At 39.9% G+C, this 131567-nt stretch overlaps 2 protein-coding genes and 1 pseudogene across 2 annotated transcripts; 1 reads left to right on the plus strand and 2 right to left on the minus strand.

The window, feature by feature from the left end:
• Positions 1-269: 269 nt before the first annotated feature.
• LOC123578632 (zinc finger protein 420-like) lies at positions 270-101427 on the minus strand. The gene is given in 6 exon segments (XM_045441629.1): positions 270-1746; positions 1748-4053; positions 22624-22716; positions 23224-23350; positions 26102-26255; positions 101341-101427. Coding segments are annotated over 5 exon segments (2727 nt in total). The 5' UTR covers positions 26117-26255; positions 101341-101427; the 3' UTR covers positions 270-1560.
• On the minus strand, positions 85182-105585 carry LOC123578635 (zinc finger protein 260-like). The gene is made up of 4 exons (XM_045441637.1): positions 105473-105585; positions 101930-102056; positions 101347-101433; positions 85182-88762 (listed from the first exon to the last, which is right to left on the minus strand). Exons 1-4 carry the CDS (start codon positions 105485-105487, stop codon positions 87024-87026), a joined length of 1968 nt encoding a protein of 655 aa, XP_045297593.1. The 5' UTR covers positions 105488-105585; the 3' UTR covers positions 85182-87023.
• Positions 105586-110727: 5142 nt separating this feature from the next.
• Positions 110728-111122, plus strand: LOC123578643 (annotated as a pseudogene).
• Positions 111123-131567: the final 20445 nt, after the last annotated feature.

Consider the following 131567-nt stretch of genomic DNA (forward strand, 5'->3'; position numbering starts at 1 on the left):
TCAGCAGTACCCCTCTAGACTCCATAATATATCCATAATAATATCACAGTATTCACAAAGAGGAGAAAATGGTATAATGGATAAACGAGAGGAAAAATAATGGCACATTATGTAAATCCTAAGGCCGCAGAGAAAACGGATTACTGGGTATGTTATGCCTTTGTGTTAGGAAATGAGTTATAGATTCCATCAGTTACCTACAACCTTAAATACAAGATGATGGGCTAACATTGCTGGGGGGATCACAGTTCATTCACTACACATCCATGTTAACACATTAAAAACAATTATGTTTTATTAATTAAAATATATTAAGTTCACACAGAACAATTTATGCATTTCAAATCCACTCGACTCAACAAATCGTTCAAAATATAGAATACAAGTGGTAAAAAAGCATTCGTGTGTTGATGTAATGACAGGGGAGTAGTGATTTCCATAACTATCGGGCTGGAGGTAATTGTTGAGAGATGTGGATGTACAATTTATGCCATTTGGGGGAAGAGTTAGCTAGGCTCTGGCTGCCATCTGTGAAGATGTCTTCATTGCAGCCACATCAACTCATGCTCTCTGACTATTGCTGTTATAAAGATCTATCAGTTCACTGGACTGCCACCTCTTTTGCCTTTAAGACCTTATCGTAAAACATTTTCTTTCTAATATTCAGGAAGTTTTTAGAGTTAATAAATGGACAATGGTGTTATCAACACCTGTCTCATGACAACTTACATCAGTGGTATAACCACAAACAGCATCTCCATTTAGATTTGCTTCAGATGTTGTGCATCAAACTATCCTTTATCTTCCGTGGAAAATTAGACATGCCTGGGTCCCATCTAATAAAGAAGGGCATCTCATACTTTTGATTCAACAAGTCATCCACATGGTTTCACACATCCACCAGGAATAAATGAATATTCCGAAGGGATTTGAGAGTAGGAATACATTAATATTTGCTAGTCACAAATCCCAAAGAGGGTCAATGTAAGCAAAAAAAACCCAAAAAACAAAAAACAAAACAAAGCACATTTTGAAATTAATTATACCTATTCAAAAACCGATCCACTAGATCTTTAGGACCAGAATAGCATATATGTTTTCTAAGTGTCTAACTCTGTGTTATTCCTTATAAGTATTTTGAAGCAATGTCTGAATGAAATGACTGATATGCTCCTTTCTACTTGATTTCTGTAACATGATTCACATTTGATGTTCAATGAAATACTTTTGTAAATCTATCTTTCCAGTTACTTTCTTATATGCATCTCTTGTGTTTCCTAAAGTGTATATTTAAAATGAGGGTCTTCATCCATTACATTTCTAGGGTTTGCATCTAGGGTGCATTTTGTGATATCGAGCAAAGATTGAATTCCAGGTAAAGGCATGGCCACTTTCCATTTCACACTTTGGCTCCTATGTGATAACTAGAATGTGGAGTAAGTTGTGACTTGCAGGGAGAGCTTGCACATTCTTTACATTTGTACGGTTACTCTCTAATAGGAATTTTCTGATGTCCCTTAAGGGCTGGGCACCACTTACAGGCACTGACTTACATTCTTTTTACATTATCAGGTTTCTCTCCAGTGTGAATTCTGTGATGTCGAGTAAGGATTGAGGACCAGGTAAAGGCCTTGCCACATTCTTTACATTGGTAAAGTTTCTCTCCAGCATGAATTCTGAGATGTTGAATAAGGCATGAATGCAAGCTAAAGGCCTTGCCACATTCTTTACACTGGTGAGGTTTCTCTCCAGTGTGAATTCTGAGATGTTGAATAAGGTGCGAGTGCCTGGTAAAGGCCTTGCCACATTCCTTACATTGATGAGGTTTCTCTCCAGTATGAATTCTGAGATGTCGAATAAGATTTGAGTACCTGGTAAAGGTCTTGCCACATTCCTTGCATTTGTAAGGTTTCTCTCCAGTATGGATTCTGAGATGGCGAGTAAGGTTTGAGTGCTCGGTAAAGGTCTTGCCACATTCTTTACATTGGTGAGGTTTCTCTCCAGTATGAATTCTGAGATGGCGAATAAGGTTTGAGTGCTCAGTAAAGGTCTTGCCACATTCTTTACATTGGTGAGGTTTCTCTCCAGTGTGAATTCTGTGATGGTGAATAAGGACTGAGTGGTAGCTAAAGGCCTTGCCGCATTCTTTACACTGGTGAGGTTTCTCTCCAGTGTGAATTCTGAGATGTTGAATAAGGTGTGAGTGCCTAGTAAAGGCCTTGCCACATTCCTTACATTGGTGAGGTTTCTCTCCACTATGAATTCTGTAATGTCGAGTGAGGTCTGAGGGTCCTTTAAAGGCCTTGCCACATTCCTTACATTTGTAAGGTTTCTCTCCATTATGAATTCTGAGATGTCGAATAAGATTTGAGTACCTGGTAAAGGCCTTGCCACATTCCTTACATTTGTAAGGTTTCTCTCCAGTATGAATTCTGAGATGTCGAGTAAGGATTGAGTGCTGGGTAAAGGCCTTGCCACATTCCTTACATTTGTAAGGTTTCTCTCCAGTATGAATTCTGAGATGGCGAGTAAGGTTTGAGTGCTCGGTAAAGGTCTTGCCACATTCTTTACATTGGTGAGGTTTCTCTCCAGTGTGAATTCTGTGATGGTGAATAAGGACTGAGTGGTAGCTAAAGGCCTTGCCACATTCTTTACATTGGTAAGGTTTCTCTCCACTATGAATTCTGTGGTGTTGAGTAAGGTGTGAGTGCTGGCCAAAGACCTTGCCACATTCTCTACATTGGTAAGGTTTCTCTCCAGTATGAACTCTATGATGTCGAATAAGGTTTGAGTGCTGGCTAAAGGCCTTATCACAATATTTACATTGGTAAGGTTTCTCCCCAGTGTGAATTCTGAGATGTTGAGTAAGGGCTGAGCGCTGGCTAAAGGCCTTGCCACATTCTTTACATTGGTAAGGGGTCTCTCCAGTATGGATGCTCTGATGTCTAGGAAGGTAGGAGTGCCTCCTAAAAGCTTTGCCACATTGTTGACATTTGTGATGTCCCACTCTGATACGGATTTGCCTGTGTTTATTTAGTGATGAGTAGTCCTTAAAGGTTTTACCACATTCTTCACATTTGTACAATTTCGTTCCAGCATGCATTCGCTGATGCTGAGATAGTGCCGAGTGCCAATGAAAGACTATGCCACATTCCCTACAAGTGTACCTTTTCTCTCCAGGACGAATTGTCCTATGTGCATTTAGTCTTCGTGACTGACTCCACACACTTCCAGATTCATTACACATGTATGTGTTTTTTCCCACACAAATTGTCTGATGATCACCAACACTGGAGGACTCCTTCAGATCTTTCCCACATGCATTATATTTATAAAGATTTTCTTTTATATGCATACTCGTCTGTATAATATGTTTAGATCTTTGAGACAAAACTTCCTTACCTTTATTACATTCAAAATGGTTATCTGGCAAATGAGTACATAGACATTTGTTAACAATTGAGCCCTGGTTAAATGTTTTCTCAGATGCAGTGCAAGGAACAATTCTATGTCCATTGAAAATACTCTTGTAGGTTTGTAGGGTTGACTTCTTTGTGACGTGCCCCTCAAATTGACACCCCTTAACAATTTCTTCTTCATTTTTAAATTTATGATTTTCAGAAACAGTTGTCTGAAAGGTCAATCCGATCCTATTTTCAAATTGGTTCAAATGCTTATTTTCCACCTGAATGAGGTAACTTTCCAGATTTTCCAAATTTTCTTTTGACAAATATTTATGTTTGAATCTTTGACTTGAGTTTTTGGTGACGGAAACACACTGCTTTGTAGAAGTAGCTAACTTAAAAGGGGAGGGTTTGCAAAATACTTTATATCCTTCAGCATATGGGTCAGTGAGATTCTTCCTATGGGCAGATGTCTCCGTTTGGAAATGTCCGTCATATGTTTGATGTCCTTCACTCTCCCCATCGTTGTCACAATCTATCATTAAGTGTAAATTCTCAAGGGTACTATGTTCACCCATTGAAACTTTTTGGAGAGAAGGTTCTAAGCACGGCTTTGGCAGGAAATTCTGGGTGCATTGTGAAGATACAGCTGAAAGATATCAAATAACAGAAAAGTAAAATCATCCCACTTACTACTCTCAGATGAATATACTGAAGACTTCTATTATGCAACCTTAGAATCAATCAGAAAACATCAACTAAATGTTTGAGAAGGAATCATCGGGACTTCATTCCTTCATGGACACATAAAGTTGCATGCAACATACTGAGCATATGTCCTAATAGATAATTCTGTGTCATGCTATCGTAGAAATCATTTTCTTATACCTTGAATGATCAGGAAAAGTACCACATGAGCCCAAAATCACCACAGAAGGAAACTTAAACATAAAACTGAAATCAACAAAATAGCATACAGTAAAACTAAGACCATAGCAACCAAAGGAAGCATTGGCTTTGAGAAAAAATAAACAAAATTGATAGACCTTTCAATCAAGTCAGAATGAAAGAGAAACGACCAACTAAAGCAGCAGTGAAGTGAAAGCAGGCATGTTATCACTGATACTGTTGAAATAAAATGAATAAAAGAGGCAACAATGGATAATTATATGCCCACAAATTGATACCAACAGAGGATAATGAATTCAAATAAGGTATAACCACCTGTACTCCATCATGAAAACAACAACAACAAAAAAATGACTACTGCTGAGTAGTAAGTAGATTCAAAGAGTAATTTAAACAAATACAAACAAAAAAACAAACTAACTCTAAACAAGGAAAGCTGCTATGTCCAATAAATTCAGTGGATCATTCAAACAAGCATTTCATGAGAAAGTACTTAAAATCTCCTTGAGTATTTCCAAGGAGTGAAGATAAGGGAAACTATGAAAATACTCTCTGTGGTACCAGCATTACCAGGTTACCAAATGAAAGGAATAACTACTGTAAAGAAGGCTACAAACTCCTAAAAAAAGTTATCTCTGTTCACAGATGACACGATCTATAGAAAACCCTAAAGGATCCTTATTTTTATTTTGTATTATTTTGGTCATCGCTTGAGTTATTTCTGCTAGGTTTTCTACTGCTTTCGAGTTTTCTATTTTTTAATGCCATAAATGCTTCAGTTAAGGAAAACATTGAAATTAACAACATTACACCAGAAGGAACTAGAAAAGGAAGTCTGTTAGCTGAAATTTAGTAGAGGAAGAAATTACAAAGCAAAATCTGAAAATATTTTATTTAGAAAGAAAAATCAGAGATAAATGAAATAGAGACCAGAATAAAAAATATCATAACACTGAAAGTAATGCCCAGTCTAACAAGAAAAATAACAAAATTGGTAATGCTTCAACTACATATACAATGATATCCTAACAAATCAAATAACTTAGAAAAGAAATCCACTGGGGAGCAGTGGAAAACAACCTGTTTCTTTTCTAAGAAAACAACCTGCAGGTGTCTCTATGTCTAAATGAATCCTTAGAGGCAGCATATAGTTTTTTATTTTTTTGTTTTTATCTATTCCTGGATCTGGAGGTCTATTTTCTTCCAGGATTATGGAAGATTTCTGCTAATATTTCTTAAAATAAAGTACTCCCCCCCCCCTTTTCTCTCCTTTTTGCTTCTGAGACTCCTATCATGCAAATATTATTACATTTGATGGAGTCTCTGAGTTCCCCGAGTCAATACTGTTGCATGATTCTTCTCCTGTCTTTTGCTTAGAGTCATTATTTTTCTTCATTTTTTTCTTCTTCTAGGTGACAAAGTCATTCCTCTGGTACTTCCAGCCTGCTGTTCACTGCTAAGCCTGTTTCCAATCTTTTCCTTTTCTTTACTTAAAAAAAAAAAAAAAACTGTTTATTTTTTCAGAGAGATACAGAGAGTGAAAGCACAAGAGAGGCAGAGCAAGAGGGAGAGAAAATCCCTATCAGACTCCAGAGGCAGTCACTGCAGAGAACAAGTTGGGGTTCTGTCTCCCAAACTGTGACATCATGACCTAAGCCAAAATCAAGAGTTGGATGCTTAATTCAAGGACCCACCCAAGTGTCCCTCAATCTCATTCATTGCACTGTTCTTCTCTGTTTGATTCTTTTTTAGCTGTTTTATCTCCCTGGTAAGGTTCTCACTATTCTTTTTTCAACCCAGAGAGTATCCTTATGAATATTGCCTTCAATTCTCCATCAAGCATGTTACTTACAACCATTTCACTTAAATCTCTCTTCATAGCCATATCTTCTTCTTTGACTTTGGATAAATTCTTCCACCTTGGCATTTTGTCTAAGGCCCTGCCTTCCTCTGTATGTTAGAAAACACAGTTATGTCTCCCATAGACCATTTAGACAGCGGCCTGTAGATGCTCTCCTTGATTGCTATGGACAGTGTAGGGTCCCTGGCCTGAACATGGTAAGTCATAGCTAGATGCACTGCAGTCTGCTTGTGAATTGAGACCTGACATCAACTCCACCAGAACTGAGGCCCTCCAGAACTGTTTGGTCAGGAAATGAGGTGTGGGCAGCAACTTGTGCAGGTCTCTTGGAGCAGGGACCGACCTTGCTGAGAATGAGGCAGGCTTGAGAGAGAAGGGCAGGCCCACCAGAGCATAGGGAGGTGGGAGCTTGGAGTAAGGTAGGCAGACATCCAGGGTCTCTACTGAGCTACTTCCCTCGGGTGGCTCTGTGTTTATGCTGAGGGGCAGGGAAGAGAAGGGGCTCCAGATAGAACGTTTTTGACCTCAAAACTGACATTGAGGGTGTAGTCTTGTGAGATTTCTCAACATCACTAGAGGCAGAAAAAGAGAACTGACAGAAGTCTGTTCCAAGATAACAATGAGGTTAGTCCATGTGAAGAAATGATTTGTTCAAGCCAATGAAAAGAAAGCGTGCTTAAACATTTTCAGAATACATTGAAATTTGTAGCCATGTTGGGGAAAGACAAAGAATAGAAATGTACGTCTGTACGCAAACCACACAACACAGGTATTTTTAATACATTTGTGATTGGACTCGTAAAGATAATGATATGTTTGGAAAAAGAAAAAGATTTGTGCCTGTGGTTTCAATATTAGAGAAGATTTCTAAAACATATTTAAAAACCCACTAGCCATGAAAAAGAATTATAGAGGACCAAAATTTATGTTTCTTGTTCTCAGTGGATCATAGAAAGGTGATCAGTTTGTGCAATTCTACTGAAGTGTTCCCTTATGATCTGTACATGTGACTTCACTTAAAAAGAAAAAACTCATCAAAAAACTGTAGTCAATAGATAAGTATCAGTGTACATATAGTAACAAATTGAAATTAAATGTAGAAAGTAATGTCACACAGTGACTAGATTTTAAAAGCATGCTTCAAAAAAAAAAAGTATGTTTTAATTTCTACCTAAAGTAATATGTTACTGAGTATACAATGTCCAGAGAAATAGAATGAAATTTAGAACTATTTTCTGAATATGAATATAGGGAAACACAGGAAACAAATAAAAAATAGGTAAGGTGTCTGGAAAAAACAAACGTGGTAAATCCAAACCACAATATCTTCGTTAGAATTGTAAACGTAAGTAAACAATATGTTCTTGGCAACTAAAATTTGCTTGAAGATAGTCCATTGAAATTTTCCTATAACTATACTTACAAGAAGACGATAAAAATAGGAAAAGAAGCAAAAGACAACAACCATGCAGTCATAACCAATCAAACAAGCAACAAAGCAATATATCATATAGAATAATCTTTAAAAGGAAGGGCTTTGGTGGCTCCTGGGTGGCTCAGTCGGTTGAGCGTCCGAATTCAGCTCAGGTCATAACCTCGTGGTTTGTGGGTTCGAGCCCCGCGTTGGGCTCTGTGCTGACAGCTTGGAGCCTTGAGCCTGCTTCGGATTCTGTGTCTCCTTCTCTCTCTGCCCCTCCTCCACTTATGCTCTCTCACTGTCTCTCAGAAATAAATAAATGTAAAAAAAATTTTTTAATGAAAAAAAGGAAGGACTTTGTCACTGTATTAATAGTGTTATTTTTCAATATCAAGTTACACTATTTTAATATTCTACTCCATGGATAAACAATCTTAGTGTGTGTGTGTGCATATTTATACACACATGTACACTTGTATTAAGCATACAAATATAAATACATGTATATAGGGAAACCTTTCTTAGCTCATGAGACATTAAAACATTCATCATAAAGGAGTGACATCACAAAAATAGTGACAGAGGTAATTCCCACTCAGTACTTCTCAGAGTAAGCTCACCTGGCAACTATTCACATGAGACATCACTGGGGAAATCTCAATACCCCAAAATAACAGGTATTGAAAAGGAATTCTTGTCCTTCTGTTGAGCCAATGTGAAATGTGGGTAGAACATGCTACCCTACTTTATCTTATTGGTTTCTACAACTGATAGATATCCTCTTCCCACTCAGGTCCGAATGGGTGTAAGGACAGCTCAGGCTGTGAAACATCATAGCGTCATCTAGCCTAAAAACTGGGTAGGCTGTTTAGAGTAGAAATATGCTCAGTGCCGGTGACTGGTGACCAGCTTCCCAAGCAATCAGTGCTCTGCACACAGTTCGGAGCACAGACTTGACTCAACACAGGGCTGAGTGGATGTGAGGAAGGTCTCTGCCAGCTGTGGGTCAGGATCCTTGGAAGAACACCCATCAACACTGGATCAGACCTATGTTGGGCTTATATTCCTGCGATGCCAGTGCTTTGAGGAACTACCCACATGCCTTGCTGGTTCTAACTTTTAGTGTCCAGCAGCCTTCTTCAACTTCAACACCGTCTCTGGCATGTGACATCTTCAAGCTATGCCCACAACGTTCTCCTCTCCATCAACCTCCACAAAACTGGGCCTGGGAAAGGACAGACACCTATGGCATCCAACATCATCTTGTCCACAGTACCACTAGAGAATTTAATCAATCATGAGAAAAGGATCTGACTCAATCCCAGAAAACCACCACGTTGATTCACAAGTCCCCATCTCTGTCACATTTGTTCATCACAAGAAGTTTTCAAAGACCTTGCAGTGACCAAAGGGAGCTTCTTGTCAGAGCTTTCATCACATTTCAGGAGTTTCTCATATTTGCTTTTAGTAGGAACTATCTTCCTCTCAAAGTATATTATCCTCATGTTTTATCTGTCCTCATAATTCTCTCCATACCAAGTGCCTGAAGGAATCCTGTGTACAATTCATGTTTTTTTTTCCTGTTCCTTCCATTGAAGTGGTGTCAACAATGTATTGCGATATTAGAAATGGCTCAGTTGATTCAACTACCAACCATTTCTTTTATATTAAAAAATTCTAGGAACGCCTGGATGGCACAGTCAGTTTAGCATCTGACTTCAGCTCAGGTCATGATCTCACGGTTTATGAGCTTGAGCCCTGTGCATCAGGCTCTGTGCTGACAGTGAAGATCCTGCTTGGGGTTCTCTCACTTTCCCTCTCTGTCCCTTCACCATTCTCTCTCTCTCTCTCTCTCTCTCTCTCTCTCTCTCTCTGATAATTAAGCATACTTTTAAAAATTTAAAAATTCTAAGCTACTAAAAACCAAGAAGAGCCAGCATGGCTTTTGTGGGAGGGGGCAGTCTCCCTGACTGAGGAAAGAACAATCGTGATGGCTACATAACTGGAATGGAGATGAGGAGACAGAAGAACTGGAGAGGATTTGGAAAGAAAACGAGTAAAATTTACCCTTCTATAATTCAGAGTCACTCGTGCAACCTAGAACAGATGTCCTTCCCCACATGAAGAATTCATGTCAATGCTTCAGCCTGGATGTTTTTTATCTCTTATCTTGAGCTGCATCATCACTCTTAATAGAATACTGTTTTCTTCCTACAGTTAGAACATCTACTAAACTCTCAGCACTGTCCATGTTCCTTTCAAATAAATGTGAAAACGACCCATGACTCACGGTTCTCCAAGTTTTCACCTCAGCAAATTCTTCCACTAAAGGGAGTAACTTGGATGAGGTCACTCTTGAGAAGGGAAAATAATAGTATCTAAAGAAGTTTTACTCAGTGTTCTTCTCCAATTGAGAAGGAAGGAAATGTATCAAATAAACTACATGGAATTTAATATACTCCCTGTAGAATTACTGCCATATTCAAATAACATTTGAACACCATGTCATTTCATGCAAACTAATCTTAAAATCACTGCACAAGTCATAGAAGCAACAGTTTATAAACTTTGGAACATGGAAACAGAGTACATCCTACATGAGTAATAGCCAGGCAGGCACGACAGGATTTGCATGGGGAGATTCTCACACCAAGATGCACAGAGATATAGGACACATACAGTCAATACAAACAATGTAGAGAAGTATTCCCTTTTTTAAAAATATTTGTAACATTTTTGGTTGTAAGGAAATCATCAATTTTGAGATTTGGAATATCCTCATTTGAACAAATATTCCCATTCCTTCTTAAGATCTAGGTTTGGGTACACACATATGCACACGTCTACTTCTTCCTAATTAGTACTGTTATTCCAAAATCATTCTTTAACTTAATATAACATATTGCATTCTGTGCCTATCAAAACCATAAAAATCTGTGTTCCACATGGTCACAGAAACCGCAGAAGGAAAAAAAAACTAACCTAAACACATAGGTTAAGACTTTAAATAGTGATTGAGTTTGGTAGAGAGGTCTTATATTTGTAGTAACTTTGTTCAGTTAGTAGGTGTTAGGTAGAACCACTGTGCATCATTCCGTGGGCCAAGGATCAATAAAGAGAAATAAATGACTACTCATAGGCCATGGAGTATGCATATAATATGTCATGCGGGGCAAGATGTAGAGGTCAAGGATGAGCACAGGGAGAGGGAATGGCAGGAATTGGGACATGTGTCTTTTTTGGAGTGCATGGTTGGACAGCTGTGGAGCTCCTGGGCTAAGTCTAGAATGCACAATTCACATCAAAATGAGTGGAGAATGGCAGATGCTCTCTGCAGGGGCCTTCTCTAAAGGATGTGACAGGCAAATATACTGAGAGTGGGCACTCTTACACAAATGATGATTGGGGAACTCCTATCAGGAATCTCTGTTTGCTTGTGACTGTGGGGCTATTATTTAGTGAGTTTGCTATTGGGTGAAGCTAGAGTCAGTTGAAACCCCTGTAGTCAGCCTGTTTATACAAAATGGACTGCAAGGCAGCAGTATCAGGAAATTGTTCAGCTACATTCTCAATAATACTCCTATAGCATCCTTATTAAAAGCACCTAATGCCCCAGCACTTAAAAAAGGAAGAAAAGATATAATATGCAAACTTTGGGAAAATTAAGTTCAAAGAATTTGAGGTTTAAGGCCACTGGGAAAAAAAATTATTAGTGATAGCACCGCACTGCGTTAAACAAGTACAAGTGACCCATGAATAAGGCAGGGGTTTGGGGTACCCACCACCCATGCAGTTGAAAATCTGTGTACAAGTTTGACTCCCCAACACATCATTTTAATAGCCTACTACTAACAAGAAAAGCAGTCAATTAAAATATACTTTGTATGTTGTAGGTGTTTATTATGGTATTCTTACCACCAAGGAAGCCCAAGAAAATATTAAGACAATTCAAAGGAAGAGAAGTTATATTTACAGTACTTTACTGTAAATAAATCTGCCTATAAGTTGGATCCACACAGCTCAAACTCATCTTGTACAAGAGTCAAGCGTACTTTGTGTTCCTGTTTACCTGCAACCTTGATGAAGATGGGGCAGGCTAAGGTTGCATTAGGATACCACTTCTTTCAGTATAAATCCTTGTTAACATATTCAAATCCATTCAGAATGATTAATGAATATATATTAATTTCAAATAGACTCTTAACAAACCACTACAAAATCACTGTGTGATCCTTGGTCAAAATACACATTAAAATCTTTCAAGAACCACTCTTTTTCCTCTAATGTATTGATTTGTGGGTTGTACTTTCCATGTTGTTCAAACTAAGGCTAATTATTGAGTAAAAGTAGATCGACAATCATCTTTCACCCCTTTAGAGAAGAGTTAGCTATACTTTCCTCAGATATCCGTGAAAATCTCTTGATTTCAGATACATAACTAATATTCTTGACTTGTAACAATTGCTATTATGACGATATACTCAGGTGTTTATGAGCTACCGTCGTATTTTTTCTACACACGAATTGGCAAAATATTTAAATTCAGAACGTTTCTCTGTCAAGCATTTTTTTTGCAAAACATGATGCCTTGAACACTTCTTGGTGGCTGATGTCACTCTTATATATCCATCACAAACAGCAACCGCATGTAAGATTCCTTCCTATGTAGGACATACCAGAGTCCTTAATCTTCCCAGGAAAAAATAGGTAAACATGAATTTCCTATCATAAAAGAGTCCCTCATGTCTGTGAGACAACAAAAATCAAATCATTTTCCATGCAAAGAAGCACTAAAGCCATAGCATGAGATGATTTATGGGTAAAATTAGTAATATATGCCATGTTAAATAAACCCTCAAATATGGACAATAGAAAAAAGGAGACAGACTGAGAATAATTGTCCTTCTCCAGACATCCATTCTGCCTTGATCCTTTCAGACATCTTAAAACTACACCTGACCATTCAATAGCATGCATCTAAACTGTGTGTGTCCATTTACACACAGGTTTTCAAAAAATATAAACCCATTCACTACTGTAAATGTGTTTTCATTATAGTTTTCTTAATCTTTTGTTTTCTCAAGCTTCCTTAATTCTAACAATACCATTTATACCACAGACAACTAAGAATGGGATGATTGACTGGTAATGTTGTAGGTAAGCCTTGGGGTCAACAATAGGCTATTTCCATGGAATAGTAGGTATGGTTTTAAGTTCCGAGGACTCAAGAGATACTCAGATTTTCCACGATGGAGGGGTTAGTGCCCCTTATGCCTACACTGATGAAAGTGATATCCAGGTTTTAACTTTGGATTTTCCTCTCCATAAACACTCTGATTTAGAATCATGTCTGAGAAGTGGTATTGACTTACTGCTTCCTGGGGTGAACTCTCTCATTTTATTTAGATTTGCCTGTTCATTCCATACTTTGCCCAATGTCTACATCTTAGTAAAGTTTTTATCCTTTATAAAGGCTTTGGTTTTTCCTGAAGTGTATATTAAAACCCAAAATACTTCCTCGTTCATTACATTTCTAAGGTTTCTATCCAGTATGTTTTCTCTGATGCTGAGGAAGGGTTCAGTTCCAGGGAAAGAGGTTGCCAATATTCTTGACATTTGTAAGTTACCTCCCCAGGATGTATTATCTCATGTTGAATAGTTTTTTTTACAAACTAAATGCTTCACCACATTCAGTGGGTTTCATTCAGTGTACTCTCGCTGATGTTCAGAAAGTTTGTAGGTTGGCTTAACAACTTTGCCAGGCGTGTGTGTGTGTATTTATATATATTTAAATACATTTATTTAGCCTTCTCCCCAGTATGTATCTCCTTAGGTAGATGCGTATTGAGTGGTAAAGACTTTGCCTCATTGTATAAATTTGTTAGATTTCTTCCCATTATGAAATACATCTCTGCTGTTGAGTGAGTTTCGAAGACTAGTTAAAAGCTGTCCAGAGTGATTATATTTGTAAGTCTTCTCTCCAGTGTGGATACAATCATGTACAATCAGATTTGAGCTTACATAGAAGAGTTTTCCACATTTCTTAATCTTATACTGGTTTTCTGGAGATGGAGTTCTCTCCTGTGTATTAACATTTCACCCTGGATTCATGTTTCTCCCACACTCAGTGCCTTGGTACCTTCTATCTCCACTATAAACACACAGTAATTACAGAAGCTAGAGGGCTCAACTCAAGGCCTTCCTAAGATCACAGCACATAAATACTTGCTCCAAATTAAGTCTTATAGTGTAACTAATGAACAGTGATGTATGGATTAAACCCACCTGTGTTTATCAAAATCAGAGCCTTGGGAACAGAGGGATTACGTGTTGGTGGAAGTATAATAAACCCTCCAAACAGGGCTTCTCAAATCAATCACATTTAGAATTTTTATCTTCCTTTTCAAATGCCTAACTCTCAGAATATTTCAGGGAATGGCTAATCCAACTTTATATTTGAAATACTTCCAGTGACTATTTTCAGTATGGACAAGATGAATTTTCAGCATTTTGAAACGTCCTTCCAGAGAATATGTTTGTTTAAAAATGGATTTTTGACTACTGCTTCAAAGACACTGTTCTGCAAATAACTGACTTAAGGTGGGGTTTTCCCCAGAAGGTTTTCTATCCTTGATCTCTTCCAGCAGTAGCATTTCATTACAGATAATTGTTCCTGTTTGGTTATACCCATCATAGTAAACATTCTGCATTTCACTGCACCCCATCACCTTGCCCATCATCCCTTAAGTATAAATAGTCACGACCACAGTGTCCACTTCTTCCCATATCACTGTACCAAAGGACTCTTGTTGGTTTGTCTACCAACAAGCCTAGGGTGTTACGGAAAGATACAACTAACAGATACAAAAGCAGTCATCACACTTACTACACTGACATGCATATATGTAAGTACGCTAATGTGCAAAATACCCATGATAGGATACGACCAGCATGGAGAAATAGGAAGCACCAGGACTTTGCTCCTCCACGGAGACAAAAATAGACCAAAGGACCTTTTTGAGGGCTCCAGAAGCCCATTAGGAGAATATAGCACACACAGTCAAGTACAAATGAAGAAGAGTCACATGGACACTTGCCTACAACAGCTGCTCACCCTCCCTGACACTCCATGGCAACACAGTGAGAAAAGTGTTCCCTCTGTTGAGGACAGAAACAAATGTATGTTCGACGATCTGGTTTCTTCGCTGTTCTGAGGGGTTCCCTTCTGTCATTCATAACATGGAAATCAGAAGGAATGAGAGCTTCCTCTGGATACTCTGTGTTGGCTGCTCAGACAGAAGGTGAGCATTTGTTCAAACACGGGAGAGACTACAGAGCTGAAGACAAACCGAGACAGGAAGGTATCACGGGCTCTAAAAAGTAACCGCATTTCTAAACTTGGCAGTTACAGAAATTCAGGCATGACAAATGCCCAGAACGTGTGTCACTGCCCCAAGAATTACTATATTTTGTGTTCCTCTTTACAAATCAAGTCCATCATCCAGGGCCCAGAGGCTTTTTGTTTTGTTTTGTTTTATGTTTTTATGGTTTGTTTGGGTTGTTTTTGTTTGTTTGTTAATTACCAAATGTCACCCAAAGATATCAAGGGATGCAAAGAAAGAGGAAATCACGTTCCAATTACAGGAACAAAATATATCTCCAAAACTGGTCCTAAATTAATAAAATAGTATTAATTGCCTGACAAGGAATTCAAAATAACCACCATAAAGATGTTCATGGAGGAAGAAGAAAAATAGATAGGTAGCTAAATGATAGCACGAAAACTATTCATGACCAAAATGTAAAGCCAAGGAAACAGAACATATCACCAACAATGAACAAGAAATTGGGAGATGAAGAGTACAATTGCTGAATTTAAAAATACACTAAGGGGCCAACAACAGACTTGATCAAGTAGAATAAAGAATCAGACAACCTAAAGTACTCTTGTGTTCAATACCTGCTAAGAATCAAAGAACAGGGTCTATGGACTCATGGAACACCAACAAGTGATCCAATATGTACATTATGGGAACCCCTGAGGAGAGGGGAGGGAAAGGGGGCAGAGCATTGATATGAAGAGCTCAAGTCTTGTATGTGGAAAGAGGAGACAATTGCAACAAGCTCAGCCAATTCACAGTAGGATAAATATCAAGACGTGAACACAGTGACACCTTATAATTAACCTATCAAAACTCACAGGCAACAAGAGAAATTTGACCCAGTATGGCAAAAGCAACTCGTCTCGTCCAAGAGAGCTCCTATACGATTAGTAGTGGGATGATTAGATCTTATAGGAAGAAATGCCAGTGTATTTAAGTATTGAAAGTTCAAAACATGTCCACTAAGAATACCCTACCTGGCCAAACTGTTTTCCATGAAGGTAGAAATGGAGACTTTCCCAAGTAAAAACCAGTCTAAGTTTCCAAGTAGAACTGTCCTACAGGAAATATTAAGCAAATCCTTCTGGTTGAAATAAGAGGATTGTAACCAGTAACTAAAACCACATGAGAACATAAAGCTCTCTGCTAAATACAAAAAATACACAATTGGGGCGCCTGGGTGACTCAGCTGACTAAGTGACTGACTTCTGCTCAGGTCATGATCTCGAGGTCCATGAGTTCTACCCCCATGTCGGGCTCTGTGCTGCAGTCAGAACCTGGAGTCTTCTTCAGATTCTGTGTGTCTGTCTCTCTCTACCTTTCCCCCATTTGCACTCTCTGTCTCTCTCTCTCTCTCAAAAATAAAAACACATTACGAAATCTAAAAAAACTACACAATTATAGAAACCTGTCGCATTGTAATGAGGTAGAACAAGTCATTTTAATTTCTGCTACAATACTTTTTTTCAGTAAGAGTATAAAAAAATCAGGGGTGCCCGGGTGGCTCAGTCAGTTAAGCATCAAACTGCAGGTCAGATCATGATCTCGCCGCTCATGAGTTTGAGCCCCATATCGGGCTCTGTGCTATCAGAGCCTTCGTTCAATCCTCTGTCCCACTCTCTCTCTGACCCTTCCCTGATCCTTTGCTCTAAATAAATAAAAAAAGAAACAAACTTAAAAAAAAGAGTATAAAAATCATAACTGTAGGTAATAAAGTACTTATGAAAAGATAGAATTTGTGGCATCAGTAAGTTAAGGTGGGCACAGGGGTGGAGATGAAAAGTAGAATGATTGTGTATGCAACTTAGAGTATCAGTTCAAAATAAGTTTTCATACCTTGAAGTTGCTTTAAGTAATCTTTATTAAGCCACAAATACTACAGAGGACACACAAGTTAATGAGAATGGTACCAAATCATGTCATGGGAATAGCACCACAATTAAGGATAAAAATTCTAAATTTGATCCAAATCAACCACAAGAAAACATTTGGAAAGGTAACAAATATTTGGAGACTGAAGAACATCCTACTAAAGAATGAATGGGCTAACCAAGAAGTTAAGGAGGAAATTAAAAAGTATATGGAAGCCAATGAAAATGACAACACCACAACCCAAACCTCTGGCACACAGCAAAGGTGGTCATAAGAGGAAAGTTTATAGCAATCCAGGCCTTCCTAAAGAAGGAAGAAAGATCTCAGATACACAACGTAGCCTTATGCCTTAAGGAGCTGGAAAAAGAACAGCAAATAAAACCCAAACCAGCAGAAGACAGGAAATAATAAAGATTAGAGCAGATATTAATGCTACCAGAACCAAAAATCAAGTAGAACAGATCAATGAAACCAGAAGCTGGTTCTTGGAAAGAATTAACAAAATTGATAAATTAGCCAGTTTGATCAAAAAGAAAAAGGAAGGGACCCCAATAAATAAAATCAAGAATGAAAGAGGAGAGATCTCAACACAGCAGAAATAGAAACAATCATAAGAGAATATTATGAGCAATTATATGCCAATAAAATGGGCAATGTGGAAGAAATGGACAAATTCCTAGAAACATATACGCTACTAAAACTGAAATACGAAGAAACAGAAAATTTGAACCATACACATAACTACTAAGGGAATCAAACTAGTAATCAAAAATCTTCCCAAAACCAACATTCCAGGGCTAGATGGCTTTCCAGGGGAATTCTACCAAACATTTAAGCAAGAGTTAACACCTATTCTCTTGAAGCTGTTCCAAAAGATAGATATGTAAGGAAAACTTCCAAACTCATTCTATGAAGCCAGCATTACCTTGATTCCAAAATCAGAGAGAGACCCTACTAAAAAGAACTATAGACCAATTTCCGTGATGAACATGGATGCAAAAATCCTCAAGAAGTTATTAGCCATCCAGCTCCAACAATACATTAGAAAAATTATTCACCACAACCAAGTGAGATTTACACCTGGGATGCAGGGCTGGTTCAATATCTGCAAAACAATTAGCGTGATTCATCACATCAATAAAAGAAAGGACAAGAATCATACGATCCTTTCAATAGATGCAGAGAAAGCATTTGACAAAATACAGCATCCTTTCTTGATAAAAAGTCCTCAGGAAAGTAGGGATAGAAGGATCACACCTCGAGATCATAAAAGCCATATATGAATGACCCAATGCTAATATTATCCTCAATGGGGAAAAACTGAGAGCTTTCCCCCAAAGGTCAGGAATGAGACAGGGATGTCCACTCTCAGCACTGTTATTCAACATAGTATTGGAAGACTTAGCCTCTGCAATCAGACAACAGAAAGAAATAAAAGGCATCCAAATCGACCAGGAGGAGGTCAAACTTTCACTCTTTGCATATGACATGACACTCTATATGGAAAACCCTTAAGATTCCACCAAAAATTGCTAGTACTGGTTCATGAATTCAGCAAAGTTTCAGGATATAAAATCAATGCACAGAAATCGGTTGCATTCTTATACATCAACAATGAAGCAACAGGAAGAGTAATCAAGGAATTGATCTCATTTACATTTGCACCAAAAATCATAAAATACCTAGGAATAAATCTAACCAAAGAGGTGAAAAAGCTATACACTGAAAATCACTATAGAAAGCTTATGAAAAAAATTGAAGACGACACAAAAAAATGGAAAAAGATTTATGCTCCTGGATGGAAGAACAAATATTGTTAAAATATCAGTAGTACCCAAAGCAACCTACATATTCAATGCAATCTGTATCAAAATAACACCAGCATTCTTCACAGAGCTAGAACAAACAACCCTAAAATTTGTATGGAACCAGAAAAGACCCCAAAGAGCTAAAGCAATCTTGAAAAGTAAACCAAAGCAGGAGGTATCAGAATCCCAGAGCTTCAAGCTATACTACAAAGCTGTAATCCTGAAGACAGTTTGGTACTGGCACAAGAACAGACACGCAGGTCAGTGGAACAGAATAGAGAACCCAGAAATGGACCCAGAAATATGTGGCCAACTAATCTTTGACAAAGCAGGAAAGAACATGCAATGGAATAAAGACTTTCTCTTCAGCAAGTGGTGCTGGGAAAACTGGACAGCGACATGCAGAAGAATGAACCTGGACCATTTTCTTACACCATACACAAAAATAAACTCAAACGGATGAAAGGCCTCAATGTAAGACAGGAAGCCATCAAAATCCTCGAGAAGAAAGCAGGCAAAAACCTCTTTGATCTTGGCCGCTGTAACTTCTTACTCAACAAGTCTCCGGAGGCAAGGGAAACAAAAGCAAAAATGAACTACTGGGACCCCGTGAAAATAAAAACCTTCTGCACAGCGAAAGAAACAATCAGCAAAACTAAAAGGCAACCGACAGAATGGGAGACGATATTTGCAAACGACATATCAGATAAAGGGTTAGTATCCAAAATCTACAAAGAACTTACCAACTCAACACCAAAAAAACAAATAATCCAGTGAAGAAATGGGCAAAAGACATGAATAGACACTTCTCCAAAGAAGACATCCAGATGGCCAACGGACACATGAAAAAATGCTCAACATCACTCATCATCAGGGAAATATGAATGAAAACCACCATGAGATACCACCTTACACTGGTCAGAATGGCTAATATTAACAACTCAGGCAACATCAGATGTTGGCAAGGATGCAGAGAAAGAGGATCTCTTTTGCATTGTTGGTGGGAATGCAAGCTGGTGCAGCCACTCTGGAAAACAGCATGGAGGTTCCTCAAAAAACTAAAAATAGAACTACCCTATGACCCACCAATTGCACTACTAGGTATTTATCCAAGGGATACAGGTGTGCTGTTTGAAGGGACACATGCACCCCAATGTTTACAGCAGCACTATCAACAATAGCCAAAGTATGGAAAGAGCCCAATGTCCACTGATGAATGAATGGATAAAGAAGAAGTGGTATATCTATACAATGGAGTATTATATTACTCTGCAATCAAAAAGAATGAAATCTTGCCATTTGCAACTATGTGGATAAAACTGGATGGTATTACACTAAGCGAAATTAGTCAGAGAAAGACAAATATCAAACGACATCACTCATATGAGAACTTCAATAGACAAAACAGATGAACATAAAGGAAGGGAAACAAAAATAATATAAAAACAGAGAGGGGGACAAAGCATAAGAGACTCATAAATATGGAGAACAGACAGAGGGTTACTGGAGGGAGTGTTGAGGGGGGTGGGCTAAATGGGTAAGGGGCATTAAGGAATCTACTCGTGAAATCATTGTTGCAATATATGCTAACTAATTTGGATGTAAGTAAAAAAAAATAAAATTCAAATAAACTCTAAGAAAAAATCCTCATAATAAAAGTTATGGAAAAGAGTATAATAAAAAAAATCTAAACTTGATACAGTGGTAGAGAATCACTATTATTATTATTACTTGTTAATTAATTAATTAATTTTTTTTGAGAGAGAGACCAGGGGAAGGGCAGGAGGAGAGGGAGAGAGAATCCCAAGCAGGTTCCATTCTCAGCTCATAGCCTGACATGGGACTCAATCTCATGACCCTGAGTGCAAGACCTGAACCCAGTTCAAGACTCAGACGTTTAACAGACTGAGTCACCCAGGTACTCTGGAGATACAGAATGTTGGACAATTACTTTCAATTCATAAAAGAGATTCTCTCACGCAAGGAGAATATAAAGTCACCAATAAATATAAGATGAAATTAATGATCTATTATGACAACTGACCAAGACATTAGTTGTCTATTATTATGATAATTCACCGAGACATGATAAAACATTCACTGACCACTAACCAAGGAAAGAGAGAAATATGATGAGTCCCAAATTATGTATGGGTCATATTTATACAAAGAAGTACATACATAATTTTACTGGTAAAAGGCATGGCTGATTCATACTTGACTTCAACTCACATCGTCTTAAAGTGTACTCGATGAACACTGACATCCTGTAACAAGATATACAAGTAAATGAAACTACAACGAACTCATGTGTGGAGTGTTGCATACAAATGAAAGCACATTATTATAGAATGCAAAGCCAGAATCAGACAAAATTTAACTCCAACCAGTCTACATAAAAGAAATAGATTAATCCTTTTAAAGGAAATGTACTATGTAACTATAATTTTAAACTGCAACTACGGACCCATGAAAAAGAAGCTTTTGAATTGTCATGTCTTCATTGGCAGTTCACAGGAAAGATATCCATTAAAATCAACTACTGAAAAATTTTACAAATAAGCACGTAAAAGACATTAAAAAGGAATTATTTTCTTAAGATATTCCTCTTCTTACACAGAGTGTAGGGTATAATCCATTCTTTAGAACCAAGCTAACTAAAAAAAACCTTTCTAAATCAACAAACACTGCCAAAGTTGGAATATATAGTGACAATCACTTCATAATCAAAAATATTTGGGATGAACTTCAGATACATGCTGAGGAAAGTGGGAGAATAATCTCATGATTAATTTTTCCTGAGGTAAGATTACATTTATGAACAATCCTTTTTTATTTCTTTAATATGGACTTAAGTATTTATTTACATCAATTTTGTTTTTAAAGTTTATTTATTACTGAGAGAGATCACACAAACAGTGGAGGGGCAAAGGGAGAGGGGACAGATGATCTAGAGCAGGCTCCACATGGACGGCAGACAGCCCCATGCTAGGTTCCAATTCCCCAACTGTGAGATCATGAACTGAGCCCAAGTCCAATGTTCAATAGACTGAGCCACTCAAGCACCCTCTACCTCATTTCCTATAAGGCACATACCCAGGTCATAGAGAACTTTTGATTTAAAAAATCAGAGATGCGTCTCATATACAAGTTTTTAGAAAGTGAAGACACATATGAAAAAGTCACAGGAACTTCCAACTATACAAAATTATAAAATAATGCAATTACTAGGAAATAAAGGTAATGATGGAAACTTTATTATAGGCTGTGGGTTCTAACTTGTAAATGTTCTAGCTTCCTTATGGCATTAATATATAGGTAATTATGAAACACATAGATACATTAAATTATTTCACCATTGAGCAGTGGAACACAGAGTGGATTTTTCAAATTTTAATTACTACGAGGACACATAAACTTTTGATGTGAAATAAAGGATTAGATTTTCTCATTTGAGGGACGTGTTCTGTGATCTTATGAAATTACTGAGCCTCAATTTTGTACACTTAAGATTAAATCCTCTGTAACTTTGGAAATCCTAAACCAGAAAACATGAGATCTCTGTCTCCAGTGTTCTCAAGACTTCTGCCTCAAACCCCAATGGGCCCACCACTACCCTCACACACTTATCACAAGCAGCAAAACAGAATTTAGAAATGACTTAGCATAGAGTTCCTCAGAAATACAGAGAGATCTTCTAGGGCTCTCACAGCAATGGAGAAGCTCTCAGATTATGGAGGTCCTCACCATGGATATGATGGACCTTCCCTGGAGCTGAAGGAGACTCTTCGGAGAATCAAAGACATGATGTGTCAGAGAGCAGATGTCCCTCTGTGAGAGGGAAAGACATAAAACTTGGCTTTGCAAATGAATTTCCATTCAAGGAGAGCTACCTGAACAACATTGTAAGATCCATCTTCCTCCTTCACATTTGGACCTCACCTGTGTCGTGTGCTTCATTCCCACCTACCTGGGTGTGAGGCTACTGTCTCTTTTCTCTTCACACCCCACAGCTCCTTCTTTTGCTCCAAAACGATGACCAGGTCTGGTTTTGACACAAGACCTGTTTATCAGAACGAAGGAATATAATTATTGCTGGAGTTTCTACCTTTCGACCCGGTAATGTACTCAGCAGACAACAAGGGACATGGGAGAATTCTAAAAAATGATTTCCCAAACACTGTTGCACAAGAAAAAGTCCCTTTACAACATGCAGGAGGACTTTCAAACATTCACATCATGACCTGTCTTCCAAGTGCTACCAATACAATAAGGAGTAAAAGTTGGAGTTTAAGATGTGGGCCATACCGTCTTATGCCACTCAATGTTTAGGATTGCCATTTATCTACAAAAATGATGGTGGTACCTTTAAAAGACAGGAGGCTAAAGCTGAAAGGGAAATATCATGAAGATATTTCTCTATGTCTACAAATCCCCATTTCTATCCCTTGCTGCAGGGATCTGAATCCCAGTCATATAAAGGGGGGGGGGGGGCTTCCAAGAGAGACTCTTCAAGGGAAGGAACAAAACCCGAGAGGGGTTTGGGAAATCTAGAAGGAGATATCCTCACCCAAGAAGAGGAGGTGTCCATAGGTCTCTAACATCACATCTCTGTACAGTTCCCTCTGACTCTGATTCAGGCATCCCCACTCCTCCTGAGAGAATTCTATGGCCACATCCCTGAAGGTCAGCAGTGTCTGCAATAAAAACCACAGTTATGAAGTGGCCATTGGCAGAGTTCATAATGGTACCTAAGATGCAAGAGGGAGTTAATGTCACCAGCTAGACTCCAAGAGTTGTTCTTCACCGCTTACATACTTGTACCCACGGACCATACTCCATCATTTTACTTCACCCCTTTTTTCTACCTTATCTTTTACTTCTGGCAAAACACCCTATGGGCACAGTCTCCTGTCATGGACACAGAAAACATACAGCAAAATGTAACAACCGCCCTAAGGAAGAGCTTGGGCATGGCAACTTTGCGCTTAACCCCTGACTCATACCTATGCAGATGGACGACTGGGTTAACTCATGGAGTGAGGACAGTTACCTTGACCCCGGTGTAATACCAAAATCTCCATCCAAGGGGGAGCACAAACCTCATTTACATAACACATAGCGTATGTATGGAAGTGTTTTCCTAAGGCATGTGTGCCACCTTATGCCCAGTTCAGAGAAAATGACATGGCTCCACTTCCTAATTGTCCACCCAAATCTTAAATAAAAGGAAATAATCACGCCCCTCCCTCTTGCTCTGTGCAACTCTCCTTTGGAAGTTATTCCCTCTGATCTGCTTATTGGCTGCAAATCAAGGTTCCTGTGTGTGACGACCTAACGTGCTGCACTTTCTATCTACGACTCTATTATATTTGAGGATTTTAACACACAAACATGTCAAATATGTGAATCTTGTTTTCATTTTCTGAAAATATAAAGCATCATCACCTGGTGATGAGACCCTTTTGGTGGCAGAACATCAAGGGGACAGATGACTCTTTCTACTCATAGAAACTCCCACATGTTATCAACTCTAAAGACAGCTGCCTTGCCTTTCCAACTCCTACTAAATTCTCAACTGGCCAACCTCCACTCATCAGTAGGAACTGATTCAGCAGGAAGAAGCTACTGAAGAGGAGACCTTCCATCTTTAACAACCTTAAAGATGTAAGGGTGTAATTCGTTCATGTGGGGAAATGTAGCTTCAATTAAATTTCCTTACACCCTGGAGCCAATGATAGGCACCTGAGACATGCAGGATATGCCCTTCCTCAAGGAATCATAGCTGCTTTCATGCCTCAATGTTTAATTTTTATTAAATACGTGAAACAGGCAGAGTATGACTTTCCTTTATCAATGGGCTTCAAGGTAAGTGTAAGGAAATTTAATGGAAGCTACATTTGTTTTGGCTTGGTTCTCCTCACCAGAAACTACAAGCAAAGAGAAACCCAGAAGAAAGAAGTTTCTAGCTGAAATGTGATGCTTCTGCACATCACTCAGTAAATCTAAGATCCTTAGCAAAGATGGGGGGGGGGGGAAAGATCAACGTTATAGGGGAGAAATCTGGCAGAGTGAACCAGGCCAGTTAAAGAAGTGAACATGAAGTGTAAGGAAACAAATTGGTATCCGTGCCTAAGACATACCAAAGGACACATGATCCCTGGTGGGTTCTGTTGGCCCCCAAACAGTAAATCTGATTGTCAGTCTAATTATGAGAGAATACAGTCTATTTATACAAACTTCAATCACATATACTTTCAGCAGAGGCTGCTTTGAGGCAAACAGGCTTGAGCACCAGATTGTAGAGGAGTCCACAGGGCCCACCTGGCTGAAGAGAGGCAGGCCCAACAGGTGACCTGCCTTAAAATATCTATAGGCCCTAACGAACTAACAAATGGGTACTTACAACCCATTTGTAACCCATTACAACCCAGGCAGAATTACCACATGAGGGAAAATTCCATAAGTTACCATACATACGCATCTTTCCCCTGCAAAATTAGCCCCAAGTCACTGCCTCAAGGCAGGAGCCTCTCCTCTGCTGTCCTGCCCACCACTCCCTTGAGGTGTGTTCATAAATCTAATGTCTTATTCTGCCACACGTGAATTATTTTCACCACTCATGCCCTCGGCTTCCACAGGATCATCGACCCGTATTTGGGAGCTCTATTTGAATGGGAGAAACACCACTTTTAGATGGCTGTTTCTCTGTCCTGTAATGTGTAGTATATTTTAAACAGAGTATCTTTTCCACATTTTACACCAAGACTGCTCCCCCCCCCCCCCGATTTTTTAGCTTTCGAGTTATTCAGGCCTCATATCCATCCTGTGTTTTTTTGCATTTATTATTTGGTCCAAAAAGGTCATTTTATTATAACACAAAGAGAGGACCTGTGGGCACCAAGATCCACAGTGGGGTTGTGAAGAGTGATTATGCAGCCGGGAGAGGGAAAGGCAAAAGGGAGGTCTCCAGAAGGATTCCCATATGCTTAAGAGGACTCCTAAGATACCGGGGGCCTTGTATTTTTCATTTTCTTCATCCTGCTCTACAGACAGGTACTAAATGGGGAACTAAAGGGGAACAGTTCTCCTCGACTGAAATCCCACCACCAGACCCCATCAGCAACAGGAATCTTGGACTTAACACCTTCCCCTTTGGGTCTGTCCTAAAGGGATTATTTGCAATAGTTGCAGGACTTTACCTCAAAGTGACAAGTGTTGACATCCTAGTGAAAGCCTTGTTTGAGAATACAAAGATTCCTGCTTATAGGGGGGAAGAGTTCTAAAGACCTAACCTTGAGTATCATTCCTGAGAAGGTTGTAAAGCTTTGGTGAAAACATAAGGCAGAAACACCAAACACAGAGAAACCAACATATGCGATTTCTAAATGCATGGAATTTTAGGGGGAAAAGATGACATGGCCTCCGACCTGGAACACCAGGCTTACCTGAGAGCTGGCCATTTCTTCTTCTTTCCCCTGGTCCTCTAGATTTCTTTCTCAGAAGGTATTGGTGGAGAAATCACACATGCATCAGGAGAAAATGCCCTTAAAGGCACCAACAGAACGTCTTCAAAAGAAAAGTGCTCACTGGCAGGTGGGACTTTGAAATGCAGAAGGACAAAACTTCCTAGTTTTTTGTGTCAGGAACTTTTCAGAAACGGAGACTACATATTTGGTGCCCAATCTCTGAGTTTTCCTTCTATAGTTCCAGTGGCTTCCAGTCCCTCAGACACCCACAAATTCTGCTACAGCATAGGAAGAGTGTGCTGCGCAGACCTAATCCTCTGACACTCAAGTAGACGAGACCCCATTACCTCTCCTTGAGCAAAAGCCTGCACTCAAATCTCATAAATTAATGGGAAGCCTTGCCAACTGACTCTGATCTCAGGGAGAATCACCTGGAGCACTTAATTAAGTCAACACTGATGTTTCCAACCACAACAATTGACAGAATCTGAGGAGGGGGGCAACAGCAAGGGTCGGTTTGAATATCCACACAGGATCCCTTTGGGAACCATTTTAGGAAGTAAGGAAGGCTATGGTTATTATTCAGATTTAAACCCATTTCTTCTTCTCTGATCAGAGTTTCTGGATATTGGAAGAAAGAGAGTGACAAATTTAAGAGCCAAACACACCTTGAGCTCTTTAGCCAACCTTTTCCATGTCATCCTAATTCCCAATGACAGGGCTCCAAAAACCACAGGCATCTTCCTAGTCCTCCCTGTCAATTGACTTGGAAAAACTACTCTGTTCCCTGGGAATAAACTTGTCTCTGTCCTTATTGACATCTGAGCTACACTTTTAGTATTCCAACCCAATGCTACCAGCAGCCCCTGCCTCAGAGAACTAAAACAATTCAAAGAATATAGGTCTTCAATACATAGCAATGGGTCCCTGTCTATGAACTTTTTCCCTTGTGTCTAGGCCTTTTGAACATTACACACCCATTTCTCCTTAGTTTATCTGCCCCAATTCATTCACTGGACTGAGATTTCTTTGAGAAATGTCATGCCAGAATTTCTTTTTCCCAAAAAGGGGGAAGGAAAATCTAGAATTTGACAGTAGTAACCACATTTGGAAACAAGAGGAGATAAATGATATTTCAACGTGTTTCTATGCTCTGTCTGTGATGGCACTTCAGGTGAGGTTAGTGGAACTGATCATTTAGTCCTATTGGATGACCTACCAACCATCTTGTGATGAAAATGTTGAAGTGATATTGGCACGATCCACAGTGCATCATGCATCAGGTTTCACATAGATCCCTCAAAGTCTTTGTCTAGAATTAATCATCACCCTATAAGTAAAGAAACCCGACCGGGCATCAAACACATAATAGTGGATTACAAAACTCAGGCCCTAGATCAATGGTCATGCTCGAGATATATTTGGCCAATGCTGCAATGAAGGCCAGGACCTGGTACCATGGTAGACTGGGTTTTGGGGGCAGAGTGCAGGGGGTGGAGGAGCTCCTTTGGGGAGGAGGAGGGGTCCTAGGGGGGAAGGGGATTCCTGGGAAGGAGAGTCCTGGTAAGGGAAGGTTATATTAAGAGGGGAGTAGTTCCAGTCCCTGTATCACCCCTATTGTACCTGTGAGAAAACCCGAAGGCTGAGGATGGAAGTTTGATTAGGACCCTTGAGCAATAAATAACGTTATCTGTCTGTATCCTGTTGTTCCCAACATTCATGCACTAGTGACATCGATTCCTACTGAAGACCAATTTTTCCCTGAAACTGGCCCATGTAGTCCTTTTAAAAAGAGTCCACTTGATAGGGATAGCCAGTATTTTTTCCTTTACATGGGAGGAAAGGCAATATACCTGGGCAGTAATGCCTCAGGGTTCCACAGAGGGTCCATCATATAGGTGACAATCCTAAGGCTATATTGGATGATAGTAAGTTTTCTGCAGGCTCTCCTCTGTTATAATATGCATATAATTTTGTTCTCTGCTCCCCTTCTCAAGATTCTTTGCATGACACCAGCATACACCTGTGAAAACTTGTGGTTTTTAAAGAGACATCAAGTGCCCAAAGAAAAATTGCAGTTTGTTCAAAACCAGCATGGATATTTAAGGCACTTGCTGTCAGAACAAGGACTAGGTTTCAACGCATCCCGAAAATCAAAATCTACAACTAAGTACCAATTCTGAGGCTTTCTGTGACTGTTTGGTTTTTGCTGAAATTCAATTCCAAAATTCTCTCTTATAGCTCAAAGTGTATGTGCTTTACCAAAAAAGGACAAACAACCCTATCATTTGGAAAGATGGGGATGACATAGTAATTGAGACTTGAATTAAAAGTCTAAATCTATAAAAAAAACCTCTCAAAGTCAACACCCAAAAAAACAAGCAACCCAGTTAAGAAATGGTCAAAAGACATGAATAGACACTTTTTCAAACAAGATATCCAGAAGACTAAAGGACACATGAAAAGATGCTCAACATCACTCATCATCAGGGAAACACAAATCAAAACACTGATGTCACTTTCCACCTGTCAGAATGGGTAAAATTAAGAACACAAGAAACCACAGGTATTGGCAAGGATGAAGAGAAGGGGAACCCTGTTGTTTGTAGGTGGGAATGCAAAATGGTGCAGCTGCCATTCAGGAGAACAGTAGATGAGGTTTTAAAATTACTAAAAATGGAATTGGAGGTGCTTGGGTGCTTCAGTTGTGGAGTTTCTAACTTGATTTTGCTCAGGTCTTGATCTCATGGGCATGTGTCAAGCTCCACATGGGGCTCCACAGTGAGTATGGAGCCTCTCTCCCCCCTCCACCACTCACACTTGTTCACTCTCTGTCGCTCAAATAAATACACATTAAAAGCAAAGAATAACTTATTTTCTGTCCATGGTGGCCAAAATAAGATACTTGTATGATTTTACTCTTCCTAAATTTCCTAAGACTTCTTTTGCAGACTCGCACATCCTCTAGACAGGATGATGATCCTCACACCTCAGATATTTTGTGTTTAGGACTCACTTATGGTTTTCCTGCTATACACGTGCAAGCTGAAGGGCCAGCCTATTGTAGGAGTAGTACCACAAGTAGATCGTCTCCTGAAATAACAGCTACCCCAAGCATCCTTGTCCTAGGGAGCATCTTTGTAACCTTTATACCCAAACTCCCCCATCTCATGAGAAAAATGTAGTCTGTTGTTCTTCCTGTCAGTCATTTATATATTCATGTCTCCAAGAGTGTTATGTTCAATTACATGTCAGTGACGTTGTAAGTAAAATCGTGAATAAAGTAATGTATTCTAGGGATGCCTGTGTGGCCCAAGGCGGTTAAGCCTCTGAGTCTTGATCTTGGCTAAGGTGATTTCATGGTTTGAGGTTCAGCCCCAATCAGGCTGTGCACTGATGACGTGGTGCCTGCTTGGGATTCTGTCTTCCCTTTCCTGTCCCCTCCCCTTCTTGTGCTGGAAGTCTCTCTCCCTCTCAAGATAAATTAATTAAAATAAACTAAGAAAAAATGTAATCTATCTAGCAAAAAATAATAAATTACAGGCATAAAATAAAACCTTTCATAAGTATCATATAAGCAGCTCTACAAATATTTTGTTAATGGTTCTGGCAAAAAGGCCAGAGTCTTAGCAGTAATATAGGTTTTTCCTGTAATAATGAAGAAACACTAGAAATTATCTTTGAATGTGTATCTTTCAATATGATACATTATAGTTTTCCAATTTATCTGCATGTGGAGTTTGAAAACTGTTGCACAAAGACAGTTTAAAGGTTAGAAGGTCCTTCAAGAAACAGGGCTAAGGGAAATTTTTTTCTGAATTGTAATGCAGCTGACCACAGGTGAAGCTATAGGGAAAGCTAGGTTTTAGGGAATGCAGACATTGCAGATCAAGTGGTAAACACTTGTGCCTTGTGTCCTAGGAGAAATGTTGACGTCTTGATAGATGAAATGCTCAAGGAAATCCATTAGCATTTTTAAGTGTTTTCAGTCATAAGTGTAATAGTGAACTGCCTGGGAAAGAAGAAAATGCAGGCGGATGTGTCAGCTGATACATATAAAAAGAAAGCTGGTGGTAGTCAATAATGAATAGACATTTCCGGGCTGAGGAACTGAAATGGATAGATGTGCTGAAGTTCACTTGGTCTATATTGAGCTTTGATGTCAATTGATTCTTTTGAAAAGAAACAGGTTACAAGGATAGTCTTTGCCAGTCTCAATTTTCTTAAAAATGTTAGTTTATTGATTTTGAGAGAGAGAGAATGGGAGACAGAGAGAGAGAGAGAGAGCGAGAACCAGGGAGGGGCAGAGAGAGAGGGACAAAGAGAATCCCAAACAGGCTCTGCGCTGTCAGAGCAGAGCTTGATGTGCGGCTTGATCTCACAATCCCTGATCTCACAAACAAAACCAAGAGATGCTCAACCAACTGAGCCACCCAGTCTCATGTCAATTTCTTAGTTCAGCCTGAACACTGGAAAGGGACAGGAATTCTGACACCCCCAAAAGGGGATAGGACATTCTTGCTCCATGGGAGTTTCAGGAGCCAACTCATTCATCACCCTGTTTTCTATTTCTGAACATCTAGAGGTCAGTCAAGTGTTAAAAAGTAAACATACATAGACTTTGTGAAATGGAAAGAGGACCCAGCAATGCCTTCAACTGTCTCTCTTTTGACCTTCGTCTGTACTTTCTAGCTGATTCCATTCTTCTTTCCAGGTCAACATTTAGCTCAGGAAGAAGCCCCAGCAGGCAAAGCATCCCAGGATGGGAAAGGAAACTACCCCCTCCAGCAACAGGCACTGCCCTGAGCCAGCAAGACCCCACATGACTGACAGCAATGCAGTGATTGGCCTGACCTTCACCACTTGCATGTACATCACCCTTCGTCCTACATTTTCTTTATATAAACCTGGAAGGATTTTCAGCAGGTTGGGGACAGTGTTTGAGATGTTGGTCACCTCTCTTCTCAGTGTTGGCCTCCGTGAAGAAAATCTCCTTCTTGTTCTATCACCATTCATCTACCCGGTGTTCTTGCCAACTCCGGGGGTCCCACACAGACCGGGTTTGGCCACTTACCACTGACAACATCCAAAGGCAGAGAGATGAGAGGTGGCGAAACATGCGAGGAAGTTATTTCAGGGAGGCTGACACTGCAAAGATGGCTGAATAACGTCTCAAGGACTGTCTCCAAAGTGCTGGATACACTTCCAGGTGTATGGAAGGGAAAAGGGGAGAGGTGGGTGGAGGGGCAAAAGGAGTCAGGACCTGCAGGTAGACAGTGAAGTCTGTCATTGTCTAGGAGTCAGTCTAGGGTGGGGTCTTTCTGGCTCAGGGCAGTCTTTGAGGCGTGAAGGGTAGTTCCAGTTCCCCTGAGGGATACTTTGTCCTCGGGGTCTTCCTCCTGGGCCAGGAGACAAGCTGGAAGGAACCCAGTGAGGAAGTTTGAGGTCAAAATTGAGGCAGCAAAAGTCCTCTGTCTTGCCCTTGGATTTGGTCAGCCATGAGTGGCAGAACTGGGTCTGTCTGGGGCCACTGGAACCAGGTGCTCCTGTACCCTTGGGTCCTGCTTACAAAGTCATTACCACAATCTATCCAATAAACATGTCCCTCATCTCCCATTGTTAATATGTGTGTGTGTACGCCTGTGTCTTGAGAACACTTCCGATAGCCTCTCTTAGCAAATTTCAAGGGTACAATACACTAGTATTAAGCACACTCACCGAGGTGTAAACATTCACTCCACACATCCTGCATTAGTAGTGCTTTTTGCCGTTTGACCAACATCTAAACATTTCCCCCATCCTCAGCCCCTGGCAACAAACATGCTAATCTTTAATAATTTCGCCATTTTTAAGATTTGTGTGTATGTGATTTCATACAGTATATATTTTTCTGTATGTGGTTTATTTAACTTAACAAAATATCCTCTAGCAACCTCTAAGTTGCTGGCAATGGAAAAATGTCCTTCTTTCCTGAGGCTGATACATATGCCAAAACTAAATTAGGTGAAGGACATCTACTAGGAAGGAGTTAATAGCAGAGATGAACATTTAATTTTTATTTATTGTAAAGTTTATTGATTTATTTTGAGAGAGAGAGACAGAGAACGAGCAGGGTTGGAGCAGATAGGGAGACAGGGGATCTGAAGTGGGCCCTGTGCTGACAGCAGAGAGCCCGATGTGGAGCTCAAACTAACCAGCTGCTACTTCATGACCTAAGCCAAGGAGGGACACTTAACTGACTGAGCCATTCAGGTGCCCCCAGCGATGAACCATTTATAAAGAGTTATCTGCCTGGCAGTGCAAACATGTTTGATAAACATTTGCTCTTTCCTTTTTCATTGAATGTAGATGTAGTTCCTCCTTCTTGAGATGTAAAGCCCTACCCCCTTCTCCTTCATTCCAAATGGCATATAAGCATCGATTGCCTGTCTTTGAGCCTCATGTCTTTAAAGTTCCCATAATTAAGAAATTATTTTTTTTTCCTCTTTTGAACCTGCCTGATGTCAGTATAATTGTTAGACTGGCCAAAGAATAGAGAACAGATGAAGGAAAATGTTTTCTTCTCATACACATTCATTCTGTTGTTGAAAACTGACCTCTGTTCTTCAGAGCTAAAATATAATGTGAAGACAGAGTTTGGGAAAAAGATGTGAGTCAGGAGTTGAGCTCAAGCTGGATGTGTATAAGCTCTTTCTCTGAAAAGACATTACTTTTGTATAGTTTCTGTTTTCATCACAGGAGGCTGTTCCCATAGGGTTTTTTGCCCGAAGTAAAAGATAAGGTGGAATGAAGAGATTATATGTGGGACTATGGTCAGTGGGTACAAGCAGGCAAACAGTGAAGGTCAGGTCTTGGTGTCTAGCTGGTGACATTAACTCCCTTTTTCATCTTGGGTACCATTATGAATGCAGCCTATGGCCACTTGGTAACTGTCATTTTTATTGCAGGGACTGCTGACCTTCAGGAATGTGGCCATAGAATTCTCTCAGGAGGAATGGGGATGCCTGAACCAGAGTCAGCGAGAACTGTACAGGGATGTGATGTTAGAGACCTGTGGACACCTCCTCTTCTTGGGTGAGGATAACTCCTTCCAGACTTCCCAAACCACACTCAGGGTTTTGTTCCTTCCTTTGAAGACTGTCTCTTGGAAGCTTCCTCTTTGCATGACTGAGATTCAGATCCCTGCAGTAAGGGAAAGTAGGGGTTTGTAGATGTAGAGAAAAATCTTCACGATGTTTCCTTTTCAGCTGTAGATTCCCCTTCTTTAATGCAAGATCATAATTTCTGTAGTTTACTGGTAATTGTAAACATTGACTGGCATAAAATGGTATTGCCCACTTAATCTCCATTTGCTACTCATTACTGTAGTTGTAGTACTTGGAAGTGGAGGTCAAGATCTGAACACTGAAAATCCCTCCTGCATGTTATAAAGGGGTTGTTGGGCAACAGCTTTTGGGAAATCATTTTCTAGAATTCTACAATGTCCTCTCTTCTCTACTGAGTTCAATACTGGGTTGAAAGGTAGAATTTTCAGCAATACTTAGATTCTTTTTTTCTGATAATCAGGTCTATTGTTTCAAAAACAGACCTGGTCATTTTTTTTTTGGAACGACAGAGGGAGCTCTGGGATGTGAAGAGAAAGGAGACAGTAGCCTCACACCCAGGTAGGTGGGAATGAATGAAGCAAATGACAGAGGTGAGGTCCAAATAGGAAGTAGGAAGATAGACTTTAAAATGTGGTTCAGGTAGGATCCTTGAATGGAAATTAGTTTGAGAAGCCTAGTTTTATGTCTCTCCCTCTCACAGTGGGACATCTGTTTTCTAACAAATCATGCTCTTACACTCTCTAAGGATTCTTCTTCAGCCCACTGGTGGTCCATCACATCCACAGTGAGGGCCACAATACCCTGAAAACTTCTCCATTGCTTTGAGGGCCCTGGGGAATTTTCTGTACTTCTGAAGAACTCTATGCTAAGATATTTCCAATTTCTCTGCCTCCTGTGAGAAGTGTCTCAGGGTAGTAGTGGGCATACTGCGGGGGGCGGGGGTTGGGGTCCAAATCCCAGGAACACTGGAGACAAGTATCACATGATTTCTGTTTTATGCTTTCCAATGTTACTGAGGCTTTAATCTCAATTGTACCAAATTGAGATTTAGCAATTTCTTTTTTTTTTTTTTAATTTTTTTTTTCAACGTTTATTTATTTTTGGGACAGAGAGAGACACAGCATGAACGGGGGAGGGGCAGAGAGAGAGGGAGACACAGAATCGGAAACAGGCTCCAGGCTCTGAGCCATCAGCCCCGAGCCTGATGCGGGGCTCGAACTCACGGACCGCGAGATCGTGACCTGGCTGAAGTCGGACGCTTAACCGACTGCGCCACCCAGGCGCCCCTAGATTTAGTAATTTCATCAGATAACAAAGCACCTTCCTAAAATGAGAAAATCTTATCCTTTATTTCACATCAGAAGTTCATTTTTCTTTGTATGAACTAAAATAAGAAATTTCCAATCTGTGTGTCCCATTTCTCAATGGTGAAATAATTTGTTTATCCTAACATTCATAACTAAATTAATGCCATTGGTAAACTAGAATATTTAGAACTTAGAACTTGCAGCCTATTATTAAGTCTCAATGGTTACCTTCTTTCTTAATAATTTCATCATTTTCATATTTTGTGTTATATGAAGTTCCTGTAACTTTGTTATAAATGTTTTCACTTTCTGAGTACTTATATAAGAGATTCATTTCTGATTTATTAGATCAAAGTTGTAACTTGGGCATGTGCTTTATGAGCTATGAGGTAGATAATTAGTAAAATTTTTACATTTAGAAAAAAATCTTAATCATAAATGTAATTTTACTTCACAATAAATTAGTAACTACTTTTTTTTCTATTTTCCTCAGAATGTATCTGGATTTAAGCATAAATATTTTTTTGTAAAGTGACTGTTAGCCTAGTTTTCAACTTTGATGGTGTTTATTTAGAAATGAAAGGGTTCTGGGGCGTCTGGTTGGCTCAGTCTGTTGAGCATCTGACTTCGGCTCAGGTCATGATCTCATAGTTTGTGGGTTCAAGCCCCACATCAGGCTCTGAGCTGACTGCTTGGTCAGAGCCCGGAGCCTGCTTCAGATTCTGTGTCTCCTTCTCTCTCTACCCCTCCCCTGCTCATGCTTTGTCTCACTCTCTTTCTCAAAAATAAATAAATGTAAAAAAAAAAAAAAAAAAAAAAAAAGAAATGAAAGGGTTTTGCTTGGGGCACTTGGGTGGCTCAGTTGGTTAAGCCTCCCACTCTTGATTTCATCTCACATCATGATCTCAGTGTTCCTGAGGTTGAACCCCTGTCAGGCTCTGTACTGAAAGCATGGAGCCTGATTAGGATTTTCTCTCCCTCTCTCTGCCACTCCCCTGCCCTCATGTGTGTGCCACTCCCCTGCCCTCATGTGTGTGCCCTCATGTGTGTGCCACTCCCCTGCCCTCATGTTTATTTAAAAAATAAACATTTTTTAAAAATTAAAAAGGCTTTTGTTTGCTTGATTCTACAGAATGGATTTTACCCTTGGTAAAATGCACTTTTGATTCAGTTTCCTTGTTTTTTTTTAAAGTTTATTTATTTTGAGAGACAGAGACAGAGACAGAGAATGAGAGGGGGAGGGGTAGAGAGAGGAAGACAGAGAATCCTATGCACGCTCTGTGGTTTGCAATGAGTTGAGCACAAGGCTCAATCTCACGACCCTGAGATCATGACCTTAGCTGAAGTCAAGAGTCGGACGCTTAACCAACTGAGCCACCCAGGCGCCCCACTTTGCTGTGTTTTATCGTGGACTTTGCATGAGTACTCCCCACAGGTAGTTGTTTGTAGTCTTCTATATTTGTAGCATTTTCCTTTGCCTTTCATAACCTGTAAATGCTGGTATGACAGAGTCTTTTCATAATCTTCCTTTTCACTCCCTGGAAATGCTTGAGGAGATTTCAAGTACTTTGTCATTAAATGTTTCTATGAATTATCTAGTGAAGTCATTGGCACAGGACTTTTCCTTTTTGGGAGTTTGTTTATTACATTTTTAATGTACTTGGTAGTTGTAAATCAGTTGAACTTTTCTTGAGTGAGAGAGCAAGTGAGTCGGGGAGAAAGGCAGAGGGAGAGAGAGAGAGAATCTTAATCAGGCTTCATGCTCAGAACAGAGCCCTGCATGGCACTCCATCACATGTCTCTAAGATCATGACTTGAGCCAAAATTGAGAGTTGGACCCTTAACTGACTAAGCCACCTGGGCTCCTCTGACATTTTTTTCCCTCCATGATGGAGTTACATAGGTTATACCTTTATTTGAAATAGATACTTTTTTTTTTGATACCTATTTGTTGGCATATAATTATCCTTTGTCTCTCTTATAATTATTTTTATTTCTATGCTATCACTTGTACTGTATCTTGTTTTACTTCTTCCCTTCTGATTTTAAGTGATCTTCACTTTTTCATTCTTACTTGAGTTATATGTCTACAAGTTTTGTTGCTTATTTCTCTTTTTAAAAAATTTTTTAACGTTTATTCATTTTTGAAAGACAGAGTGCAAACAGGGGAGGGGCAGAGAGAGAGAGAGGGAGACACAGAATCTGAAGATCTGAAGCAGGCTCCAGGCTCTGAGCTGTCAGCACAGCTCATAAAACCATGAGCAGTGAAATCATGACCTGAGCCAAAGTCAGATGCTTAACCCACTGAGCCACCCAAGGTGCCCCTGTTGATTATTTCTGAATGTCAACTCCTCCTATTGTTTTTTCCTATTTTTGCTATATCTTATTGTCTTAATTTCTGTTTTCTGTTTAAATTTCCTTCCTTCTACTAAATTTGGGCTCATATGGTACTTTTCCTGATTATTTGAGGTGTAGGAAAGTGATTTGAGCTAAACCATGAAATACTACAGAATGATCTATTAGGCTATGTCTTCAGCACATTGTGTGTGAGTTTCTGTGTCACAGAAGAATGAAGTCCTGAAGATTCCTTCTCAACCATCTTTCTGACATTCTCTGACTTATTTTAAGGTTGTATATTAGAGGTTCTCAGTACATTCATCTGAGAGTAGTAAAAGTGGAATAATTTTACTTTTCTGATATTTCATATCTTTTAGCTGTATCTTCACATGGCACCTCGAGCTTCCTGACCAAGCGATGCATAGAAGCTCCTTTAGAAAAAGTGTCACTGGGTACATATAAACATTGTACCCTTGAGAATTTACACTTAATGTTAAACTGGGACAGCGATGGAAAGAGTGAAGTGCATCAAAGATATAAGGAAGGACACAGCCAAATCGAGTCGACTGCCCAGAATAAGAACTTCACTGCTGAAACTGGCGAAGGATATAAAACATTTTGGAAAACCTCCCCTTTTATGTCCTCTACTTGTGCAAAGCAGTGTGTATCTGTAAGCACAATCTCAAATCAAATATTCAAATATACATATTTGGGCAAAGAAACTTTGGAGCATTTGGAGAATTAACTCATCCATTCTAAAAATAATTACTTGAACCAACTTGAAAATAGAATTGTATTGACCTTTCAGTCAAGTGTTTCTAAAAATCAGAGATTTAAAAATGAAGAAAAAAGGTCTAAGTGGTATCAATTTGGGAGGTGCTTCACTGAGGAGGTGGCCCTACAAAATAACCCTAGCATTTTCAATGGGGATAGAATTGCTCAATGCAGTGAATCTGAGAAAAAAGTTTAACCAGGGCTCACATGTTAAGAAACGTCTGAGAACCCATTTGCAGGACAACCATTTTGAATGTAATAAAGGTCAGGAAGACTTTTATCAAAGATCCAAACTTATTATACATAAGAGTATGCATATTGGAGAAAAGCCTCATAAATATAAGGAATGTGGGAAAGCTCTGAAGCAGTCCTCCAATACTGCTGATCATCAGAGGACTGGTGTGGGAAAAAACACATACAGATGTAATAAATCTGGAAACACGTTTTTGTCAAACATCAAGACTAAATACATGTAAGACAATTGGTACAGGTGATAAAGGGTACATTTGTAAGGAATTTGGCAAAACCTTTGACAGGCACTCAACACTATCTCAACACTGCAAATGGATACTACAGAGAAAATTTACAAATGTGAAGAATGTGGTAAAACCTTTAAGGATGGGTCATCACTCAGTGGACATAGGTGAATCCATACCAAGGAGAGACATTACAAATATCAAGAATGTGGCAAATCCTTTAGCAGGTACTTAGGCCTTAATGAACAACACAGCATCCATACTAGAAAGGAACCTTATAAATGTAATGCATGTGGCAAGGCCTTTAGCCAGCACTCACACCTTATTCAACATTACAGAATTTGCACTGAGAGAAATATTACAAATGTCGAGAATGTGGAAAAGCCTTTAGCCAGCACTCAGACCTTACTCGACATCACAGAATTCAAACAGGAGAGAAACCTTACCAATGCAAGGAATGTGGGAAGGCCTTTAACCGATGATCATACATTACTACACATCAGAGAATCCATACTGACAGAAACATTTTAGAGAATGTGGCAAGGCCTTTAGCCAGCACTCATGCCTTACTGAACATCACAGAATTCATAATGGAGAGAAACCTTATCAATGTAAAGAATGTGGCAAAGCCTTTAGGTAGAACTCAAGCCTTACTGAACATCACAGGATCCATACTGGAGAGAGACATTACCAATGTAAGGAAAGTGGCAAGGCCTTTAACCAGCACTCACACCTTATTCAACATCATATAATTCATACTTGAGAGAACCTTATCAATGTAATGAGTGTGGGAAAGGCTTTAATCACTGTTCATCCTTTATTTAATATCACAGAATTCATACTGGAGTATATGTGAGAGAACTTTTAAGGACTGCTCAACCCTACTCCACATCACAGAATCCATACTGAAGAGTAATGATACACGTGTAAAGAATGTGGCTAGACCTTAAGCAATGCTAATCCCTGATTTCTTGTCAGAGAATGTTTACTGGAGATGATTTTATAAACATAAAGAATTTGGCAAGCCCTGTAATCAGTATTCAAGGCTCATTCACCATCAAATTTATACTTAAGAGAAACCTTATAAGTGCAAAGAATGTGGTAAAACTTTTCAGAAGGCACAATCCTTACTCAGCATCTCATTGTTCACACTTAGGAGAAACATTACAAATGTAATGAATATGGCAAAACTTTAGCTGGAACTCATAACTTATTCAACATCATAGTTCTCATAAAGGAGGAAAACTCTAAAATGTAAAAAGAATGAACAACCTTTAAACTGGAATTTAATCCTTATTCAATACCCAAAAATGCATGAATCAAACAAACCTAATGAATGAGTAAAGACCTTCTTTATCAATACACACTTTGAAAACGTCATAGAGTACAGAATGGAAAATAACTTGAAAGAAGCATTTAGAAATATATTTAATTGAACATGAAATGTCAATAAACATCACAGAATTCACAGCAGAAAGTAGTACATCAGCCTATTCAGACATTACATTACATCAAAATACTTATTATAAGGAATAATATGAAGTTAAACATTTAGATAATGTATATACTATTATGCTTCAAAAGATAGAAGGGCTGGGTTTTTGCATAGGTATAATCAATTTCCATATGTGTTTTTGTTTTACATTAAACCTATTTAAGATTGTGACTAGCAAATATTAATGCATTTGTACTCTCAAATCACTTCAGAATGTTTTTATTCCCAGTGGGTGTGTGAAAGCATGTGGCCGATTGTTGCTGCATCAAAGATATAAGTGCCATTCTTCCTTAGGTGGGACTCATGCATATCTAGTTTTCCATGGAAGATCAAAGACAATATGTGAAGAAAATCTAAATGGAGATGCTTTTTGTGCTTCTAACCCTGATGTAAATGACCATGAAATAGGTGTTCAAAACATCATTCTTCTCCATTTATTAAAACTAAAAACATTTGTGAATATTACAAATAAAATATTTTACTGGCTGGTCTTTAAGGGAAAGAGGTGTCAATCCACACAAAAAAGTGATGCATCTTCATCCTAGCAATAGTTACAAGTAGTCAATATCAATCGAAGTGGTTGAAAGGAAGAAATCTTCACAGACATCAGAAAGAGAATAGCTAAATCTTCCTAAAATGACATAGGATTTTTGAAGAATTACTTCAGGTCTGAAAGAGTTTTAGTAGGCAAAATTAAGATATTCATAACTTAAAATAGACTGTCATGTCTTCCTGAATCCTCATGGTACCCAGAAAATGAAAACTCGTAATAGATATACAAAAGATAAAGAGAAAAGAATCAAAGTTTACCATTCTAGAAAATCATCAAACCACAAAGATTAAGAGCAAACAGAAAAGAACGAGTAAATCTAAAAAGCTGGAAAACAATGTAGAGAATGACAACAGTTATACCATACTTGTATCAATACTTACTTTAAATGTAAAGGGACTAAATTCCCCAAATCAAATGATATAGATAGGCTGAATGGAAAGAAATATAAGATCCAATTATATGCTGACATCAAGAGACTCACTTTCACTTTCAGAACACACTCAGCCTGAAAGTGCAGGTCTGGAAAATGATATTCCATGCAAACAGAAACCAAAAGAAAGTGGGGTAGCTATGCTTACTTCAGACAAAATAGACTTGAAGCCAAGGACTGTAATAAGGCACAGTGAAGATCAATATAAAATAAAGGGGTCAGTTTGTGCAGTTTTCAGTTAATGTGGTTGGCAGAATAGCAAGAAAGTTTCCCCTCATTTTGATTTTGAAGAACAGGAATGGTGTGGTTCTATAACTCATGTAGTACTTACCACATGGAAAACAAACACCTTTTTCCATAAATGTTGGTGGTATTTGTCCAGGTAACTGAATTGTAGCTTGTGTAATGTTTCTGAACATCTGTGTCTAATGACTCCTCTAAATTGTTATTTGATATTCAAAAACGTATTTCTATATTTATAGGGTTGGGGAAAAAAAAGAACACTAAATGACAACTTGAGGAGGTCCTATTGCTTCCAGATTTTGAAGTGTGTGGGAAAATACAGTTTCAAAGAAAATCTTGGGTGATTTACTGGAAAAGCAGCCAATAATTTATCAAAACCAACTTGTAGAGGCTAATGTTTTCCACAGTATTCAGTTTTCTAACATCTTGCTATTATACACATCATATTTTTTCACAACATGTTACTTACTTTATATTTTTATCTGATCTTTTAAGCCCTCAATAAGTTATTTGTCCTTTCAGGCAAGTTACAATAATATCTCTCAGTAATATTTCTGATATTTCTGTGTAGTTTTTCTTTGTATATAACTACAAATGATAGGGTTTTTATGGGTCACCTTTGCAATACTTGTGATAGTGGGTTTGTTGCAAGTTGAGTTCTTTCTCAAATTTGCATCTTCCCATAAGATAACCTTATATTCTACTTGGTTCACACTTTTTAGACTACATTACATGTGACTAAAGGTTTTGTACATTATATGTGTACTTACTACATAGAAAACATTCACTCCTTTAATGTTGGAGTAAGGTAGCTATTACGTGTATGTAAGATTTGTTTGTGTTCCACTAAAGCTGTGTTGTATATCTGTGTTGTATTTGTATTGATAAGACATTTAGTTCTGCTTATTGCTTTTTCCTTTTGTTATACAATCTTATTGTGCATTGGTTTTATCAACATTTGGATGCATGTGCATCAGTTACCTAAAAAAAAAAAAAATTCTTTGATAGATATGTAGTAATCTTTTATCGATTTTGAAATAAATATAACCTGCTTTTACTAAAAAAAGAAAAGAAAAAGAAAAAGAAAGGAGTCAATTCAACCTAAGGATATAACTTGTATAATTATGCACCCCACAGCACCTAAATATATATAGGAAATATTAAGAGACAAGAACAGAAAAAGAAAGAGCAATACAATAGCTAGGGAATTCAATACCACATCTTCAATAATGGATACATTATCCAGACAGAATATCAATAAGGAAACATCAGACTTCAATTCCATTAGGCAGACAGACTTACAACATTGCATCCAACAGCAAAAAACACATTCTTCTCATGTGCATGTGGAACATTCTGCAGTATAGATTATATGTTGGTCCACAAATAAATCTTAATAAGTTTAAGATTGAAATACTATCAAAGCATCTTTTCCAACTGCCATGGCAGGAAACTAGAAGTCAGTTATAAGTACAAAACTAGAAAACTAAGCAACATGCCACATTATTCATAATAATCAAGACATGGAAATAACTTGTATCCGTTGTCAGAGAAGATTATATGGTGCATATATACAGTATATGGTGGCTAAAATGAACAATATTGTTTTGCCTATTTGAAAGAATCTAAACAGAGTAGCTCTTCAAAATTCTTATCACACAAAAACTTGATAAATGTGAGGTGGTGGATGTTAAGTAAACTTACTGTGGTAAATGTTTTTGCAATGTATACATTTCTCAAATCATTAAGATGTACACCTTAAGCTACGATAATGTTGTATGACAAGAATATTTCAATAAAACTGGAAAAACCTTAAAGAAGCAGATTGGTGGTTGCTTAGGCATGAGGGTAAAGGATGAAGGTGGGGATAGCTAAAGAGTATTAAGGTTTCTTCTCCAGGTGATGAAATGTTCTAAAATTGACAATGGTTTGCTTGTATGTAAATCTGAATTGGTTAAAAATCTATCAATTGTATAAAGTAATTGGATGAATTATGCAGCTTGTAAATCATATCCAGATAAGGCTGTTTAAAAAGAACGCCTGGGTGGCTCAGTTGGTTAAGCATCTGACTTCGATCTGATCTCATGGTTTGTGAGTTCAAGCCCCATGTCTGGCTCTGTGCTGACAGCTCAAAAATAAATAAACACACACACACACACACAAACAAACAAACATACAAACAAATAAACAAATATTTTTGAAATTTTAAAAGAATACCTAGTATTTAGGACAAATGTCAAAGACTGTATAAATTCAAGTATTAATCAAACACACACATATACACACACATGTAAGATTCCAAATTGATACTAGGATTTAACTTTCTGTTTTGCTTTGTGTGATAATATAAAAAACAACTTTGAAAAGAAACACATGGTAAGGAAGTTCTGTCAAATTAGACATAATACGTATAATTATTAGCGTGAAGCAAGTTCAACATTTTCATGTTGGATAAAGAACATGATAGGGGGGCGCCTGGGTAGCTCAGTCAGTTGATAGACCGACTTCAGGTCAGGTCATGATCTCACGGTTTGTGAGTTCGAGCCCCGCGTTGGGCTCTGTGCTGACAGCCCAGAGCCTGGAGCCTGCTTCTGATTCTGTGTCTCCCTCTCTCTCTGCCCCTCCCCCACTCATGCTCTGTCTCTCTCTGTCTCAGAAATAAATAAACATAAAAAAAAAAAAGGACATGATAGGTACTGAGGCACCTGGAGGCTCATCTGATGAGTGATGGACTCAATTTTGACTTATGTCATGATCTCATGGTATATGAGATTGAGCCCCATGCCAGGCTCTGTACTGACAGTGTGGAGCCTGCTTGGGGTTCTTTCTGTCCCTCCCTGCCCCTCTCTCACCTCTCTCAAAATAAATAAATATATTTTTAAAAGGGGGGGTGTGCCTGGGTGGCTCTGCTGGTGGAGAATCTGACTTTGGCCCCGGGTCATGATCTCACAGCTTGTGAGTTCAAGCCCTACGCCCAGCTCTGTGCTGACAGCTCAGCCTGGACCCTGCTTTGGATTCTGTGTCTCCCTCTCTCTCTGCCCCTCTCCCACTCATGCTCAGTCTCTCAAAAATAAAACATCAAAAAAATTTTTTTAAAACAAAAACAAAAACGGGGCTCCTGGGTGGCTCAGTCAGTTAAGGGACACTTATTTTGACTTCAGGTTATGATCTCATGGTTCATGAGGTGGGGCTCTGCATTGATAGTACAGAGGCTGTTTGGAATTCTCCCTCTCCCTGCCTCTCTCCCTCCCTCCCTCCCTCCCTCTCTCTCCCCCTGTCTCTCTCTCTCTCTCTCTCTCTCTCTCTCTGTTTCTCCCCTGGGGGTAGAGAGAATGAGGTCAAAATGTGAGGCAGACAAGAGAGGTGGTGCTGGAGGTAATGAAAATTTTCAGGGGTCCATTTGTAGGTCACAAATCATTCTACACACTAATTCTCTGATTTGCATTTGCTTCACAATTGTCAACAGTTTCTAATTTCAGCCCATGAGGCAATAACCTTACTTGTATAAGACACCCAGTAATCCTTTAAATTGAATAGACAGTAAAGGATCACAGGTAAAATTTTGAGTAAACAGTGAGTCTCAACATTTTTTCTCTTCTTCAGAGATACCCCTCACAAGGTGTGACCATGGAGGAGATCATATGGAAACCATAAGAAGAAAATGGATTCTGCTAACAACCTGAATGGTCCTGGAAGTGACTGCTTTTGTAGAGGTTCCCAAGAAGATCCAATGCCTCATGAAACCTTAATTTTAACATAGTACCCTCAACAGAAAGCCCAGCCAAGTTCATTAAAATTCAGACTTATTAACAACAGAATTATGTTTTTATCATTTCTAAATACATGCAATTGGTTATGGTAGTGATAGAAAACAACTACACATAGGCATATAATTCATTGTAAAATGAAAATGTAAAAAATATTTAAATCAAGTAAAAATCTCCATTAGTTACCCACAATCAATAATAGATCAATCTTCAAACATAACAGTTTGTCAGGTTGAGATGGATCCTCCCTATTACGCAATTTCACAATATATGTAAAATTGCATTTGCAATTGTATAACACAGAGAATTTGGTTCAATATTTACATAAATATTGTCACATCAAACTTAGTCAAATATCTTTCCTTAACCATGCTACATGAAGGTGATATGAGGTGTTTTTGTGTTGCAGTAGATCTGTTTCACACAGGTAGAAACAGATCTACTGCAACACAAAAACACCTCATATCCCACAGTAATTAAGAAAACCTCCTTGTAGAAACACTCTGTTGTTTATATAATTACATAGTTGAATGTATCTGTCTTCTGTTATCACACACATCATGGAATGTGGATCTTTGATTTCTACACACATGACTTAACAGGGTGGTTCTGGGGCATGAGATTGTTGTATCATAATGATCATTAAAAATTTTTTTTTAAATGTTTATTTACTTTTGAAAGAGTGAGAGAGACAGAATCTGAAGCAAGCTTCAGGATCTGAGCTGTCAGCACAGAGCACGATTCAGGGCTTGAACTCACAAACGGTGAGATCATGACCTTAGTCAAAGTCAGACTCTCAACCAACTGAACCACCCCGGTGCCCCCATAATGACCATTGCTAAATTACACAGGCAAATCGAATTTAAAAATAAATAAATAAAACAAAATACAGGGTGTCTATGTGGTTCAGTCTGTTGAGCAACCAAATCTTGATTTCAGCTCAGTTTGTGATTGTAAGGTTGTGGGATTCAGCCTCAGGTTGGGCTCCACACTGAGCATGGAGTCTGCTTAAGATTCTCTCTCTGTCTCTCTGCCTCTCTCCCCCTGTTTGCACTCTCTCCCTCTCTCTCAATCAAAACAAAACAAAACAAAACAAAACAAAAAACAACAAAAAAAACAAAACAAAAAACAACAACAACGACGACACATAAATCAGGTAGTATCCAACTAAATATGTTTCTACTGTTAAATAAATTAAACAGGAAAACCACAGCCTAAGGAGGCTCTAATATCTTGATAGCCTTGTAAGGAAACCACAACTTAATCACAGTCATTGCACTTGAATGGAAAAAAATGAACTTATGAACATAGTCAACTAGGCCTTCCAAAAATAAGGCAAACACTTAAGGTATATCTACTCAAACAAGGTCCTTGCTTTGTTTCCAAATCCTCTCTAGAAAAACCTTACCAGAATTTCTTACATGTGGAACATGCTTAACTATTTGAATAGATAAAATAGATGGTCAAATTAAGTCTTGAAAATTTGAATGTAACCCAGTTAATCGTTTAACACCACACAGTACCACCTTTCATTTTGACCACTTTTCTCACATGGCTTGAACACCTTGCCCATTTGCAACATAATTGGGCAGAAGACTCAGTATGTCACCGTTGCCAGCCTCCCTCTGCCCACTTTGCACATGTGCATAAGACACCAATGGCGACTCTGCCCTCCCTTGCCCAGACTTCACTCTTGGTAATGGATTCCCAGGGCACCTGCTTAGATAAAGTTTCCCCACCAAGTGCTGCACATGTGCACAGAGGGTGCGTGGAACCGATAGCTCCTCCAGGACCAAAATCTGCAGTCATGTGCTTCTCCCTTCACTAGTCCAGGTCTCCAGAGCACTAGCCTTGAATCCCATCTCAACCAAGCCCACACACCAGAGTTCACAGTTTAGGTAAGCTGGGGTCAGAGTCTATGGCTAGACCAGTCCTCCCTCTGAACAATGTTGTTATAACACAGAGTTTTTGATGCTCTCTCCCATTCCTGTCTTTCCTCTTGCCAAAACTTCTCACATGTGTGCAAAGAGAATACAGATGAATCCCTCAAGGACTTGGATCTGGTACTTCCCACAATGCACAGGACCACAGAGCAGATGGGGAGCAAAGACTGGTTACCCAGGATCACCTTGTGTAATAGAAACACATAAGGGACCCATCAGTCCCATCTCTGTAGTGGAATTTCTCACACACCCAGTCGCCGGTTTCATACATTGGGCCTAATATTGTGAGTACACAACTCAGCTGCCCCAGAATTTGCATCAGGAATAGTCTCTCTGCCTACAGGGGCTTGAAGAGCCTAACAGAGAATTGTCCTTCAGATTCTGTCAAAAATGATCTTTTACACCACAAAATTGCCCTCCACAGCTCCACTGCCAGTCCCTGACCCTCCCTTCTTGGAACAGCTCAGAAACACAGTTGCTGACTTCTTTATCTCCTGGGTGGCTCAAGCTGACATTCATACTTTCCTGACACTCAGACTTAGATAAAGGAGAGCAAAGGACTTACAATTTGGGGAGTCAGTTTCATCTTTCTGATTCAAACTGTGCTTCCAAGGGAATACATACGCTCCCATCTTCCAGTTCTGGGATATCCATTGGTAGTTCACACATTAAAATTGACCAAATACATAAATGCAAATAATTGACCCATCAGGTTTCCCTCAGAGCTTTTATTCCATGCTTGTTTTGTGTCTCCTACTCTGCTCTCTGTACTTGTGCCCTCATATCCAATACTATTTTTTTTAAGATTACTTATAATGCAAAAGAAGAGAAATGATCTCTATTCCCAGGAAGGTTCATTGAGCAACCAAATCCTCCTGGAAAAATGAACATACAATACCCAGTTCATATGACTTTAGAAAAATTAACTTGCATAATGTAAGGTTCCCAGCCCAGTGTAAAAAAATTACCTTCAATTCGAAAAAAGCTGTTTGCTTCACAAAGAGAATATAAATTCATCCACAAATAGATGATGACATGAATACTATATGACAACTTACCCAGGATAAAAAGTCAGGGCAAAACAACCATTGACAACTAACCAAGGGAAGAAGAAAAAAGAAAGTCATGTACCAACAATGTATGGGTAATATTTACACACCAAAGACACATAAAATTTTATTGGCAATTGACATATGGCTGATTCCTATTTGAGTTAAAACCTACACAGTCATTGGGGTGCCTGTGTGGCTTAGTTGGTTAAGTGTCTGATATTGGCTCAGGTTATGATGTCACAGTTTGTGAGTTTGAGCCCTGCATCTTAATCTATGCTGATAGCTCAGAGCCCGGATCCTGCTTTCAGATTCTGTGTTTCCCTCTCTCTGTCCCACCCCCCCCGCTTGTGTGCTCTCTCTCTCTCTCTCTCTCTCTCTCTCATAAATAAATAAATAAATAAATAAATAAATAAATAAACAGATAGATAGATAATTTTTAAAAACTCCTACACTGTCTTCAAATGTACTCAGTTGAAAATTGTTATCCAAAAATATAAAATATAGATGAAGAAACACAATTAGTAATTAACGTTGTGGTTACTATCATTAAAAAGGAAGGATTGTAGGAAGGATAAGAACCATATGATCCTCTCAACAGATGCAGAAAAAGCATTTCACAAAATACAGCATCTTGATAAAAATCTTCAAGATAGTAGGGATAAAAGGAACATACTTCAACATCATAGAGGCCATATATGAAAGACCCACAGCTAATATCATCAAAGGGGAAAATCTGACAGCTTTCCCCTGAAAGTCAGGGAACACAACGGGGATGTCCACTCTCACCACTGTTGTTCAAAATAGTACTGGAAGTCCTAGTCTCAGCAATAGGACAACAAAAATAAATAAAAGGCATACAAATTGGCAAGGAAGAAGTGCAACTTTCACTCTTTCTACATGATACTCTATGTAGAAAACCTAAAAGACTCCACCAAAAAATTGCTGGAACACATACATGAATTCAGCAAAATTGCGAGATATAAAATCAAAACACAGAAATTGTTTGCATTGCTATACACCAATAATGAAGTAGCAGAAAGAGAAATCAAGGAATCGATTCCATTTACAATTGCACCAAAAACCATAAGATACCTAGGAATAAACTTACCTGAAGAGGGAAAAGAATGGTACTCTGAAAAATAGAGAACACTTATGAAAGAAACTGAAGAGAACACAAAGAAATGGAAAAACATTTCATGCTCATGGATTGGAAGAACAAATATTGTTCAAATGTGTTCAAATATTATGCAAAGCAATCTACACATTCAAAGCAATTCCTATCAAAATAACACCAAAATTTTTCTCAGAGCTAGAAAAAACATTCTAAATTTGTATGGAACCAGAAAAAAAAAAATCCAAATAGCCAAATACTGTAGAAACAGAAAAGCAAAGTTCAAGCTGTGTTACCAAGCTGTAATCAACAAGACAGTACGGTGCTGGCACAAAAACAGACAAGTAGATTAATGGAACAGAATAAAAAACTCAGAAATGGATCCACAACTACATGGTCAAGAAATCTTTGACAAAGCAGGAAAGACTATTCAATGGAAAAAAGACAGTCTCTTCAACCAATGGTACTGGGAAAACTGGACAGTGACATGCACAGAAATAAAACTGGACCACCTTGGGGTGCCTGGGTGGCTCAGTCAGTTGGGTATATGACTCTGGATATCAGCTCAGATCATGATCTCATGGTTTGTGGCTTGTAGCCTGTGGGGGATAAGCTTAGGAATCCTCCAGGCTGACACCAATGGGTTAACAAGGCATAAAGAAATCCAAAGCCATAAAATGCTCTCACCCGAGTTTGGGTAAATCAGATTGGCACCCCAAGAATAGGGGGTGCAAAGACACCCCGAGAATAGGGAGGTGCAAAGGTGCCAGGATTAGGGAGGTGCAAAGGTGCCAGGATTAGGGAGGTGCAAAGGTACCCCAAAATAGGGGGTGCAGAGCCCCCCAAATAGAGAGGGAGACGAAAAGGCCTAAAATAGAAATGGTGCAAATGTGCTCAATACATAGGTATATGAAATAAACAAGATTAGATGTTCAGGGTGGACACACCCCCAATTTAGCCATATAGCAGAAAAGCTATCTTCACAGGAGAATAGGACCAGGTTAGGTAAATTGGTGAATTAGGCTATGGACTGCTGCACTACAGGCAAAGTAGCCCAGAGTAGAGATGGTTAATAAAAGAAAAGGTGCCCTATTAACCCTGAGGTTATTCCCATCTGCCTTATCCCCCAGGTTAGCTGAGATAAACAGGCACGGCTGCCATTAACAACCATCTGCCCATCTGCCCGGCACCAGGATTTTGTGTTATATTGACCCAAACCCCAAACACCATATATCTTCAACCCCCCCGCCCCTTCTCTCATGTCCCTAAGTTCATGTTTACAGTTTCTTTGTCTCTTTGTACACACCCATCACATTTGTAAGCCTTCTGATCTGAATAAATATGGGGCAAGGACCCTTATTTGGGGCTCTTGTCTTTTCCCGGACATTAGCCATCTCTCGCTTTAATCCTGTGTCCTCTCTTTTGCTGGCCAAAAGAGAACTTAGACTTAGAGTCTATGACACTAGCCCTGTGTCAGGCTCTGTGTTGATGGTATGGATCCCATTTGAGATTGTCTCTTAGAGTCGAAGTCCTAACCTGTACATCATTTGGTATTAAAAATGGATTCAAGAGAATTTACTAAGAACTGCTGACATACTATATATACACAGTGTTCTTTTAATATATCCCATTATATAGAGAACCAGAGGTAATGCATTTATAAAGCAAGGAGTTTTTTTTTTACATTTGTTCTGATATAGACACATCACAAATGTCACATACCCAAGACTTTATGCATTTGTTCTTCACCTAAAAATATATACATAAGGAAAAATTCATGTCAAAACAATTGTTCCATATTAAAGGCACAGAGTAAAATTTAGAAATTTGCTCTCATGAACACACACACACACACATTTAGTTTACTTTTATAATTTAAGGTTTATTTATGTATTTTGAGAGAGACAGAGACAGTGCAAGTTGGGGAGGGGTTGAAAGGGAGAGAGAGAATCCCAAGCAGGCTCTGTGCTGCCAGTGCAGAGACCAATTAGGGCTCAAATGCTCAATACTGTGAGATCATGACCTGAGCTGAAACCAAGACTCAGACTCTTAACTGACTGAGCCACCCAGGAGCCACACAAAAGGTTTAAAAAGATTGAGCATATCAAAAAGTTAGCTTTAAAAACTATGATGGAAAATGTGAAATGTCTCTTGACAATGGTGCTTTCATTTTGCAGCGAGAGAAATACAGCATCTAGCTGGGAAGGACTCTTTTGGTAAATAACTTAGCATGCGATGACACCAGAGATATTTCTTAATTACTTGATTAGTGTTTCATCATAAATTCATTTTCCTGAAGACCAGTCCTCTTCTGTTTATAACCGTTTTCAGAATCTGAGAGGCTTTCTTCTGTGCTTATATTGTTTAAATTGTTTCTTGGTTAGCAATGGGGAACTGTTTCTGATCTAACTCCCCACATGTGAGGCTGCATGTCACACAACAGGCTAGTGTTCAGTAAGGACTGTAATAAAGGATGATCATTTTCCTTTGTAATACTGCATGGCCACAATACACTTTACAGTCAGGAAAAACACAGATTGCAGGTTTGTGGCAGAGATGTCTCTTCCTCTTAGAAATTCAAAATTCTTCACAGTGTTGCCAATGTAAATGCTTGATGTATTCTGTAGATGAGATTCTGAATGAATCCAAAGACAAAGGACATTAGCTCTCCTCATTAGACAATGGGAGAGTCAACACCACCCAGGAGCCATCCTAGAGGGAATACCATTCACCACACAAATAATGTAGTTGCTCTCTCAGGGGAATCATAGAAGAATCAGCCACTTAACCTTCAGAGCACTTTGGCAGGCTAAGTCTGGAGAAAACCAAGATACAAAATACAATCAACCATCTTCAGGGCGACACGTGCAGGAGGAAGATCACTCTAAGTATCACATTCATTCACAGCTCAAATCCATCAGGTAGTGCTGAGCATTAAAACCCACTAGGAGGGGCGCCTGGGTGGCGCAGTCGGTTAAGCGTCCGACTTCAGCCAGGTCACGATCTCGCGGTCCGTGAGTTCGAGCCCCGCGTCAGGCTCTGGGCTGATGGCTCAGAGCCTGGAGCCTGTTTCCGATTCTGTGTCTCCCTCTCTCTCTGCCCCTCCCCCGTTCATGCTCTGTCTCTCTCTGTCCCAAAAATAAATAAACATTGAAAAAAAAATATGTTTAAAACCCACTAGGAATAAAACAAACAAGCAAACAAACAAATAAAAACATTATAACAGGAAAAACGATGGAGAACCACCTTCCAACAATGTGGTGGGAATCATGTTTAACATACACGGAGGATATATTTGCAAGTATCTAAATAAATTCAAAACTGTACTAAGGATGATTTCAATGCTCAAGTGGCCTAAATGAGGACCCTTGAAATACTTAATCTGTGTACTTATGTACCACCTCCTTAGAGCCATCTAATCAGTTAGACAAATCTAGTGGGATACATATTTTGATTGCTACTTAGAAGATTAAAAAAAAAATTTTTTTTTCAACGTTTATTTCTTTTTGGGACAGAGAGAGACAGAGCATGAACGGGGGAGGGGCAGAGAGAGAGGGAGACACAGAATCGGAAACAGGCTCCAGGCTCTGAGCCATCAGCCCAGAGCCTGACGCGGGGCTCGAACTCACGGACCGCGAGATCGTGACCTGGCTGAAGTCGGACGCCCAACCGACTGCGCCACCCAGGCGCCCCAACATTTATTTATTTTTGAGACAGAGAGAGACAGAGCGTGAACGGGGGAGGGTCAGAGAGAGAGGGAGACACAGAATTGGAAACAGGCTCCAGGCTCTGAGCGGTCAGCACAGAGCCCGATGCGGGGCTCGAACTCACGGACTATGAGATCATGACCTGAGCCGAAGTCGGATGCTTAACTGACTGAGCCACCCAGGCGCCCCAAAAAATTCTTATTTATTTATTTTGAGAGAGAGAGAGAGTGAGCGTGGGACGGGCAGAGAGAGAGGAAGAGAGAGCATCCCAAGCAGGCTCCTTGCTGTTAGCACACAGCCTGATGTGGGGCTCGAACTCATGAAAACCATAAGACCATGACCTGGGCTGAAACCGAGAGTCGGATGCTTATCCGACCGAACCAACCGGGCGCCCCTAGATTTTTTTTTTTTAATTTTTAATGTTTATTTATTTTTGAGAGACAGAGACACAGAGCATGAGTAGGGGAGGGGCAGAGAGAGAGGGAGACACAGAATCGGAAGCAGGCTCCAGGCTCTGAGCCATCAGCCCAGAGCCCGACGCGGGGCTCGAACTCACGGACCGCGAGATCGTGACCTGGCTGAAGTCGGACGCTTAACCGACTGCGCCACCCAGGCGCCCCTACTTAGAAGATTTTAAAGAAAACACGGACAAGATGGTATCTACACAGGTAATGAATAAGGAACCTCCTGAAATAGTGACAGAAACTGAACTCAAAAATAACAACTCCTCTAGAAGGACTTCGTACTGCTCCAGCATCTTTTTATTCTTGAAATGGGATGCCAGGAAATCAGGTATTAAAGTCAAATTCTCTGTCAGAGAACAAGAATTCTTGTTGCCTTAAAAGTCCTTGTAGCTGGACTAGGAATCAAATTGACATAAGACAGATTGACAGGAGAAAATACAATTTAGTAGGTGTATGTACAAGAAATCCACACAAACATGGAAATTCCAAAGACTGTCTAGCAAGATAACGTCCAAATATCATGGTGAACTAAGGAAAAAGGGGTGGGGCCTGGGGCTTCAGAAGAAAGCAATGCACTTCACAGGGCAATAAGAAGAGCACATACTTGGTAATTAGATGTTTGTTCTACCTTATAGGTGAGTCAGTAGATAACTTTGGCTCTGTTAATAACTCTTTTTCTGGGAAGACTCTCCACCCCCAATTTAGACTCTTCTGTGTGGTGAAGGAAGGGGGGAAACATGCTATTGAACCTGCAGGTTCTCAAATACCTTCATCTCAAATTATGTATAGGACAAAGTGGCCCTTCTGGGTGTGAGGGAGCTGGAAATGTTGTCCTTAACCCCTTCCTTTCCACCATATGAGACTTCCTTGGGAGCTTCACATATTAAATGTTGACCTGATAGACTTTTTCATGTCATTGACCCAGCATTTTAGTACTGATGATAGATCAGTTTAGTCAAACTCGTTTTAGGAGGCCATGATGCAGGTATATTTTCAAAGTTAGCCCTGTGGTTCAAGTAATATTATTAAACGAGGCCTTTGTATGAAAACAAAAGAAGACAACTATGCTTAATGATTAAATCAACTGTTAAGCCAGTTTCTGACTTCTTAGGGCAGCCAGTGGCACAGACGTCTAGATGTCAGACCTGAATCATCTTTAGATGCAGTGAGGGCAGGTAGGGGCAACCTGACAGACCTTCCTGGCTTATACTTCAAATGCCTCTGGTAATGTTTTTAGTGGCCTATACAGGCACAGCATTAAGATTGTCTATACATGAGCTATTATGATGATTTCTTTACATCAAATCACTTACATTAAGTTTTTAGAGCTTCAGGGGGAAAAAAAGGCAGTTTTAGTTCTTACATGACACCAAATCAGAAAGGTAGGAGAAAAGTCAGATTGTTACTTTGGGGGCAGGGGCGCATGGGTGACAGTCCGTTAAGTGTGGGACTCTTGGTTTTGGCTTAGGTCATCGTCCCACAGTTCTTAGGATTGAGCCCAGCTTTGGGCTTTCCCCTAACAGTGAGGATCTTGCTTGGGATTCTCCCTTGCCCTCTGTTTCTCCCCCTCCCTCACTTGTGCTCTCTCTCTCTCTAAAAATCAATGAACATTTAATAAAAATGTTACCCTCCGGAGTTCTAGCCAGGTATTAGAGAAACCAGGATCTGGTCCAGTTTATGATGATTAGTATTAAAATCCAGTATCTACAAATCTGTTATTGAAACATTTTTCTCTATAAACACTCACATTTTTACCAAGCAGAGCCAAATTAACACTAATTTAATTGCAAAGTGTGTTTTGAGAAAAAAAAAAACAACAACCTGACCTGCTTATTTTCATGAGTGCAACAAGAATACAGTTTTGATCAATAGACTCTTTAAAACCAAAAATTCCAGGGGCGCCTGGGTGGCTTGGTCAGTTAAGCGTCCGACTTCGGCTCAGGTCATGATCTCACGGACCGTGAGTTTGAGCCCCGCGTCGGGCTCTGGGCTGATGGCTCAGAGCCTGGAGCCTGTTTCCGATTCTGTGTCTCCCTCTCTCTCTGCCCCTCCCCTGTTCATGCTCTGTCTCTCCCTGTCTCAAAAATAAATAAACGTTAAAAAAAATTTTTTTAAACCAAAAATTCCAGCTTTCCTGGAATTTTTCATAAGGAATCACTAGATTGAACTTTTAATAACCTCTCAAGGGCAGAAGCCAAGCCAAATGCTTGCCACAAGACTTTGTCTGCAATACCTATAGATTTGGGTGAATTCCTCTATTCTTGAGGTCCCCAAAATGTCTCAGGGTTATTGCAGCTAGTGTGAAATGAAATTCTTGATTCACCTGGTAAGGCTTCTGGGAACTCTGTGAGCAAAGTATCATGGTCATACTTTCAAGGGGGCTTTATTGGCTCCATAACATCCATCTCAGATTCTTATAGCTGTCTCCTCATATCTGAGTCTATTCAGGTCTTTCTCAGCTGTGACATTCTAGCCAAAGCCTTGGTTATAGAACAGTGTTCCCAATTGTGTCTTGTCATAACAAGAACAGATTCTTATTGAAATTATGTAGATGCATATATTGGCATGTTTGAATACCCATTGGCTTTACATCTCTCTCATCTCAACTAAGCAGCTAGTGAGGACACTCTCATCACAACACAGGCTCAGAAGAATTTTTGTGATGCTTATGTAGCTGGAAAAAAAAATGAAGAAAAATAGAACTGGAGATACGGAGATAACTAGGAAATAAAACAAGTAGAAGTTATTTTTCCTTATTATTTTTTTAATGTTTATTTATTTTTGAGAGAGACAGAGAGTGAGTGGGGGTGGGACAGAGAAACAGAGGGGGACACAGAATCTGAAGCAGGTTCCAGGCTCTGAGCCGTCAGCACAGAGCCTGATGTGGGACTTAAATCCACAAACTGTGAAATCATGACCCGAGCTGAAGTCGGATGCTTAACCGACTGAGCCACTCAGGCACCCCAGAAGTTATTTTTTTATATACATTCTCAGTTGTGCAACCTGAGACAGGTGTCTTCCTCCACATGTAGAATTAATTATGCTAATTCTTTACCTTGCATATTTTCTATGTCTTACCTGGGGCTACAATATCACTCTTACTGGAATTTGTTTCTCCTACTTATGAGGTATCTATTACACACCCAGCACTAGAATATGTGCATGTTCACTTCATACAAACATCAAATGAAGCCTCCCCCTTATGACTGGGGGCACATAACCTGTATTAGCTGCCATGGTGGAGTGCTTTAGGGTCCCTGGCTAAGTCCAGATTGGGCATTTCAAACTAAACCAGGTTTAGGTAAGCTCTGTGCCTTCTTTAAGGGACACACGGGAGAAAGCCTTTGGAGAAAGGAGACCTTGTTGCTCACAAGAGAGGATTGAAGATGTCTTTTCAGAAGTTACATTATCTTGTGATTCTGCAGGGGGTTGTCTAGGGAATACAGTAGTGGGAGGGGTTGGTGTCATTCAAGGTTCTGCAAAACTCCTGGCTAGGTGCACCTGGGTGGCTCAGTAGGTTAAGCATCTGACTCTTGATCTCATAGTTCATGGGTTCGAGCTCTGTGTTGGGCTGTATGCTGATAGCAGAACCTGCTTAGGATTCTCTCCCACCTATTTCACCCCTCCCTCACTTGTGCTCTCTCTCTCTCTCTCTCTCTCAAAATAAATTAATAAACTTAAAAAAAGAGAAAAACTACTGGTTATGCAAAACGAATGCCAAATGGCAGTATCACTGAATACTTTAGCTAAAAGTTCAACAGTACCCCTATAAGAATCTGTAATGTATCCACAATAATATCACAGTATTCACAAAGAGGAGAAAATGGTACAATGGATAAGCAAAGGGAAAAATAATGACACATTATGTAAATCCTAAGGCCACCGAGAAAATGGATTACTAGGCATGTGCTAGCATTGCATTACCAAGTAAGTGATAGATTCCATCAGTTACCTACAACCTTAGAGAAAAGCAGATAGGTTAACATTGCTGGTGGGATAACACTTCATTCATTACACATCCATGTTAACACATTAAAAATCATTATGTTGTATTACTTAAAATGTATTAACACATAAATGAATTATCCAGTCTACTCAACAAGTCCTTGTTCACAATACAGAATATAAGTGTTAAAAAAAAAAAGCATTCTTGTGTTGACTTAATGATGTGGGAGTAGTGATTTCCATAAATTTCAGGCCTGAGGTAATTCGTGAGAGATGTGGATGTATAATTGTATGCCATTTGGGGGAAGAGTTAGCTAGGCTCTGGCTGCCATCTGTGAAGATTCCTTCATTGCAGACACATCAACTCACGTGCTCTATTGCTGTTATAAAGATCTATCAGTTCACTGGACTGCCACCTCTGTTGCCTTTAAGACCATTGAGTAAAACATTTTCTTTCTAATATTCAGGCAGTTATTTAGTATTAATAAATGGAGAAGAATGGTGTTCTGAACACCTATTTCATGATAACTTATATCAATGTTAAAACCACAAGGGCATCTCCATTTAGATTTTCTTCATAGATTGTATATCATATTGTCCTTTATCTTCTGTGGAAAATTAGACATGCCTGAGTCCTGCCTAATGAAGAAGGGCATCTCATATTTTGTTTACAGCGACAATCAGCCACACGGTTTCACACACCCACCGGGAATAAATGAATATTCTGAAGTGATCTGAGAGTAGAAATACATTAATATTTGTTAGTCACAAATCCCAAATAGGGTCAATGTAAAAAAAAACAAAACACATATTGAAATTAAATATACCTACGCAAAAATCCATCCACTAAATCTTTTGAAACATAATAGCATATCTGTTTTCTAAATGTTTAACTTTGTATTATTCCTTATAAGTATTTTGATAAAATGTCTGAAAAGAGTGACCGGTGTACTGCTTTCTACCTGATTTCTGTAACATTTTTGGACATTTGGTGTTCAATTAAATACTTCTATAAGTACGTCTTTCCAGTTTGTTTCTTTTATGCACTGTCTGGTGTTTGCTAAATTGTATATTTAAAATTAAATTAAGGTTTTTCCTCATTCATTATGTTTCTAGGGTTTGCATCTAGTGTGTATTTTGCTAAATTGAGCAACAACTAAACTCCAGGTAAAGGCGTGGCCACTTTACATTTCACACTTTGGCTCCTGTGTGATAATTAGAATGTTGAGTAAGTTTGTGACTTGCAGGAAGGACTTGCACATTCTTTACATTTGTGTGGTTACTGTCCAATAGGAATTTTCTGACTTGGAGTAAGGGTTGTTCAGTCCCTAAACATTTTCCCACATTCTTTAAAGTGGTAAGGTTTGCTCCAGCATGAATTCTGTGATAATGAGTACAGGTTGAACCGTGATTAAAGGCCTGGTCACATTCCTTGCATTTGTAAGGTTTCTTATCACTGTGCATTCTGTGATGGTGAGTAAGTGTTGAGAGGTGGCTAAAGGCCTTACCACATTCCTTACATTGGTAAGGTTTTTCTCCAGTATGGATGCTGTGATGTCTAGGAAGGTAAGAGTGCCTGCTAAAGGCCTTGCCACATTGTTGACATTTGTCAAGTCTCTCTCTAATATGGATTTGGCCATGTCTATTTAGTGATAAGCAGTCCTTAAAGCTTTTACCACATTCTTCACATTTGTATGATTTCTCTCCAGCATGCATTTGCTGATGTTGAGATAGTGCCAAGTGCCAATGAAAGACTATGCCACATTCCTTATAAGTGTACCTTTTCTCTCCAGTACCAATTGTCTCATGGGTATTTAGTCTTGGTGACTGACTGAACACGCTTCCAGATTTATAACATGTGTATGGGTTTTTCCCCCTCACAAATCGTCTGATGATCACCAACACTGGAGGACTCCTTCAGATCTTTCCCACATGCATTATATTTATAAGGATTCTCTCCCATATTTGTACTCTTTAGTATAACAAGTTTTGAGCTTTGATAGAAGATTTCCCTACATTCATTACATTCATAATGTTTCTCTGGAAAATGTGTTCATACATTTGTTAACATTTGAGCCCTGGTTAAATTTTATCTCAGGGGCGCCTGGGTGGCGCAGTCGGTTAAGCGTCCGACTTCAGCCAGGTCACGATCTCGCGGTCCGTGAGTTCGAGCCCCGCGTCGGGCTCTGGGCTGACGGCTCAGAGCCTGGAGCCTGTTTCCGATTCTGTGTCTCCCTCTCTCTCTGCCCCTCCCCCGTTCATGCTCTGTCTCTCTCTGTCCCAAAAATAAATAAACGTTGAAAAAAAAATTAAATTTTATCTCAGATTCACTGCAATGAGCAATTCTATTTCCATTAAACATACTCTCGTAATTTTGTTGGGTCAACTTCTTTGTGATGTATTCCTCAAACTGATACCCCTTTGGGTCAACTTCTTTGAGATGTATTCTTCAAACTGATACCACTTAACACTTTCTTCTTCATTTCTAAATCTCTGATTTTTCAGAAATATTTGACTGAAAGGTCAATGCAATCCTATTTTCAAATTGGTTCAAATGCTTATTTTCAACAGGGATGAGTAACATTCCAGGTTTTCCAAATTTTCTTTAGACAAATATTTATGTTTGAATATTTGATTTGAGTTTTTGTTACTGAAACACACTGCTTTACAGAAGTAGCTGACTTAAAAGGGGAGGATTTGCAAAAACCTTTATATCCTTTACCATTTTGGGCAGTGAGACTCTTCTTATGGACAGTTGTCTCTGTTTGGATAGGTTCATCAGGATATGTTTGATGCCCTTCACTCTCCCCAATATTGGCCCAGTCTATCATTAAGTGCAAATTCTCAAGGGTACTATATGTATATGTATCCACTGACACGTATTAGATAAAAGGTTCTAAGCAAGGTTTTACAGGAAGCTCTGGGTGCCATGTGAAGATACAGCTGAAAGATATCAAATAACAGGAAAGTAAAATCATTCCGCTTACTACTCTCAGATGAATATAATGACAACTTCTATTATACAACCTTAAAATCAATCAGAAAATGTCAGCAAGGAGGCACCTCGGTTACTCAGTCGGTTAAGCGTCTGACTTCGGCTCAGATCATAATCTCAGGGTTTGTGAGTTCGAGCCTCACATCTGGCTCTGTGCTGACAGCTCAGAGCCTGGAGCTTGCTTCAGATTCTGTGTCTCCCTCTCCTCCATGGACACATAAACTTGCAAGTAATGAACTGACCATATACCCTAACAGATAATTCTGTAGTATTGCCATCCTAAAGCACAAATCATTTTCCTCTACCTCGAATAATCAGGAAAAGTACCATACGAGCCCAAAATTAACACAGAAGGAAACTTAAAGCCAAAATCAACAAAATAGGATACAGTAAAAATAAGACCATAACAACCATCAGAAGATTTGGCTTTCAAAAAATTTTTTTTTCAACGTTTATTTATTTTTGGGACAGAGAGAGACAGAGCATGAACGGGGGAGGGGCAGAGAGAGAGGGAGACACAGAATCGGAAACAGGCTCCAGGCTCCAAGCCATCAGCCCAGAGCCTGACACGGGGCTCGAACTCACAGACCGCGAGATCGTGACCTGGCTGAAGTCGGACGCTTAACCGACTGCGCCACCCAGGCGCCCCAGAAGATTTGGCTTTCAAAAAAGATCAACAAAATTGATAGACCTTTAATCATATCAGAATGAAAGAAAAAAGAGCAACTAAAATCCCAAGTGAAGTGGAAGTAAACACAGTATAACTGATACCACTGAAATAAAAATAATTATAAGAAGTGACAATGGAGAATTATATGCCCACAAATTGATACCAATAGATAAGTATAAATTCCAAAGAAAGGTATAACCTACCTGAACTATATCACGAAGAAATTTTTTAAAAAATCACTACTGCTGAATACTGTGTAAATTGAAAGAATAATAAAAGAAAACTGAACAAGGAAAAGTCCTAAGTCTGATGAATTCACTGGATGATTCGAACAAACATTTCATGAGAAAGTACTTCAAAAGTCCTCAAGCATTTCCAAGGAATGATGATAAAGGAAAATATCAAAACAGTCTCTGTGGTATCAGCATTACCAGGTTACCAAAGCCAAAGGAATACACTACAAATAATGAAGGCTACAAACTACTAAAAAAATTATCTTTGTTCACAGATGACATGATATATAGAAAACCCTAAAGAATCCTTATTTTTCTTTTTTCTTTTATTATTTTTGTCATCACTTGTATTGTTTATTTCTGCTAAGTTGACTACTAGACTTTTGATTTTCAAATTTTCTTATACTATAAATGTTTCATTTAAGAAAAACTTTGAAATAAACAACATTATACCACAAGGAACTAGAAAAGGAAGACATTTAGCTGAAATTTAGTAGAGGAAGGAAATACCAAACAATATCTGAAATTATTTTGCTTAGAAAGAAAAATCAGAAGTAAATTAAATAAAGACCAAACTAAAAAATATCATAACATTGAAAGTAATGCCCAGTTTAACTAGAAAAATAACAAAATTGGCAATGCTTTAACTACATATACAATTATATATTTACAAATCAAATAACTTAGAAAAGAAATCCAGTTAATTCCCAAAAATGCACAAGTTACTGAGATTGAATTATGAACCTTAAACCCAAGAATTAAGAAATCTTTTTACACCCATAAGAAGAATGAAAGTTGAACTAAAAAAAAAAAAAAAATCTCTCAGCACAGAAAAGCCCAAGATCACATGCCTTCGTTGGTGAATTCTGACTGACATTTAATAAAAATAATTAAAGACAATCTTTCTCAAAATCCTCCAAATAACAGAATAGAGGGAATACATTCAAAAATATTCTATGAGGCCAGCATCACCCTGACACCAAAGCAGGATAAACACAATACAAGAACAAAAAAGTCTGGTTTGTCTGATGTAAGTATTGCTACTCTGGCTTTGTTTTGACATCCAGTTGCATGAAAATGTTCCTCCATCACTGTCAATCTGTAGATGATTGTATTGTCTAAACTGAGTCTCTTGTAGTCGCATATAGATTTTTTTTTCAAACCCATTCTGATACTCCTGGATCTGGATGTCTGTTTCCTTCCAGGATTACAGAAGATTTTTACTATTATATCTTGAAATAAATACTCTGTCCCCTTTTCTCTCTCTTCTTCTTCTGGGACTTCTATGATATGAATATTATTACATTTGATAGAGTCTTTGAGTTCCCAAAGTCAATTATTTTGCATAATTCTTCTGTCTTTTGCTTAGATTCATTATTTTTCTTTAGTTTTTCTTTTAGCTTATAAAGTCATTCCTGTTTCTTACAACCTGCTGTTCACTGCATCAAGCCGATTTCCAATCTTTTTTTTTTCTTTACTTAAAAAACATAGTTTTTATTTTGAGAGACAGAGAGAGGGAGAAAATCCTCATCAGTCTCCATGAAGTCACTACAAAGCCCAAGTCAGTGCTCTGTCACACAAACTGTGACATCATGACCTGAGCCAAAATCAAAAGTTGGGTGCTTGGGAATGCAAGCTGGTGCAGCCACTCTGGAGAACAGTATGGAGGTTCCTCAAAAAATAAAAATAGAACTACCCTGGACCCAGAAATTGCACTACTAGGCATTTATCCACAGGATACAGGTGTGCTGTTTTGAAGGGACACACGCACCCCCATGTTTATAGCAGGACTATCAGCAATAGCCAAAGTATGGAAAGAGCCCAAATGTCTCTCGATGGATGAATGGATAAAGAAGATGTGGTATATATATACAATGGAATATTACTTGGCAGTCAAAAAAGATGAAATCTTTCCATTTGCAACTACGTGGATGGAACTGGAGGGTATTATGCTAAGTGAAATTAGTCAGAGAAAGAAAAATCATATGACTTCACTCATATGAGGACTTTAAGAGACAAAACAGATGAACGTAAGGGAAGAGAAACAAAAATAATATAAAAACAGTGAGGGGGACAAAACAGAAGAGACTCATAAATATGGAGAAAAAACTGAGGGTCACTGGAGGGATTGTGGGAGGGGGGATGGGCTAAATGGGTAAGGGGCACTAAGGAATCTACTCCCAAAATCATTGTTGCACTATATGTTAATTCTGATGTAAATTTAAAATAATAAAAATAAAATTTAAAAATTAAAAATAAATTAAAAAATGAGAAAATCTTCAATAAACTATCACTTTGGAGAGAAAAAAAAAAAGTTGGGTGCTTGACTGAGTGACCCAGCCAGGTGTCTGTCCCTCAACTTTCTTCATTGCACTATTCATCTTTGTTGGATTTTTTTTTTTTTTAACTGTGTCAGCTCTCTGGTAAGGTTCTCACTATTCTTTTCTCAACCCAGTGACTATCCTTATGAATATTGCCTTAAGTTCTCCATCAAGCATGTTTCTCATAACTGTTTCCCGTATTTCTCTGGCCATGGCCATATCTTGTTCTTTTATTTTGGATAAATTCTTCCATCTTGGCATTTTGTCTAAGGCTCTACCCTCCTCTGTATATTAGAAAAGACAGTTATGTCTCCTGCTCTGTCTTTTAGGACAGTGGCCTGCAGATGCTCTCCTTGACTGGTACAGACAGTATAGGATCCCTGGCCTGAACATGGTAAGTCATAGCTGGGTGATCTGTTGTCTGCTTGTGAATATAGACCTGACATAAACTCCAACAAAATTGAGGCACAACAGAACTGTGTGGTCAGATGTAGTATAGGCAGCAGCTTGTGTAGGTCTCCTGGGACAGGGGCAGACCTTGTTGGGACTGAGGCAAGCTTGACAGAAAAGGGCAGTCCCACCAGAGCATTGAGGGGTATGGCTTGGTGTAAGCAAGGCAGACATCCAAAGTCCCTACTGAGCTACTTCCCTCAGGTGTCTCTGTGTTTATGCTGAGGGGCAGGGGAAAGAAGAAGTTCCAGCTAGGTCTTTAGTTCCAAAATATGCATCTCAATGAATGGTGCCTGTCAGTGAAGTGTCCCTACAGGAGTAAATAATTTCCCACCTTATGTTCCCCAGGCATTCTTCAGATGGCTTTGTCCATGTTGATTGCCCCCAGGTGGTTTGTCTGCCTTCTTTCCAGAAGCAGCACAGTGCCCTTTTGGCTGTATCCCAGCCAAGTCTGCTGATCTTTAAAAGTCCAGACTTTAAGATAGGCTAGCTTCAAGAGCTCACAAAATTCGGTCCTTCTCATTTTCCAAGTCAATGGTTTTGGGGAAATGTTCTCCTTACACATTCCTGTGTGTGCTTCTGTCTCACGTGACCTTCACCTTGACCCAGGCTCCCTGCCCTCTGCAGCGCTGCAATCCTTTTCTCCTTAAATCAGGTCTCTGAACTTTCTACTATCTTCAATGTGGCCTTTTCTCTCCCTTAAGTTGGGGAGTTTGTTCTGTCAGTCTTAGGCCCATTTCTGAGTATTTAGAATGATTTGTCAGTTATCAAGTCATGTTTGTCAGCTGCAAGGAGTCTAGGGTCCTCCTGCACTACCATTTTTCTCTCTTCTTTTTTTTTTTTTTTTAATTTTTTTTTCAACGTTTATTTATTTTTGGGACAGAGAGAGACAGAGCATGAACGGGGGAGGGGCAGAGAGAGAGGGAGACACAGAATCGGAAACAGGCTCCAGGCTCTGAGCCATCAGCCCAGAGCCCGATGTGGGGCTCGAACTCACGGACCGTGAGATCGTGACCTGGCTGAAGTCGGACGCTTAACCGACTGCACCACCCAGGCGCCCCCATTTTTCTCCCTTCTGAAGAATACCTATACATAAACTTATTAAAACTCACACAAATTTTACATAGTTGGAGAATACAAACCCAACACATAAAAATTAGTTGTGTTTCTACACAACAAAGAACAATTCCCAAAATAAAGATGTAATACATTTACAGTAGCACGTCCAAATATAAAATGCTTACAATTTAACATATAGAGGTCAAACCTGGTTTGATTAACACTATAAAATATTGTGCAGGAATGGAAAGAAGAAACAAATGAAAGCACACCCATATTATTGGATTCGAATACTTAATATTATTGAGCTGTCAGTAGTACTCAAAGGGCTTACTGATGTAATGCAATCTCTATCAAAATCCCAATGCTATTTTTGGCAGAAATATCAAAATCCATCCATACTTTCACACAGCTGTCACAAGGTAACATATATCCAGAATAATCCTGAAAATGAAGGACACCTTGGTGGCAATGCACTTCCTAATTTAAAGTATACTACAAAGCCATAGTTATAACATCCTACAGACATAAAGACAGGCATAGAATAATGGACAAGTGATGATGAGCTAGACATATACTTCACCAATGTTAATGCATATGACAAAGAACTGAAGATTATGTTAAATTCATATTCTGACTTGGATTTCAGGTTGGGGTCTGAGTTTCCACATTTCTCACAAGCTTGCATGTGATGCTAACATACTCAACAGATACACTTAAATTCCAAGAAAGAAGAAGAGGAAGAGGAAGAATTAGGAGAAGGAGAAGAAGAAGAAACAATAATAATCATGGATGACTTTGAACTTAAAGATAATTGTAGAAATTATAAGAACAGAAACAATTGTTCTTGAACATTTACTACACACTACTTAAAATTCTAACACAAATTCACCCATGATCCACAGTAATCGATGAGAACATTAGAATTGTTTTTAATCTTTTAAAAGAATGTCCTGGCAAAACTTCACTAATAGAAGAGTCCTAGTTTTAGCCCAGATTGTCGGACTTTGACTTTGTCTAAGAGGAACACACAGACCACTATACAGAGGAAATGCTAAAAGAAGATTCAGCAGGTTTCAAAATAACAATGATAATGCAAGGATGATTAAACCACAGAAATGATCAACCAAAAGAGGGGAGTAAGGATACAACACAAAATGTAAAAAGTACAAAATGAATAAAAATAATAAATGTGATAGAATGAAAATGTTTTGGTCATTAAAACTAAGAAAAGTTTTCAGGGGCTTAAAACGTATAAATCTATTTGTGATGGAAGGTTTTTGTGTCCTGCAAACACACCACAGAGAAAAAAGACTCACATTGATATAACCAATGTAGCTATTGTTTGTGAATCCCCTAGGACATTGAAAGTTTTTTGGCTCATTTATCTTTTCAGCTGAGTTATATTTTACCATTTTAAGACAGTTGAGTATATATGAGGCATGTTTATGTCTACTAGAACAACAGAGAAGTGATAAGGAACAGTATATCTGTGACATGAGTATAGAATCAAGTAGAAACTTTCAGAAGCAAGGTCTGATTTGCAATTTCCTCTTCAAATACTAGTATCTCCAGCAAACGTAGGAGACAGTGGGCATGTTCTAAAGGAGACTAAAAACAACGTGAAACAAAGAAGTGAATTTCCAGATTAAATGAGGTGAGTTAGGCACATCGTTCAGGAAATCCTCCCAAAGTATTTTGATATATGCGGAAAATATTAACCTTAATGTGGAGGGATACTACACAGAGTACAGAGAAGATAAAGCACACGGACCTGTAATGTTTCTCAGCGGTGTCAGGTGCCTAACATTCTTGAGAGGACACGTAATAACTGCTGTGAAATAAATGTCCAGAGCAGTAGGTAAGTACATTGCAATCTAAAAGTAAACATGAAAACATCTGTTTTATTCAAATATCAAGCCAAATAAAGTGCCCATACTCTAACATGTGTAATAGTGCATTTCAGCTTTGTCTTTCATGTGTGATCAGAGGCTTCACAGGCGCATCTTTGTGTTCTCATGAGCTCAATCACAAAGTCTTGGTCCAGAGGCTCTGACATGGGACGTTAACTAATGCAGAGGACTTGTGGAACTCCAGTCTCCCGTATGTGCCCTTCCCTCACTTAATACTGTCCTCCTCGGGGTGCCTGGGTGGCGCAGTCGGTTAAGCGTCCGACTTCAGCCAGGTCACGATCTCGCGGTCCGTGAGTTCGAGCCCCGCGTCGGGCTCTGGGCTGATGGCTCAGAGCCTGGAGCCTGTTTCCGATTCTGTGTCTCCCTCTCTCTCTGCCCCTCCCCCATTCATGCTCTGTCTCTCTCTGTCCAAATAAATAAATAAATAAATAAACGTTGAAAAAAAAAAAAATAATGTCCTCCGGGGTTCCTGAAACTCTGTGGGATTTCTCCAGTGCAACACAGATGGACTGGGACTATTAACAGAAGCACTAGTGCTCATGCTAACTAAGGTTCCTGTCCAATTTTTTCTGTCTCCAGGATAATGTTCTTCTTTTATGACTGAGAGTGCCCGGAGCAAGGTATCTCTCCATGCAAACATTATGTATCCAGTAAGGTAGAAGAGGAACAGGCAGAATTCACTTAATGCCAGGGCTGAACCTATGGCTCCCTTACCTCATTTATCTCTCAGGTTTAATCAAAGAATGATAAAAATTGATTCCTTACTAGGTGGTAGAAAAATAGAAGGAAGAGGCAGGCACACCTTGAATGGGAACCAAGAGATTGAATCGAGTCTGCATGGAATCCAGCTTGAGTTCAGTCTAAGGCACTAACTGTATTTAAAACATGAAACTAGGAAGACCTGGGAAGATGACTGCGTAGGAGGACACTGGGCTTACCTCATCCTGCTGATGGCTTAGATTCCACCCACATCTGCCTAAATAACTCAGAAAACCACCAGAAGACTAGCAGAACAGGCTCTCCAGAGACAACCATAGACAAGAGGCCCACAGAAGAAGGGAGGAAGGGCAGATAGGTGGTGTGTATACAGAGACTGGCAGGAGGGAGCCGGGGCGGTGGAGGGACAGCCTGCTGGGCAGGGCAGAGGCCCCAAAGTCTGGCTTGCAAAAGCAGAACTCTGTGAGTTCTGACAGCCAGCGGGACTTAACATCTGGAATGTTAAAAGTCAACAGCTCTACTCTTGGAGAGCAGGGAGGATGAGAGGACACCGGGAGGGAGAGCTGTTCGGCCCTGGAAGATAGACCTCAGCTCAGCGGGGGAACAAAGGCGTTAGCAAGCACCATTTCCCTCTCCCATCCCTGAGCCAAAATTCCAAAGGGAACCAGTTCCCATCACCGAACTTCCTTGCACTGCGCAAACACCCAACGCTGTGCTTGTGTGGATCCATCCATCCTAGGGGCCTGCCTCCCTCCCGGTGCTGCGGGGCCCCTCTCGCAGGGGGCCACCCAAGGCAAAGCAAGCTAAGCCTACCTCTCCCACCCCTGTGAACTTTGTAGATCTACCCCAGTTAATATGCCCTTACCCAGATCCCATTGAAGCAGCACCATAAGCCTGGCAGGGTGCAAGTAGCCCAGACAGGGGCCACACCACTCCACAGTGAACCCTGCCCCTAGGAGAGGGGAAGACAAGGTACACACCAGTCTGACTGTGGCCCCAGTGACGGGGTGGTAGCAGACCTTGGGTCTGACTGTGGCCCCGCCCACCAACACAAATTACCGGGGACAGCACAGGGGAAGTGCCCTGCAGTTTGGAGCTACCACAGGGACTACCCAAAATGATGAAACGGAAGAATTCTCTTCAAAACAAACTCCAGGAAGTAGCAACAGCTAATGAATTGATCAAAACCAATTTAAGCAATATAACAGAAGAAGAATTTAGAATAGTAGTCATAAAATTAATCACTGGGCTTGAAAAAAGCATAGAGGACAGCAGAGAATCTATTGCTACAGAGATCAAGAGACTAAGAAATAGTCATGAGGAATTTAAAAATGCTATAAATGTAGTGCAAAATACATGGAGGTGGCCATAGCACAGATTGAAGAAGCAGAGGAGAGAATAGGTGAATTAGAAGATAAAATTATGGAAAAAGAGGAAGCTGAGAAAAAGAGAGAGAAAAAAATCCGGGAGTATGAGGGGAGAATTAGAGAACTAAGTGATGCAATCAAAGGGAACAATATCTGCATCATAGGAATTCCAGAATTAGAAGAGAGAGAAAGGGGCTGAAGGTGTACTTGAACAAATCATAGCTGAGAACTTCCCTGATCTGGGGAAGGAAAAAGGCATTGAAATCCAAGAGGTACAGAGAACTCCCTTCAGACGTAACTTGAATCAATCTTTTGCATGACATAGCATAGTGAAACTGGCTAAATACAAGGATAAAGAGAAAATTCTGAAAGCAGCTAGAGATAAACATGCTCTAACTTATAAAGGGAGACCCATAAGACTAGTGGCAGACCTATCTACTGAAACTTGGCAGGTCAGAAAGGAATGGCAGGAAATCTTTAAAGTGATGAACAGGAAAAATTTGCGGCCTAGAATCCTTTACCCAGCAAGTCTGTCATTCAGAATAGAAGGAAAAATAAAGGTTTTCCCAAACAAAAGCTGAAGGAATTCATCACCACTAAACCAGCCCTACAAGAGATCCTAAGGGGGACTCTGTGAGTGAAATATTGCAAGGACCACAAAGGACCAGACGTATCACTACAAGCATGAAACCTACAGACATCACAGTGACTCTAACCCATATCTTTCAATAATAACACTGAATGGTAAATGGACTAAATGCTCCAACCAAAAGACATAGGGTATCAAATGGATAAAAAACCCAAGACCTATCTAATTGCTGTTTACAAGAGACTCATTTTAGACCTGAAGACACCTTCAGATTGAAAGTGAGGGGATGGAGAACTATCTATCATGCTACTGGAAGTCAAAAGAATGCCGGAGTACCCATACTTATATCAGACAAACTAGACTTTAAATGAAATGCTGTAACAAGAGATGAAGAAGGGCATTATATAATAATTACAGGGTCTATCCATCAGGAAGAGCTAACAATTATAAATGTCTATGAGCTGAATACAGGAGCCCCCAAATATATAAAACAAGTAATCACAAACATAAGCAACCTTATTGATAAGAATGTGGTAATTGCAGGGGACTTTAGTACTCCACTTACAACAATGGATAGATCATCTAGACACAGGATCAATAAAGAAACAAGGGCTCTGAATGATATATTGGATCAGATGGACTTTACAGATATATTTAGAACTCTGCATCCCAAAGCAACAGAATATACTTTCTTCTTGAGTGTGCATGAAACATTCTGCAAGATAGATCACATAGTGGGTCACAAAACAGTCCTTCATAAGTATAAAAGAGTTGAGATCATACCATGCACACTTTCAGACCACAATGCTATGAAGCTTGAAATCAACCACAGGAAAAAGTCTGGAAAACCTCCAAAAGCATGGAGGTTAAAAAACACCCTACTCGAGAATCAATGGGTCAACCAGGCAATTAGAGAAGAAATTAAAAAATATATGGAAACAAATGAAAATGAAAATACAACAATCCAAATGCTTTGGGATGCAGCGAAGGGATTCCTGAGAAGAAAATACATGGCAATCCAGCCCTATCTCAAGAAACAAGAAAAATCCCAAATATAAAATCTAACAGCACACCTAAAGGAACTAGAAGCAGGGCAGCAAAGACACCCCAAACCCAGCAGAAGAAGACAAATAATAAAGATCAGAGCAGAAATAAACAATATAGAATCCAAAAAAATAGTAGAACACATCAATGAAACCAAGAGGGTTTTTTTTTTTTTTTTTTAAATAGACAAAATTGATAAACCTCTAGCCAGGCGTCTCAAAAAGAAAAGGGAGATGACCCAAATAGATAAAATCATGAATGAAAATGGTTATTACAACCAATCCCTCAGAAATACAAGCAATTATCAGGGAATACTATGAAAAATTATATGCCAACAAACTGGACAACCTGGAAGAAATGGACAAATTCCTAAGCACCCACACACTTCCAAAACTCAAACAGGAAGAAATAGAAAGTCTGAACAGACCTATAACCAGCGAAGAAATTGAATCAGTTATCAAAAATCTCCCAACAAATATGAGTCCAGGACTAGATGGCTCCTCTGGGGAACTCAACCAGACATTTAAAACAGAGATAATACCTATCCTTCTCAAGCTGTTCCAAAAAATATAAAGGGAAAGAAAACTTCCATACTTATTCTATGAAGCCAGCATTACTTTGATTTGTAAACCAGACAGAGACCTAGCAAAAAAAGAGAACTCCAGGCCAATATCCCTGATGAATATGGATGCAAAAATTCTCAATAAGATACTAGCAAATCGAAATCAACAGCATATAAAAAGAATTATTCACCATGATCAAGTGGGATTCATTCCTGGGCAACAGGCCTGGTTCAACATTTGCAAATCAATCAATGTGATACATCACATTAATAAAAGAAAAGAACCATATGATCCTGTCAATCGATGCAGAAAAAGCATTTGACAAAATTCAGCATCCTTTTTTAAATAAAAGCCCTCAAAAAAGTTGGGATAGAAGGAACATACTTAAACATCATAAAAGCCATTTATGAAAAGCCCACAGCTAACATCATCCTCAATGGGGAAAAACTGAGAGCTTTTTCCCTGAGATCAGGAACACGACAGGTCACCGCTGTTGTTTAACATAGTGTTGGAAGTGCTAACAACAGCAGACAACAAAAGGAAATCAAAAGCATCAAAATTGGCAAAGATGAAGTCAAGCTTTCACTTTTTTCAAATAATATGATATTATACATGGAAAACCCGACAGACTCCACCAAAAGTCTGCTAGAACTGATACATGAATTCAGCAAAGTCGCAGTATACAAAATTAATGTATAGAAATCAGTTGCGTTCTTTTACACTAACAATGAAGCAAAAGAAAGACAAATAAAGAAACTGATCCCACTCAAAATTGCACCAAGAATCATAAAATGCCTAGGAATAAACCTAACCAAAGATGTAAAAGACCTGTATGCTGAAAACTATAGCACTTATATTTGCTTGTGACTGTAGGGGCTGTTATCTAGTGTGTTTGCTATTGGGTGGAGCTAGAGTCATTTCAGAACCCCGCAGCCAGCCTGGTTATACAAAATGGATTCCAAGTCAGCAGTATCAAGAAATTATTCATCTACACTCTCAATAATCCTTCTTTGTCATCTTTCTTAATAACACCATAATGTCCCAGCAGTTACAAAAAGGAAGAAAAGGTGTAATATATAAACTTTGGGAAAATTAAACTCAAATAATTTGTAGCTTAAGGCCACTGGGAAAAGAGATTATTAGTGATATCATCCCTTTGTTTTAACAAGTACAAGTGATCGTTGAATATTCTAAGAGTTCAGTGTATGCACCACTCATGCAGTTGAAAATCTGTACAAATTTGACTCCTCAATACTTCATTTTAATAGTCTACTGTTGACAAGAAAACTTATCAAAAGTAGTCAATTAATATATATTTGATATATATAGGTGTTCGATACGTATTCTTACCAGAAAGGGCACTCAAGAATAGAAACTATTAAGAAAATCAAAAGGAAGAGAAAATACATTTACAGTACTGTACTAAAAATAAATCTGACTAGAAGTTGGACCTACACCACCGTTCAAACCCATGTTATACAAGGGTCAAGTGTACTTTGGGTTACTGTCTGTTTACCTGCAACCTTGATGAAGATGGAACAGGCTAAGGTTGGTGTAGGATAACACTTCTTTCATTAAAAGTCAGTGTTAAGACATTAAAATCCATTCAGGGTTATTAATGAAAATATATGAATTTAAAATACACACTAAACAAACCACTGCAAAATCACTGTATGATCTTTGATCAAAATACCCATCACAATCTTTCAAGAACCATTCTTGTTCCTCTGATATAAGGATCTGTGAGCTATGCTTTCCGTGCTACTCAAACTGAGACTAATTATTGAGTAAAAGTAGATTTCTAAATTTTTACATACTTTTACAGAACAGTTATCTATACTTTCTGCAAATGTCTTTGAAAATATCTTTATTTCAACAGTATAACTAATATTCTTGACTCGTAACAATTACTATTATGAAGATATACTCAGATTTTTATGAACTGCCACCATATTCTTTCTATAGAGCAACTGCCAAAACTATTTAAATTCAGAATGTTTCTCTCTCTTACTTTAATGGAAAGAATAGTGGCCTAAACACTTACTTCCTGGTGACTGATATCACTCTCATATGTCAATTACAAATAACATCTCCATGTAGACTTTCTTCATACATTATACATGGCAGTGTCCTTAATCTTCCATGGAAAAGTAGGGAAGCATGAATTCCCCATCATCTAATAGCCCCTTATGTCTGTGAAACAGCAACAATCAAATCATTCTGCATGCACAGAAGCTATAAAACCATAGCATGAGCTAATTTAAGAGTAAAATGAGTAATATATGTCATGCAAAAATAAAAAAAAAAACTTGAATGTGGTCAAAAGAAAAAGAGACACACTGAGAATAATTATACCTCTCTAGACATCCATTCCCCCCTTGATCTTTTCAGACATATTAAAAAAAACAGTTGACCATTTAATAACATGTGTCTAAACAGTACTGGTCACTTTATACACATTTTTTTATGAATATGATGTACTACTGGAAATGTGTTTTCATCATAGTTTAGTTAATGTTTTCTTTTTTCAAGCTTACTAAATTATAACAGTACTATATATAACACAGACAACATACTAAGAATGGAATGATTGACTGTTAATGTTTTATGTAAGGCTTCAGGCCAAGAATAGGCTATTTCCATGGAAAAGTAGGTATGGTTTTAAGTTCTGGGGACTCAAAAGATACACAGATTTTCAATTGTGGAGGGGTTAGTGCCCCAATGTTTATAGCAGCACTATCAACAATAGCCAAATTATGGAAAGAGCTCAAATGTCTATCAACCGGTGAATGGATTATATATAGATGTGGTATATATACACAATGGAACACTAACTACTAGGAGATGAAAAAGAATGAAATCTTGCCATTTGCAACAACATGGTTGGAACTGGAGGGTATTATGCTAAGCAAAATAAGTTAGTCAGAGAAACATATTACATGATTTCACTCATGTGTGGTATTTGAGAAACTTAACAGATGATCGTAGGGGGAGGATAAGAACAATAAGATAAAAACAGAGAGGGAGGCAAACTATGAGAGACTCTTAAATAAAGAGAAGAAACTGAGGGTTGATGGGGATGGAGGTGATGGTGGTGGGGGGGAATGGGTGATGGGAATTAAGACGGGCATTTGTTCAATGAGCACTGGGTGTTATATGTAAGTAATGAATCACTGGATTTTACTCCTGAAACCAAGACTACACTGTATGTTAACTAAGTTGAGAATAAAATAAATAAAATAAAATAAAATAATAAAATAAATAAAATATAAAATAAAATAACCAGCTAAAGAATTGAGAATGAGAGAAGAAAAAAGTTTTCCTCTCCTACACATCCATTCTGTTGCTGAAAACGAACCTCAGTGCTTCAGAGCAATACAAGGAGAAGACAGAGTTTGGGGATAAAGAACAGTAGGAGGGGAGGTTTCCTAAAAGAGAAAAAAGGTTACTTTGTTTAATATCAAGCCTCACTAATGTTTTAATGTCACCCTTTTGATTTTTGTTCAATTTTATGCTTTTAAGCAATTAAAAAAATTTTACATTTATTTATAAGAGACAGAGTGAGACAGAGCACAAGTCAGGGAGGGGCAGAGGGAGAAGGAGACACAGAATCTGAAGCAGGCTCCAGGCTCTGAGCTGTCAGCACAGAGCCCTACGCGGGGCTCAAACCCACAAACCACGACATCATGACCTGAGCCGAAGTCGGATGCTTAACTGACTGACTTACCCAGGCGCCCCTGCTTTTAAGCAATTTTAATTTGAGTCGCCAGGAAAACTGTAGTAAGAGCACTTCATATTTACAGTAAGAAAATAGTATTTTCTGGAATAACTGAAGTAAAAAAAGAGAAGAACACCAAATATTGATGAAAATGTTGAAGGATTAGAATTTTTAAACATTTATTTATTTTGGTGTGTATGTGTGGAGGAGAGGCAGAGAGAAAATCTCAAGCAGCCTATAATTCAGTCTTAATTTTTTTTGCTTTAGTATTATTATTTAATTTTTAATTAAATTATAGTTCATTAACATACAGCGAAATGTTGGTTTCAGTAGAATTCAGTGACTGATCACTTATTTGCAACATCTAGTGCTCATCATAATAACTGCCCTTCTTAATAGCCATCACCCATCTAGCCTATGCCCCTCCCACATCCCTCCATCACCCATAAGTTTATTCTCTATTGCTAAGAGTCTCTTATGGTTTGTTTCCCATCTCTTTCCTCTCCCCCATATCTTCATCTGTTATGTTTCTTAATTTCCACATATAAGTGAAATCATATGGTATCTGTCTTTGACTGACTTATTTAACTTAGCATTGTACACTCTAGCTCCATCCACATCATTGCAAATGACAAGATTTAGTTCTTATGGTGACTGAGTACTATTTCATATTACACACACACACACCCCACATCTTCCTTATCCATTCATCAGTCGGTGGACATTTGGGCTCTTTTCTAGTTTGGCTATTGTCGATAATGCTGCTATAAACATCATGGTGCATGTACCCCTTGAATCTGTAATTTTGTATCCTTTGGGTAAATACCTAGAAGTGCAATTGCTGGATAGTTGGGTAGTTCTATACTTAACTTTTTGAAGAACCTCCATACTGTTTTCCAGAGTGGCTGCACCAGTTTGCATTCCCAACAGCAGTATGAGAGTTCCTTTTTCTCCAGATCCTTATCAACACATGTTGTTTCTTATGTTTTTTATTTTGATAGGTGTCACATGATATTTCAACATAGTTTTGATATGGATTTCTTCAGTGGTAAGTGATGTTGAGCATCTTTGTTGTTTTTGTTACTACTTCCTGTTACTATGGAGTTTGGGCATAAACCTTTAGATAATCTTTTTTTTTCAAAGTCTATAGTTATTTATTGTGCCTATTTGTTCAGTTGTGATATCCTTTTCTTCAGGCTTTGTACTTCTGTATATATGCTAAGAATGAGGGCTTTGTCTCCTCTCTCACTCTACTTCTATTTCTATCTCTTCACACATATAGTTTTCTTAAACTATAAAAAATAAAACATTTTTTTAAAAGACTAGTCTAGTCTAGTCTCAGACCATGAAGGCTATTCCACGTGAAGGCTTCTGGATGAAGCATTGATGGCCAAACAGAGGAGAGAATCCAAGAACAGTTGTTTTTATGGAAGGACATGTGAATTCCTGCTGTTGCTGTCAGTACCCAGGTTCAAATGTTGATTCTACCAGTAATTAGGTGATCACTAAACATTTTTTTAAACTAAATTGTTTTGGTCAGTTGTAAAGAAAAAAAAAAAAAAAACCCTATTGTTTCTATCCTTTGAAGGAAAAAGGCCAGTTCTTCTCTACTGTGTTTCCTGTATGTCACTCTTACTATACACACAAAGCACTTATGACACTTCTAGTCACAAATATGAGGAATGTGCTTTCCATTCAACAACTAGCAAGTCTCCAACACCACCTGTATGTCTTGCAATTAAACTCAATTTGAGCACTATTTATCCAGACATATTGTTAGGTCTCACACATAAGGGTTCAATCTCACAAGACTGCCCCCTCCCCAACAATACACATACTTTCAGACACTATTCACAAGGTCAGGCTATTACTCATACTTGTGAATGACTGGGTATAGATTTTAGCTTCCAATAATCTCCTATTTGGGTTCAATTAATTTGCTAGTGTGGCTCGCAAACCTCAGGGAGACATTTATGTTTACCAGCTTATCAAAGGATATGATAAAGGGTACAGGTGAGCAGCCAGATGAAGAGATACATAGTGTGAGGTCTGGAAGGGTCCTACACACAGGACCTTTTGTCCCTATGGAGTTAGGACGTGTCACCCTCCCTGTGTGGATGTGTTCACCAGCTTGGAAGCTGTCCAACTCCATACTCTTGGGCTCTTATAGACCCCTTTTCATGCAGGCATGACCAGTCATTAACTCCATTTCCAGCCCTTTTTTTCTTTTCTAGAGTAAGGGGATTGGGGAGATGAAGCTGAATGTCCCAAGTTTCTGATCATGGCTTGGTCTTTCTGGTGGTCAGCTCCCATCCAGAAGCCCACCCAGAGTCACTTCATTAGAACATGAAATGCTCCAAGTACTATCTATTATCACTTTGAAATTATTAGAGTTTTAGGAGACTTGTGCCAAAACCAGGAAGAGAGAAAAATATGTATGTATTATATTATTTGACATCAGTGGAAAAAAAATTAGTCCAGAAGCATAAAGTCATCAATGTTAAAATGATTGGAAGATAGCATTAGTAACAGTGGGTCATATACCATATAATTAGTTTAGATGTTAATGAATAGTAACAGTGGGCCATATACTATATAATTACTTTAGATGTTAATGAATATTGTAGATTTCATTTTTCATGGAACAGGTGGTCCACAAATTATGTTTCCATGCTGGTTTCTCTGTTTGTGAACATAAATTTTGAACCCTGAAAAATGGCAACTGAGAATCTGACACTGGGAATGAACTTTCTGTTCAGATTTTCCATGGAAACCTGCAGGATTTCTACCTTTTATGTCATTATTTTCCTTTACTGAAGTGGAACCAGCACAAATCTGACAAATTTTTCACAGTCATCTGAATGTAGCCAAGTGTTGCTCATTCCTTCTAGGGCATCCTAGATATCTTGGCAGCTTTTGGTTTGAAACGTTTTCTCCATGATTTTGGACACAGACTTATATTCTAGTTTCAGACAGTGTTCAGAAGTGAGTCCATTGTCAACTCTGGTCCTTGAGTGTTTTCCAGGCCATCACCATCAGTCCCAGGAATTCCAGGTGGGCAAAGCATTAAGTAATTAAGTAACAGCCCCAGACTCCATAGGCCCCTCCAATATCATCTACAGGATCCTATCTGAACTGGTAAATATCACAGTTGCTATGGATGTGTGTGCCAAGAACAACAAATACATCACAAACACTGTAAGTATTGGAACCTGCTCTGCTATACTTTGTGGCAATCACATAGACTTACTCAATGCAGCGTTCAGATGTACCCCCAGATACTGTGTGTTTAGGACTCATTATGGTTTTCATTCTGTGCATGCACAAGCAGAGGAGCCAATATATTCACAGGAACAAGCACACCTGGATCCTCCCATGAGATAACAGCTACACCAAGCATTCTTGTCCCGAGGAGCACTTTTGTAACTTTTCATACCATCTCTTCCACCATTGTAAATTTTTTTTCTTTTTCATTAGACTATGTGGAGGGAAGTGAACACCCAGGCCTTTATCAATGCATGTTTCTCAACTGCCAGTCCCTTTATTCTCTTGAGTGATGACCTCCCAGACAAACAAAAACTAAAGAAGTTTGTGACCACTAAACCAGTCCTGCAAAAAACTTTAAGGGGGATTCTTTGAGTAGAGAAAAGACAAAACAAAACAAAAAAGGCCAACAAAGACTAGAAAGGACCAGAGAATATCACCAGAAACACCAACTCTTTAGGCAACACAATGACACTAAATTCATAGCTTTCAGTACTCACTCTAAATGTCAATGGACTAAGTGCTCCAATCAAAAGTCGTAGGGTATCAGAATGGATGAGAAAACAAGACCATATATTCTGCCTAAAAGAGACTCATTTTAGACCTAAAGACACCTGCAGATTGAAAGTAAGGGGGTGGAGAACCATCTATAATGCTAATGGTCATCAAAAGAAAGCTGGAGTAGCCAAACTTACATCAGACCAATTAGATGTTAAAACAAAAACTGTAACAAGAGATGAAGAAGGGCATTATATCATAATTATGGGGTCTATCCACCAAGAAGATCTAACAATTATAAATATTTACACCCCCAAATGTGAAACACCCAAATATATAAATCAATTAATCACAAGTAATACCATAATAGTAGGGGACTTCAACACCCCACTTACATCAGTGGGCAGATCATCTAAGCAGAAAATCAGCAAGGTAACAATGGCTTTGAATGACACACTGGACTGGATGTGCTTAACAGATATATTTAGAACATTTCATTCTAAAGCAGCAGAATACACATTCTTCTTGAGTGCACATGGAACATTCTCCAGAAGAGATCACATACCGGGTCACAAATCAACCCTCAAAAAGTACAAAAATATCAAGATCATACCATGCATATGTTCAGACCACAACCCTATGAAACTCAAAATCAACACAAGAAAAAAATGTGGAAGAACCATGAATACTTGGAGATTAAAGAACAACCTACTAAAGAATGAATGGGTTAACCAAGAAATTAAAGACGAAATTTAAAAGTACATAGAAGCCAATGAAAATGAAAACACAACAGTCCATTCCCAAAACTCTGGGATTCAGCACAGGTGGTCACAAGAGGGAAGTACATAGCAATCCAGGACTTACTAAAGAAGGAAGAAAGGTTTCAAGTACACAATATAACTTTACACCTCAAGGAGCTAAAAAAAAAAAAAAAAAAAAAAAAAAAGCATATAAAGCCCAAAAACAGCAGAAGAAGTGAAATACTAAAGATTAGAGAAGAAATCAATGATATCAAAATTAAAAAAAAAATAGTAAAATGGATCAATGAAACCGGGAGTTGGTTCTTTGAACAAATTAACAAAATAGATAACCCCTAGCCAGATTGATCAGTAAGAAAAAGGAAAGGATCCATGTAAATAAAATAATGAGTGAAAGAGGAGAGATCACAACCAACACCACAGAGATACAAATAATAATAAGAGAATATTATAATCAATTATATGCCAACAAATTGGGCAATCTGGAAGAAATAGACAAATTCCTAGAAACATATAAACTACTAAAACTGAAACAGGAAGAAATAGAAAATTTGAACAGACCCATAACCAGTAGAAAAAATTGAATCAGTGATCAAAACTTTCCCAATAAACAAGAGTCCTGGACCAGATGGATTTCCAGGGGATATACCAAACATTTAAAGAAGAGTTAACACCTATTATTTTGAAGTTGTTAAAAAAAAAAAAAAAAAAAAAAAAGGAAGGAAGGGAGGAAGGAAAGCTTCCAAACTCATTGTACAAGGCCAGCATTACCTTGATTCCAAAACCGGACTAAAATCTCACTAAAAAGGAGAACCACAGACCAATTTCTCTTGAATGATGACCACTGTGTGTATCTAGGGTCTTCTCTATATACTGGAGGAATTATAAAACTTCCTCATCTTATGAAAAATCTTATGTCAGTTTTTCTCCATGTCAGTCATTTATATATTCATGTCTCAGAGTGTATGTAGAATTATAAGGCATTCACATTGTAGGTAAAATTGTGACTAACATAGAGAATCTATTCTAGTAATAACTAATGCATTATAGCCATACAATGAATTATTTTATAATTATTCATAAAATTATGTTGTATTAATTTCCCAGTAGATAAGGTCAAAGTTCAATCAGGAATGAAATAGTTTTTCCTGAAAAAATGCAGGGATATTCAAATTATCTTTGAATGTGTATCTTTCACTATAAGATATTATATTTGCTTAAAATTTACCTGGGTGTGAGGTTTTGAAGACAGTTCCACAAAGATGGTTACCATGTTTGATGGTCATTCAAGTAACTGGCACTCCTAATGGTCACTACAGAATCTCTAAGTGCTCAAGCATAGGCATTAAAACCTGTCACAAGGTCTGACCTTAATGCAACCTGAGAAGGAGAGATCTTTAACACTGCAAGGTTAAGACCACAAAATATCTAGAATTATGACCACAACTACAGTTATCTGTAACCTGTGTTAACTGAAGTAGAAGCTTCTTACTCCAGAGAGTCCTTTTCAGGGACAGGAAACATCACACCTGCATCAGGGATACTGCTCCATCAGGACAGGTCTCTGTTCTACCTGATGGCCCAGACTCAGCCTAAGGTTCTGGACCTGGATCCCTAAGGGGTCATCAGGTTAGTCTCACTAGGGACACTATCTTCAGGACCACGGACTCTTTGGAATATTTGGGAATGTCTTACATAGACTGCAGTTAGACTGACAACAGAATATGAACCCGCTTTCATCTCAGAGAAAAAGGAGTCATCCAGGGTCTTCTTTCTCCATAGGAGGAATCTCCTTTGTGGTACCCATGTGGGACTCATTCCAATTCCTTTTGCTATGTTAAAGGACACCGAGCAAGTATAGAGATGCAAATAGATAGAAACTGATCGTTCCCATGGATTCTGGCCATTAGAAAAACAGATGAAGAGTCGTGATCCCTACCACACAGGAATTTTTAGACTACAGCAAATGCATAAATTGTTGAATTCAGGATTGTGGAGAGAATGAGAGGAAGAGGTTACATACAGGGGACTCCAAACAGCATTTGGAGAAATAATTTTCTATATCCTTCTGTAATGTCATCTCTTCTCTACTTACCATAGTGCTGGATTTGAAATAGAAGATTCTCCAGCAAGAGTCTCTTTCTTTTGCTTATAAACAGGTCTTGCTGTCTCTAGACTTGATCTGATCACCTTCTTTGGGGAAGTTAAGAGCCCTGGCACATGAAAAGAAAGAAGACAGTACCACACACCCAGGTAGGTGGGAATGAATGAAGCAGGTGGCACAGGTGAGGGCCAAAAGTCAAAGGAGAAAACCCAACCTTAAAATGTACTTTGGGAAGCTCTGCTGGAATGGACTGATATTGGAGCCTAGGTTTATTTCTCTGGTGGTCACAGAAGGACATCTCCCTGTCTCACTCTTCCCATGTTCCTACATCCTCTAAGGACTTATGTTCTGTTCCAGTGGCTTCCCTGGCATCCACAGTAAAATTCAAAAGCCACCCCGTGGCCAGTGAGGGTGTGTGATCTGTTTGCTATGGGGACATGTGAAAAACTTTACATATAGGGAGTTTCTAAGTGGGGGTACCAATATGATTTAGTCCTCTCCCATTTTGGGGTGCATTTATCTTCGGGAGACACACACAAGTTCTAGTACCATATCAGGGATGTGGGGTAGACTGAGCCTCCCCTATCAAATGTAACACAGAGAAGGCCTCTCCATGGAGGCTTCCCCATTGACCAGACCTTGTACTTCATCTTCAGAAGTGAACCTGGGACCCTCTGTGTTTACATTGGCCTCACAGTGGAATAAGTTGAGCCATTTCATTAAGACCTACTTGATGTAAGACTCTATCAACAAGTGACAGAATCTCTGGGGTTGAGACACGGGAGATGGTAGTTCTAAAAACTATACAGGGGATCCCAATATGAAGCCAAGGCTAAAAACAGCTTTTCTAAACATTGCTTGTAAAGCTTTCATGTACACAGAAATCACTGTAGTTTCCTATTAAGAACGGATTCTAGGGCCCTCCTCTCAGATATCATGAAGCTCATTAATTTGCTTCATGGTCTGGATGAAGCTCATTAATTTGTATTTTTAACAACCAGTAAGATTGCTCTCCCCAGACTTCATCTCCAGTAGCACAAAGCAAGAAAACAAAAGAGCACACTTGACTGTCTTATGCCCAACCATCATCCTATCTCAACATAAATACTGCTGTTGCCAGTGGAAATTACTAACAGCTTCTGGAAAGATGACATTCTCTGCTCATCTCCTGCAAGCTGAGAAGGGACTAGATAAGGCTGTGGTATCTGAGGAAGGCTGTATGGACTAAATAATATGCACACATTTATGAAAGAAATGTTTATTGAGTATCTACTATAGGCTCCAAGTGTATGAGAATTCACTGTGTCCAGGATGCTGGGCTGGGATTGTCACATTATGCAATTTAATCTTTATAAAACCCTGGGAATTAGATACCATATGTTCATTTTTTCTAGGAGGATTTAAATATTGGGTGAGCCTTCTTGGGAGCAAACATTCCTTCTCTTGTTTTTCATTATCAGTAATTTAAGAAATGATGTTGGGTGTGGAGGCACAAATATAGAGAGCAGAATGGGAGACAGAAAGAAGGTGGATTAGAAGCTCTGAGGGAAATTTAATGAGTCAATCATCTGCACTTATGTATTTGGTTAATTTTAATGGGTGGAAAGTCAATGGACATCCCAGGAATGGAAGGTGGGATGCTATGTGTTACCTTGGAGGCACTGTTTGAACCAGAAAGGTGAAAGTGACTTCCCAAATTATAAGTCCTTTGCTCTCCTTTATCTGAGTCTGAGTGTCAGCAAAGTATGAATGCCAACTTGGGTCACCCAGGAGGTGAGGCTGCTAGGAACTCTGTTCTCTGAGCTGTCTGAGAAGGGAGGATCAGGGACTGGCAGTGGAGCTGTGGAGGGCAATTTCATGGTCTAAGAGGTCATTTTCGACAAAATCTGAAGGGATAATTCTCTGTGAGGCTCTGCAGGCCCCATTTAGGCAAAGGGACTATTCCTGATGCAAATTCTGGGATAGCTGAGCTCTGTGCCCAGAATGTTAGCCCCGAAGTATGAAACAGGAACTGGGGCTGGGGGCAGGAGCATCAGAAGGTCTGCTGGAGGTGGGATTGATGGGTGTCTTATGTGTTTATATTACACAGGGTGATCCTGAATGACTAGTTCCTGTTCCCTGTCTGCTCAGGGTCCCCTGCATTGTGGACGGTGTCAGACACAGGTCCCTAGTTGGGGTGTAGGGCAGTGGGTTCACTTGCATTCTGCTTGTGTGCATGTCTGAAGTTTTGGTACTAGGAAAGGTAGAAATGGGAGAGAGCATTAAAAACTCTAGGTATGAATGAAAAGATGCTCAACGTCACTCCTCATCAGGGAAATACAAATCAAAACCACACTCAGATATCACCTCACACCAGAGTGACTAAAATGAACAAATCAGGAGACTATAAATGCTGGAGAGGATGCGGAGAAACAGGAACCCTCTTGTACTGTTGGTGGGAATGCAAACTGGTGCAGCCACTCTGGAAAACAGTGTGTAGTTTCCTCAAAAAATTAAAAATAGACCTACCCTATGACCCAGCAATAGCACTGCTAGGAATTTACCCAAGGGATACAGGAGTGCTGATGCATAGGGGCACTTGTACCCCAATGTTTATAGCAGCACTCTCAACAATAGCCAAATTATGGAAAGAGCCTAAATGTCCATCAACTGATGAATGGATAAATTGTGGTTTATATACTCAATGGAATACTACGTGGCAATGAGAAATGAAATATGGCCTTTTGTAGCAACGTGGATGGAACTGGAGAGTGTTATGCTAAGTGAAATAAGTCATACAGAGAAAGATACCATATGTTTTCACTCTTATGTGGATGCTGAGAAACTTAACAGAAGTCCATGGGGGAGGGGAAGAGAAAAAAAAAAAAAAAGAGGTTAGAGAGGGAGGAAGCCAAAGCATAAGAAACTCTTAAAAACTGAGAACATGGGGCGCCTGGGTGGCGCAGTCGGTTAAGCGTCCGACTTCAGCCAGGTCACGATCTCGTGGCCCGTGAGTTCGAGCCCCGCCTCAGGCTCTGGGCTAATGGCTCAGAGCCTGGAGCCTGTTTCCGATTCTGTGTCTCCCTCTCTCTCTGCCCCTCCCCCGTTCATGCTCTGTCTCTCTCTGTCCCAAAAATAAATAAACGTTGAAAAAAAAATTTTTTTTTAATTAAAAAAAAAATAAAAAACTGAGAACAAACTGAGGATGGGGGGGGGGGGTAGGAGGAAGGGGAGGGTGGGTGATGGGTATTGAGGAGGGCACCTTTTGGGATGAGCACTGGATGTTGTATGGAAACCAATTTGACAACAAATTTCATATTAAAAAATAATAATAAAAAACAAAACAAAAAACTCTGGGTGTGATGACATTGGTCTGAGAGAGGCCTGGTTCCAACTTGTCTGAACTGTGAACTCAGGTGTGTGGGTGGTTGAGCTAAGATTCAGGGCTGGTACTCTGAAAATCTGGGCAGGTTAAGGTAGGAGCACATGACTGAAGGCTTTGGCCCTGAGATGTGTGGTGTCCTGTGAGCATGTGCAGCACTTGAGGAGAAAACTCTTATCTGCACATGTGCTTGGGGGAGCCACTACTAACCATGAAGTCTTATAATGCGCATGTTGAAAAGTGAGCCAAGAGGGGCAAGATGTCACCCTGAGTCTTATGCCCACAATGCAAGTGGGCAAGATATTCATACCACGTGAGAAAAGTGATCAAAATAAAAGGTGATACTGTGTGGTGTTAAATGATGAACTGATGTACATTCAAATTTTCAAGAATTCATTGGACCAGTAAATTTGTCCATTCAAATGGTTAGGCATGTTCCTTCTGTAGGAGACAGTGATAAGGTTTGTCTAGAGATAATGTGGAAGCAAAGGAAGAACATTGATTGGATAAACCTTCAGTAGGTATCTTATTTTTAGAATGCAATTTTACACAAGGATAAACTGCCCCAAAATTAATATAATAAATCTTAGGACTTTGGGGGTATTATGGCAACATGCCTGAAAGGACAAGTAACTTATGGAGATTAGAATACCAGATAAAATGTAAATTAAATAACATGAGTGAAAAAAATACAGTTTATAATAGAAAGAGGTTAGAAAACAGAGTACTGTAGAAAAGATTTATTAGCCTGTACAAGTTGGTTTTGATAAACTATTGGCTACTTGTTACAGTAAATTACAACTTTTATTCAGTATTTTCCCACACACATCAAATTCTGGAAACATTATTTTCATTGTTTTTTGGCTGTTTTAGAATTATCTGCCCTTTCTTATTCATTTGCTCTTTACATTTGTGATTTGATGATTTCTATCGTGGTGTACTTCCATCCTTTTATCTTTTGTGTATCTACTATAGGTTTTCATTTTATGGTTACCATGAGGCTTAAAGAAAACATAATAGCCTATTTTCAGTTGTTAACAGCTTAATTTTGCATACCAAACCTCTTCCAAACCTGAAGTTATTCTTAAAAAATGTGAATGTACAATCCTATGCCACTTTAGGGAAGAGTTAGCTATCCTCTTTGTGATATCTGTGAAGATTTCATTCCAACCACATTGATTCATATTCTCTATTTCTATTGTTATTATGAAATTTCATCAGTACTTTACTAGATTGCCACCTCTTTTTCCTTAGAGACCAATTAGTAAAATATTTTATTTCTAACACTGAGAACCATGGTTAGTTTTAATAAATGGAGAAGGATGATGCTTTGAACACCTCTTTCACGAAATTCCTTCAATGTTATAACCACAAATAGCATCTCCATTTAGATTTTCTACACATATTGCACATCATATTGTCCTTCATCTTCCATGGAAAATTAGATATGCGTGAGTCCCACCTAAGGGCATCTCATATCTTTGATGCAGCAACAATCAGCCACATACTTTTACACCTCCCTAAGAATAAATGAATTTTCTAGAGTGATATGAAACTAGAAATACACTAATATTTGCTAGTCACAAATCTTAAAGAAGGTCAATGTAAAACAAAAACATATTGAAATTATACCTATGCAAAAATCTATCTCTTCTATCTTTTGAAACAAAATAGCATATACATTTTCTAAGTGTTGAACTTTGCATTATTCCTTATAAATCTTTTGATGTAATGTCTGAATAGAGTGACTGATGTGCTGCTTTCTGTGAATTTGTGACATTTGATATTCAATTAAATACATTTCTAAATATTTATATCTTCCAAGTTACTTTATTTTTTTTGATGTTTTCTAAAGTTTATATTTAAAATGAAGGTCTTTGCTAATTCACTACATTTGTAGGGATTGAACCAAGCATTCATTTTGGGGTACTCATGAATAACGATCGAAAGGCAATTAAAGGCTAGGCTACTCTCTTTACATTTTACAGTTTTTTCTTGTATCATAACTATGATGTTAAGTACATTGTGAGTTTCAGCTAGAGGTTTGCCACATTCTTTGCATTTTGTGATGCTTCTCCTCGGAATGAACTCTGTGATGCTTAGTAAGGCTGAAGCAGTCCGAAAAATGTTACCACATTTTTCCTATTTATAGAGTTCCCCTCTAGTATGAATTCTCTGGTGTCAATTGAGACTTAAACATGGATTAAAGGGCATGCCAAATATTTTATATTGTAAAATCATCTCTAGGACACATTCTGTGGTCAGGAATCAGGGTTTACACAGCTTAAGCATCTTATAATAGTCTTTACATGTGTATCATTAATCTCTAATATTAATTCTCTGATGTGGAGTAAGTGTTGAACATCCTTACAAATTCTCAGTTTTAAAATCTGTAAGGTTTGCTCCAGTATGAATTCTGATAATGACTAAAGGTGGAACAGTGATTAAAGGCCTTCCCACATTTTTTTACATTGGTAAAGATTTTCCCCACTTTGAATTCTGCGATAGTTGAGTAAGGCTTGAGTCCTGGGTAAAGGCCTTGCCAGGTCCTTTCATTTTAAAGGTCTCTATATAATGTGAATTCTTTGATGTCGAATAAGGTTTGAGTGCTGGTTAAAAGCCTTGCCACATTCTTTACAGTCGTAGGGTTTCTCTCCAGTATGGATTCTGTGATGTTGAGTAAGGTTTGATTGGTGTTTAAAGGCCTTGCCACATTTTTTACAGTCATAAGGTTTCTCTCCAGTATGGATTCTGTGATGTATAGTAAGTTGTGAATAACCATTAAAGACTTTGCCACATTCTTTACATTTGTAAGGTTTCTCTCCAGTATGGATTCTGTGATGTTGAATAAGATTTGAGTGCCTCTTAAAAGCCTTGCCACATTCTATACATTTGTAAGGTTTCTCTCCAGTATGAATTCTGTGATGTTGAGTAAGGTGTGAGTGCTGGTTAAAGGCCTTGCCACATTCTTTACATTGGTAAGGTTTCTCTCCAGTATGAATTCTGTGATGTTGAGTAAGGTTTGAATGCAGGTTAAAGGCCTTGCCACATTTTTTACATTTGTAAGGTTTTTCTCCAGTATGAATTCTGTGATGTTGAATAACTTTTGAGTACTGGTTAAAGGCCTTACCACATTCTTTACATCTATATGGTTTCTCTCCAGTATGAATTCTGTGATGTTGAGTAAGGCTTGAGCGATGGGTAAAGGCCTTGCCACATTCTTTACATTTGTAATGTTTCTCTCCAGTATGGATTCGCCTATGTCCATTTAGTGATGAGCCGTCCTTAAAGGCTTTACCACATTCTTCACATTTGTAAGGTTTCTCCCCAGTAAGTATTTGCTGATGTTGAGTTGGTTTTGAGTGTGAGTCAAAGGTTTTGCCACATTCCTTACAAATGTACCTATTCTCTCCAGTTTCAATTGTCTTATGTATAGTTAGTCTTGATGACTGACTAAACATGTTCCCAGGTTTATGACATCTGTATGTGTTTTTCCCCACATGAGTCCTCTGATGATCACCAACATTGGAGAACTGGTGAAGAGCTTTCTCATATTCATTATATTTATGAGGATTCTCTCTCATATACTTATTCTTATTATGTATAATAAGTTTTGAGCTTTGATAAAAATCTTCCCCACATTTATTATATTCAAAATGCTTCTCTGGAAAATGACTCCTCAGATGTTTGTTAACATTTGAGGTATGGTTAAATTTTTTCTCATATTGACTGCATTGAACAATTGTGTCTTCATTATAAGTGCTCTGGTAAGTTTGTGGGGTCATCTGCTCGGTAAAGGACCTCCCAAATTTATGCCACTTAGCACTTTTTTCTTCATCTTGAAATCTCTGACTTTCAGAAATATTGGACTGAAAGGTCAATATAATTCTATTTTCAAAATAGTTCAAATAATTATTTTCAGCATTCACTAGGTAAGTTTCCACATCTTCCAAATTTTCATTCCATAAATATGTATGTTTCAATACTTGATTTGAGTTTTTGCTTACAGAAACACATGGCGCTGCTGAAGTGCTGGACTTAAAAAGGTTTTTCCAAAATGCTTTATATTCTTCACCATTTTGGGCACTGAGATTCTTATTATGGGCACTTGTCTCAGTTTGGATATGTCCTTCATGATATCCTTGATGCCCTTCACTTTCACCATCATTGTCCCAGTCTATCATTAAGTGTAAATTCTCAAGGGTGCTGTGTTTGCATCTCCCCATTGACTTGTTTTGAAAAGAAGCTTCTATGCAAGACTTTGGCAGGAAGCTCAGGGTGCCATGTGAAGATACAGCTGAAAGATATCAAATAACAGAAAAGTAAAATCTTTCCACTTCCTACTTGCAGATGAATGGGCTGATGACTTCTATTATACAACCTTAATATCAGTCAGAGAAGGTCAGCAAGATGGCTGAGAAGTAATCATAAGGACCTCATTCCTCTGTGGACACATAAATTTGCACACAATGTACTGAGCACATGGCCTGATAGATAATTCTGTAGTATTGTCATGGTGTAGCACAAATCACTTTCCTATGCCTCATATGAGGCCAAAATTATCAGAAGGAAGACATTTAAATACAAAACACAAATGAACAAACTAGAATATAACAAACATAGGAGAATATCAATAGTAGGAATATTTGTTTTTCAGAACAAATCAACAAAATTGACAGACTTTTAACTAAATCAAGAAGGAATGAAAGAGAGAAGACCAACTACAATCAGAAGTGAAGAAGTGAAGGCAGACACAGTATAACTAATAGCATGGAAATAAAAATAATTTTAAGAGGTGACAATGGATAATTATATGAGATTTAAAAAATCTCAACTGATCTACAACTAATAAGTAAATTGAAAAAGTTATTAAAACAAAAAACAAAACAAAAACTCTAAATAAAGACAAGTCCTGTACCAGATGAATTCTCTAAATAATTCATACAAACATTTAATGAGAAAGTACTTCATTCTCCTCAAACATTTCCAAGGAGTAAAGACAAGGGAGATTATGGAAAAACTCTCTGTAACACGAGCATTAAGAGGTTATCAACGCTAAAGGAAGATGCTACAAGTGAAGAAGACTACAAACTACTACCTGTGGGGAACAGTCATGCAAAGCCCACCAAAAAATAAAGCAAACTGGATCAAAAGTTCATTTTACCATTTTATAGCATAGTCAACTGTGAATTCTTCCTGGAATTCAAGGGTGTTTCAACATATGGAAAACTATCAGTTTAAGACTTCAAATTAACAGAATGAAGATCAAAAATGCTATGATCATATTAGTTACAGAACAGGAAGTGAGCATATTGAACACCATTTCATGATTAAAAACACTCAGTAAAGCAGGAATACAATGCAACAGCTGCAACCTACTAAAGGCCATGTATGTAGGAAAAGCTGATATCTCACATATTATTCAGTAGTATAAGACTGGAAGCTTTTCGGGGCGCCTGGGTGGCACAGTCAGTTAAGCGTCTGACTTCAGCCAGGTCACGATCTCACGGTCCGTGAGTTCGAGCCCCGCGTCGGGCTCTGTGCTGATGGCTCAGAGCCTGGAGCCTGTTTCTGATTCTGTGTCTCCCTCTCCCTGCCCCTCCCCCGTTCATGCTCTGTCTCTCTCTGTCCCAAAAATAAATAAACGTTGAAAAAAAAATTTAGGAAAAAAAAAAAAAAAAAAGACTGGAAGCTTTTCCTGTATGATCAGAAACAAGGTAATGAAGTGACTTCACCACTTCCATTCAAAATAGTACTGTATGTTTTAGTCAGAACAATTAGGAAAGAAAAGAAAAATTAAAGAACTCTAAATTAGATGAGAAAAAATAAAATTATTTCTGTTCACAGATGATAATCTACAGAAATCCTAGAGAATCCTTATTTTTATATTTTAGTTGTGTTATTCTTTTGGTCATCACTTGCATTGTTTATTTCTAATAATTTTATCTACTGAACACTCCAATTTCAAATTTTGTATGCTATAAATGTTTAAATTGTTTGTTTCAACTTCAATAAATAATTTATTTCAATAAATAAATAAATGTTTATTTATTCTTGAGAGACAGAACCCAAAGCAGGCTATGCACTGTCAGAGTGGAACCTGACATGTGGCTTGAACTCATGAACTCTGAGATGATGACCTGAGCCAAAAATCAACAGTAGGACACTTAACCAACTGAGTCACCCAGGTGTCCCTCAACTTTATTTTCTTAACCTTACACCACAAGGAACTAGAAAAAAAGAACAAATATAGGTGAAATTTAGTAGAGGAAGAAAATAACAAGGAAAAATCAGAAATAAATAAAATAGGGGCGCCTGGGTGGCTCAGTCGGTTAAGCCTCCGACTTCAGCTCAGGTCATGATCTCGCGGTCCGTGAGTTCGAGTCCCGCGTCGGGCTCTGTGCTGACTGCTCAGAGCCTGGAGCCTGTTTCGGATTCTGTGTCTCCCTCTCTCTCTCTGACCCTCCCCCATTCATGCTCTGTCTCTCTCTGTCTCAAAAATAAATAAACTTTAAAAAAAATTAAAAAAAAAGAAATAAAATAGAGAACAGAATGAACAATATAACATCAAAAGTGATACCCAGTATTTCCAAAAAATAAACATAATTGGCAATTTCTAACTATATTAACCAAGGAAAAAAGGAGAGAAGACTCAAAAACCAAATGAGAAGTTGGAGAGAAAATAACACAACAAATAATCCAATTAGTATATAGTATGATAACAGATTACAATAAATATATATTAAAAAATCAGATAACTTAGGGGGAAAACACAGATAATTCCTAAAAATGCACACAATTTAGCAAGATTAAAATACGAATCTTAATCCCAAGGAATATGAAATCTTCTGAGATGAATAACGATTAAAATTGAATTTGAAATAAAAAAACAAAACAAAACAAAAAAAAAACCTCCCAGCACAGGAAAGTCCAAGACCACATACCTTCATTGGTCAATTCTAACAAACATTAAAAAACAACAACAACATTAATGACAATCTTCTTCCAAATCTTACAAATTATGGAATAGAGGGAACCTGTTCAAAGTCATTCTATGAGGCCAGGATTACACTGGTCCTAGGAAGGATAAATGCAATACTAGAACAAAAATGTTTGGTTTGTCATTCATAAGTATTGCTACTCTGACTTTCTTTTGACATCCATTTGCATGATAAATGTTTCTCCACCCCTTCACTTTTAATCTGCAGGTGTCTTCAGTACTCGATTGAGTCTCTTGTAGGCAGCATATAGATGGGTCTGGGTCATTTTTTGTTTGTCTTTTGTTTGTTTGTTTGTTAATGTATTCAGACACCGTAAGTGTTCTGATGGGAGTGTATAAGTACCTTTTCATTCAAAGTAATTATTGATAGATATGTATTTATTGTTGCCTTATTACTTGTTTTATCATTGTTTCTGGACATTTTCTCTGATCCTTTCTTGTCTTTTCATATTTGGTGTCTTCTGTGACCTCAAAGATTCCTTTTTAACATTTCTTGCAGGACTGGTTCAGTGGTCCCAAGTTCCTTTACTTTTCGCTTATCTGGGAATCTCTATTTCTCCTTCTATTCTGAATGATAGCCTTGGTGGATAGAGTATTCTTGGTTACAGACATTTCCAATTCAGCACATTAAATACATCATGCCACTCCCTTCTGACTTTCCAAGTTCCTATTGAGAAATCTCCAGCTAGCATTATGGGTTTTCCCCCGCAAGTGAAGGACTGCTTTTGTCTTTAAGACAAATTTAAGATTTTTTTCTTTATCACCATATTTGAAATTTTAAATCCAATGTCTTGGTGTGGGTCCGCTTTTGGTTATTTTATGCAAGTACTCTGTGCCTCCTGAATGTGGATGTCTGTTTCCAGATTAGGGAAGTTTCCTGCTATTTCTTGAAAAAATTTTTCTACCCTTTTTCTCTCTCTCCTTATTCTGGAGCTCCTATATTAAGAATATCATTACTTTTTTTTTTTGGTAACATTTATTTATTTTTGAGAGACAGAGAGAGGCAGATCATGAGCAGGGGAGGGGGAGAGAGAGACGCACACACACACAGAATCTGAAGCAGACTCCAGCCCCTGAGCTGTCAGCACAGAGCCTGACGTGGGGCTCGAACTCATGAACTGCGAGACCATGACGTGAGCTGAAGTCCAATGCTCAACTGACTGAGCCCCTTAGGCTCCCCAAGGATGTCATTACTTTTGATGGAGACACTGAATGCCCTAAATCTATTCTGATACTGGATCATTCTTTTCTCTTTCTTTTGTTCAACTTGATTAATTTCCATTATCTTGTCTTCTAGGTCACTAATTCATTCCTCTGTTTCATCCAGCCTGCTGCTCATTGCAACAAGCCAATTTCCAACCTCATTTATTCACATTCTTTATCTTTGTTTGATTCTTCTTTAACTCTTTTTCCTCTGTGGTAAAGTTCTCAAAGGGCATCTGGGTGGCTCAGTCGATTAAGTGCCCAACTTCGGCTCAGGTCATGATCTGACCCCATCAGTCTGTGGGTTCGAGCCCTCCCTGAGGCTCTGTGCTGACAGCTCACAGTCTGAGCCTGCTTTGGATTCTGTCTCTCTCTCTCTCTCTGCCCCTCCCCTGCTCATGCTCTGTCTCTCTCTCTCTCTCAAAAATAAAGGTTCGTGTGATTCTTTTCTCAACCCAGTGAATGTCCTTATGATTAATGTCTTATATTCTCCAGTTGGTTTGTTACTGATAAATGTTTTGCTTAGATCTCTGGCTGAAGCCACATCTTGTTCTTTCATTTGGGAAACATTCTTCCATCTTGGCACTTTGTCTAAATCTCTGCCTTCCTCTGGAAGTTAGAAAAGGCAGTTCTATCTTCTGTTATATCCTCCAGGCCAGTGATCTGCAGATGCTCTCCTTGCCTGCTGTGAACAGTGTTTGGTCCCTCGCCTGAACGTGGTGACTGTTCACTAGGTGTGGTCTGGTCTCTTTGTGAAATCGGACCTGATACCAACTCCACCAGAACTGAGGCCCTGCAGAACTATCTGGTCAGGAAATGTGGTGTGGGCAGCAGCTTGTGTATGTCTCCTGGAGAGGAGCTGACCTTTTTGAGCCTGAGGCAAGCTTGAATCAGGATGGTACTCCCACCACAGCATGGGGGTGGGGGTGGGGGTGGGGGGAGGTTGGTGTAACCAACTTAGACAACCAGTGTCCCCACTAAGCTGCTTCACTCAAGTGACTCTATGTTTATTCTGAGGAGTGGGGAGGGAAATGGTGTCACCCATCTCCTTTGCTCTCAAGCAGGCATCTCAGTGAATGTTGCCTCTGAGGGCAATGCTCCTAGAATAGTGAATAATCTCACCCCTGTGTGCTCCTAAGTGTTCTTCAGATCATTGTTTCCAAGCTGTCTGCTCCCGGGTAGTGTACCTGCCTTCTCTCCAGGAGCAATGCAGTGGCTCTTTGTCTCCACCTGACTGTTAAAACTCTAGGCTTTAAGCCATAATAGTTTTAAGAACTTATGAAGTATAGCCCCTCTCATTTGCCAAGCCATTGGCTTTGGGGAAGCATTCTCCTGAATTCCCCTATGTGGTCTCCTTTCTCTCACCCTTCTCCACAGCCACAGCTCCCTGCCCTCCACAGCACTGAGATCCATTTCCCTTAACTCTCCTGATGGAAACAAATGAGTGACCTGTATGTTCACAACTTCTTTGCAGCTGTGTAAGGGACTTGTTTCTGTCATGGATTACATGGAAAATAGAGGGAATGAGAGCATCCTCTGGACACAGTGTGGTGGCCACTCAGATAAAAGGTCAGCATTTGTTCAAACAACAGAAACTACAGAGCTGAAGACAAAGAGAGGAATAATTGTAACTACAACTTCTTAAACTGGGAAATAACAAAAACTCAGACATTACAAATGCCCAGATCATGTGTGAGAGGCACCAGAAATACCATTCTTTGTGTTCTTTTCTACAAAGCAAGTCCATAAGCCTGTGCCCAGAGGGTTTTTTTTTTTTAATTCCCAAATCTCATGAAAAGATCACAAAATATACCAAGAAATGGAAAAATGCATTTAAATCAGAACAAAATAAACCTACAAAACTGGCCCTAAATTAATAAAGAACTAATAATTGCCCAACAAAGATTTCAAAAAATGATCATAAATGGGGCACCTGGCTGGCTCAGTTGGTGGAGCGTGTGACTCTTGATCTTGGGGTTGTGAGTTCTCGCCTCACATGGGTGTAGAGATCACTTAAATATAAAATCTTAAAAAAAAAAAAAAGGAAAAAAAAACATCATAAAGGTGCTCATGGAGGAAGAATGGAAAACAACTAGATAACTAAATGATATCAGAAAACTATGCATGATATTTTCAGACCACAATGCTATAAAATTCAAAATCAACCACAAGAAAAAATTTGGAAAGACCATGGATACTTGGAGATTAAAGATTATCCTACTAAAGAATTAATGTGTTAACCAAGAAATTAGAGAGGAAATTAAAAAGTACACGGAAGCCAATGAAAATGAAGATAGTCCATCCAAAAACCTCTGGGATGCAGTAAAGGCAGTAATAGGAAGTATATAGGGAACATAATACAGAACATAACCTGACACCCAAAGGAGCAGGGAAAAGAACAGCAAATAAAGCCCCAAACCAGAAAAAAGATTAGAGCAGAAATCAATGATATCGGGGAAAAAAACAACAAACAAAAAAAAGCAGTAGAACAGATCAATAGCAAACAAACCATGAGCTGGTTCTTTGAAAGAATTAACAAAATTGATAAATACCTAGCCGGATTGATCACAAAGAAAGACAAAAGGACCCAAATAAATAAAATCACAAATCAAAGAGGAGAAATCACAACCAACACTGCAGAAACACAAACAATGAGAGAATATTATGAGCAATTACATGCCAACAAATTGGGTAATCTGGAAGAAATACACAAAGTCTTAGAAACATGTAAACTACCAAAACTAAAACAGGAAGAAATAGAAAATTTGAGCAGACCAGTAAAGAAACTGAATTGGTAATCAAAAATCCCCCAACAAACAAGACTCCAGGGCCAGATGGCTCCCTAGGGGAACTCTACCAAAAATTCAAAGATTTAACACCTATTCTTTTGAAGCTGTTCCAAAAAATCGTAATGGAAGGGAAACTTCCAAACTAATTCTACAAGGCCAGCATTACCTTGATTCCCAAATCAGACAAAAACCCCACTAAAATGGAGAACTACAAACCAATTTCCCTGATGAACATGAATACAAAATTTCTCAACAAGATACTAGCCAACCAGATCCAACAATACATTAGAAGAATTATTCACCAAAATCAAGTGAGGTTTATTCCTGGGATGCAGGGCTGGTTCAATATCCCTAATCAATCACCATCGTACATCACATTAATAAAAGAAAAGGTAAGAACCATATGATCCTCTCAAAAGATTCATAAAAAGCATTTGACAAAGTACAGCATCCTTTCTTGATGAAAAACCTCAAGAAAGTAGGGATAGAAGGAACATACCTCAACATCATAAAGGCCATATATGAAAAATCCACAGCTAATATCATCCTCAATGGGGAAAACTGAGAGCTTTCCTCCTAAGGTCAGGAACATGACAAGGATGTCCACTGTCACCACTGTTATTCAACATAGTGTTGAAAGTCCTGGGGCGCCTGGGTGGCGCAGTCGGTTAAGCGTCCGACTTCAGCCAGGTCACGATCTCGCGGTCCGTGAGTTCGAGCCCCGCGTCAGGCTCTGGGCTGATGGCTCAGAGCCTGGAGCCTATTTCCGATTCTGTGTCTCCCTCTCTCTCTGCCCCTCCCCCGTTCATGCTCTGTCTCTCTCTGTCCCAAAAATAAATAAAAACGTGGAAAAAAAAAAAAATTTAAAAAAAAAAAAAAAAAAAAGAAAGTCCTATCCTCATCAATCAGACAACAAAACGAAATAAAAGGCATCCAAATTGGCAAGGAGGAAGTCAAACTCTCACTCTTCACTGACAACATGAAAAACCCAAAAGACTCCACAAAAAAAAACTGTTAGAAGTGAATCCATGAATTCAGCAAAGTCGCAAGATATAAAATCAATGTACAGAAATCAGTTGCATTTCTACACAACAATAATGAAGCAGCAGAAAAATAAATCAAGGAATCAATCCCATTTACAATTACAACAAAAACCATAACATATCTAGGGATAAACCTAACCAAAGAGGTGAAAAATCTATACACTGAAAATTATAGAAAGCTTATGAAAGGAATTGAAGAAGACACAAAGAAATGGAAAAACATTCCATGCTCATGGATTGGAAGAAAAAATATTGTTAAAATGTTGATACTACCCAAAGCAATCTACATATTCAATGTAATCCCTATCAAAGTAACACCAGCATTCTTCATAGAGCTAGAACAAACAATTCTAAAATTTGTGTGGAACCACAAAAGACCCAGAATAGCCAAAGTAATGTTGAAAAAGAAAACCAAAGCTGGAGGCATCACAATTCCAGACTTCAAGCTGTGTTAACAAAGCTTTAATCATCAAGACAGTATGGTACTGGCACAAAGACAGACACATGCATCACTTGAACAGAATAGAGAACCCAGAATTGGGTTCCCACAAATGTACAGCCAACTAATCTTTGACAAAGCAGGAAAGAATATCCAATGGAATAAAGACAGTCTCTTCAGCAAATTGTGTTGGGAAAACTGGACAGCGACATGCAGAAGAATTAACCTGGACCATTCTCTTACACCATGCACAAAAATAAAATAGATGAAAGACCTAACCGTAAGACAGGGAGCCACCAAAATCCTAGAGGAGAAAACAGGCAACAACCTCTTTGACCTCAGCCGCATGAAATTCTTACTTGTCATGTCTCCAGAGGCAAGAGAAACAAAACCAAAAATGGGACTTCATCCAGATAAAAATCTTCTGCACAGGGAAGGAAACAAACAGCAAAACTAAAAAACAAACAGCAAAACAGACAGAATGGGAGAAGATATTTGCAAATTACATATCAGATAAAGGGTTAGTATCCAAAATCTAGTAAGAACTTATTAACCTCAACACCCGAAAAAAGCCAAATAATCCAGTGAAGAAATGGGCAAAAGACACAAACAGACACTTTTCCAAAGAAGACATCCAGATGGCTAATAGACACATGAAAAAATGTTCAACATCATTCATCATCAGGAAAATACAAATCAAAACCACAATGAGATACCACCTCACACCAGTCAGAATTACTAAAATTAACAACTCAGACAATGACAGATGCTGGCAAGGATGCATAGAAAGAGAAACTCTTTTGCACTGCTGGTGGAATGCAAACTGGTGCAGCCCCTCTGGAAAACAGTATGGCGTTTCCTCAAAAAAATAAAAATAGAACTACCCTATAACCCAGCCATTGCACTTATACAAAGGATACAGGAATGCTGATTGAAAGGGGCACATGCACCCCAATGTTTATAGCAGCACTATTGACAATAGCTTAAATATGGAAGGAGTCCAAATGTCCATCGACTAATGAATGGATAAAGAAGGTGTGGTATATATATAACAATGGGATATTACTCAGTGATCAAAAAGAATGAAATCTTGCCATTTGGAACAAAATGGATGAAACTGAAGTGTATTATGCTAAGTGAAATAAGTCAGCCAGAGAAAGAAAAATATATGACTTCACTCATATTTAGACTTTAAGAAACAAAACAGATAATCACAGGGGGAGGGAAGCAAATGCAAGATAAAAACAGAAAGGGAGAAAACCATAAGAGACTCTTAAATACAGAGAACAAACTGAGGGTTGTTGGTGGGGTGTTGGGTGGGGGATGGACTTGATCGAGCAGAAAAGAATCAGACAAGTTAAAGACTCCTTGTTTTAAATTATCTAGTGGGACGAGACTAGAAAAATATGTAAAAGGATGGAGCCTACATGACTCAAGTGACACACAAAAAAGAGGTCCAAATGTAAATTAAGGGGATCCCATAAGGAGAGGAGAATGAAAGGGGGCAGAGAGCCTACATAAAAAACTAAAGGTTTGTACTTCTTACATATGTGGAAAAAAGAGACAATTTCAACAAGCTCAGTAAATTCACAGCAGGATAAATGTCAAGATATGAACACAGTGAAGCATGATTTAAAAAAAAAAACAAAACCATGAACACAGTGACACATTATAAAACTAACCTTGAAAATTACAGAGAAAAGGAGAATTTTAAAGCACCATGACAAAAGCAGCCACCTAATGTTGTGGAAGGTCCCAACAAAAGGAAGCATATTACTATGGGATTGTAAAGCCAGAATAACAAAATTTAAACCAAAAGTACTACACAAAAACAGATGAATTTCTTTTTTCTTTTTATTTTTTATTTATTTTTTTTTTCAACGTTTATTTATTTATTTATTTATTTGGGACAGAGAGAGACAGAGCATGAACGGGGAAGGGGCAGAGAGAGAGGGAGACACAGAATCGGAAACAGGCTCCAGGCTCTGAGCCATCAGCCCAGAGCCCCACGCGGGGCTCGAACTCACGGACCGCGAGATCGTGACCTGGCTGAAGTCGGACGCTTAACCGACTGTGCCACCCAGGCGCCCCCAGATGAATTTTTAAAAGGAAACTTGCTATATAACTATAATTTTAAACTGTGACTGTGTACTCATGAAAAGTAATCATTTTGACTTATCGTAATGTCTCATTGACAATAAATAGTAAAGAATTTTCATTAAAATCAATCATAAACATGGGGCGCCTGGGTGGCTCAGTTGGTTAAGCGTCAGACTCTTGGTTTCGGCTCAGGTCATGATCTCGCGGTTTATGACTTTGAGTTCCACGTTGGGCTCCACTCTGGGAGCACAGAGCCTGCTTGGGATTCTCTCTCTCCCTCTCTCTCTGTGTCTCTGTTATAATAAATAAATAAACTTAAAAAACCAACCATAAAGAGCTCTCATGAAAAATTTCATGAGTAAACACTGAAAATACATTTAAAATGTTTTATGTTATTAATATATTCTTTCTCTTACTATGAATGCAAAGCTATAATCCATTCTTCAGTACCAAGCAGATGAACAAAACCCTTCATTTCTAAATAAACACCATCAAAGTTGTAAAATATAAGGGAAATCATTTGAGAAAAAATAAATATTTGGAATTAAGTTCAGAAAAACAGATACTTGGGATTAGGTTGAGAAAAAAACCTAATGATTAATTCTTCCTAAATTTTATTTAAAGAAAACTACTTTTCTAATATGAAAATTTTATGAATTATCCACCTCACTTCTTTTTTGAAATTTTTTTATTATTAAAAAATTTTTTTTAATCTTTATTTTTAAGAGAGAGACAGAGTGTGAGCAGAGGAAGGGCAAAAAGAGAGAGGGAGACACAGAATCTGAAGCAGTGTCCAGACTCTGAGCTGTTGCAAAGAGCCTGACATGGGACTCAAACCCATGAACTGTGAGATCATGACCTGAGATGAAGTCCGACACTTAACCGACTGAGCCACCCAGGTGACCCTACACCTCACTTCTTATAAAGCACATGCCCATATCATAATGTTTGAGCTAAAAAATCAGAGATGAATCTCATATATAACTAACCAGAAAGTGAAAACACATATAAAAAGGTAACAAGAACTTCATATAAGTCAAAATTATAAAATGATACAATTATTAATGAATGTTACAATTGAAACTTTTTTACACGCTGCAAATTCTACATTCTCAATGTTCTAGGTCCCCTGTGACATTAATTTAAGCAAGAATTCTAGGATACGAATAGGTACATTAAATTATTTTATCACGCGCACCTGGATGGCTCAGTCGGTTAAGCGTCCGACTTCAGTTCAGGTCATGATCACGGCTCGTGAGTTTGAGCCCGGCATCAGGCTCTGTGCTGACAGCTCAGAGCCTGGAGCCTGCTTCAGATTCTGTCTCCCTCTCTCTCTGTCCCTTCTCTGCTCATGCTCTATCTCCTTCTCTCTCTCTCTTTTAAAAATAAATAAACATTAAAAACAAGTTAAAAAAATTATTTCATCACTGAGGAATGATCACATAGAACAGAGATTTCAGCTTCAGTTAATACAAAGAAAAATGGATTTTTGTTGTTTTTTTTTTTTTTTTTTTCAACGTTTATTTATTTTTGGGACAGAGAGAGACAGAGCATGAACGGGCGAGGGGCAGAGAGAGAGGGAGACACAGAATCGGAAACAGGCTCCAGGCTCTGAGCCATCAGCCCAGAGCCCGACGCGGGGCTCGAACTCACGGACCGTGAGATCGTGACCTGGCTGAAGTCGGACGCTTAACCGACTGCGCCACCCAGGCGCCCCGAAAAATGGATTTTTGAAGTGAACTAACGGATTAGACTTTCTCCTATTAGGGAGGTGCCTTGTTACCTGATAAAATTACTGACTCTCAAGTTTTTAGGATTAAGACTAAAGCCTCCATAATATTGGAAAGCATAAACCAGAAAATGTGTGATCACGGTCTCCAGTGTTCCAGGGATTTCTACACCAAAACCCAATATGGCCACCACTACTCTTAACACACTTGTAACAGGAGGCAAAACAGAATTTAGAAATGGCTTAGCATACAGCTCCTCAGAAATACCGAGATTTCTCTGGAGCCCTCAAAGCAAAGGAGATCTCAGATTATGGAGGCCCTCACACTCCAAGGGGAATCTTCTGGCCCTCACAGTGGACATGAGGGACCATCACTGGAGCTAAAGAAGAATCCTTAGGGAGTATAAAAGCATGATAATGTTGGGTAGCAGATGTCCCTCTGTAAGAGGGAGAGAGATAAAACTAGGCTTTTCGACTAACTTCCATTCAAGGAGAGTCACTTGAACTACATTTTAAGGTCTATCTTCCTCCCTCACATTTGGACCTCTCCTCTGTCATTTGCTTCATTCAGGTCCACCTACCTGGATGTGTGGCTACCGTCCCCTTTCCATTCACATCCCAAGCCTCCTTCTTTTGCTCCAAGAAGTTGACCAGGTCTGGTTTTGACACAAGACCTGTAAATTGGAAAAAAAGGAATAGGAGTATTACTGGAGATTCTACCTTTCAATCCACTACTACGCTTAGTAGATGAAAGAGGACATTGTAGAATTCTAGAAAATGATTTCCCAAATGCTGTTGCCCAACAGCCCCTTTGAGAACACACAGAAGGGTTTTCCAATGTTCACATCTTGACCTCCCACTTCCATGTACTAGACACAATAATAAGGGGTGAAAACTGGAGTTTAAGATGTGGGCAATACCTTGTTATGCCATTCAATGTTTAGAATGGCCACCAATCAACATAAATGATGATGGTACCTTAAGAGAAAGCTGAAGCTGAAAAGGAAATATCAGGAAGATATTTCTCTATCTTCAAACCCCTACTTCTTTCCCTGACTGCAGGGATCTGAATTCCAGTCATGCAAAGAGGAATGTTCCAAGAGACAGTCTTCAAAGGAAGGAACAAAACCCCGAGTGTGGTTTGGGAAGTCTGGAAGGAGTTATCCTCACCCAAGAGGAGGAGGTGTCCATAGTTCTCTAACATCACATCTCTATAGAGCTCCCGCTGACTGTGGTTCAGGAAACCCCACTCTTCCTGAGAGAATTCTATGGCCACATCCTTGAAGGTCAGCAGTTCCTGCAATAAATACCACAGTTACCAAGTGGCCCAAGGTGGGGTTCATAATCGTACCTAAGATGAAAGAGGGAGTTAATGTCACCAGCTGGACCCCAAGACCTGACTTTCACTGCTTACCTGCTTGTGCCTGCTGACCTTAGTCCTCATTTTACTTAACCTCTTCTTTCCAACTTATCTTTTATTTCAGGCAAAACACCCCATGGGCACAGTCTCCTGTGATGGAAACAGAAAGTATCCAACAAAAGGCAATGACTGCCCTGAGGAAGAGCTTGGATTGGCCTAGTTTGAGCTGAACCCCTGACTCACACCTCTGCAGATGGACCAAGGAGTAACGCAGTCTCCTCATGACTCATTACCATTACTCATTATAATACTAAAATCCCCACCCAAGTAGGAACACAAACCTCATTTATATAAGATACAAAGTATGTAAAGAACTGTTGTCTTAAGGAACATGTGTGATCTTATGCCCACATCTATATGACAAGGCCTCTCTTTCTAAATATCCACCCTAACCCTAAATAAAAGGAAACCGTTCCCCTTCCCTCTGTGTGTCTCTGCTTTGGAAGTTATTGCCTGTGATCTCCTTACTGGTGAAAAATCAAGTTTCCTTTCTGTGGTGACTCCACCTGGTGTAGTTTCTATGACTGTTATATTTCAGGATTTTAAGATATTTAAACATGTCAGTCATATGATTCTTGTTTTCATTTTATGAAAATACAAAGAAGTAAATAGAATGGTATTTCTGTGTCCTGATGTGGAATGAATTACAAACATAGAGGATGGGGGACACCTGGGTAGCTCAGTTGGTTGAGCATCTGACTTCAGCTCAGGTCATGATTTCAGGGTTTGTGAGTTCAAGTCCCACGTCGGATTCTGTGCTGACAGCTCAGAGGCCCAGAGACTGCTTCAGATTCTGTGTCTTCCTCTTCCTCTCTATCTGCCCCTTCCCCCTCACACTCTCTCAAAAATAAATAAACATTAAAAAAAAAAATAGAGGGTGGAAGTCTGATTTAGAATCTCCACTCCCACAAGTCAATGTCCTTACAACAGAAAGGTGAGCCCTTCATTGTCCAGTGAAAACTGATGTGATGTGGGACTGGAATTCAGGGTCAAGAAAGTATCTTTGAGGTGATTTTGGTGTAAAAAGTTGTTTTTAATAAAGCATGGGTAATGACCCATGGGCAGAGCAACCTACGCTGTCATTTGGAGAAGCCATTGATTTCATACTTTTAAGTTGGGGAGTAGAGATAAGAAAGTTTCTAAAGAGATTTTCATATGTTAAAGAAGACCAATAGAGTCCTGCAAGTCTGGCTCTGGTCAAGCTAAAGTCCTTTTTTGCATCTAACAAAGCATTAAATTAAGGCTGTTGGGCATTCCTTGAACAATGTCATACTCTACCTATCCCAGGTATTTACAAATGCACTGCAAGTTCAAGGAAATTTAATTTTATCTACACTTCTTTTGTCTTTGTTTTCCTCATCAAAAACTGCAAGCAAGGGAAGCTCAGAAAAAAGTTTCCAGTTTAATTGTGATGGTTTCTGAACATCATTCCATAAACCCACCTAAGATCCTTATGAATGATGAGAGGACAAATATGAACTTTGTAAGGGAGAAATCCGGCAAAGACACCAAGCCAAATAATAGAAGGTAGCATCAGCTTTAATGAGAAAAATGATATCAGTGCCTAAGGCATGCCAAAGGACCTATTATTAGTGGTGTGTTCTTGTGGCCACAAAACAGTGAATCAGAATTAAAATCCAATTATGAAAATACAGTGCATTTATACAAAGTTCCATCACATATACTTTCCACGTTCTGTAATATCCAGTATATTTTAAACAGTATCTTCTTCACATTCTAAGGAGGAAGCCTCCCGTTTTTTTCAAGAACTTTCCGAGTTATTTGGGCCTCATATCCATCCTGTGCATTTGTGCATTGTATTAATCCTGGTCTACACAGAGCTGATAACGCATCCAGATGGAACTTATGTAAGAAATTGATTGAAATCCCAAGAACAGAGCCGATCAGCAATAGGAATCTTGGACTCAACACCTTCCCCTGTGAATGTGTCACAAGGGGAATATTTTTCAATACATGCAGGACTTTACATCAAAGCGACAATTGTTGGTTCCCTATTGGAAGCCAGGTTGGAGAATAAGGAATAGTCTCTGGGAAATAGGGGAGGAGTGTTCGGTGGGAAGTAAATTTAAAAAGTCTGTTGGTGGGGCGCCTGGGTGGCTCAGTCGGTTAAGCGTCCGACTTCAGCTCAGGTCATGATCTCACAGTTCGTGAGTTCGAGCCCCGCGTAGGGCTCTGTGCTGACAGCTCAGAGCTTGGAGCCTGCTTCAGATTCTGTGTCTCCCTCTCTCTCTGCCCCTCCCCTGCTCACGCTCTGTCTCTCTCTGTCTCAAAAATAAATAAACATTAAAAAAAAAATTAAAAAAAAAAAAAAAGAAGTCTGTTGGCTTGCACCAATGGGTTAACAAGGCTTAGGGCATAAAGCCACCACAGGGTGAAAGCGCCCAAGGCCAGTCATTAAGTAAGACAAAGCATAGAGGCAGAAAGCTGCCAATGGGCGAAAGCACCCAAGGTTAGCTAGTTGAAAGGGTGCCTTGTTAGCCTTGAGGCAGCATGCTCCAGAAATCTTAAACTTTGGAGATAACAGCTACTTGGCTGTACAGCCCACAAAGGCTGTATTGTCCATCTGTTGTCTGGTGCCAATATGCATCATTGTGCTTTAATCTCAACTTCTTCTTTTTTTTTTTTTTTTTTTTAATTTTTTTTTTTTTTTCAACGTTTATTTATTTTTGGGACAGAGAGAGACAGAGCATGAACGGGGGAGGGGCAGAGAGAGAGGGAGACACAGAATCGGAAACAGGCTCCAGGCTCTGAGCCATCAGCCCAGAGCCCGACGCGGGGCTCGAACTCACGGACCGCGAGATTGTGACCTGGCTGAAGTCGGACGCTTAACCGACTGCGCCACCCAGGCGCCCCTAATCTCAACTTCTAATGCCACTTGCTCCCCAAGCCTTTTGCTTCTTACACCCACAAGTTAAAGGTCACTATCTTATTGTTTTCTTCTGCACATTCACCACGTATGAAATTCTTGAGAGCTCAATAAATACGGAGACAAAACCCGTGTTCAGGGCTCTTGTCCCCTCCTGGACATTAGCCTCTCATATTCAATTCTGCATCTGTTCTCTTGCTGGACAAGAGAGAACTCCAGACTCAAAGTCTGCAACAGTGTTCTAAAGATATAACCTTGAATATCATTTCTGAAAAGGTTTTAAAATTAGGTGAAAAAATGAGGCAGGAACATCAGAAGTAGAGGAATCAACATTTCCAATTTCTAAATGCATGGAATTTCAAGAGAAAAAGACAATACAGACTCTGACCTGGGATACCAGGCTTACCTGAGGACTGGCCATTTCTTCTTTCACCTCGTCCTCTAGATTTCTTTCTCAGAAGATATTTGTGGAGAAATCACTGCTGCATCAGGGGAAAATGCCTTTACACCCACTGGAAGAGCCTCTTCAAAAGTAAACTGCTCACCTGCAGGCAGGACATTGTAATGCAAAAAAGGCAAAACTTCCTAGTCTTTTGCATCCTGATATTTGGAAACTATGAGCTCCTACTTGCAGACCAATCAGTGACTGACTCTTCCTTTTCTTCTTTCAGGGCTTCTCCTCCTACCCATTCTGCTACAGCATAGGAACAATGTGCTGCATGGGCCTAACCCACACAGGCTCCTGTAGGGGAGATCTAGTTACCTCTCCTTGAGCCAAACCCTGCACTCCACTCTCTTAAATTAATGGAAGCCTTCGTGCTTAACCCTGGCCTCACTTAGAATCACCTGGAGCACTTAAAACAACACTGTTGTTCCCACTCACACCAACTGATGGAATCTGAGGGGGAAGGCATCAGATATGACTGTTGTTTGAAACTCCAAGTGTGATCTATGGTGAAGCTTTTGGGGAGGTGACCAAGCAAAAAAAAAAAAAAAAAAAAAAAAAAAAAAAATTAACCAAGGCTATGATTGTTATCCACATTTAAATCCATTCCTTCTTCACTGATCAGAGTTTCTGGAGAATTACACATTCTCTCTCCTTTGGCTTCATGGAGGGAGACACCCTTACAAATGGGACTTTCCCTGATATATGCACATGTATCAGACATGCAAATGTCTCTTACAAAGGAAACTTGTACTGGGTTTAAAGGTTTTCCTTTGTTGTTTCTTTAAAATAACAACCTATAATAATTCTTAGGACAAAGATACATTTTGGGGTGAGAAAATGCCCCTCTTCAGTAGGAAAATGTTTATTTTCATAAGTAACTGCCACACACAGTTTTCTGAAGTGAATGTATTTTTTACACTTCCATCAGCGATATATGAGAATTGTAACTCCTCAACATTTAAATGGAAATTTGGTGTTATCCTTTTTCTTTATTTTAGCCATTCTAGAAAATATTGAGTGGTTTTTCACTGTAAAATATGAAGTGGTCTTACTACAGTTGTCCTGATGACTCAAACTGAAACCACTTAAAAAACATAAAGTTGAACAAAAATCAAAATGGCTACATCAAAACATCAATGAGTGTTGACATTGAACTAACCTTTTTTTTTTCTCCTTTGGGAAAGTTTCAGTCTTTCCTTCTTAGCTTTTTTTTTTTTTTTTTTGCCTTTACAGAACCGGTACTGCACTGAAAATATGATGAACAAGGCTGGCAGCAAAGATAATTCCTGTCTAACCCAGATAGGTCCCACATTTCCCTACAAAACCCTCCAGCCCCTTCCTCTGGGTGGGCTTACAGTTCTGAAGGCCCTAACCTGCTGCAGCCACCTTTGCCTGGCAAAACAATAAAGCTATTTTTCCTCTTTTTCCCAGTCTCTGACTTCTGGTTATATTGGCTCTGGAGTACTGATGTCAGTTTTCAATAACAGAATGAATATGTAGGAGAGGAAAACTTTCTTCTTCTTCCATTCTCAATTCTTTGGTTGTTATAATAGTTAAACTGACATAAGACAAAATCACAAGAGGAAAAAAAAAAAAAAAACTTAATTATGAGAACCTTAAGGGTCCAAGGCCTCAAAGTCCTCCTGACATACTGGATGATAGTTGCTCATTATTCTATGGGGACAACAGGACCCCATGGACATATGATTATTTGAACAGTTGGAAAATGGGATGGATTCCCCAACAACTTCATAACTCAACTATCACCTTGATCAATTCTTTGTGGCTAGAATGACAAAATTGCTCTTTAAAAGCCAGAGTGTACCCCAGTCCAGGGTTAACTATGGACTTGTGGATTGGATAATGCACTTAGGAATGCCCTTATCTCCTGAGACAAGTCTTCTCCCACTTGCCAGTGATTCCTCATAATTAGGATATTAGTAAGGCTAGACCTCAAACAAAGAGGGTTTTTTGTTGGTTTTATTCCTTAGTCCTATTTGTCCCAGGAACCACCTCTATTGATGTACAATTCGAAATAATGGCTTTATACAAGCACACAACAGCCCTCCTGGTAAAGAAACCTCAAAACTTGCTTTGGGGTAGTCTCTGACAGAAATGACTCCACATCAGGTCCAGAGTGTCTTAGAGACCAAAGGCCCAGTGGGTGATGGGAGGCCGACTTATTAAATACCAGGTTATGCTCTTAAATATACCTTAAATACTTAACACCTGTCCAATTTTAAATCCAGCTACCCCTATGTCTGGGCCTGACTATCGTACATCTGTGTTACAACATGACTGCTCAGAGATTATTGATCTCATTTAGTCTAGCCAATCAGATTTAAGACTCCCCTTATTGAAAATGCTGATGACAGTTGGCTTATTGATAGTAGTAGTTTCATGGAAAGGGGGATAAGAAAAGCTCAGTAGGCTACAGTCAGTCTGACTCAGACTGCTGAGGCCAAAGCCCTCCCAGCAAATACATCTGCCTAAGAAGCAGAGTCACTCATGCTTTACAACTGGCAAAGGGTCTCAAAATTAAGATGTATACTGACTCTAAATATGAGTTCCTAATTCTACATCCCCACGGAACAATTTGGAAGGAAAGGGGATTACAATCAAGCCCATAATAACTCCCAAATCAAATATGGGCCCTAAATGATTACTCTTCTTGAGGCTGTACACCTACCCAAGGAAGTAGCTGTAATTCACTTCAAAGGACGGTAAAAAGATATGACCTTAGGATCTAAAGGAAACAATTTAGCAGGCTGTGCAGCCAAGCAGGCGGCACAAAATAAACAAATACGAAGTCTTACACTAGTCTAACTCTGATAAAGTCTATAACTCCAGTCTATTCAGGCCAAGAAATTCACATAGCCCAGTAACAAGGATATTCAAAATATGCACAAGACTGGCTCGTTAATAATGAGAGGAAAATATTTATTATCCCCCCCTCACCCCCAAATAATCAATGGAAGGTAATATAGGGTTTGCACAAGGCTACTTGAGTAAAAAGGCTACTGAGGTGACAAAATCCTTGCTAAAAGAAATTATCCCTAGATTTGGACTGCCTTCATCCCCACAAAGTGACAACAGACTGTCTTTTATTGCACAAATAATTCAGGAAATAGCTTGGGCCTTAAAGAAATTAATTACTATTTACATTTAGTCTGGTGTCGACAGTGCTCTGGAAAGGTAACCCTCCAAAACCAAATGGCCCTTGATATCCTGACTGAAGTTCAAGGAGGCCCGGAATTAGATGACGACTCCTGAGGGGACTGGATGGCTATGTGGGTCTAACTTGTGTCCATGGCTTAGCCCAGGCTGGATAGGCCACTGTACTTTGGGTTTTGCCTGGATACATGGATGCATTATTAAAACCATTACCAACCCAGCCAAACTTCCAAATTTAAAGCAATGATGGACAGGTTCTGTGTCTTATCGGTATGACCACCTAGCATCCATCTTTGTTCCCTCCTGGGACTGGAGGATGTTGCTTGGCACATGGAAGCTCTATAAATACACAGTCAAAGCCCTAAATGACACTCGAAATAACATTTCCCTATTAAACACTGAAGGAATACAAATTCGTAAAGCAATTTTAAAAATAAAATGGCATTAGACATTTTACCTGCTGCACAAGGTGTAACATGTGCTATCATTAAGTACAGAATGCCGTGTATACGTTCCAGGTCACCATAAAAATGTTTCTGGGTTTCTAACTGGTATAAATACTCACATTGCTGCTCTAAAAGATCCCTCCCTTTCCTTTAATGATTGGTCAAACTCCTGGACTGGAAGAGGATTTTTGTCAACTACCAAAGGACTCTTATTTGAGCTTCATTTTCGTTTTGTTATTCTAATCGTGTTTTGTTGTTTTCCCCCATGTCTCTCTACTTGGTGCCTAGACTCCTTCACCGCCATAACTTCAAGCTGACAGATGATCCTTTGCACTCAGAAAGATCCATACATGAGATCTCCCTTGGACTCAGCTGTCCTATACATATAAGTCCCCAACTGATCAATGTTGACCCATAGGTAGGGACATCTCTATGCCCCTCATTCAGTAGGAAGACGTTACAGAAGATGAGACCTTCCACCCTCAGCAGCCGTAAAGATTTAAGGGTCAAAATTATTCAGGGGGAAATGATGTGGGAAACAAAGGCACAAGAAAATAAATTTCCATACTGCCTATAGCCCATTCACAAGTCCTTGAAACACAGAGAGTGACATTTCCTCTAGGAATTTAGCTGCCTGGATGATGACTCTTCACTAAGGACAAAAGGCAATCTTAACCCAACCCTCCAGGATCCTGTAAGTCTATTTTAACATATAAGAATTCCTGTGGAAACTTCTTTTATCTCTACCCCCTCCCCACCCATCCCAAGATATATGTTGGCAATCATCTTCCAAGCATCTGGCCCACTGATATACATCTGAAGGGTCTTGTGACTGAGTTTTTACCAAACAGTAATAAATTACCTTTTCTTAACAATAGATAGTCCCCTCAGGATCCTGGAAACCTTGCTTCCAAAATTCCTTAGACTTAACACTATCCCTAACCGCCTCCCAATTTGAAGGTACATAATTAGTCACCTGTCATAACCCCAATGCAGCCCTCTCTGCCTATGGTCCCTGTGCTTTAATAAAACCACCTTTTTGCACCAAAGACATCTCAAGAATTCTTTCTTGGCCATGGGCTCCAAACCCCAAATTTTCCACATCTCTGAGGTGGGGATTATTACTTTAGGTACCCGGAGGCCAGAAATACAAGGAAACAACGTCCCCATCCTTGAAATGCCTTCCAGGCACTAGCTGCTGAACATTTCAACCTCTTCACTACGTAAATGTGGTTTTCATGGTTGCTCGCATTTACAAATGTCAGAGGGGGAAAAAAAATCTGACTCACACTTCCCAAAAACAGGCTTGCCTCTATTCAAAACAGTTCGCCCAACTCACAGATAGATAGATAGATTTATTTATTTATTTATTTATTTATTTATTTATTTATTTATTTCACAGGTATAAGCACATAGCAAGCTTTCTGGGCTTCTAGACAAGGGTGGGAAGTAAATGTTAAACTACAGAGTTTCCTTTGGGCACTGGACAGAGGAAGCTGCCCTGAAGCAACTGACTGTCATTGTTAGTCAGGGCTCACTGTCAATCAGAACCTTCCAGCTCTTTCTTTCCCTGCTGATAGTGCTCTCGCAACCATGGTGAACCTTCCTAAAACCCACCAGACTTTCTGCAAGAAGTGTGGCAAGCACCAATCCTGCAAAGTGACACAGCACAAGAAAGGCAAAGATTCTCTTTATGCCCAGAGAAAGTGGTGTTATGACAGGAAGCAGAGTGGCTATGGTGGGCAAACGAAACTGACTTTCTGGAAAAAGGCTAAAACTACAAAGAAGATTGTTCTGAGGCTTGAATGTGTTGGTACCAACTGCAGATAAGAGAATGCTGGCTATTATGAGATGCAAGCATTTTGAACTGGGAGGAGATAAGAAAGGGCCAAGTGATCCAGTTCTAAGCTTCATATTTTATTACATTATGAGGATAATAAGATCTTGAGGTTATGTTCCAAACAACAAAAGGCGGGGGGGGGGGGGGGGGGGGGGGGGAGGGAAGGGAGGGGGCGCCTGGGTGGCTCAGTAGGTTAAGCATCTGACTCTTGATTTCAGCTCAGGTCATGATCTCATGGTTTGTGGGATTCTTTTTCTGCCCCTCCCCTCTTACACGCATGGGTGCCCTCTCTCTCCAAAAATAAGTTAAAAAAACAAAAACAAAAACTCAGACCCTTCCAGGAACTGATTCTTGGGGCCAAGAATAGGTGTAAGCTCTTCACAGGGTGGTGTGTATTCACCCATGGACAGGTACCCTGCTTCATAGCTCTGTGGGACAGAGGGAGTCAGCACCCTGACTGGCTGCAGGAACAGGGCTGGGAAGCTAGCATCTGGGTCCCACGACTGGATCTGTGTTGCGCATGACTCTGGGCAAGTGGTTTCTTTTCCCAGGTTCAGTTTTCTCCCGCGTGAAGTGGGCGGGTTGGGAAGCTGGTTTTTGCCAGTTCTGCCATCCAACAGCTGCTGAGCGTTGCTGGGAATCCAGGGCGAGGCTCAGGAGCAAGATCTCAGAAGGGGATTCCATGGCAGGATCTCTCCTACTCGGTATCAGAGCCATAAATTGGCTCTTCCACAGCAGACACATTTCTTCAGCATCCCCTCCACTCAGACTTTCTCCTTCTAGGTGGCTTTCCACAGCCTTCCGTGCAGGATAGGAGCCTTCCTTCACACCTCCCTCTTTCCCGACCTCCTTTGCAAGCTCCCAGCAGGCCTGCGGCTCCTCCTCTTCCTCCCCGGAAGCAACGTGCCCTGCGTGCGCCCACCTTCCGGCCCAGCGGGAGCTCCAGCGGGCGCCCCTCCCCCCACCGTGCGGACCCACACCTTCCCATACCTTAGTTACCTGGACAGATGCCTGCAAGCACAGTCAGGAATCCTGCCCCTGACGTCGGCCTCCGGCTCTCAGCGGAGGGCGTGGCGACGGCGGGGAGGCAGGAGGGGGAAAGGCACCAGCCAGCAGCCGTGCCAGCGCTGCTCAAGTTTCACTTTTAGTCTGTGGGTCTGCTCCCCCGCCCCGCGCGAGCTTTCCCGGGATAAGTAGCGTTAGCGGGCAGGGAAGAGCTCGGCGCTGCACGGTAAGAGCAGGCTGCACGGTAAGGGCAGGCTGCACGGCCCTGGGCGCGGGGCGGGGCGGGACGAGGGGCGGGGCCTGTCCGGGGCCGGGGCCCTCCTTCGCCTCTGCCTCCGCCTCCAGCTGCCGCCGCCTCCGCCTCGGCCGCCTCCTCCCCGAGGTATTGTTGCAAACCCTTCTTCCTTCCCCACCACCTTCCGCTGGGGGGCGCCCGGGGAACCCCCGGCCCTTCTCCGGCGAGAGGGCTTCCGGGGAGGCAGGAGCGCGGAGCTTGGAGCGCGCGCATAGCCCCGGCCCACGGTGCGCAAGTGCCGGCCGCGGCGCAAGCACTGGATGCACGCACGGCGGAGGGGACCCCGAGCTTTCCGGAAGTCTGGGTCTGGGCGGGGTTGGAGCCCTTCCCTGAGTGCCCCTGCACACCCCGCCTTGGGTTTCCTGTGCGTGCTGGGGGCGGGCCACACACAGCCACTTGGAGCTCTCCTGGTACAAAGAGCCTGGGAAGCTAGTCGTTCGAGCCCCGGAGAGGAGGAGGGCCTCCCCGGAGTCACTCACTAGAGGCCGAGCCATAATTGACATAGATGGTTTCCAAGTGCTGTTTCCTTTTCTCCAAGCATTTCTCTAGTACCCACTGTGTGCCAAGCGCTGTGCTGGGTGTGGGGTCAGAGAGGCCGGTGGGGCCCAGTCCCAGCCCTTAAGGACCGCTCAGTCAACTGAGGTGCTTAACCTGATCCAAGATGAATCGGGGGGGAACGAATTGGATAAAGGTGTTTTGGCTTTGTTTGTTTTGTTTTGTTTTGTTTTGTTGTTTATTATTTTTGAGAGAGAGGGGTGATCTCAAGCGGGGCTCTGTGCTGACAGTAGCAAGCCCAATGTGGGGCTTGAACTCACCTGAGCCGAACTCCCATGCTCAACTGACTGAGCCATTCAGGTGCCCCTTTTCCTTCCCTCTTAAAGCCCCCCATCTCACAGAAGTCATTAGTATTGCATTGCCTTCATAGCACTTTTTTATGTGGTAGGTGAATTTTACAATTGTTTTTATTACTTAGCTCCCAGTTGCTGTGGGAGAGATGGGTCACAAGAATTAGTCTTGTTTTGCAGAGTGTGGGCAAGAGTTCAGGGGTGAAGAGCTTTCCCATGGGGTGCTCGGCTTTAACTGACAGAATGAGAATCAGATTCCCATCTCCAAAGCTCGTCTCGTGCTCCTTGACTCATGCAGGTTAAGCATGAGAAATTGACGGGAAAGTCCTTAGCAGGTCCTATACACTGGCAAGAAACTTGGTATTATTTCACTGTGTAGGCAGTGCAAGAAATGAGCGTAAGTCTAGGCCCATGGTAGTGACTCAACAAACACCCACCATTTTTGTTAGAGGAGATGCTATGTGCTTGAGAAATTTTGGTTCAATGAACTCCTTTTTTTTTTTTTTAAGTCTTTTTTTTTTTTTTTTTTTTTTTGAGAGACCACAAGCAGGGGAGTGATAGAGAGAGAGAGTCCCAAGCAGGCCTCCCACCCAGAGCCTGGGTGTCTCAGTCGGTTAAGAGTCTGACTCTTGGTTTCTGCTCAGGTCATGATCTCACAGTTCGTGAATTCCAGCCCTGAGTAGGGATCTGCACTGACAATGTGGAGCTTCCTTTGGATTCTCTCTCTCTCTCCTCTCTCAGTGCCCCTCCCCCACTCATGAGCGTGTGCGCGTGTGCTTGCCCTCTCTCTCTCTCAAAACTAAACTTGAAAAAAAGGGAAGAAGGTTCTGCCACGAGAGTGGTACAGTACAGCACTAAGTTGTGTATGCACTGGAACTCATATGGGAGTTTGTTGGAAGGGCCAGGTCTTAGGTTAGACATTGAAGTTAAGTCTAAATTAGACACAGACAGGTCCTGTTGACTCCCTTCAGGCTGCAAACACCATTTCCCCCCCTCCCATCCCTAAGGACCTTTGGTTTTCCCATGGCTTTCATTTTCTGATTTGTCATCTTCATTTTCTTCTGGCTGACACCTGACTTGGGCAATGGAGAGGGGAAGGACATAGGGATTCATGGTGTTATGAGAACTTTTGGCTTCGGGCTTAGCTGAGGAGCTTCTGTGCTATTCTCTTCTATTTTGTTCCATTCTGCAAGAGTTACTGACCACCTTTTTTTTTTTCTTTTTAAGTTTATGTATTTTGAGAGAGAGAGAACATGAGCAGGGGAGGGCCAGAGAGAGACTGGGGGACAGGAGATCTGAAGCAGGCTCTGTGCTGACAGCCGAGAGCCTGATACTGGGCTCGAGTTCACAAACTGTGAGATCATGACCTGAGTCGAAGTCAGGTGCTCAACTGACTGAGCCACCAAGGTGCCCCACTGAGTACCTTCTTTGTCTAAGACATCCTTTTAAATACTTAGGAAGATCTGGAGAAAGTTGTGTTGACATATTTGGCTTTATTTTCTCATCATGGAAATGAGATGATTGGGTTTAGTGCATTCATTTACCACATATTTATTGGCCTGCAGTTTATAAAGCACTTTGCTGTGTCTCAGGGGTGCCATGATGATTTGGAAAAGGTCCTTGCTATTTATTTGTCTGTTTGTTTGTTTAGAGAGTGTGGGGGAGGGGCAGAGACAGAGGGAGAGAGAATCCCAAGCAGGTATTTGATATCAGGGATTCAGCCTGAGATCACAGCTTGAGTCAAAATCAAGAGTCTGACACTCAGCTGACTGAGCCACCCAGGTGCCCCAAGGTCCTTGCCCTTTTTTTTTTTTTTTTTTAATGTTTACTCATTTTTGACAAAGACAGAGTGCAAGCAGAGGTGGGGCAGAGAGACAGGGAGACACAGAATCCAAAGCAGGCTCCAGGCTCTGAGCTGTTAGCACAGAGCCCGATGCAGCACTTGAACTCACGAACCATGAATTCATGACCCGGGCCAAAGTAGGACACTTAACTGACTGAGCCACCCAGGCTCTTTGCTTTTAAACAAGACACACAGTCCGGTAAGAGAGGTGCAATAGAATATATATTGGGCAAGATGTGATGTCCCTTAGAATGCTGTGATTATTTGAGGTCCTGTTCCCCAGAGTATTATGACTATTCTGTTAGAAAAAGGTCCTGTAGCCAACTAAGTGTGGTAAAGTCCAAGCGCAACAAAATTAAATGGGTATTTTTATCATGGGACTCTCTGAGCCTTTAGTAACCTAATGCACACTGTGACCTCCCTAGAGGTTTGTCTCTCAAAGTTATTTGATCAGAGAGTCCCCACCCTCCTCCTCCTTTTTTTTTTTTTTCTTAATCCCCCTAAGACATTTCTTAGGCTTAGAGTTCCAGTGTGCTTTGGGAAAAGCTGCTGTGAGCCATGGATCCAGTCTGTAGCATCTGAGCATAGGAGGGGTATTCAGACATGCACTGTAATTACAGAAACAGGGTTGAAAGTTCTACAAATGAAAGGTGTGCTCACACACTAGGTGATTTCAGACACAAGGACATGTGACTAGGGTTGAGGGTGTGAAATCAGAACAGGAGGGCTGAGCTGGTGAAGGAGTTGTATAAGCAGAGGGGCTGGAAGATTGTCAAGAGTCATCAGGAACAGGGGTTGAGTGTCCGACTCTTGATTTCAGCTCAGGTCATGATCTCACAGGTGGTGAATTCGAGCCCTAAGTCAGCACGGAGTCTGCTTAAGATTCTCTCTCTGTCCCTTCCCTGCTCATGTGCCTTTCTCTCTCTCTCTCTCTCAAAAAAAAAAAAAAGAGAGAGAGAGAGAGAGCCACTGGGAAGCAGAGATGCAGATTCCCTCCTCTGAGCCAACCCCTCGCCACCTGCACTGTGGTTTTTCCAGCATTTCATCTCTCCTTCCTCTTCTGCTAATTCCATCTGGAGTCATTTTAGACCAGATATGCTCCAGACTGGATTTACTGGTTCACTTTACTGATCAAACACTTGTCAGGACCTTCTGATCACAAGTAAGCTTACAAATTAAATTGAGCATTCAACCCTCCTTCCCCCTCTGCAGTGTTCTCCTGAAAGTCTGGTTTTATTCTGGGTTTTTCTGCCTGGTGTCAGTTCTGTGAATAACTAGTGCAAAACTACATTCCCAGAGGGAATTCCTGGCCCAAGGGAGTCAGGGAATTGGGGCCAAGAGTGAGGATAGTTTTAGGGCTCATCTGCCATTAGAAGAGCTGTGCTCTAGATTCTTGGTGACCTCTTCAGGTACGTCTTCCCCACATAACACCCCCTCCTTCTTCTGAATTAACAGACTGACCTCATAAATGTCATTGCATTCTAGAAGGCCCATTCCTCAGGTCAATGTAAAGCCTTTCAACCCAGTCACTTCCTTGTTTGGGCTGGAGATGCCATATTCCTGTAACAGGATATCCTGTGGGGCAGTTAAGACTCCACTTCTTTTGGGGTTAATTGTCTACTCTGAGTAAGGAATTCTGTCCTATGTGGGTCCATTTCTTCAAGTACCAGAGGAGAGAACAGACTTCTCCGTATATGGAAATTCTTACCCACCACACTCATCTATTGGAAGAGTAGGAGGTGATTCAGGGTTTAGGAGAAGCAGGATTTGAATTCTAGTTTCCAGGAACAAAGTCATCCCCCTCCCCGCTCTCGTCCTGCGCCCTCCATTCCTTTGCCCCTCATTCTGGAAACAGAGGAGACAATGTCTCAGTGCTGTTTCCCTTGGGTCTTAGGACCAGCTCCTTGCAGTGGGGCTCCGGGTGTGTGAGAGGAGGGCCAGCTGCCTGTGGGGCCTGACTCTGGTGAGAACATCATTATTGATGGAGCAAATGGCATTTCTGCTCACAGACCTGGGGCTTGCAGCCGTGGGGAGTTGCACAGTGACAGGATATGTTGCTGGAAGTGCTGGCCACTTTGATTTGGCATGTGGACAGCTCCTTTTGCAGGGGAGCTCTTCTCACAGTGGGATTTAGAGATAGACTCTGCCTGATGGAAAATTCCATTAAAAAAAAATTAAGTTTATTTATTTATTTATTTATTTATTTTTTTTTTTTACGTTTATTTATTTTTGAGACAGAGAGAGACAGAGCATGAACGGGGGAGGGGCAGAGAGAGAGGGAGACACAGAATCGGAAGCAGGCTCCAGGCTCTGAGCCATCAGCCCAGAGCCCGACGCGGGGCTCGAACTCCCGGACCGCGAGATCGTGACCTGGCTGAAGTCGGACGCTTAACCGACTGCGCCACCCAGGCGCCCCAAGTTTATTTATTTTTTAAAGCAAGAGAAACAGAGCATGAGTAGAGAAGGGGCAGAGAGACAGAGGGAGACACAGAATCCAAAGTGGGCTCCAGGCTCTGAGCTGTCAGCACAGAGCCTGATGTGGAGCTCAAACTCACAGACTATGAGATCATGACCCGAGCTAAAGTTGGCGGCTTAACCAACTGAACCACCAGGCGCCCCCAGGAAAATTCTATTTTTATATAAAAACAGAGAGAGAGACAGACAGACAGACAGGTTTTCTCCCACTCGAGGCATAGCCAGAATTGGGTACAAAGGCAATTGAGGAGTGTTGTCTGATTGCTAGGGTTAGAGCAATGAGCCACAGGGACTTTTCTACATGCTTGAGTAAGAATCGTTTTAGCTAAAAAACAAAATCATGGTTGACTTTAAGCAGATAAAATGTTGCCATATATGCAGCATTTGCATGGCATCCATAGTCTGGGATCAATACCCAGCATTGCAGGATGGCATGTGGTTGATGGACTATCAGCATTGAAAGGAGTCTTAGAGATTATTCGTTTGGTCCACCTCATTTTGCCACAGGATGGTAGGCGGTGGAAGCCTGGGGAGCCCAGCTAACTCACCCTGCCATCAGGTACCAGGCTGATTGGGTGGGATTAGAACCCAGATCTTTTGGCTCTCAGATCATTCCTCCTTCCAGTACACTCTGCAGGCAGAGGCGGAGAAGGACATGCCCATGTTGCAGGTAAGGAAATTGGGACTCTGGGTACCAGAGTTGCCCACACTTACTGATCCGATTGGTGACGCTGAGAACTAGTACCCAGTTATTTCAGACCTCTTTGTACCATGTTACATGGACTCAGATGCCTGAATTTGTTGTTTTTAGATTTTTTTTCCTTTTTTTTCCCTCTCTTCCTTTTTTGGTGTCTACTTACTCTGCTTTTCGTCATTTGAATGTTACTTGAATGTGAGCTGCTGCCTTCTGATTCTGCTCTGCTGTCTGTATCTTTTTCTTTCCTGAAAGGGATACTGGCTTGTCCACAATGCAGAACTGAATAGTGGAGACTTTTATTTCCATTTCTCCCAGGGTGGAAATTACGGATGGGCCTTGGAAAAGAATGAGCATGGCTTCCCATCTTAGCTCCTACCACTATCCTGGAAGCTGCCAGAATTCTGGAGTGTATTTCCCATCGAAAGGTGAGCCTCTGAATGGATTTTATACACACCCACACCAATACACACATCCATAGACACACAGACACACAGATATGCATACACGCCAGCTCACAGACATACATACAGACACACGCATACTCATAGACACATACACTCAGACATGCACACAGTTACATACACAGGGAGACACATATACACAGCACACACATAGACACAAAGACACAGACACACAGACATATACTCTTAGACACATGCACAGACATACATACAGACACAGATACAGGCACACACACACACACACACAGATACGCATACACTTATACATGTACACAAACACACATATAGTAGATACACACAGACACACACTTCTTTGCCTTCTTTGATATCAGGACAGCTTTCGAGAGAGACTTAGAGGGCACCACCCTCTCTCACAGCCGCCAGATGTTACATGGCCATGGGTAGTTTTTTGTACTCAGTACGATTTTGCCAGTGTTTTCCATGATATTCACAGTGATTTCCAAAAGCCTCCCCATGTACAGTGAGGGTGTATGTGACCTGAGTACTATTCCGTTGCTTTTGGGGGGATGTGAAATTTTGTACACACAGAGAACTTTTAACTGGAGGCCCCAATGTGATTCAATCTTTTCCAATTTTGGGGTACACTTGTCTCCTGGAGACACACACAGACTCTGGTACAACATCAGAAATGTGGGGCAGGATGATGCTCCCCTATCAAATCTTATACAGAGCAGCCCTCCCCATTAACAAAACCTGGTACTCTTTCCTCAGAAATATACTGGGAGCCTCACTGCTTACATTGGACTCACAGTGGAATAATTGGGCCACTTCATTAAGACCTAATTGATGCTAGGCCTCATCAGGGACTAAGGACTATAGGGTTGAGACACAGGAGATTGTAGTTTTAGAACTACACAGTGGATCCCAGTGTGAAACCAATGCTGAGAACGACTTTTCTAAACATGCGTTGTCAAACTTTCACGTATATACGAATCACTTGAGGTTCCCTTTAAAAGCAGATTCTGGGTCCCCATACTCAGACATCATTACTCTTTAGATCTGGATGAAGCCGATTAATTTGTGTTTTTAACAAGCATTGAAGTTATTGTCCCCAAGCTTCATCTCCAGTAGCACTAAGCTAGAGAAAGCAGAAGACCACACCTGAGTCCCTTACACCCAACTGTCCTATCTCAACACAAACACTGCTGTTCCCAGTGTGAAAACTACTAACAGCTTCTGGGAAGATGTCATTCTCTGCAAATCCCCTGCAAATTGAAAGGGACTAAATAAGGCAGTGGTGTCTGAGTGATGCTGTTTGGCGTAAATAAGATGTACTCGTTCATCAAAGGGATGTTTATTGAGTGTCTACTATATGCCTCAGAACACTGTGCTGGGAATCTTACATACAAGATGTGAGCTAATCTTTCTAAAGTCGGGGGAATCAGGTGGTATGTGTTCATTTTTCCAGGAGGACTGGTTTCTGTGTGTGCCTTCCTGGGAGTAGAGAGTCCTTCTCTTCTTTCTTGTTATCAGTAATTTTAAAAATAATGTTGGATGTGAGGGCTCAAATATAGAAAGCAGACTGGGGGACAGAATGGAAGGGTAGATTAGGGGCTCTGAGGGAAACCTGATGTATTTATGTATTTGCATTTATGTATTTGGTTTATTTTAATGTGTGAAAAATCAGTGGACACCCCAGGAATGGAAGATGGTTTTCAGACGTGTTACCTTGGAGGTACTGTTTGAACCAGAAAGGTGAAAGTGACTTCCCAAATTGTAAATCCTTTGCTCTCCTTTATCTGAGTCTGAGTGTCAGCAAAGTATGAATGCCAACTTGGGTCATCCAGGAGGTGGAGCTGCCAGGAACTCTGTTCTCCGAGCTGTTCTGAGAAGGGAGGATCAGGGACTGACAGTGGAGCTGTGGAGGGCAATTTGTGGTCTAAGAGGTCATTTGCGACAAAATCTGAACAGATAATTCTCTGTTAGGCTCTGCAGGCCCCATTTAGGCAAAGGGACTATTCCTGATGCAAATTCTGGGATAGCTGAGCTCTGTGCCCAGAATGTTAGCTCCGAAGTATGAAACAAGAACCTGGGCTGGGGGCAGGAGCATCAGAAGGTCTGCCGGAGGTGGGATTGATGGGCGCCTTATGTGTTCATATTACACAGGGTGATCCTGGATGGCCAGCCCCTGCTCGCGGTCTGCTCCGTGGTCCCCTGCATTGTGGGAAGTGCCGGATTCAGTTCCTTGGGTGGCGGTGGCGATGGAGAGATGGGTCACCTGTGTTCTGTTTGTGCGCATGTGTGATGTTTTGGCAGAAAGAAAAGGAGAAACATGAGAAGGCATCAAAACCTCTGGGTGCAATAACAACACGGGTCAGAGGGAGGATTGATCTGTCCATGGACTGTGCCCCCAGCTTGCCTGAACTATGAACTCAGGTGTGTGGGCTTGGTTGAGCTGGAATTTAATGCTGACGCTCTGGAGACCTGGGCTGATGAAGGGAGGAGCACACTACTGCAGGTTTTGGCCCCAAGAAGCGTCGTGTGTGCCGGAAGTCCTCTGTGCGCATGTGCAGCACTTTTCTGGCAACTGAATCTGCACATGCATTATGCGGAGCTATTACCAAGAGTGAAGTCTGGGCAAGTGAAGGTATTTCATTGGCGTCTTAAGCACGCATGTGCAAAAGTGGGCCAAGAGGGGCAGGAAAAGATGTCACAGTGACTCTTAAGCCCACAATATGAGCAAGGTATTCAGGGCATGTAAAAATTGGTCAAAATGGAAGGTGATGCTGTGTGGTGTTCAATGACGATCTGATGTATGTTCAGATTTTCAAGAGTTCATTGGACCAGTTGTCTATTCAGACGGTTGGGCATTCTCCACCTGTAGAAGGTAGTGGTAAGGTTTTTAAAGAGGATGTGGAAGCAAAGCAAGGAAATTGATTGGATATACCTTAAACAGTTGCCTTATTTTTGAAGACCTAGTTGACTGTAATTTTTTTCAGCTCATTTTCTTCCGTCCAGTACAGTGACCGTGAATTGCGTTGTGGTTTCTTTACAGAGACCATCAAGGTATTAGAGCCACCTCAGGCTATAGCTTCCATAGAGAAGTTATTTAACATCTGAGTTCTTTAACAGTGAAACCATAGTTGGTAATATATTACAGGTTTGTTTGTTTTTTTTTTTTTAATCCACTAACATGGTAATTTAGAAATTGTCCACTCATTGTAAGAACGCACGGTCATGATGGTGCAACAATCTCTTGTCTCAGAACCCCCCAGTTAAGTCATATGTGTACAAATCAAAGATGCACATTTCATGATGTGTGTGATAGCAGGAGACAGATACATTCAATTATATAAATGTATAAATAAGAGTGTTCCAATGAGGAGGTTTAATTAACAGTTATCTTGGGATATGAAGCAGATCCATTTCTACTGGTGTGAAAATATCACCTTCATATATTATTGGTTAAGGAAAGTAATTTGATTGGCAGTAAGTTTGATATGACAATATTTATGTAAACATTGAACCAAGGAGAAAATATTTTACTGCTGGTGTATGTTATACAATTTCAAATGCAATTGCACATACACTCTGAGTTTGCACAAGAGGGAGGATCCACCTCAACTTGACAAACTGTTATGTCTGAAGATCAAACTTTTCTCGAATGGTGGTAACGTTTTTTTTTCTCTTTTTACTTTATTTAAGTATTTTACTTAAAGTATATTTTGCTTTATTTTATAAGTTTACACTATATAATTTTCATTTTACAATTAATGATATGCCTACATTTAGTTGGTAAAATCAAGTTTCATGAGGCAATGAATTTTCTCGGGAACCTCTAGATCAGGTCACTTTCACGACCATACAAATTGTGGGCATAACCCATTTTCTTCTCGTGGTTTCCACATGGTCTCCTCCATGGTCACACTTTGTGCATGGTATCCCCACAGTAGAGAGAAAATAATGAGTCTCACTGTTCACTCAAGATTCCACCCGTTTTCCTTTACCGTCTATATCATTGAAAGGATTACTGGGTATTTTAGAGAAGTAAGGTTATTACCTCATGGACTGAAATTCGAAACTGTTGGCAATTGTGAATAAAGTCCAAATGAAAATATTAATGAGTAGGAGAATGAATTAAGGACCTCCAAATGTACACATGACATTTTCATTACCCCACCCTTCATTTTCCTCCTCCCCCCTCACTATCCCCATAGTTACCTCAATCTCTGCACCCTAGGGCCTTTAGATTTCCATGAAACCTAACTCTTTCCCCACAAATGACCCTCCTAGTTCTCTTCATTGCTCACCTAAGTTCATCAGGTGCATTTTAGACCACTATACCAAGAAGCTCCGTTTTATCTGCTCCCAGAACCCTCAGCCCATTCTTCTTTCTCTGCCATGGCCCTCAACTCCTCCATCCTCCATTTTTTCCCCCTCCTCCTCCTCCTCCTCCTCCTCCATTGCCATTTATATTGCCTCTCCAGCCCTCTCCATGGGCCTCCATGGGCCTCCAGGAAGTCATTTCAATGACTTCAGCCCATCTATGCTGTCTTTTAGGTCTACCACCCTCAATGTCCCAGCCATCACTTATCATGAGTCCTTAGTTTCCTCGTGATCCTGCACCCATGACCCCTAACCCTACACTCCCTGATTTTTTTCTCATGGGCCTTTAGACTTCTGGTACCCACTTTTCTCCCAGCTCTGATGATCTGCCTCCACACATATTAACTCACTGTACCCATTATGTTCCTCAGGCATCGTCTTTTCTTCCTACCCTTTATTTCTGGTTAGAGCACTGAATACTCTCTAAGGACTCCATTCACCAGTAACTATCTCCCTTCCATCCCTATGTTCTATAACCCTTCATAAGCAGTAAGGTTTGTATGCCTTTTACTCATCCTTGCCTCCTAACTCCCTTTTGCCAATCATTTCCTCATCCATTATCCCCTTCCTTCCCATGATTTCCTTTACCCTCTTACTTCCTCAATACACACATCCCTCATCTCTTTAATGTCCTTGCATACACTCCACCCCCAACCTCAAAACCTGTAGTGTACTTTAACCTCAGTGACATTTAACTACCTAGTGCCTGTTGTGGGTTACATAGTGTGCCTCAAATAAATATGCTCAAGTCCTAACCCTGTAATTGTAACCTTACTGGGCAGTAAGATCTTTGCAGATGTAATCAAGTTAAAATAAGGTCATCCTGGATTTGGGTCAATTCTAACTCATTGACTGATATCCTTATAAAAGGAAATTTTAGACACACACAGAACGGTGTGTGATGATGAAGGCAGAGACTCAGTGATGCATCCACAAGCCAGGCCAGGCTAACGATAGCTGACAGTCCTCAGAAGTTAGAGGAAAGACTCAATTCTTGAGGTAAAGTATGGCTCTGCCAACAGCTCAACTTCAGACTTCTAAGAACCTCCGGAACTTTGAGACAGTAATTTCTCAGTGTGTTTAGACACTCAGGTGTGGAATGTGTGACAGCAGCCCTAGGAAACTAACACAGATCCTGTCCTATCTTCCCCTGTGGCTCTGTGACCTCAAGCATCCAGGCTCTCTGCAGCTCCATTTGTCGCTGTGCCCTCTTTCTTACTCAACTATATCACTCCACGTCTTCATGCCACACATCTTGCCCTAAAGTGGCCATGCCCCTTACTCTTGAGTTGTACACATTGTATCATTCTTGATTATACTATTAAATGTGTCCATCCTACCATAATTCTGACTTTGTATCTTTTGTGGAAGAGATGGTATATATTCTCATACAGTTAGTCACAATATTTATAAGATTATGTTTAACTGTTTTTTAAAAGCCATTTGCATTATTCCAACTTAAATCCGTTTATATAAAAGTTTTACCCAAATAAACCCATATGACTCATTAGACACTCCATTCTAGAGAATATAGTAATTACCTGTATTTTCCAGAGGTTCTTTTTCCCACTCACCTGTGTGTGTCTCCACACTGCCTTCTGATTCTCAAGCTTCAATATCAGCTCTTCCCTGGGTCTCCAGTCTGCTCGCCTTCTTTATAGACTTAACACATGCCAGGACTCACAATAGTGTTAGCCAATTCATTAAAGAAATATTCCTATCTATGGAAAGAGAGGGAAAGAGAGGGAGGGAGGGAGGGAGGGAGGGAGAGAGAGAGAGAGAGAGAGAGATCTATTTCTATATATAATAAACCTATATCTATTTCTAGATCTTTAGATATAAAAAAAACAACACAAAAATAGATGTATAGATATCCATTCCATTGATTCTCTTTGGAGACACCTCATACAGATTTTACTATCTGTACATTTTCTTCATTCATCATCAAACTGTTGAACTTATTTCACACTGATAATTATGTCTTATTTGACAAAACTTATGTGCTTCTTTCAAGATTGTTTTTTGTATTATCACACAAAATAAAACGGAGGAGAAAGTTAAATCCTAACTTCCATTGGAAGCTTACCTGTGTGTATGTGTGAATTTAATTAAAACTTGAATTTATGCAGTCTTTGATACTTGTTATTAATACTAGGCCTTCTTGGGGCGCCTGGGTGGCGCAGTCGGTTAAGCGTCCGACTTCAGCCAGGTCACGATCTCGTGGTCCATGAGTTCGAGCCCCGCGTCGGGCTCTGGGCTGATGGCTCAGAGCCTGGAGCCTGTTTCCAACTTTGTGTCTCCCTCTCTCTCTGCCCCTCCCCCGTTCATGCTCTGTCTCTCTCTGTCCCAAAAATAAATAAACGTTGAAAAAAAAAATTTTTTTAATACTAGGCCTTCTTATGTAGGAATTTCTTATTTTGTTTTTTTTTTTAATTTTTAAAATTTTTTTATTTATTTTTGAGACAGAGAGAGACAGAGCATGAGCAGGGGAGGGGCAGAGAGAAAGGGAGACACAGAATCTGAAGCAGACTCCAGACTCTGAGCCGTCAGCACAGAGCCCAATGTGGGGCTCAAACTCATGGACTGTGAGATCATGACCTGAGCTGAAGTCAGACACTTAACCAACTGAGCCACCCAGATGCCCTTGGGTTCTTTTTAAACAACTTTTTTGGATATAATATACATGCTGCATATTTATTTCACCCATTTAATGCGTAAAATTGGTAGGTTTTTTAACCAATTCATATGTAGGTAGAGGCAAACCATTATCCATCATAGAATATTTCATCACCTCATAAAGAAACCTCCATACTCTTTATCTATCCCTACCCTCATCCTCTTATCCTCCTGCCTAAGATTCTACTAATCTGCTTATTTAACTTGTTTCCAGTTTTACAGAGATACTGGCATATAACATTATAGTAGTTGAAGGTGTACATCTTAATGATTTGATAAATGTATACGTTGCAAAACACTTACCACAGGAAGTTTAGTTACACCCACCACCTCACAGTTACCAAGGTTTCATGTGTGACAAGAAGTTTTAAGAGCTGCTCTCTTGGGGGCGCCTGGGTGGGTCAGTCAGTTAAGCATCCGACTTCGACTCAGGTCATGATTACTTACCGCTCCTCCATCACCTGGGTTATGAGAGATTCGCTGACATGCTGTTTTAATATGACCGATGATTCTCACAGAGTCTTAGAACTGATAGATGGCATTCAGGCATAATTGAACAAAGTCAGGGTCTCTCCTGGATTGTTTGATTGGTTTGGGAACTGGGGACATTATCTTAAGATGCCATCTTGTTGGTCAGTATAATCTTTACTTTGTGTTTTTCTCTTTGTGTCTGCCAATGTTTATACCACCTCATGTCTGCCAGCCTTCCTGTAGAACCATACCGTGGGCCACTCAACCGACCCTTGGGTAGACTCTAACTGCTGTACCCCCACACCGTCCCTTATCAGCTTGAAGAAGCCAGTAAGGTCATCATCCCTGTTCCCTAATGGCAGGTAGGGGCCCTATTCCAGGGGGAGGAATAAATAGGGAAAAGGTTAGCGTTAGGTAGGGAGAGATAAGGGACCTTCAGGAAGGCAGACTGCAGATGCAGATGGGAAGCTGAAGAAGCAGACAGATTTCTCCCCTTATGAAATCATTATGGGCTCCTTCGCCCTCCCTGCTCCCCATTATCAAGGGCATAAGTGGGGATCTAAATGAGGTAGGAAATATAACCTTAAAGCAACAGATGCACGTCTTTGGCTTTACCCTAACCACCTTACACCACTGGGTTAGGGAGCAATTACTTGTGAATTCTGGCCACAGACGCTCACCCTTTTAAACCAGGAGATGCTTTATGGGTGAAGGATTGGAATGTCCAAACCCTAAAACCCCTCTGGAGGGGCCTGTTCACTGTCATATTGTCCACTCCTCCTGCAGTAAAGGTGGCCGAGGTGGGTCCCTAGATTCACCACAGCAGAGTGAAGCCAGCGTCTCAAAACTGGGAGTTCATTCCTGGTCTATCAAGGCTGTGCAAGCTGACTATACAGAAGAAGCAATCTGCAACTTCAGAGGCTCTGGGAGACTGCACGCCTGCTTTAGTTACTCTGGAAGCTGACGAATCCACACATGGCAAAAGCCTGAGGAGTCGATGGTCCGGTGGAACAAATAGACTGTCCGTATTTTCTATATCTGTTTCCTTATTGTGATGCCCTGTCACCCTGTGTCTCTCGCTGTTATTGTGATTCTTGCTCTACTTTTCACCATAGGATTGGCAGAGGCCACCCTGGCCAGCTGGGAGTGTGATGAGAGGTTTCTGATAGCACTCACCTTCCCTTTGTGGATAGGATGCTTCGTTGGTACCAACATGAAAAATCAATGGCCATGGGAAGCTAGAGAATTAGTTCCCTACAAACCTTACAGTGGAGCAGAATACCTCAGTCCTATTACTGGGGTTTGGCTCCACAAAAGCTCAATTATTGGGAAAAACTGTCTTGCCCAGTGGGGGAGAAAGTCTACCATCTCTGTTAGAAACTTAACATGCCTAGAGCAAAGATTTTATAATCAATCACCTGGGAAACCCAATGGTGGGGGTCCCCAGAGCATCTTGAGCCAGATCCCCACCCCCTGCCTAACTTCTCTCATCTCCAAGAGGCCTGGGACAATGTCCACACAGCTATCAAATGGCAGGCCACAGGTGGACTATACTGAATATGTGGAAAGACAGCCTGTCCAGTACTTCCTTCAGGCTGGTCAGGGTCTCGTGTGCTGGGAACAATTCATCCATCTTTCTTCCTGCTCTCACTTGCCAGAGGGGAACATTTGGGAGTCTAAGTGTATGGGGACAGGGAGACTCAAAGGAAATGACAGGCCCTATAGCAGTGCTAGGAATTTACCCAAGGGATACAAGAGTGCTGATGCATAGAGGCACATGTACCCTAATGTTTATGGCAGCACTTTCAACAACAGCCAAATTATGGAAAGAGCCTAAATGTCCATCAACTGACGAATGGATAAAGAAGATGTGGTTTATATATGCAATGGAATACTACTTGACAATGAGAAAGAATAAAATCTGGCCATTTGCAGCAACTTGGATGGAACTGGAAGGTATTATACTAAGTGAAATAAGTCAGTCAGAGAAAGACAGATATCCTATGTTTTCACTCATGGGTGAATCTTGAGAAACTTAGCAGAAGACCATTGGGGAGGAGAAGAGGGAAAAAAAAAGTTACAGAGAGGGAGGGAGGCAAACCATAAAAGACTCTTGGATACTGAGAACAAACTGAGGGTTGATGGGGGGTGGGGGAGAGGAGAAAGTGGGTGATGGGCATTAAAGAAGGCACTTGTTGGGATGAGCACTGGGTATTGTATAGAAACCAATTTGTCAATAAATTGTGTTTAAAAAAAGAGAAAAACAAGAAAAAAGTAACAAAAGCACAATGATAAGTGTACTTGGAAGAGGCACAGGAGCCAAGTGAAAGAGCCCCCCAATGGCCCAAACTAGAACAATTTGAATAAAATATTAAATAACACAGTATATTGTATTATAACTGAAAGTATAAAATATATACCATGAACTGATACTGATATAAATAACTGAATAAATTTTAAAATGGGAGAGAATAGAAAAATCTCTTGTGCAGAATTCCAAATAATTTACATAGACACCCCTCTCAGGAAGGTGGAGAATAACTCTTCAGTTTGTAACTATGGACTAAATATACTGACTTCCTTAAAAAGAGTACAGTATGGAAATGGGGAAAAGAGTAACTTTGCAGTAGAGAAAGCTGAAAAACACCTACAGCCAGATGATCAAGGTTAAAACCAACCGTGGAAAGTCATGTTCATAGCATATACCTTTCATATGATGTGATGAAAATGACACTTTAACTCTGTGGCTTTTCCTAAACCTCAAACCCACAACTCCAGTTTAATCATGAGAAAAATATCAGCCAATCCAAAGTGAGACACATTCCACAAAGTACGTGACCAAAAAATATATGACTAAAAAAGTGCTCTTCAAAACTGTCAAGGTCATTAAAAGCAAGAAAAGCCTAAGAAACTTTCACAGCCAAAAGAAAGCTAAGAGACAAGATGACTATATTAACATGGTATCCTGGATAGAATCCTGAATAGAAAAGGGACATTAAGTAAAAAATGTTAAAAATCTAAATAATGTAATGACTAGTGAATAAGTTATCCATCATATTGGGTTTCTTAGTTGTGACAAATGTACCATACTAACACAAGATGTCAACAATAGGGGAGACTGCTTATGGTGTATATGGTAACTCTCTGTGCTGTCTCTAACTTTTTTTTATAAAATTAAAATCATTCTAAAATAAAAAGTTTGTTAAAGAAGTAAAAAGAGAAAAAGGAAAAAAAAAAGTCATAGAAGAGATCATAGATTGAATGAGAAAGGTTGTTCATGTCCCAGTCCAGAGCTGGAAATGTTGGAACCCTAGGAAGTTATTCGGAGGATGGTTTTCAAGTCTCAGGAGATTCAAAACCCTCATGTGAATTATCATCTTGATTTTTGGGACCTTGCTTAATCCTACCTTACCTAGCTCCTCTGCTTATATGGTCTGTCTCCAGCCTCATTGAGGCAATGGTTGAAAGAAAAACGGCCATGCATGTGATGATGTTATGGAAATATAAACCTCTAATCCAAGACGATGCTCTTTGGTCCAAGATGGGGGGGGGGGGTCCAAGAATCAAAGGGGCAGTGCGGTAGAGTCCCCTCCCTAAGGAATGTGGTGAGAAAAGACCTCAACATAAGGGAAAGCAACCTGGCTATGTGCGTAGGTGACATCCCTCAAGACCCTATAACGTGAGACCACCCAACCAGACTGTATGTCTCTCTGTTGGCCATATATGGAATACAAAGAAGTAGAAAATGCATGAAAGGCTACACCACATGGTGTTCAGGGCTCAGTTTGTCAGGTATGAACCCAACTGAGCCCGTGTCGGCACAAATAAAGTTGCTTCCTAGAAAGAAAAGCCTCAGTGTCATGACTCTCTGTGCAAGAATCTTGCTACATACCTATGGGGAATCCATGTACACATGGCCATTCCAAAGTCAGGCAGGCAAAATGAGGTATATATTTCATCCTGAACCAAGGAGAAAGGAGTAGGAGTCTGGGATTTCAAAATAAAGGAATGCTATTGACAGAGTGAATAGGAAGGAGCAGGTGTTTGATGAAGAGGTTCAGGACGGCCACCCCCTACCCAGAATGTGCCACTTTGGCATGTGGATTATTCTGAGCTGAAAACACTTGAAAGTCACTATGGTCTCAGGGGAAAGGTTTGTTCCTCCCTTCACCACACAGAAGAATCTAAATTGAAGGCCTTTTCCAGAATAAAGGTTATTAGTAAATTTTCTCTGAGTGACTCATCTCTGTGGTATGGAAAGTGTCTAATTACCTGACTTCTGTTCCTCCTATGACCCTGTGAATTATTACCCTTCCCTCTGAAATCCGGGACCTCTACCCTCTTTGCCTCAGTTCACAATCACATATATGCCTCATTTTGCCTTTCTTTAAAATTTCCACATCTCTGTGGATTCCTTGTACATATGCTATTACACTTGATTTTCTCCTATTAATCTGTCTTTTGTCAATTTGATTCTTATTCCAGCTAGAAAGACCCTTGAAGGAACATGAATTCTTGCTCCCTGGCATTGGTAATTAGATGTTTGCTCTGCCATATACATGGATTAGTCAGATAAAATTTATGTCTGTAATAACTCTTATTATGGAAAGGGCCCCCAATTTAGATTCTTCTGTCTAGTTAAAGAAGGAACCAAAGTTTCTCTTGAGCCCATAGCGTCTTCATTGCCTTCAGCTCCAAATAATCCACATGCCAAAGTGGTACTTTCTGGCAGGGCCTGTCCCAACCCCTTTCAAGGCACAGAATTTAATGAGAAAGAAATTAAGGCACCAAAACCTACAGACTTTGCTTCCATATTGGATTTTCAGCAAAATGTTAACACCTATCATTGAGAAGTGGGAGGAGTAGCAAACCAAACCTCAGAGATCAGGTTTGGTTCGCTCTTCAGTGAAGGGAGAGTCCAGGAGGGGGCCAGACCTAGAACAGCTTTACAAGCGAGGGTTCTGGATGAAGCTGGGGAGGCAAAGAGATGTTTCTTTATCTCCCTGCCTATGGGATATTCCCAGTTTTGTCTTTCCAAATTTATGTAGCAAAAACTTTGTACAATTCTACTTAAGCCAATTCTGTGTCTATTTTGTAAGAGAATAAAAAGCAATTTAACATAAACACTCAGATTTCTGGGACAATATTACTAGTAACTAAAGTTGACCCTTGAAAGATATAGGTTTGAATGCATGGGTCTATCTGCACCCACATTTTTTTTTGATAAATACATTAGAGTACTGTAAATATAATTTCCTTATGTTTTTTAATACTTCTCTAGCTTACTTATATTGTGAGGCCATCATATCTATATATGATGACCATGATATATATATGATACAAAATGTGTAATTGATTATGTTATTGGTAAGGTTTCCAGTTAACGGTTGTCTATTAACAGTTAAATTTGGGGGTGTTAGAAGTGATACGTGAATTATCAACTTCATCATGGGATCCATGGCCCCAAGTCTCACGTTG

The sequence above is a fragment of the Leopardus geoffroyi genome, chromosome E2 (genome assembly GCF_018350155.1).
Source record: "Leopardus geoffroyi isolate Oge1 chromosome E2, O.geoffroyi_Oge1_pat1.0, whole genome shotgun sequence".
NCBI classification, from domain to species: Eukaryota; Metazoa; Chordata; class Mammalia; order Carnivora; family Felidae; genus Leopardus; species Leopardus geoffroyi.

Coding starts and splice junctions, on each gene's coding strand:
- LOC123578635 (XM_045441637.1), bottom strand. Junction 101,434..101,929: donor TGGACACCTCCTCCTCTTGG/GTGAGGATAACT, acceptor TCCAATTTACAG/GTCTTGTGTCAAAACCAGAC. Junction 88,763..101,346: donor AAAGGGGACGGTAGCCACAC/ATCCAGGTAGGT, acceptor CTGTTATTTGAT/ATCTTTCAGCTGTATCTTCA.